The 118,703-nt window shown below is 33.8% G+C and overlaps 3 protein-coding genes and 1 non-coding gene across 4 annotated transcripts; 2 read left to right on the top strand and 2 right to left on the bottom strand.

Annotated features, from left to right (window-relative positions):
• Window positions 1-9,752: 9,752 nt before the first annotated feature.
• Trnap-agg lies at window positions 9,753-9,824 on the bottom strand. The gene has a single exon. It is a non-coding gene; the product is annotated as a tRNA-Pro (tRNA).
• A 2,007-nt stretch (window positions 9,825-11,831) lies between these two features.
• Window positions 11,832-116,579, top strand: LOC123700951 (dopamine receptor 2-like). Its single transcript, XM_045648334.1, has 4 exons — window positions 11,832-11,948; window positions 80,608-82,041; window positions 113,767-113,851; window positions 116,232-116,579. The coding sequence occupies exons 2-4, from the start codon at window positions 80,783-80,785 to the stop codon at window positions 116,289-116,291; spliced, it is 1,404 nt and encodes a 467-aa protein (XP_045504290.1). The 5' UTR covers window positions 11,832-11,948; window positions 80,608-80,782; the 3' UTR covers window positions 116,292-116,579.
• On the top strand, window positions 13,851-19,667 carry LOC123701038. Its single transcript, XM_045648451.1, has one exon. It carries the CDS (start codon window positions 13,851-13,853, stop codon window positions 19,665-19,667), a length of 5,817 nt encoding a protein of 1,938 aa, XP_045504407.1.
• LOC123701037 lies at window positions 71,512-75,459 on the bottom strand. The gene has a single exon (XM_045648450.1). It carries the CDS (start codon window positions 75,457-75,459, stop codon window positions 71,512-71,514), a length of 3,948 nt encoding a protein of 1,315 aa, XP_045504406.1.
• Window positions 116,580-118,703: the final 2,124 nt, after the last annotated feature.

Here is a 118,703-nt window from a genome sequence, read left to right as displayed (position 1 = left end):
GAAGAAGTTAGGATAAAACCGATTAGTAATAAATCTATGGTTCTGATAGTTACATACCATTAATCAGAAATAAGGAAGCTTTTTCTAAAAAAATCCGGGTCCCACGGAACTACTATAATTGAATCAACATCTCAATTTGAAAATATCATCGTTTACATAAGATTAATAATAAAATCTGCCTACGACCACGCTCGCTGTAAAGTGTTCGAAACGTTGAAATAAATAATATCATGAATAAATCGCGTTTTCTCCAGCTTAAATTGAATGAATTTAATTTTTAAGGCATTAAATGCTCAATAGGTCCAAATTTAACTACGCTTAATTGAATGAATAGGCTTTTTATAGACCGAAGACTAACGTACCAAATAATTTAGAGGGTTAAAAGGGTAACAGAATTAGGCGAGTACACGATTTGCCTTCTGCGAAAGAATATTTAATGATTCACTTCTGTAATCTACTTAATATAATTATAAAGTTATTATTAGAACGCCTACACAATTATGGGTAGGAACGTTTAAAAATCTTTAATTCGAGGATCCAAAAGTTTTGTAGGAAGAGGCACGTGTACACTTCCCATTATTTTAAATTAATTTTTTTTCTCAAAAAAATTCTTTTATGGGCGACAATATACTTTGTTTTGATATACAATAATATGTAATAAAGTACATATAATAAAGTACATATATGTACTAGTTTCTAATAATATATATTCTAAAATTTTGAACGACGTTAAAATTCCTCATAAGTCATAGGATATTCTTGGTGGACGATCTCTGTACCGAGTAAGGAGAACATTGTCAAGCTTTGTCAAGGGCCAAGGCTGAAACAGATAAAAGGCTTAACGTAACTGAAATCGGCGTACGATGTTTTTGGAATGAGGGTTTCGGGGATAATCCTTATAGTTGGGTTGATTGCGCAATTGAAATTCGAAACAAATTTCAATGGACCGATATGGTACCTACTTGAGCCATTACAAGATTAACTACGGTCATCGAAAAGAGGTTATTCTTTTTAAATGCGACAGAAAAAATTGAGGCCTGTTCAAAATTATTAAACCTACACCTACTTTGTTGTTGTATATAAAATCTAGATAATACTGTGTTAACAGTCGAAATAAGCCTTCAGGACATTAGATGCAACTTTAATGCAAGATAAATGTTCAATTATCTTAAATCCTCGCTGAAATAAGTTTTACCTTCACAACACGTCTTGGTTCCTGTTATATAAGCGTTAAGACGAGACAGTAAAAGTTAATGGAACTTTATACAGCTTGTGTACTTTGGAGTTAATTTAAACCTGTTCGGTTTCAGAGAGTATTTTAATAAGCCAAGTTGTTAAAATTATACCCCATATTTTAATCCTTTTGGTTTTACAAAGTCAAGGATGATTCCCCATTACAAGCCCATGTTGTTTTACTGATTGTTAGTCTTTTTAGCTTCGACAAATATTAATAAATAATAAAACAAAGTTTATTATAAAGCTATGAAAATTATCGACTCTATAAACGTACACTCTACATTTTTAAACAATGAATTTAATTTTTGATTTTGATTGTTACAAATGCATACATAATGATTTAATGTTGGATGAGTAGAAAATAAAATACCTCTAATAATGAACGATTCATAAATGTAAAAAAGCCTTGCGCATTCTATAAAATCTACATAAAATTTATTTTTGGTGTAATTAGAACGAATGAATTTTAAGAGAGATTGAATACGCATTAGCAAAAACAATTATATGAATCTATTGAATAACAAATCGGTTTGATTCATTTGTTTCCACTTTCTGATTAATTAACGTGACATTTCACGCATTCATTTCAGTCTGGCATTTTTGTGTTCTTTATTTATTTATTCATTGGTAGAAACTACGTTAAAAATTTATATAACAATGTTTTAGATAACATAAATGTGATTGTGTGTAAGCTAACGCACCAAGTGTCATAAATAATTGACTCCGAAAGTTCATGATAATTTTGTTTGCATGACTAGTTGTAATACAACTGTCATATTTGAACAAAATATAAAAAATAAAAAAGGTGCCGTGCCCTGAAGTCCTGAAATAGTTCACGACTCTCCTCTGAAGTCAATAAACACTTATCTCACTGCAAAAATATTTTAAAACATTCAAAACTATGCAGACTACGGCAAAGGTTTTTATTTATGCCTTATTCGCAACGGATGAGGTAAAAAGTGGTATTATTAAAACTTTTTAGACAGCTTTGTCCTCATACAAAGAGGACGACATAAATAATATTTGGTCTATTGTGTTCAAACAAATTGCTGTAGTTTAATATTTTTGCCAGCTTTACTGCGTGATAAAAGGAAATAAACTTCATTATTCAAATACTTATCTAATGTTCAAATGAAACATTATATTTTAAGTTATATTCTTATCATGATGAATAGTGCCTAAGAGTGCCTCAATGAAATAAAGAACGTCTTTCATTCCAATAATTCTGAAGCGCGCATTGTTTTGTTACAATCCGGAAGTAGATAGCAAAATATAGGTAGGTACATTAGATCAATTTTGTATTATATCCGTAAACAAATCAAATATAAGTTTGCCTAAATTTTCCCATCCCGAACAACCTAAAACAACGTATAATTTGCATCCATGAATTAAGTAGACGTTATTATAAATCATCAATTGGAGTACCTTTAAAGTTTAAACCATCGGAATGTTAGGGAACAGTATAATAATTATAGGCTAATTATATCCCGGTGTGGAGTGGTAGTTGGAAGTTTTGACAGGTTTATAAAAAAGGACTTGAAGTTTGGATTTATATGAATACCCGGGTCTGATTCGCCGTGACCTTATTGCCTGGCTTGCTTTACGTGCAAATGATCAGGTTTTATGTAAGAGCCCTTTTGTATCTTGTAAAATATCGTATTACAATGTTCTACTGAAATTTTGGAATTTAGATTTATTTATTGAAAATGTACAATGTACACGTCGAACAGTAATTAAGGATAGATTACATGTATTTATTAAAAAACTAGGTATTTGTTTAAAAAACCTATTGTATAATTTAATATAGTATGTGTGGCATATTTACAGGGCATAATTTATGATTTTTGTCATTAAAAGCGATTTATAGATCGCTATTTTCGTAGCGTAGGTAGGTACCTAGACATTATACATGTATTTCGATATATGTTCTTCAAACCATAAGTACATACGAACAAGTACATTAAATTCGAGTCGTAAATTTTTATCCATCTTCATTTCTATAGCCACGAATGCTATATCCTATTAGTTTAGAATGCCATAAAATGGAATATTCACGTACGTAATGCGGAAGTTGCTTAAACCTCGGAAATATAATTTAAAAGATAGAGGAGTAAATTTTTATGACATCTAGTGAGATATTGCCTGAGCACCTAAAATATTCCACTGTTGATAGGAATTTTATTTCGGACCGTTTGTAAAAAGTTTTAGAATGTTTAATTGGTAGATATAGTTAATTTAAAATATTAATAAAAATTTAATTGCGTTATATTTTTTGCTTCAATTTTAAAATACTATTTATAATATTTTGTGGGTATTAAGTCCCTTCTCCCCTAGAAAACAACCTGAATGTAAAAAATACATGCATTGTCGGAATCAATTTGTTTCGATTAAAAAAGGGAAATCTCATTAAGCTCGCTCTCCCACCTGGTGACATTTGTGATTTTTCAAAACTCTTCCACCCTTTTGAACTTCATGTAATTAATGGATGATCTTATATTTTTTATTGGTAATTACATCACGAGTGTATTGTCTCGTTTTATATATTTATCGCGATTATGGAACCATAAAGATTTATCAGATATGCACTATATAGGTAGCGTACTTGTGACTTTAAATTCAGGAATTGTATGACTTTTTAATGTTATGTACCGAAACTAACCTGGGTATTTATTAAATTACTAAAGTACTGTTGTTAATGAAACCTAAGAGAGTAGGTATGTAGAGCAAGCATTTCATTCACTTAAAAAGAGAAAACAAATTGTTTGATTAGTTAAAATATTGCTGTAAACGATTTCTTAGCAACTTTATTCTCATAAATAGGATGTGCTTTCTTATCTTTTGACCTTTTGGCGCCTAAATAAGATATAAATAACATTTAGGTTAATTCAAAATACCTAGAGCCTCCTCTTTTTAAGTTAATCTTTGTTTTCTTAGATATTTAAAGCAAAAGAGTGATTTCTCTCTGGAGGCATACATTTTCTATTTACTTTTTCTTTAAGGTTCTACCTTTTTTATGTTTTATCTTTAGTGAGTTGTATCTTGAGGATTACTAAAAGTAAAACGGACGGTTCGCAAGGTACGAGTAAGACTACTAATAGTTTTGAGCAGTGGTTCAAATTTCAAAATGATTATAAATACTGAAAAACTCAAATAACAATTTTATTATTGCAATACAATTATAATTGTTTATTATTAATTTAAATTTTACTAATTAAATGTACGTCCTTCTAAATTCAATATGTTTACATACTTAGGTAATATTATTTTTATATTTTCGATAGATATAAATTACATAAAAGTTAGTCATCTATAATTATAGATATGTATGGACGCAATAATAAGGATTATTTCGACTTAGTACATATTTCGTATTGGTTTACGTATCACGAAAGATTCTTCTTATTATATTGGGAACGTTTATTAGACACATGTAATCTTGCACATGAGTCGATATTGCAAAAGTTGATAAATTTGCTCACATTTATTCCAAATAAATAGGGTTTCGTAGGGGAAGACAAAAACTAATTCTGTGGCTTATTTGAAGAGTTGCTTCAACCTCTTTGGTTCTTACTTGGAAGGGATCATGGGCTAACTAAACTTTCTACATAATGTGTAATGTGTATGTAAAAAAGAGGTTTTATTAGTAAAAGTTTGGTTAATTAACAGTGTAGTTTTATTATCAAGGCTTACTTCCTCGTAGACGAAGCTAAACAACTTCGTCGAATTGTTAATTTTTTTTCATTAGATTTGCCTTAAATAGAAATCGAAATCTTATAGGCGTCTTTGTAATCAGAAATTAAGTATACAATATAGTCACATATACAATATGGGAAATACTTTTTAAAATAAATATAATACTTGCTTGAGTATGACCCTTTAGTTTTGGTACTCTGAGCAAGAATTTTCTCATGAGCTCGGAAGCGACGATGTAAAATTTTTGTATGGCAATTTATAACCGAGCGCCTCTAGAGATGATATGACAAACTAAAGTTGTTACCATGAATTAATTCAATTAATTAATTTATGTATGCATTTTGAGGTTACAAAGAACATTAAAATAAAATTTATGATAACATGATTAATTAGTAGAAAGCTCAGTTTTGTTAGGAAACTTATTATATCCTGTGCAAACATAAATTAAATTTTAGTAATTAAAATTGTAACTGAAATAACAGCTTATCCTGGTTTAAGTACCAAACGGTTTTCCACGTTATATCAGTGTGTTTATCAAAATTAATTTATATAAACGGCGTGGGACAAGCACAAAGCGGAGATAATATTGCGGTCATTAGAAAGCTTTTGCGATAAAAAGATTAACTGTGAATAATTATTATCATCGAGTTGATAAAATGAGATGTTCCTTGCAGCTTCCTCTTCACAATGAATGGGATTCTTTTATATAATTTTATTGCTTCTTTAATGGTGACTGTATCTATTTTATGAGCGTAATTCGCAACGACGTTGAATTTTCAAGTACTATTTATAGAATAAAATATCCTGCAAAGCTTTTTGGAACAATATTTGTAAGGTTTTTAGAATACTTTATTTTTGTTATACATAATAAATCTCGATCTAGCGATACGTAAGTACCTAAGAGAATAGGTTTTACATATTTAAAATAATCTTGCGTATACAGGTGGACATGATGTCTAGACGGATAATTTCAGAATTATTTTGAATGTTTTGCTTTTTTCAATATTTATATTTAAGCTAAACTAAGAACACTACAAGCTAAAATAACCGATGATATTCGAATGGGGATGGACAATAAAAGGCTTACAGTACTGACCTTGTTAGACTTCAGTAATGCTTTCAACACTGTAGACCACGACATTCTCCTCAGCTTACTGTGTTCACTAAATATATCCGCACCGGTAATTGGTTGGTTTCAGAGCTACCTGGATGGACGACGGCAGCGAATACACATCGATGACGTTTTGTCTTCTTGGTGTGATGTCTCTGCCGGGGTTCCTCAAGGTGGTGTTCTGTCTCCGTTACTGTTCTCAATCTTTATTAATACCATATCAGATACCTTGCTGTCTCTCTACCACATGTATGCTGACGACCTTCAAATATACACACAATTTACACTTGACGAAATACACCAGGCTATTCAAGATACTAATACAGATTTGAATACTATAGTCCAATGGAGCTACCGCTATGGCTTGCAGATTAATCCACTTAAGACCCAAGTTATTATTATTGGTAGTCCTTCGTTTATCGCAAGGGTAAACTGGGTTAATCTGCCACCCATTGTAGTTGATGGTGCGATAATTCCTTATAGTGAGTCTGTAAGAAATCTGGGTTTGATTTTTGATCAAACCTTATCGTGGAGACCTCATATCAAGGAAGTGAGCAAAAAAATGTACGCAGCAGCTGGATCCCTGAGACGATTAAGAAACTTTCTTCCTTTGCCTACTAAAATCCTTTTAGCTCAGTCCCTCCTTCTCCCTATATTAGACTATGCCGATGTAAGCTATGTAGATTTGACGATGGAACAGTTGAATGTACTCGAACGCCTACAGAACTTCTGCATACGGTTTATATTTGGGCTCCGTAAATATGATCATGTTTCGGAGTTCCGAAAAAAGCTCAACTGGTTGCCGATTCGCTTGCGGCGGGATGCGCATGCTCTCCAAGTACTGTATCGAATTTTATATGACCCTAAAACGCCAAAACACCTTAAGGAAAGGTTTGAGTTTAGAGGTCATTGTAGTGAGGTTCGTTCATCCGAAATGTTGAGGATAATTATGCCTCAACATCGCACACATTTTTATGATGGATCTTTTACTGTACATGCTACTAAACTTTGGAATGCTCTGCCAGACTCTATCAAAAATGCTCAATCACCAAATAGTTTTAAATGTATGGTTAAATCTCACTTTCTCAGTGTTAGCCGTACATAAAATTTATTTATATTATATACGTATTATTAATTACTATGTATTATTTTAGTATGGTATCTTTCTTCGAATCTCTATTCCTTATTTAGTCTTTTACTTATTTAGTTTATGTCACAATATAAATAATATGTATGTGTATCCTATATCATAGTTATTATTGCACTACCCATTTATGTATTTTGGTATTTATTCCTCTATTGTACCAAAGGTTGTCTGGAAGAAATCGCTCTAAGCGATAAGACCGCCAATTGTACTTAGTGTAAGTTATATTTAAGTGTTTGTATTTCTTGTTTTGTTATCTTTAAGTGCAATAAAGTATTTATAAATAAATAAATAAACACTTTGATAACACGATCGTATACATACGTAATAATTATGAATAGGTATAATAATAATTTGTGTTAAATTTTCTTTAATCTTCAACAGAGATCGAACACAGGTCTTTTAGTCTATTAGGTACACTTGCGCCTTAATTACTGTACCAGCAATGAATACAGGAAATTTAATAACCATAAATAATTATTAAAAACTAGCTTCCGCCCGCGACTCCGTCCGCGCGGAAAAATTAAGAAAAATTAAGACTTATTTTTTTTTCTACGTATTTTTCCGGGATAAAAAGTATCCTATTTTATGCCCAGGATATTAAGGTATAATTATACCAAGTTTCATCGAAATCGAACCGCTAGTTTTCACGTGATGCCTGAACATACAGACAGACAGACAGACAGACAAAAAATTTTTAAATGACATATTTGGGCTTGGTATCGATCCAGTAACACCCCCTGCTATTTATTTTTTCAATATTTTCAATGTACAGAATTGACCCTTCTACAGATTTATTATATGTATAGATTTATATTATTAAGCGACCGGATATCAAATTAAGCTCAAGTAATAGAGAAATACACATCTTACACATTTTAGACGAGTGTGGGCTACCACACTTTTTTATTACTACACTATTTTCTTATAAAATACTGAATAGCGACAGCAATTTTTAATTACGACACTAAGAGTAAGCAGTCAACAGATTCGTAGTACCTAGGTATGTATTCTGTGTCGTTACTTACCAATCCATTTTACATACAATGCACGGACAGTAGGTATTCTGAATAGGATCCATTCAAGTCAAGTTTGTATAGCTGTGTGCAAGTTTAGGAAAGGGATAATATAATGCTTTGTCACTCGTACGATACGAGTAGTAAATACGGAATGAATGATGTTTGTGGTCCAGGCGGTGATGAATGCAGACGCATTATGACCGTGCGGAATGGTCGTGGTCAAATCCACTATTACGTCATTAGCTACAAATTATGGTGAATTTCGACGCGACATAGTATTGTGCGAATAGTAGATTACTGGATTGTTGCTTAATTAGTGAACATTTTCTTTAAGGGCGTAATATCGTACGTATTGTGAATATGATTTTATCATATTATTATATTTATTTTTTCCTTTCCGTGACGGATCTTAGTTGTCCATTAATGTACTCAAAAATAACGTTTGCACGGTTCAATCTTTCGAGGTTTTATTTGCAATTGCAAGGACTTAGAATTCCTACGACAAATAGTTGGAGTTCCATTGAGAGTGAATGTTTACGGAGGGCTACGTATACCAGGTACCTAATGCTGTTACTGAATTGTTTTAGTTAGTGCTATATCTAACCTTTTTTAAGACCAATCAACAAATATAATTAAAAAAGAAAAAAAAAAAAACATTACAACGACATATTCAAAACATACGGATAAAATACATTTTTCGACATCTTTGAACAACAGCTCATAACTAAGTAGATAAATTTTCGTTTTTCGTGCGACAATGTTATTTGAGGTACATTTTTGCTCATTTTCACTTATAGAGAAGAAAATATAAATGAGGTCTAATAAACGTATTGTTGCGTGGGTTTTTATTCTATTATTCTAACTTTTGATATGTGCCAGTGAGGTTTAATAAATAAAATGTTGACTCAGAGAGCCGCTAGCTGTTTTCTCATCGAGCTTAAATGATAATGTGGGTGTATCAGACTGTAGTTAGTTAAGATGGTCGATTTTTGGCTTCCTCTTAGGTACCTTATTTATGTTCCACGGTTAGTTCCAATGAGGAAATTATGTAACTTTATTAGTAAAGGTAATAAAGATAATAAAAGACAAGTATTTATTTGGAAGTTTTCTCTGAATAAAAGAAATGTTTCTGAAGCTACAAGAAATAGAAACGAATATTTTTTCAATAAGAAATTAAATTCTTATCCAGTTAAGTTGGTCACTTTAAAAAGTAATTATAATATGTATAAGTTATATAATAATTATTAAGTATGAAAATAACAGACTTTAGTACCTAATTATAATGTTTAAACATTCCAAAAACGTTAAAACTTCATAATTTCCTGATAACAGTCTAATTATAAAAACCACTACATTCATAAATAGTTCTGTAAACTGAACCATCAATGAATTATAATTTGCTCATAAAACTGTGAATGCTACCTACTGTAAATTGCTGTCAATCAAAATAATTACTTCCGATTAAACGCGTATAAATTTTATAATGTGATAATGATAATCGTCGTATTAAATTAATCCTGCGTTTAATATTTTAATATAAAAAGAGATCGGGCTCGTCCGGGATTTGAACCCGGGACCTCTCGCACCCTAAGCGAAAATCATACCCCTAGACCAACGAGCCGAGTGATGAAAGTAACAAAATTATTGTATTGATAAAATTGTTATCTAACGTGTAAGACAACCTTTCACATTTGATGCCTTTCACCCACAGTTTCACACCGCTTTGACTCGCATGAGGCACCATGAGATCTGTTATGTGGCTGATACTTGATAGTAATACCCAACGTTGCCGAATGGCGAATACCTTATGTGCTATGAATATTTTCCTTTAATTTTAATAGTAGGATATTATCATTGAAAAATTTGTAATGGTGCATAAAATTGTTAAATAAATAAATAAATATAATCTTCTTCAAGTATATCACTCATTTTTATTTATTGCTTCCGATAAGTGCAGTTGTTCTGTAAGTAGGTACAATTATGGCATAAAAAATAACATAAGCATTAAAATTGCGTCATTTTTTCCAAACGAAAAGTTTGATTCAATAATGAAGACAAGACGTATAGACGCAATTTTTCAAACGAGCTTTAAATTTGATAAAGGAACTCTCAAGTCGCAGAATTAGGTCAAGAGCGATTCGTGGGTTAGAAGGAAGGATGGACGTCCTTAACAGATTTGTTATCAGGATTTCCGGTTAACGTTTGACATCCTAAAAATAGAAACATAGAAAACTCAAGATTTATATTTAAAGAAAAAATGATTTCTAAGAAGTGATAAATTTCCTTAAACTTTAAATAGTTACAGGAAACATTTTCTTCGCTCTATGCTATCCTAAAAGCGACATCAAAGTTTCCGACGACAAACTCACAGCTCGTTTACACTGTAATCTTATAACTTTGTAGTTTTTTAATCTAGGAGAAAATACAGAAGCTAAAAATAAAAGCTTCTTGAACTAAGAAATTTATACATAAAGAATGAGTAAATTTTCATTTATTAATTGAATCAATGAAATTGGAGTATCAAATATGTGCATGTACAGTCCATGTTGCTTCAAGCTGATGTTTGTGGGTTAAGTCGAATATTCCGTCCGAGACATTGAGAATGAGGGAACACAGAATGCAATAGTTACTGCGGGAGCGAGAATACATAATTAAGCAATCTGTTAATTTCAGTTGAAATTGGTCGCCACAAACGAGATTCAGCAAGGAAGGCTTTTAGACTTTAGCTTTTAGACTTTTAAAGCTTATGTTAGATACAAGAAAATATTGAAGCAGCATTTAATTATTTGAGACTTTCATAATGTCAAATACTCAAGTTAGAAACCGGACGTTATTCTCCTGCTCTTTATATTTTTTCATTTTCCACATCATTACTTTGGCAACGTTTTATATATCTATATACTATCGGTGTCCATAAATTACTTCTAGTGATTACAATTAATGATAGATATGACATTGATAACGACCACTCCATATAACGCATATCAGTAAGGTTAATACGAAATTTTTGTGCTGATATTGGACTACTATGGAGTAAGTATTTTTATGTTAATATTCAAGCTATATTATTTAAGTATCTGTGTTTATCGCTTTACGAACCGATTAATTTTAAAAACTCTATTTTTATTGTATTTGAATTAAGGAGCTTTTAAACTTTACTTTTCGTAAACGTTTTCTATCTAAAATATGAAATAAATTATGGACTACAGATATACCAACTAATTCAATTTTAAATTAATTTTCCGGGTCATATAATAATAATACCTACATTACATAGCGCCACCGAACACAATTTTCTATTATCATAATTTACTGTAATACAATCTCAAGTTGAGATCCAATGAAAAAAGTTGTACACAACAATACATCTGGCTGCCAGTCTAGATTAAATTGTGATAAAATTTCAAAAGTTTAATTAATTATTTTATAGAATATTACTAAGGACTTGCGCATCAGGCGGCGCATTCGGCGAATGTAACTTGGTGTCGGTTTGTTCGCTCAGTAGGGGTTGAGGAAAGCGCCGTACCGTGTCACGACGCCATATTGTAATTTTCGCGCGCAAAACTCGATATAGATAATATACGAAAAAAAAACTTTTATGCAAAATGTTTTGACTTGTGATGATTATTTACGGATAAACCGTAATAAAAAAGTTTTAGTACAAGGTGTGTACAAAATAAACTTAGAACGTAGTTATTAAATAACTTTCCTAAGTATTGTGAGTTTTGTGAATTATAAAAATTTGGTAAGTATATAATAAATAAGGATGCCTCTATTTTAAAATATTCAATAGTTTATAAAGTGAAGTACGAGCTTATATCCTCCAAATAAATTTTCTATTATACAAATATTTATTTAAAGCGAAAGTTAACTATTTTATTTAGAAATTTTATAAATAAATTTATATTTCATATACATATAACACGTATAAAATAAATATTTAATACATAAGATAGGCATAATATTATTTTCTACGTATTCTATTTTAGCCGGTGCTACATTATAATATAATATTTCTTCAAATAGTAAATTGAGGGTTGTCAGTATATTATTAAGATTGTACTAAATAAAAAATATGAAACCCACAACTTCAAGAACATTCTTGAATGAGCTAAATAATAGGAAGTACTCATTTCTTAATCTCAACGGCGAACAAAATTGAAATACCTCCATACAATGGAGATAAATAGAACTCTACAATGCTCTACATCGGCTTTGTTCCCTTTGTTTAAAGCACCACTACTGAAAATATAGATTATGAACAACTAGCCCTTTTTTATAAGCCTTACAAAGTATCAATGAAAAAAATTGTGTCTCAATTTGAATATTTTGAATATTTCGCTTCATCCATACTAATATTATAAATGCGAAAGTAACTCTGTCTGTCTGTCTGTTACTCAATCACGCCTAAACTACTGAACCAATTTTCATGAAATTTGGTATGGAGATATTTTGATACCCAAGAAAGGACATAGGCTACTTTTTATCCCGGGAAAATGACGCAATCCCGGAAATCCCACGGGAACGGGAACTATGCGGGTTTTTCTTTGACTGCGCGGGCGAAGCCGCTGGCGGAAACCTAGTTACGTATATGTGCACGACGAAACGTAAATGTAAAGTACACAACTCATTTAATTAGTATAGAATAAGATAACGTATAAACTCCTGAAGGCTTACGCCTGAAGGCTTATTTTTAGTATGAATAAATGTATGTCTTATTTGAGTTCTTAAATGTAAAGTTTTATATGTTTGGAAAGTAAAGTATTTAATCTGTCTAGTATTAACGTAGAGTAAGCTCCTGAAGGCTTATGCCTGAAGGATTATTTTATAACTAAGAATAGAATAGCGAATTTATATGTAAAGATGTTTGTTAAATTGTTATTACGTAGTCATAATTAGATAGGAAAATTCATGAAAGATTATGACTGAAGACTTATTTACTTGGAATTTAAAATATTTATGTCTTGTTTAATGATAGTAAATGTTTATGTTTGTTTATTGAATATTGAAAATGTCTTTGTTTATGTGTTGCCTTAAGTATACGATAATGTTTTGTCTTTCTTTGAATTTACTATTGTAGATGTTAATATTTAATGATTATGTAATGATTAGGATATTATGTAAATTTAATGTTTCTTTTCCCGACAGCATCACGTCCGCGACTGCGCGCACAAACCGTTCCCCGCAGTATATTTATACACCTGAAGCGGGGGACGGGGTAGTATAAAAGTAAATTTCGGGAAAATCGTGCGCGCAGTCTAAACGGGGCGTTGGCGGGATATGTTATGGATGTAGAATTAATTAGTAATGTAATAATGAATGTAATGAAAACGTAGAAAATGTAAAATTGTGTAAAAATAAAGAGAATGAAAATAAAGGGTGAGGAAAGGGGCGTGGCCAGCCGGAGTGGAGGGGATAACACGTAGAGTATAAATATCGACGCAAAACCGGTTGCGTCATGGCATTCCAGTTGCTCCCGCGCTACAAGAAGAAACTAAGGAAATAACTCCGCTCCGGCTTGGCACCCTGGCCCTCTGCGTATGAAGAAATAATTGTTTGTATTATTTACAAACCCCCCCGCCACTACAGTCCACTTGAGAGGGCCTGCCGCCAACATTGGTCAGCTTCGAACCGGATCAGAAGAAAAATGAACACGAGAAGCCGGAGCGGAAGAGGAGCCACGCCATCGGTATCCGAGACGACCGCCACCGCCACAGGAACGTCATCAACGAACACATCGGAAGAAACGAGCGGCACGACGGAGACATCGGAGACCTGCACGACCGCGACGAGAACGACGAGGACAGAAGAAAAGAGCAGCTCGACGCCACCTACGCCGAGCACCATGCCCGCCGACAAGTTGCAGCCAGCGCCGTCACCCGTCGTAGGATACACAAACGCCGCTTTCGCGGCGCCAGCCGACAACGCCGACGCGCCGACGACCGCCGCTTTCGCGGCGCCAATAAGCAACGTCAACTTAAATACAAACGCCGCTCTCGCGGCGCCATCGAACGTCGCCGTCGGGTCGCCAGCACGCCGCTCGAAGACGCTCCGCCAGGCATCAGAGGTGCGGTCGCGGCGCTCCGTAGCCTCCCGCAAGAGACTCCTCGCGGAGTTGGAGGCGAAGGAACGCCTAGCCGAACTAAAGCTGGAAGAAGCGAAGGCCGCAGCAGAACTAGAAAAGGCGCGGTTAGAAAGAATCCGCGCTGAAGAAGAATCAACAACGGAAGAGGAAGAAGAGGACTACGAACCGGAACGACGGGTCGAGTCGTGGTTGAAACAGCATTCAAGCCAGCCACTGCCACCCGCCGCCAACCCGACTCGCGAGCTCTCACCGCCACGCTACATAGCGAAGAACACCGACAACAAGGAAGACCGAGGATGGGGGGCCCGCCAGGAACAGGACGACGGGCAACGGGAACCGAAGAAAGACCCGCCCACGCGGTCACCAGAAGTTGCGGCAATTGTAACCGCCTTCAACGAAGTCGCAAGAAGCCAAAGGAAAGTAATAAGATACGGCGGTGAACTACCGACGTTCACCGGCTCCAGCAACGAGTGGCTATCGTTCAAGGCATCGTATGAAGAAACTGAAGAGGGATTCACCGACGGGGAAAACGTCGCACGATTGAGGAAGGCGCTGAAAGGAGCAGCCCTAGAAGCCGTCACCGCCCTACTCATATCACACACCGGACCCGAGAAGATCATCGAAGCCCTGCAGAGAAGGTTCGGCCGCCCAGACGCGCTCGTTTTGGGTGAAATGGAAAAAATTAAATCGCTACCACGAGTGTCGGACAACCCCCGGGATGTTTGCATATTCGCAAACAAAATAGCGAATATCGTCGCCACCGTCGAAATACTAGGAAAACCAGAATACCTGCACAGCCCGGAAATGCTGCGGCAGGTGCTCGAGAAGCTCACACCGATCATGAAGAATAAGTGGTACGACTTCGCCGCCGACGAACGAGACAAGACACCGCTACTGAAAAAGCTCGCAGAGTTCCTGAATAAAGAAGCAGACAAGTGCTCCAGTTACGCTCCGTTAGACACAGAGACGGAGAGGATAACAAGGAAAAGGACGGAGCGCGCCTACGCAGCAAGCAACGCGAGCGAGCGAGAAACAAGATGCCCGGTGTGCGAGCGAGAACACAAGCTTATCGAGTGCCGACAATTTACGAACAGCGACGTAAATACACGATGGGAAATAGCGAAGAAACATCGAGTGTGCTTCCGCTGTCTGCGAAGCAAACATCAACGAGCAACATGCCGCGCTCGACCATGCGGCCTCAACGGGTGCACCATGAAGCACCACAAGATGCTCCATCATACAAAGACAGCGGAAAAGAAAAATGAAGAAACGACTCAACCGCAAGCCGAAACGAAGAACGACGAAAAAGTCCTTGTGTCGGCGATAAACATCAACAGCGCTACGTCGGAGCAACCTACGCGCCGCCGCGCGTATCTGAAGATCGCCCCCATCACCATCACGGGGCCGAAAGGAAAATGCGACACGTACGCGCTGCTCGACGAGGGAAGCACGGTGACCATCATAGAAACGGCGCTTGCAGAACAGCTGGGTCTCGACGGGCCACGCGAGTCCATCACAATTCAAGGTGTGAATGGACACGAGAACGAGCACGAGTACAGCAAGAGAGTGAAGGCACGAGTACGAGGACGGCATGAAGAAAAAGATTACGTATTAAACAACGCCCGCACCGTGCACCAACTCCACGCGTTCACGCAGTCCATCCGCGAAAGTGACATCGCCCGCTGCAACCATCTGCACGACCTGCAAGACGACCTGCTGTACGAGAATGCAACACCGAAGCTGCTGATCGGACAAGACAACTGGGAGCTCATTATAACACGTAAACTACGGCACGGCAAGAGGAGTCAGCCCGTCGCATCGAAGACACTGTTAGGATGGGTACTGCACGGCTGCCGTTCATCGAACAAGCACCCAGTTTTGTTCTGTTCTCATCTCTCGGAAGCGGAGAAGTCACCCGACACACTCGAAAATATGATGAAGAAATACTTCGAATTAGAATCCATCGGCATCGAACCTAAGCGACAGCGCAGCGACCCGGAGCAGCAGGCACTCAACATACTGGAAAAGAAAAGTCAACGCCTGCCGTCCGGCCGATATGAAACCGGACTCCTATGGAGAGACGAGTCCGCAGATACACCGAACAACTACGGCGACACACTGAAAAGACTGAAGACATTGGAAAAGAAATTGGACAAAGACGGAGAGCTGAAGAGACAATATGAGGAAAGAATCGAAAATCTACTCTCGTCCGGCTATGCAGAGAAGGCGCAGACTCCGCCCACCGGCGGGAGAGTGTGGTACCTCCCACACTTTCCAGTGATCAACCCGGACAAAGCGAAGATTCGTCTGGTGCACGACGCGGCCGCTAAGTCACACGGCCGCTCTCTCAACGACATGCTGCTGCCCGGGCCCGACCTACTGCAATCTCTGCCCGCCGTCATCATGAAGTTCCGTCAACATCCAATCGCCGTGTCCGCCGACATCAAGGAAATGTTCATGCAGATAAAAATTATAGAAGAAGACCGCGACGCGCTGCGCTTCCTCTGGCGTGGCGACCGACGCGACGACGGGCCGCCCGATGAATATCGTATGACATCGCTCATCTTCGGCGCCTCTTCATCACCGTGCACCGCGCTCTACATCAAGAATAGAAACGCGCAAGAACACGCGAACGAGAGTCCGGCAGCCGCACGCGCGATTCAAGAGAACCATTATATGGACGACTATATACATAGCTACGCGACCGAAGATGAAGCAAAGGAGATAACGGCGCACGTCGATCGCATACATCGATACGCCGGCTTCGAGCTACGTGGGTGGGCGTCGAACAAAGAAAACGCGATAAGAAACTTTACGAACACCGGGGCGACCACCGTCGAGATCGGCGGGAGCGAGACAGAGCGAACATTAGGGCTACTTTGGCATGTGAAGCAGGACTACATAGGCTTTCGTGTCAACACGAAACGTGTACCACAAGAAATAATCGAAAATGAGCGAACACCTACGAAGAGAGAAGCCCTCAGTCTCATCATGTCGGTCTTCGACCCACTCGGCCTCATCGCGCCCATCCTCACACCGGCGAAAAGGATAATGCAGGATACGTGGAAGTACAACACCGGCTGGGACGACCCCATTCCCGACGCGCTACAACACCGCTGGGAAAACTGGGTGGCGAATATACAGCATCTCGACGCGCTCCGCATCCCGCGCTGCTATGACTACGAACCCGCTGCTGAGAGAGAGGTACACACGTTTGTGGACGCCAGCGAAGAGGCATACGCAGCAGTCGTGTATATCAGAGCGACGCGCGCCGACGGATCAATACACATCGCGATCGCCGCCGCGAAAAGCAGAGTCACGCCCACGAAACCGGTATCGATTCCACGTCTGGAGCTGCAAGCCGCCCTGCTCGGAGCACGCCTCACACGAACAGTCGAGGAAGGCCACGACTTTGTCTTCAAGAGAAAAGTGTATTGGAGCGACTCGAGAACAGCACTCGCATGGATACGCGACGAGCCCCGCACATACAAGACGTTTGTAGCGCACAGACTAGCCGAAATAGAAGATCTCACGAAGAAGGATGAATGGCGCTGGGTTCCCACGGCGCACAATACGGCGGACGACGCTACACGCAACACCCCCGCTGACTTCGACCCGCAACACCGTTGGTTCACCGGTCCAGACTTCCTCCGCTATGAAGAATGCGACTGGCCGGTTGAGAAGAAGGAAAACATCACCGACACGGGCGAAGAAAAAGAAAAATGCGGCGCGTTGAACTCGTCGGACCCCGCCCCCGCGTTCATCGACCTCGAACGCTTCTCAACATGGACTCGGCTAGTGCGCACAACGGCCCGCGTACTGCAATTCATCGAACTCTGTCGTCGCCCCAAACAACTCGTCAACGCAACACGTCGAAAACGTACAAGAAAAAACGAAGAAAAGGACGCGACGTGGAAAAGAAATACGAAAAAGAACAAAGAGAAAATCGTCTCGCGTCCGAACAACGAAGAAAGAAAATATATAATACTGAGTGCGCGCCACCTACGCGCCGCGGAAAACGTGCTTGTGAAATTAGCACAACAAGCAACGTACGGAAAAGAGATAGCGATACTACAGCGAGGAGACCCGCTCACTGAAAAATGTCAAGGTCCACTAGCGGGATTAAGTGTCGCATTGAACGAAGAAGGAATACTGAAACTACGAGGAAGGGTGAATGAAGCCAGCGCGATCGAGGCAGAGGCCGCAAACCCGACAGTGCTCGACGGAAAACACAAGTATACGCAGCTCTACATACAGCATGTACACGAAAAGTTACATCACGGCGGCGTCGAAATTGTAGTAAATGAACTAAGGCAAAGACTGTGGATAACAAGAATACGACCCGCGACAAAGGAGGTGCTAAAGAGCTGCCCGCGCTGCCGCCTGCTGCGCGCCAAACCCGCGCGCCCATCCACCGGCGACCTGCCTGCCGCACGCCTCGCGCATCACGCGCGCCCATTTACATTCACCGGACTCGACTACTTCGGCCCGCAAGAAGTAACCGTCGGCCGCCATCGAGAGAAGCGCTACGTGGCCCTCTTCACGTGCTTAACATCGCGCGCAGTACATCTAGAAGTCGTCGCCTCGCTCAGCACCGACTCAGCGATCAACGCGCTGCGCCGCTTCATAGCGCGGCGCGGCTGCCCGGCCGAAATATGGAGTGACAACGCGACGTGCTTCCGCGCGGCCAACCGAGAGCTCACGGACGCGTGGGCCGCACTTGAAGAAGAAGCAGCAGCCCGCCGCATCAGCTGGCGCTTCCTTCCGCCGGCCGCCCCATTCATGGCCGGCGCGTGGGAGCGCATGGTACGCACCGTGAAAGAAGCCCTACGCCACACGCTTCACGAGCAGCACCCCAGTGACGAGACGCTCGTCACACTCCTCGCCGAAGTAGAAGCCACCGTAAACTCACGCCCACTCACTCATGTGGCCGTGACCCCCGACGTGCCGCCCGCCATCACACCGAATATGATCCTGCTGGGCTCCAACTGTTACGTGCCGCCACCCTGCACCATCGAAGAAGACCAAACAACAGCGCGCACACACTGGAAGCGCGCGCAACAGCTCGCCGACACCTTCTGGCGACGCTGGGTGCGAGAGTACCTGCCCGTACTCCAACAGCGGCGGGAGCCCCACGCAAGCGGCGCGGCCCCCAAGATCGGCGACCTGGTCATCGTGTGCGACTCCAATCATCCGAGGAACACGTGGCCCCGAGGACGAGTCATCGCCACGTATCCCGGCAAGGACGGCGAGGTACGAGTGGTCGACGTGGAGACCAGCGGCGGCAGAATCCTCCGGCGGCCCACCAAGAAGATCGTCGTGCTACCAGTTCGAATCGCAGAGTGCGACGGCGGGAGAAATGTGCACGACGAAACGTAAATGTAAAGTACACAACTCATTTAATTAGTATAGAATAAGATAACGTATAAACTCCTGAAGGCTTACGCCTGAAGGCTTATTTTTAGTATGAATAAATGTATGTCTTATTTGAGTTCTTAAATGTAAAGTTTTATATGTTTGGAAAGTAAAGTATTTAATCTGTCTAGTATTAACGTAGAGTAAGCTCCTGAAGGCTTATGCCTGAAGGATTATTTTATAACTAAGAATAGAATAGCGAATTTATATGTAAAGATGTTTGTTAAATTGTTATTACGTAGTCATAATTAGATAGGAAAATTCATGAAAGATTATGACTGAAGACTTATTTACTTGGAATTTAAAATATTTATGTCTTGTTTAATGATAGTAAATGTTTATGTTTGTTTATTGAATATTGAAAATGTCTTTGTTTATGTGTTGCCTTAAGTATACGATAATGTTTTGTCTTTCTTTGAATTTACTATTGTAGATGTTAATATTTAATGATTATGTAATGATTAGGATATTATGTAAATTTAATGTTTCTTTTCCCGACAGCATCACGTCCGCGACTGCGCGCACAAACCGTTCCCCGCAGTATATTTATACACCTGAAGCGGGGGACGGGGTAGTATAAAAGTAAATTTCGGGAAAATCGTGCGCGCAGTCTAAACGGGGCGTTGGCGGGATATGTTATGGATGTAGAATTAATTAGTAATGTAATAATGAATGTAATGAAAACGTAGAAAATGTAAAATTGTGTAAAAATAAAGAGAATGAAAATAAAGGGTGAGGAAAGGGGCGTGGCCAGCCGGAGTGGAGGGGATAACACGTAGAGTATAAATATCGACGCAAAACCGGTTGCGTCATGGCATTCCAGTTGCTCCCGCGCTACAAGAAGAAACTAAGGAAATAACTCCGCTCCGGCTTGGCACCCTGGCCCTCTGCGTATGAAGAAATAATTGTTTGTATTATTTACAAACCCCCCCGCCACTACAGTCCACTTGAGAGGGCCTGCCGCCAACAGTATAAAATAAATTAACTTCAAAAGCCAGGATAAAATAACACTTCGTAGCCTTTAACGTTGAATTTAGTTTTCACAGTGTCACACTATATTTTAATCTCGAACTTTGACCTTTAACACCCATTCTACGTGTGAAATAAACAAAGGAAATTTCAAACGTCTTTTTTAACGCAAAATTCTCTATAATTAATTAAAAAAAATATTAGTCTCATTATAGCAATGGATTTTTTATCTATTCCCCCATGACATTTTATATTAAATTTTAAATATTTTATAAGAAGGCATACTAAATTAAATAGAATCCATAAGTAGAAAATAAAATAGTTTCTAGTTGTCTATGTCTATTATATTTCAGTTTACAAACAGTTAGGTATTACAAATTTAATTGAACAAAACAAATTAGTACAATTTAGTTGGTAACATTAGTATATTACAAGTAATAAAATATTAGGTATTAGTAAGTAGGTTTAATTTCCGTTATAACATATGATAAGGTACCTAGGTAATTATAGTTGTTCAAGATTACAGCTTGTAATTAATTACGTTGATTGACGCTTTATAACAAGTAGGTACCTAATAAACTTATTAACTAAGTATATTCTAGTAAGATAGGTAATGTAAGTTAAATTTCATGAAAAATAATAAGTTGAAATGAAAAATAATGAATTTCTCAACAAAAACTGGTGTTACATAACATATAAGCATAAGTAACATAAGTACAACAGTAACATAATTCAGTAAAAAATACTTGGTAATGTTTAACACATTTGTCAAAATAATTTGACATAATTTACAATTTACATGATTGTTCTGTTTACGTAAGTTTTGTTGAATATTTACAATAAGCGTATATGCTCATTTTTGTGTATGATTGATGAGCTGAAATTATTATTTTCTGATATAGACAAATTCATCAGTCGTTCCATTAATGCGTTTCATAATTATTGTATTTATTTGACTGACTACAAGCCACAGTTTACTTAAACTTATTCTGTAATCGCACCAAAATATTTGTTGCAAAATAAAAAACGTGCTTTGATAGTTGGTAAAGTTTAAATAGCTTACGGATATTTCTCTCTAAAGTTCTCTTATAATTTTGTATATTTTGAATATTCAAAGCTTCTATTCTCATAAATAACAATATTCACTCCGAGAAAGTTTAATCATGCGGTTATTCAAATCAAATTAAACACAACGAAGCAGAAAATATACACAAAATAGCTACAAATTTTGCCTTTAAAAGTATTTTCGATATACGAGAAAAAAGATGATTGATAGGAATTTTCGGGAAGGCTTAATCTCGTTTAAAAAGTTAGCAATGCTTATGAACATGAGCCCCATAAATGGTTTCGCTCAAAATGTTCCCAAACATCACTACATAGTATAAAATAAAGTCGCTTTCTCTGTCCCTGTCCCTTAGTATGCTTAAATCTTTAAAACTACGCAACGGATTTTGATGCGGTTTTTTTTATAGATAGAGTGATTTAATAGGTGGGTTTTAGTGTATAATTTATTAGGTTTGAGACAAAGCGGGTGAAGCCGCGGGTGGTAAGCTAGTTATGGTAATAAAGCAAATTACTTCCATAATATTGCTGGCTTTTACGTTAGTTGTTTAAAGTAAGATTTCTAAATCTATTTTATTTCAAGGGCTAAACATAGGACCTTACTTTGATATGAAAGGATGTAATCTAACTTCAAGATCTACCTTTACGTATAGGTAAGCAAGTTTCATTACGTTTTAGTAATGTAAAGGGATATAATGAGTTCCTTTGAATTTCCTAATTACTTTTTTCTCCCAGACGTTATTTGGAAAGGCTATTCTAAATGTAGGTGAATCTTAGATGCGTAAATTATTTATGCTGCTCTAGATACCCTAACATCTAACTAATACAATAAAAGAAGTTGAAATAGATAATATATAAGAGAAAGTTTTTCTGCTTACACAGAAAATGCCGAGCTAATTTTATGAAACAATTTATACTTATAAGATTTTTTTCGGTCTGTAACTTAGTGTATTGCTTGTTCTTCAGTACATTGAATTAAAATTTTGATTATATTAGGCAGGTGATTATAAAGTTACTAGTTGATTGCAAAAGTCTCTTGAATTATTTTTCGTTCACAAGTTTGTTCCATGCAGACATTAATCAGTTTATAGGCTTCTGTTTTCAGGCACCAACTTTTAGGAGTGATCAACATTACAAGTTGGCCTTTGCAAAACTATGATAACGTTTGGAATGAATGATGAGTAACGGAAGGCCAGTGCTTTATCAGTATCGGCCATGAATGGACTACACAGAAAAGCAAAACAATAAATTCTGAGTTTCGTATAAAGATAGACATATTCAATAGCTAATTATTTGATTTTATAAGCTATATTTAGACGTGAGGCTGGAAGGGTTTTTTATTGAAGATCATAAACAATATTTAATATAGGGTAATTATTTTCCATTTACATGATAATATTCTTTTGGAATGTAATGTTAAAATTTCAATCAAGTCAATCAATTTGATGAGAAACGAGTAATTACAAAAAATAATGATGTATGTCTACCAGTCTACTACTGATTATATATTAAAAAAAATATAATATTTAAATATCCAAACCCATAACCCTCTTACATAAAGTTTAAGATAGATGCCTATTGCCTAGCTACGCTGATGCCAAAAATAAATGACGTCAGTATCATAGAAAATCTCGTTGAGAAAAACAATCTCCACCTATGCATTTGCAATGCCATTGTATTAAATATTTGTCGATGTACATTTCTGGTTACAACAGCCAAGTAAGTCGCAATAGATCACTCGAGAAGCAATGTATTTGAATACACTGTGAATTCACGCTTACTGGACAAGGCCTTAGATTTTGTTGGCACAATGCCAAATTATTTTTGCCAAATCCGCGACATTCTAAGCAATAAATCGGAACAAATTGTACCCCTCTCAACGTAACTCCTCATCGATGTATTTGCGCCATAAATCGTATCATAGCGTGTTTTCTCTCCGCTTAATGGCCTTAATTTCTTCTTTGTTTACTCTCAACATGTTGTCGAGTGTACTTGACTCGATTTGTACGTTCAGCGACATATTTAAGTATTAACTGAATAACGCAAGCATCCTTTCAATTCTTGTATGACTTTCGTAGAAGAGATTTTCATGTTTTAATTAGAAAACGTGTGTGAATTTATCACATTTGCTTGGTGTAGGTAACTTGTCTTGAGTTTGAGTACCTAAGTTTTAAAGGAATTGTATAGAAACATCAAAATTAAGTTGTAAATATTATTTAAAGTTGATTTAATTCTAATAAGATTTCCCAAGCAGTATTAAATTATTTCTAACTTGATATCAATACATCGTAAAAAACCCATAATATTAAAACCCAATGTTCAATTTTCCATTCCTCCATTTTTCATTTAATATTATAATTCACTTTTTAATTCAACTCTAACGAACAAGTAACTGGATATCAAAACCGATATTCCATGAAATTAGCACGCCAATGACGTCACAGCCTTTTCCCATGCATATTGCAATACCAGTCAATCGTAAGTTGCAAATGCGTTGACGTCACCAAACGCAATTTTCTTAAAGCTTCGAGGAAATCACATGCGTACGACAGGAAAATAAATAGAGAATGTTCTGGAACGTATCCAAATATAAAAGATCATATATAATTTTTATGGTCGCATGTGACTGTGAATAAAGTATTTTTGTATGGGATTTATCAAATTTCTAAACTCATACAGTAATCAGTATTCACCCAGAAAACATTATATTTATCAAACTTATTACATCTTGACGTAGATAGTGAATTAGAGAAAAATCTATACTAATATATCTATACTATCTAAGCTGCAGCAGTTTGTTTGTTCGAACGCGCTTATCTCAGGAACTACTGGTCCGATTTGAAAAATTATTTCTGTGTTAGATAGCCCATGTATCGAGAAAGATTATAGGCTATATATCATCACCCTTAGACCAACAGGAACGGAGCAATGTGGGTGAAACCGCGGGGCACAGCTAGTATACAATAAAATGAACAAGAAATGAAGCTACATTGTGTATTAATAGTAGGTATCATAATAATAGAAAAATTCCATAGCTTAATATTGGTATGGAAATCACAGAGTCTGGTGTCATTTCGTCTCTCGGGATAGTAGAAAATTCTCTGACCTTTGTCACTCTTATTCAGTGACGTATCTAAGAAATCGCTTTCTTAAAATCTTACGAATCTAGCATTACATAAACAATGAATCCAAATGTATTGAAATTCCGGTAAAATACTTGGAGAACTTGCTTTATTTTGTTGTATAATATATTTGTTTAATATTGGAGATAACAATATAAACTTCGCAGTATTCCCAAGGCATTATCTGAACCGAATTATGTACAATCCTGAGCTCCGAATGGCCTAATTTATATACTTTTTTCTCTTCTTACGTTAAACTGTAGTTTAAATTTTCAGCTTTTTAAAAACTACGCCCACGAGATCACGAATAGAAGCACATTTAAAAAAGGTTAGACGAGAACTTGGCTTAAATGTTTTAGAAAATAAAAGTTTTAGTGAAAGTACGATGTGACGTAGGTAAATATTAATTGTGCTTAAGTTATAAGCAAGTGGAAATTTCGATAAAGACCAAAATAAAAAGACAAGTAAATTTTCATTTTAGCATTTTTATCTCCCAATTCGATTCCTTGGATGCATCATGCAATAAACCCTAGAAAATTAGCTATTAAATTAAATTTTATAATATTATGCCGGAAACCTGTTTGATATTCGGAGACAATAGGTTGAACTGTTTAAAGTTCAAACCTAGGAAGTTGAAATATTAAGAAGACTTATATGTTTGTGTGGGTTGAAAGGTCAGAGATATTTAAAGCTGAATGCACATTTCATTACATTTCAGAGACTGGGATCAATAGTGTTCTAAATTTGGCACTAGGCTTGACACTATAAATACGTAGGCACCTATTTTAAAAGAGTTTATTAATATTTTTAATTGTAGAAGTTAATCTTAGATCTCCATTCGAATTGTACCTATTTAGGAAAGGCAGCAGTTATTATCAAAATAAAATATGTACTTAAAATATTTGAATGCCATTGTTAGGTTCCTAACAATAATAGCCTTTCAAAGAACCATAAGAAACTAAAATATTTTTTCCAGTCACACATCAATTGAAAACTTACGTACATGGCGTGGACAAAAAGCGCCTTGAAAAATGACTTTTTCACCAGAACTTATAACTAAGTTCTGCTTTTTGCACGACCCAAGCGTAGGAATGAACAAAATCGATGGAACTTGTCGGGCGCCTGCAAGACTGATGACGTTTCTTAGGAACAACCGCTTTTTGCCATTTTACCCAACTATCGCTTTCAAATTAAACCCAAACCTTTTTGTAGGGGTTATACCCTGTATAATCTTTATAGCAGCGACCCTACGTACTTTAGGTTTAACAAAATAGATAAAGATTTACGCAACGACGCATTCAAACTGTGACATTGGTTTGTACAGAGATATATTTTTTCTTGTATGAAACGCAGTGTATAAAACATTTCTATATTTGTGTATATTAAAATTTTATCATTTATCATTTAAGCTTATTTCTTATTTGTTTAGTTAAAATCTTTGCTGTGAGAATCTCTTATTCATAACGCCATGTATGGTCATAATATCACATAATATGGTACTAGAAATTATAGAACAAGCTCCAAGTATCATGAATTGGGTCATGATAATAAATCGACTTAATATATGTCTTTCTCAAGGAATATAATTCGTGAGAACTTTCTGAAATTCAGACTGAACTAAAGTAAGAAATATTCGAAAAGTATTTATATTAGTGGGACATATAAATTTTAGTCATAACAGTTCGAATAGCGGACGTTATATTTTTAGTCCTTTGTGTCTATCTATATAATAAAATTAATAGTGTTGCCAGGCGCAAAACCCGAGAACGGTTTTTTTATAATATTCCTTGAAGTAGGTACCAGCCACAAGGATGGTTCTTATGGAGAGAAAACATAAACATGTACCTCGGGCGAATCCGGGGCGGACCGCTAGTTAAAATTAAAAATATCAATTCCGTTTCAGAAATAGATTTAGATATAACCCTATGCCTGAAGTTCTTAGGGTCATAAAAATATAAAAAAATAAAACATTTTACAAATAAAATTGTATCGGTTTGCACTGCAGAATTTCTATTTCAAAATGTACATACATTCTTTGTAACAAAGAGTTATTTTTTTTTGCTCGTGCTCTATAAATAAGCTTCTCACTAAAACGAGAGCGTACATAATTTATTAACACCTCGTCGCCTTAACAAAACTGTCTCTGAACAAGATATTTATTAGTCCATTGAAATGTTACATTTTTTTGGCCTAACCTTGCATTTTTTAGAGGACGCAATTTTATTTTTTGGATGTGTAGGGGGGTTCAATGTGAAGCTAAAACCAAGTTTGTGGGGTCGCCACCCTTGTCCCACGGCCGCCATCTTGAAAATAGTGGTTGAAATGGTTTTTACGATATATCTCATAAACTATTTATCTGATAAAAAAATTTGTTAACGTATAAACCATATGTTCCGCTATTTTCAAGATGGCGGCCGTGGGACAAGGGTGGCGACCCCACAAACTTGGTGATAGCTTCACACTAACCCCCTCTACACATCAAAAAAATAAAATTGCGTCCTCTAAGAAATGCAACCCCAAATGTAACTTTTCAATGGAATATATATCTTTTTTAATATTATTTTAATGAAAGTATTCTTATCTCATTATATTTAATAGAAAAATAAATCTAACCTTTGATTATTAAATAAATGTTTGAACATCTTAATTGCGTTTGTTTTTCAGCCTTTACTTTTGCTATAATGCTTTTATATTCATTTGAATAAATTTTATATTAAAGAGGTACGTTTAAATTCTGAAAGCAAATAATAAAGTTAAACATACGTTTGTGATGTAATTTCACTTATTTCGATGACATTTTAATTATTTTAAATAAAAAATTGCGTATGGCACCCATTTAACAATGAATAAAACGTCTTGCATTAAAAAAATTATGTCTGATGGATCTATCTAAAGGCAAAAAATTAAAAATTACGCGTTAAAAAATGACTAAAGTTAAGTATATCTTCCTGTGCAGATTATATGCGCACTAATAAACGTAACCACTACCGCCAGGCAGACAGCCCGGACTCTAGCCGAAATAGCAAGAGAAACAGCTACAACATATATAAAAAACCCAACTATACTAAAATGACTTTTTTTAAAACGTTGGTAGCTCCCGTACCATAAACTATTGGCACCTATATAACTACATAGACTATAGAGGTATAGGTTTAGAGTATAAAACAAAGTCGCTTTCTCTGTCACTATGTCCATGTCCCTTTGTATGCTTAAATTTTTAAAACTACGAATTTTGTTTTTCAATGTTCCCTGCAGACATATTATTTGTGTTTGACTAAATAAAATCACAATTATTCAGATATCTGCCCATGTTTGGCCAATATCTTTTATAACGACAACTTATGGTCGCACGCTTTTTCCATACATTTCCCCCTATATTTAATTCACAGCTCGATAACGCCAGTCGCTATCTCTCGGAGGCTGGAGCAATTTCTTTTTCCGACTTTTTTATTTAAACACTCTTTCATTGGAATCTGTTATGAAATCTGTTCGCTTAAACATATTTTTTAAACGATGCAAGAAATCTCTTATTACTTTTTGATATTTTCAAATGTCATTTGTTTATGCGGCATTTTAATAATAATAAAAAATCCCTTTCAAAAATCATATTTGCTCTATAATTTTAGCTTAGAAATTATTTTTTTATAAGTTATTGAAATAATGGCTAAACTCCTATCTATAACATCATACTAACTTTTGTAGAGACTTTAGATTATAAAAGATAATATAAAAATCAAGGACATGAAAAGTTAATCCCACCAAAAACATTTTCATGTAAAATGTTGCCAAGACGAGCCCATATGACTCGCACTGTCAAAAAGTTATCAGATCTCATGTAGAGCGAAGCTTCTAACACTACACGCCCTAACTCTACAAGGCCTAACTTCACAAACTCTACACCTTAGTCAAAATATGTGGCTTGGCCATTTCGCTACATTCACATCGCCGTAAGGTGAAAAATTAATTCACTGTGCATTACTTTTGTGTTATACAATAGTTCTTGTAGTAACGAACGGCCAAGCCACATATTTTGACTAAGGTGTAGAGTTTGTGAAGTTAGGCCTTGTAGAGTTAGGGCGTGTAGTGTTAGAAGCTTCGCTCTACATGAGATCTGATAACTTTTTGACAGTGCGAGTCATATGGGCTCGTCTTGGCAACATTTTACATGAAAATGTTTTTGGTGGGATTTCATTTCTTTTTGTAAGTTGTTTGTAACAAAATTTTATAAGTATGTCGATTAAAGTTTTAATTTTTTTTTAACAAGGAGTACCTATACATATATATATCTAGGGGAACCAAGTTTTAGATTATTAGATTAGACCTCTAGCGTCATCAAAATTTAATTTAAAATTACAGGTCTCATACAAACTCCCATCCCCTAGTTTAAGGGGTTGGGGGATGAAAGTTACAAGTTTTATAATTTTTTTGGTGTTTGTGTGCTAATACTAGCTTACATACAAAATTTCAGCTTTCTAGAACATTAGGAAATACCTAAAGAATTTTGATGATCATCAGTGAGTCAGTGACGAAATTAGCGTTTTTTAGATATAAATAAAATCTGAAGTATAAAAGCTAATGTAATTAAAACTTAATATGTTCAATAAGTCCGCTATTGACAATATATCCCGAAAATTTTGTTGATCTAGCATAATCCAAACCCAAGTTATGAGGGTTCAAAAAAACGTCGAAGCGCTTCGAGAAAAGGTAGGTAGTGCCCGTGCTTGTTCGCTTGGCTCGTCTTGGCGGGGGCACTACCGTGCCCCCAGATACAAGTTCAATTCCTTATGAAATGTATTTACCAGCATACTTGTTTGTTGTTCAAAATGTTAACTGCATGTGAATAGCGTTAAAAATCAAAAGAGAAATGCTACAACAGAAACGCTAACCACATAAAGGCTCTCACAGGAATATAAGCCTTAGGCTCCGTGCAGACATAGCGTTCTGCGTTCCGCGTTCTTTGATCTACGCCGCGCCGCGGTCTGAATGCGTTCTATGTGCGCCGCCCGCGCCGGCGCTATAGATCCTTCGCATCACAAAGAACGCGGAACGCAGAACGCGGAACGCAGAACGCTCTCTATCTGCACGGAGCCTTCCTCAGTGTCTATTTTCATTGATATATTATTCGGGCAATTTTATGGCTCTCAACTGGTTCAACGATCGTAAATATATGCGTTGCAAGAAAAATAAACATAGCCTTTGAACCTTTTGATACGATTGCCGATATTGAAGATTTCTAGACTCTAGAGCGGGAATTTTATTGAATTTTACTAATACTATTTGGTGGATTATATTTCAATTTTTATATAGAACTAGCGGTCCGCCCCGGCTTCGCCTGTGGTACATATTTCGCAATAGCCTATGTTCTTTCTCAGGGTCTAAAGATTGTCTGTCCCCAATTTCATAAAAATCAGTCCAGTTGTTTATGAGCCTATTCATTACAATCAAACAAACAAAGTTTTCCTCTTTATAATATTAGTGTAGATGTATCAATATCTTATTATTATTTCAGAAACTAGTAATTTATTATAGTTAAATAGTGAAAAAAGGTCGTAGTAAAATTAATATTTTTTATTAATGAGTAGTATAAGTTCACTCGGACACGTTAAAAAGTAAAAAAGATTAACTGGGCTATAATGTATCTCTACATATTTTCAAGTCAACGATCAACAATTTTTGTGTGGGAGTATCAAATATACCTATTTGTGATAAAAAAAGATTAAGCTGCAAATAGGCCATCACTCAGCATAAGTTATGTGTCAGTCGACCCACACATATTATTTCTTTTCTTATTAAATTTACATTTTTATATAATACTAGCTTACCGCCCGAGGCTTCACCCGCTTTTTCTAAAACCTAATAAATTATAATATATACCTCCCTCTTGAATCACTATCAATTAAAAGAAACCCATCAAAATCCGTTGCGTACTTTTAAAAATTTAAGCATGCAAAGGGACATGGGGACAGAGAAAGCGACTTTGTTTTATACTATGTAGTGACTTTCCACAAAAAATATCTTCCTGTCTAATCTTTAACATAAGTACTTTTGAAAAAAATATATAAAATAAATAGCCTAGCTTTGACCCCAGTAACTATCATTCATGTGTAGGAATATCACGCTGAGAACATAAACGTATCAATTATTTTCAAAAAGCTCCAAACAGATTCTCAGCAACATGCTGCGCAATTTATTACAACTAATACTCGGGTGTATATTTTAACACAATATGCCAACAGGGCGCTTCCTTATTTAACGAAATTGAACTACGAACGTGAGAGCCATTTTACTTTTTTAATAATATTTTTTCTATGTCAACTTTAATTGTTTTCTTTTTACGACAATATTATTCAGTTGTATTTTCTGTGTCTACTTCATTCAGGAATGAGGCTTGTTTTTTTGCTAAGTAGAAATGAACAAAAAAAATTATTTGATCAGACAGGGCATTACATTAATTTAATGCGTATCTATTGACTATTCCTGCCACTCTATGAAAAACTTACCTATTAAGGTAAACGCCGATTAAGACCGTATAGACCGTAGCGTGTTGTCTTTAAAGAAAACTCGCTTTATGCAAAGTTATTATGACATTAAAGGCAAAAATATAAAATCCCACAATTATGTATAAAAAATTCACCGAAAGATATAGTAGGCGTTAAGTGTAAAATAAAACGCGTTTTATGCTTGTCTTTCTCATTAAGAGGGGACGCATTCCACCCACATTTCTGCTCATTTGCTCTTTACTTGACCAGTTAAGTCTCACTTGACTTTTCCAGCTTAAATATATAAAGAGTTTAATTTAAAACGTGCAAGCATCTGTGGAAACAATGTTTCATTTAATATACCTCTGACCTTTGCTTATATTGTAAGTTGTTGCAGCAATTTCATTCACCTGTCAGTATATTTTTATCGTACTTTTATAATAGGCTCGTAGAGGAAGTCGTGTAAAGGTCTTCCTTTGTATTAGATATAACTTTATAATAGGACAGCATAATGTCATAAAAGAAATTATTATTTCTAGCTGTTTATTTTTACTCCATTATTACTTGAAAATAGATCAACATTCCGGAATAATAAAATGAAAAATAAAGTTTCTACACTAAATAGGCAGTAAACTATCTCTTGGAATTCAGAAAGTTAGCTCTGTGTTTATATTATTATGATGGTCTAAGATCCGAATATAAGTCGAAATGCAACGGCGTCATAATAGAATGAGACCAATTTTATAATAAATTTAGTGTGTTAAAAAATGTATTAAAAAATTTAAAAATGGGTTGACTGGGAAAATCCTGGACAGGATATTTTTTATTAGTAATAAAAAATCTTTTATTTTCATTTTTTATTAATTGCAGTTTCGAGATAATAAAATAATTTTGTAATAAAACAGCGCTGACATAATTTCTTTTTTCATCATCCTATCAAGTGAAAGTAACTGGTACCGACATATCTGTTTATAGGTACCTGCCAACCTAGCCGTTTGTCCCGGTAAATATTAGAAAACGACTATGGCTGCACATTCTGTAGGTTTCATATTTTAAGTCTATTAGGTATAATTTTTTTTTATTAATTACATATGTTGATACTGCAATTAATTAAAAAAATGTTTTTTTTTTAATTCATTAAAAATGTCCTGTCCAGGATTTTCCCAGTCAACCCATTTTTAATACATTTTTAATACACTAAATTTATTATCAAATTGGTCTCATTCTATTAACACGCCGTTGCATTTCGACTTATATTCGGATCTTAGACCATGATGTTTTAATAGTTTTACTACATACGCTACCTACTAATCTATTACTATACACGGTTATAGTATATTAAGAGCATAACATAATTAATTAATTCTCCCATATCCCCTTGTCCCTTCTAAATTGATCTTAACTGCTATTGACAGCAAGCTCATTAAAGATTTCCAATGACGATGCGAAATTGTAGAGATGAAATAATACTGCATTAGCTTAAAAAATTTAGTTGAAGAAACTTTTTTCGAAAACGAAAATGAGAAACGAAAAAGTTTTTTTACTACTTAAACTAGATTTCCAGTCAAAATTTGGCCGTGGCATGTTTAATTCAATTTTTTCTCTTCGATTCTTAGGAAAAAAATCAGTTCATTTGTTATTTATTATCTGGTCTATCTAGTACTACTGACAATACCGTTACAAGCACGAATATAACAACAGTCTTCTTAATTCATTTCCGTGTTAAATTTACACCAAGTATAATTTCTTGAATTTCCCTATAAAATGTTCCTCACAAATTCACTCGAAGCTTATCCACTTTACGAACTTACAACATGGAGCCACAGGAATGGATCGCTGAGACTATTAATTGCTTCCCTCTAAACAAGGGTTCTGACATCTTTCAAACTATTCCCTGCATTTTAATTAATTTAAAACGATCTTATAACTTAGGAATTAAAGTTCATAATGCTATAATGAATTTCGTTTTTTTTTTAACTACTACACATTGGCAGCACGTAATTTATCCTGATGTAAATTATAAAATGAAAATAATCTGAAGTCCTGTTAACCCATTGAGCCCCAAGCGGCCTGATCGGTCCCAGACACAATAGATTTTCTATTGTGTCTGTGGTTCCGGGGCCTGAGTTATTAACACACATTCGAAACCTTACAAGGAAGATATTATATAAACAACGAGACACTATAAAGAACTTACAAACAATATTCGAATTCATGTAAAGTGACTGATAATTTCACGTCTATCAATGTTTCTTTTACAACGTAAACACATTAGTATTTCAACCAGTTAATCAGTACCTCAACACAGCACTCCAATAACGCTTACAAAACATTTGTAGACCGTCGATCGGATGAAATAAATTGCGTCGGTTAGGTTAGCTCATTAATTACTATTTTCGCGGTAGGCGCTGTTGGCGGTTGCCGCCTAACACCAAAATTAACCAAACATACACACATGTTTTCAGAACTAGTGATAATCCTATTAATTCATGTAACGGGTAACTAGATTGTGTTGAGCAAATGTGCTTCTGCATAATGGATAATAACAATGTGGGATGATAAAGTATTGAGAATGTCATAATAGTACGTTGCTCTGTGGCTCTTATATAACTTAATTTGTTTAAATAAATAGTAAAGAAACTGTAATGGTAAGATCATATAACATAAAGTAGCTATAGGCATACCCTGTTGATATTTTTATACATTCCATTTTTATACATGCAGACTTTCTAGTAACAAAAGCCTTTGCTCCTATTCTGCCATGTACAGTGTACACTGCACACGTATCACGTCTTTAACAAATAGATTTTGTTCTTAGAATAAATACGCGATCAGGCTTTATATGCTTTGTCAGACATCTTACTTTCCGCCCCATTTACGCCTCTATGCTCTAGGGACTCAAAACCTGTGCTACCTGATTGTATTGCTTTCACATGCCAGTGATAGAGTTAACATAATAGCATAATATGAATATATATAATATCAATGAACTTGTTGTTATTATTGCATGAAAAACTTTTTTTTACGTGAAAGTTCTTACATTGTAAATAGGTAAATAGTAGACAGTAATGGCCACAGAGGAGACAACATAAATACGTAGTAGGTACTATTATATATTCTATGGCATAGATAATAGAGCAATGCAATGCAGGTGAGCACAGAGTAAAAATATTGAAGGCGCGAATTTACGATGACAGATATTAGTAAAAAAAAAACAATATCATATGAATAGAAAACATGTTATAACGATAGTAGTCAGTTCAATAATTAAGTTACGAGTTGATGAGTCAGAGCCCTCAAGTTACAGGTGTGCTTCATGTTAGCTTTAGTTATAATAACATCGCGTTGTTTCAATAGTTCATTTACTGTGTTATTTAATTAAGGGGTAAAGTGAGTATTTTAATTAAAACAATATTTAATAGTTAACCCATTTTAATAATCTTTAAGCTGTTGAACTGAAATTAGTTTTTATAGCCCATTGTTTCTGAAATATACATTCACGTAAAGTGGTTTTCTATTAGAAATTAAAGACTTTTTAACGGATTTTAAACGCCATTTATTCATTATATTATTTCCCGACGTTTCGAACACTTTACAGCGAGCGTTAAAAAGTCTTTAATTTCTAAATATTATAGATACATATACTTTTTGATTCTATTTTATACAATTATTATAAAATATTTAGGGACCTAAAATTTATAGAATCGAATTCAAGTGTATTTTCTACCTTAACATTTAAACTATTGTTTTTAGAAACAATTTCATGTATGAAGCTATATCCTACAAAAACAACAGCATACTTAAGTTTCTCATCGCATACGAAACACGTTTTGTGAATGGTTGTTTGGTATTAGTTTTAGTTTGTTACAGTATATTAACATAGTGTTCTGCAGCAATCTCACAAAATATAGATTTAGTGCTTATATGGATAAGTGTTTCTATGGAGAAACAAGTTTATTTTGTTTCAATCTAACTATACAAATTATTACCTATACTAATATTATAAAGCTGAAGAGTTTGTTTGTTTTATAGCTCTTATCTCAGGAACTACTGGTAGGATTTGAAAAATTATTTCGGTGTTAGATAGCCCATTTACCTAGGAAGGCTATATCATCACGCTAAGACCAACAGGAGCGGAGCACTGCGGGTAAAACCGCGGAGCACAGCTAGTAATAAATATTACTGATCTGCGTAATAAAATCATCGTATTAAATGGTATAATATCCGCAATTTTGCAAAGTTAACGTAAATATAATATTCGAATTATTTATTTCCAGCGTGGAATGTATAATATAATAATTACTGGTATATCATTGTTAACGTCGTTTATTATCTTCACGCACGCGTCACAGAGTATTTATGACTTTCATTACATTTCTCCACGTGAATTGCAATTGTATGCGGCTTAAAATAATATTATTAAAGAAAAATACATATTTAATGGGTATGAACTTTTATAAACTCTAACATTAACCATCCGTAATAAGTACATATACATACATACATACAAAAGCATTAAGCATATTCTATATTGTCATATCGATACTGTCTAATGAGACTGGACTGTACCTTCTCGGAATTTTATTATTTATATTTTATTAATTGAATGACCTTTTTATCTATTTGGAACATCCAGTCACCCAGTACATCGGTTTGATTAAGTATTTCGAATTGTTTGATTATTTAAAAAAAAGTTGAAAAAGCTCATAATCAATAGAAACTCCCGTACTCCATTATGTTAACAATGAGTTATATTTCTTTTTATCATAAAATGTTAAAAATACAATCCCAATTATAATAAAATATAATTGTAATGAAACATAACATCATAAACCTTACCTACTCGTATTCTAATAAGAATAAATTAACCCTCAACCACATCCAATTAATAGGTATATATTATCGTGATTTTAATACACAATTGAATGACTCACGTTTTGCAGACATCGTTTAAATTTGCTAGTAAAGGGTTGATATTTCAAAGTAAGCAAAATAATTTAACATACTTGGCGGGGAAATAAATTACTTCATAAAATAATACCGCATTTGAAGCGGCAATTTTCCGTGTGACAAATGTTTTAGGGTTTCTACCTTGTTTGGGAAATGGCTGAGTTGGTTCAAAGCATACCTAGTCGACAATAACTGGTATTTTCTTATATTATATAAGTTAAAAACGTACGAGATGTAATTATATGATTTAATGTTTATTTCTGTGAAAAAACAACGATGCTGAAACAAGGAAAACATATCTGTCGCTCAACATTAGCTGCTTTCCCAGTTTAAAAGGAATTAAATATACGGATAGACGATATTATTCCAGTCCCGATGAGATATCTTCTTATTATATATAAATCTCGTGTCACAATGTTTGTCCTCAATGGACTCATAAACCACTTAACCGATTATAATAAAATTCGCACACCATGTGCAGTTTGATCCAACTTGAGAGATAGGATAGGTTTTATCCCGGAAATCCCTCGGGAACGGGAACTATGCGGGTTTTTCTTTGAAAACGCGGGCGAAGCCGCGGGCGGAAAGCTAGTGTTTATATAAAAATTACCTATATGAATATAGATAATATGTTTTTGAACTGTCGCTGAAAAAATTAATTTTTTGAAGTTGTTTTTTAGAAAGGTCTAGTTATATTTATTGCGTATTTTTAGTATTTGTTACATACGCTAAATAGTTTATGAAAATATGCGCTCGTATCAGAATAGATTGCCCGAATAATATAATAAATATTTTTATTGTTTCTTGATGTAATAAATAAACCATTTTTACTATCGTCTCAAACATAATTTATTGGTTTTAAACATAGTTTTGATTAATTGTCATTGTCTAACATCTCAAAAAATAAATGTAAACCAATATAGACAGACCAATTAGGTATCTACAACAAGGGTACAAAAACCTATATCCCATTATGCAAAGTAGGTAAATAAATAAAACCCGAAGCAAGGAAGTACATAATATATCTTCATCAAATTTTTATAAATTGGTTACGTCACAACAAAATTCCCATTGTTTTTCACGGCTGCTAAAAGCAGCTTAATATCAGGGTTATCGTTTTCAGTTGTTGGAAATTGCCGCTTATAATTTCCTCGGGGATATTTATTTGAAGTATTACTCGGAATTATCTTTTAAATTATTGTTTCAATAGCAGCCTTACTTTCGTCTTAGAATACGCTGTGTTTTTATAAAACTATTATGTTCATGTTATATTACAATGTATTTCTAATTTCTATCATTCAAATAATATAAAAAGTTCAATTTTAAACTAGCCCGCGTTTTCGTTCGTCTCAAGCATATTATTTTTTTCTAAATGTACTACATATTATTATGATGTCAATATAATTTTTCACCCAGAATTACTTTTATCTTCCTTGTTTTATATAAATGCGTTACAATATTATTTCCACAGTGAAGCTTTCACTGAATGGAAAAAGTTTAAATTTTATCTGTTTTATTTTGAGAATTGCTTGTATTTGAAGTAAATAAATACTTATACCCGAGCTTGTTTTAGTTTTAAATTTAACGAAGTCTATTTCCAACGGTCCTAGGGGTAAGCTATAAAATAGATTCCTAGCTTTGTTTGTACCTTTTTGAAAATTAAATGTTGAGAAAATTAATCTGATTAAATATATTAACTATGTTTATTTAATGTGTTTCAGCTTATCGTTCATCGCGTTCATGTCATATTTTTACAAGTAAATCAGTTTATAAAACTTTTCAAAAACACATTCATAAAGCTACAAATAAATTGTTGTTTTATAAAGAGACAAAATAAAGCGAAGCGTTTTATTATAAGCAGATCACATTATTACACAGAAAATACATTTCGCTTGGAATAAATGATGAATGTAACAAATTGAGATAGCGCAGCCAACAGTTATTGGTTTTGATCGAATATCGGGCTTAAAACGGGTTTTCCTGAATGCGTTTATTTGAATCGAACATGCACATGAAAATCTACAGGAAATGCCTTTTCAGCTAACTTGAGTGTTCACTGTATCGAATTGTGAACCTTTTGTGTTCGTTACGTTGAAAAATTGTTATAACTTTATTAAAATTTTAGTGAATCAAACTACGTTATTTTATCCGACTGCGACAAAAGGAGAGTTATGTTTTTCCACTGTATGTACATATTTATTTTTCTTGACGTATTTTTATGTAAATGTTGTCAATATATTTGTCTTAGAGGGACTAAAAATTACAAAAATGTTATCAAATTATTAATAGTAAATTTTTAGTCGGGTTTTTATTTTTGTATCCGATAAAATATCTTGTTGCACATGTTACACTCACTATCCGTGTCAGTGTTTGTGACCACACCACGGAAATGGGTTGACAAATATCTATGATTTTTTATCAATTTTTATTAACATAAATAAACCGTTTTTTTCTTCAACTTTTTACCTAATGATATAATTATGTAATAATTTTTAATCATAATAATAATTACGAGTGGATGAAGACATTTAAACAACAGCAGTTTTGTAAGTACGTGATAATCAAACCATTTCCATAAAGATGAACATATAAAATACTTATTAGTTTGTAGTTTAAAAGTTTACTACTGGTAATATGGTAATAAAAGGTAATAAATATCCTCAAATAACAACGTTTACCGTTTATCAACCACCCTTTGTTTTAATATCTTTAGATAAAAAATTTATGCGGTATTAAATGTCTATTACTCACAATAAACTTCAGCTAAGTACTTTTAAAACGTTTGAACGAAGTCGACAACCTTTTTAACGTTTGCCCTTAACGTTTTTATAATGCGCCGAATATAAACATTATTTGTCAAGTTGTAAAGAAGAAATTCCTAGCAAATGAGAGTTTAAAGAAAATTTAAACGGGTATAACAACCCCTTTTGTAGTTCATACACGTATTATGTATCGACTCGAGCATATTTCGTTTTAATGAGGCTTCGCGCCTTCACACAATAGAAAAAGCTCTAGTTACGACGATATGTTATCTTTATTAGAGCATAAATCTGCTCTATTCAGTAATACCTTCATGTAAAATTTGTATGGAATTGTTAGATAATAAATTACAAGACGCATTGTTATTATTTTGACCATTAAGTACATATTCTATATATTTACATATTTATATAAGTACACTAGCGGTCCGCCCCGGCTTCGCCCGTGGTACATTTTTACGTTTTCTCTCCAAAAAAACCATCCTCGTACTACGTACAAGAAATGTAATAAAAAAAGAATTAACGAAATCGGTTCAGTTGTTCTCGAGTTATGCGCTTACCAACACATTTTGCGATTCATTTTTATATTATAGATATTTATATTTTTCTTAAACATAATTAATTGCCAAAATTACGAATGCTGAAGTTAAATTCCTTGTAAACCAGAGTTGATCATTACCTACTCTAATAAAGGTGAATGATTTTTATTCATAATAATAATAATATATTCATACTTTTATTTCAAATTGAGAAAAGGTAAATACATAAGTACACATGCATTGTATAATATACCTAGTGCAAGCATAGCATTTCTCGTACTTTCTTTACCATTTCCCTTACTTAACGTTTGTCAAGCTGTTCCTCAGGGATGGTGGCATGGAAATCTAACCCTCATTACCGAGACCTTAATCTTATCAAATATACCTCTGGGAATTGATTGATTTAGCACTATTTACTATATTATGACTTTGGTAAACATAGATTTGAACGACTTCTGAGTCAAATTCCAAGTTCAGTTATTTTTGGAAATAGATGCTCGCGTCGCTTTTGAATTTCTCTTTTTATTAATACGAAGATTGTAATAAAACTATTATTTATTATTTATTTATTGAAATTATAATTACAAATTATTACTAACAATAACTTAAGTCTAAGTCCCACAAAACTGCACATGCAGTTTGTCTGTGGGATAATAATAGTAATCCTGTAAGAATAACATTGTTAATAAGTATAGTCGATTCAGTCTGTTCATTTTTCATAGTAGGAACAAGATATTATTGGGTATGTTGACATTATGTAAATTTGATACATATCATAATTTAATAATTAATTTTCTTTCGTCAATTAACACGGTTAATCAACTTTTATAATCAGTTCTAATTTGCAGAAATTAATTGCTTTTATTTCTCCCTATGTGCTTATTTCGAAGTTCATAAAACTTAATTGCTTTTTCATTTCAATGTGAATATTGGAAAGTAGCCAAAACTATCTAATTTGCTTTGGCTTTTCCAATTGCAACGGGATTCGAAGTATCGAGAAAGGTTATTATACATATAAATAAAATTTTCAATAACCTACAATACGCTCCGTGTTAATATAGATAATTTATTTTTATTAGCATAGTATTTTGATAGCATTTAATAGAAATTTTGAAATTGTGTTCATTGTAGTATATTATGGTATCTATTATGTTACAAATATTTATTATCTGTATAGGTAGATGTTGAACTCAATTTACGGTGTACCTGTTTAGTATTTTCTTTATTGGTGCTTCATTATCTAGGTAGGTCCTTTGAGTTTATGTCCTTTTGTTTACGTCATAATTCACTGCGCTGGCCATGTGTGGGTTGGTAGATATTTTTTTTTCAATAAGATGGAGGGAAGATCTAATCTTCAATCTACTTTACAGATGCATAGAATAATATACAGATAAATATAAACTAGAAAAAGTTATAATTGGCAAACTTTTTATACGCTAGTATAGTCTAAAAACCCTTGACCTTTTTATATAAGTGGGAGGCATAACCGCTGATGCACTAGTCTGTAACATTGCTATAAATAATTATATATTTTTTTATTTTTTTTTTATTGTATACACTTCCTGTCATACATGCTCCTTAAACCATACAATAAGACGTTGCTGTCCATATAAAAGAAAGATATTTACTTCGATTAATTGACGCCAATTTAAATATTTAATTCTTTTGCTATAGGCTACGATGCAGATGGTTTGCCTAGCGTTATTATGCTCCTATATATTTCTATTGAAGTTCAATATGACGTTGAAATTCAATACAAAGTTAGTTTTTAATGATACAAAGGCACTTTCTTGGATTACGAGCTATAAACTGGTGCACCTGACGTACTCCATTATGTTCATGGTAAGGACTTCTGAGTAATACCTGTGGTAATACTTCGGTGAAATATAACTGCAACCTTTACACTGTTATGGTAATTTAAAAATGAAACGAGCTACATATTTTCAGGGCGAAAAAGCGATTGTTATGATATATATTTTTTAAATTATATTTAACATGCATCTGAACTGGTTATAAGTTTGTTAAAAAAAATTGTAGATACTTTAATTCAATTTCATTATTGTAATTTTAACCCGAAGAAATGTATGTGTGCTGAAAATTAGTTCAACTACCTTAAAAGAAAACGAACTCTAACTTACTTGTAACTTTGCTCTTAATGATTATATTTTTTACTTTTTACAGTTGAAGGGTTGTATTTAATGATAAGGAATACCCTTAACATTGATATACATGTTATACCAATGTTATATATTTCAGTAGTTGGCTGGCCAACTCAGCTTTAGATTAAGGGATTATCAGTGATTGACATCGAACTTCAGGCTTAAATAGGTCACTGGAAAATATCAGCAGCTAATATACTATGATAAAAGTATATCACACATATAATGTTCAGTTTTACAGGCACTTTTTATGAAAAATAATAAAAAAAATGTTGCAGATTCTGTAAATATGATACCTAAGTGTACAATTTCATTATTTAAAAAATATACTTTAAATAATTAACTACTAATGTATAGCTAGACACTTTATATTTACATTTAATAGCCTATATAAATCAAGAGTTGTTTAATATGATGGTCCTAATATGAAAATAATCCAAATAATCAGCTATTAAAATCTAAATAAATCTAATAAAATATACGGAACCTCCTTTTTTTAGTATGTAATAAAGGTCGATGAAAAGACGAAAAAAATACTACCGGAATTTAAATTATTATATTCATGAATTTGGGATACTTCAGTTCCACAAAATCAACGTTAAGGGTTTTTTGAGAAAATGGAAAGTACTTTGTAAATTGATGCCAAACCACTTGATACTGCTATCCAATTATCGTTTTAAACGATACGCCAATCAATTATGAAGGTACGAATTCATTGGTATTAAAAAGGAATAAGGAACATTGAGATTTTTCATTTAACAGGTCAAGTTTATTAAATTATTTTTTTTTTTACTTACATGCAACTTAACCCAGTTCCATACAATCGCTGGGAACTAAAATGGAAAATAAATTATTCTTGACGACTATATTTTAATTGCCACAAATAAAAAAGGGAAGGAATGCATTTAAACAGAAAACTATATCACACGATTTATTTGGTTTACTTTGACGACGACGTATTAAAGAAAGGAAATTAATGAAACCATACTGTACAATTATTTTAAGTGGAAAAAATAGTATAAGGAACATGTTATACTCTATGTAAATTAATGATAACGTTTCAAAAGAACACTACATGGCATAAACCAATTTTGATTATTGTTCGTTACAGCTGAACAGCAGCTTGCAGTTTTTCCAACCGGGTTGAATTGGCAATTAAGTGACGTGCTACCAAATGCTCCACATCGCGGTCATTTCGCAAAATTGTGTATTACGATTGCATTCCCCTTCATCGAAAATTAATGAGATTTCCAATTCAGTGTGTATTTTTGATACATTATTACAGGATTGATTGCTTGGCAGTTTTCGGTGGGTGATCGTCATTATTAGGTAAATAGAATACTATTACAATTTTATAATAGGCAAGTTAATTTTATATTTTTAAAATTTAATAAGCAGAATATATAAAATATACAAGTGAGCCAGATACATACGTCAAATCAAAATTCCTAATCTTAATTTCAACTAAGTTTAATAAATAATAACCTCTACATTTTAAATACCTTCGCAGATACATGAACAATCAACTCAACTTAAATATTTTAGATTTTAATGATAACTATTAAATAACATAACGACGTGATTACAAGCGAATTCCCCTCAGCATTAAAATCAAAATGGCTCATATCGAAACGCAGGTCGGTGTCTCTTGGAAATATAAATTTTTACAACCCGCTAATAAAACCACCGTGGTATTGAATCGTATGACTATTGTCTGTTATTGAATCACCGTTTATAAAAAGGGTTCGATATTAAAAAAGTTTTCGTCGGGGCCCTGAGGAAGAAAAACTTGAAAATAAGCATTTGGAAACTTTTGAGTACCACAAAGTTTTAATGGGTTACCAGCGGCGCAATCGCGTAATAGTATTTGACATTCGTGTCAATAAAGACGAAGGGACAATACGAGGTATTGATTAAATATGGCCAAAAGATACATTTATTTGTTTTGTACAAATAAAATAATTCTTCACTATAATTTTATTTTGAGTGGGCTGTAAATTATACACACATTCTGTGTGTCTAACGTATACTTTTAAAACCGAGTAGCTAACTACTAGGTACTTTGATGCCTATCTCTGAAAAAAAGAAATACTGTCCTTATTTATTGGTGGAAATTTAAATATTTCATTCTTTAGGATAAGGTTGCATGCATTACTTACTTGTTTACCTACATTAGCCTAATTTGTTACAACTGTATGCATTTTATGAACAAAGTTTGACCATAATCAAACAACCATGAACGATGTACTTGAATGCACTATCTTCCATATTCTGGTTAATTTGATAGATAAAATGTTATCTGTTATGTATACAAATTACACACTGACCTAAATAAGAAGCTATTAATCGATAAATCTGCACATATTTGGGTTATAAATTTTGCAATATTGTACACCTATTACTAAGGGCTTATCAAATAGTAGTATAAACAATAGGTAGGATAAGTAAAATAGGCCATATGTCCATACTCATGAAGTGCTGATAAAACATAAAACTAAGGTCATTCATTAAACGGATAATAATTAAATATAGAGAAGCCATAATCGTATAAGTATTAAAATGCAGCCTGTAATCAAGCAAAATCGTTTTTTTATGAAAATTTATACACAAATAATAAATAATACTGCACACTTGTAGGGTACTTTAATTATATAGTTAAGCAGGAAGTTATTCATTATTCTCTTGTACATTTAAAAAAATTTCATAACAAATTTAGCACGATGTATTCAAGAACAAGTATAGTTGTTGCTTTTGGTCCGAATCTTTTACTGCATGCGGTTGTTAGATGTTTAGTCCCCTTATACTATGTTAGTGATAGAATAGAGTGCATCGCATATTTGTAAACTTTGGTATATTATTTCGTAAGTATTTTACTCCCCGCCTAATTAATAGGATATTCGCTTACGATCACATTGGTTAAAGGTTGGTAAGAATAAATTACAACAAGGTTTCTTTGCTTAAGAATTAAATCACGATGTTTTATATGTACCTATATCTATATTCATTGGACAATACTACTCTAATCTAATCAAAATAAATATGATTTGCATGTTTATAAGCCATACAGCATTGTATAAACATGTTTTTAGTTATAATTTATGGCTTTATTTACTATAAATCGCGTGTCCTAAAGCAATATTGTTCTAAAGTTGTGTAAAAATAACACACCTTTAATTTTACATTCATATTTTATACGAACTACGAATATAAATAAACCTTTATTGAGTTTGTATAAGTAGCAGCCTACTAAACCCGAAATCGTTAAAAGTTTGTAACAAAAATTCGAGTTTCGTATCAAAATTATTCGTGTGAATTGATATTTTTCACTTGTTGTTTCACACTTTTTAAGCAAGTCTATTTTTAACTAAGGCTTATATTATGTAAAAGATGAAACCAATTTTCAAACGATTTTAAGAATAAAACCAACCTATATGTAGTTAGAGCCAATAATTAATTAATAATTAGTGGTACTAAAATTTATAAAAAACCGAATTTTATTTCAATAATCTCGATTCAATAGCTTTAACTAATAAGAATCACGATACAAATTTAATTGATCACAATGACCTTTTAATAAGTAAATAATAAAGATATCGTAATTGATCACTTTCTAATAAATTAGCAAAGTTTGATTGACTATATCGTAAGATCACTATTAATAAATTATATTATTTCTGTAAGAAACGTGAACTTAGTTACGGAGGAAACTTAAACAATATTTTATCTTTATAGCAATGGACTAAAAGTTTTATTTATTCGATATTATTTTGGGAAAACATTATGAAAAGTTGGCATGATACATAGAGGCTTTACTTTTATATTATAACTATTGTGATTAATTATGAATGGTGGGCTTTATGAGTAACATTATCCTTCGCGTGATACCCGAACTTCATGGTCCTCATATCACAAAATCACGAATCCATACAATAAGCAACATCGAGCTGCGTATAAAATCAACATCGAGTTGCGTATTTTTATTCGTGAAAAATAAGTAAAAGTGTATAAAATAAGTAACAAAGTGGTTAAATCTTGTGCATTTTCCCTAAATTTACAGTACTGGTGATCACAGTGCTTACTATACGAGAAAACTTTATAAATAATCATAACAAGACTCCCAGCGCTTACAACACTTTTTAAAATCACACATTAACGTTTTTAAAAATTACATTATTTTTAGTATAATTAATCCCTCTATAAGTAGGCAAAGCCTAACACTATCTTGTAGAATTCGAATAATCGTGTCCAGACTCACAGAGCGTCTTTCTTTAATTCAAATTAAATAGGTACTCAAATAAAGCCTGGACTAGGCAAGGGCGGATCCAGCTTTAGTGCCAGGGGGGGGTCACATAGTCGTGGTCAATTTACAAAACCTATATTTTGATAATTTAATTGATACGTAGATTAAAAAAAAAACGGTCAAGTGCGAGTCGGATTCACGAACCAAGAGTTCCGTACCTACAAACATTTTTAATTTTAAATTTATGCTTTTTGCAAATTTTCCTTTATCTGTGTTATAAGACGTAACTTTCTACAATATATCAAGCTTGATATCAAGATTCTGTGTTCACCCTGTAGGTTTTGATTCCTGGCGACACTTGAGAATGTTGATAAGCATGAAATGTATGTTTTAGCAATTTTTCATCCATCTGTTAAAAGCAATGTCAGCGCTTTTAACCAAATTTCAAGACTCGTGTTCACGGGAAGTAGTACAATATAGGTTTTGATTCCCTTGCCGATAATGTCGAAATTTGCGAAAATTTTCAGCATAAACGGCTGCATCTTTTGATTGCGTTGGCTTATAAGTTTGATTTTTTCACAGCTTTAAGGAACCGTAGATTTGATTATTCGGTATAAATTTCAGATTGATACCTCCACGCGTTCCTGAGAAAAAGGGTCTTGACAGGCAGACAAACTAGAAAATTGTTCAAGATATATTTAATTAAAAAAAAAATATATTTTGCAATTATTCCTGTATCTGTACTATAAGATGTTACTTCGTACCGAATTTCAAGATTCTGAGTTTACGGAAAGTACCCTGTAGGTTTTGAGATTGGATATACCCTTGCGAATGTCGAAATTTGCGAAATTTTTCGGCATTTACGGCTGTATCTTCTGATTCGTTGACATAGAAGTTTGATTTTATTATAGCTTAAAGGTATTAGACCGGGAGATACTGACACAAAATTTCGAGTCATTTTTAACAGGATGGCGGTTCTACAGGGGTCTAAGTCACACCGGAAAAGTATGGCATGACACTACCGCCTACTTCTTTTTTATGGGCTATCGGTAAATTCTAAAATTTTTGTGTTACAAATCGTTTGACTTTCGCTATTTTCCGACGAGCTCGACTAACGCCCACGCGACTAAGCCGCCGGTACCAGCGTTCACACCATCGTTTTTCTTTTTGTCATTGCGTACTAAGACCCCTGTAGAACCGCCATTCTGTTACAAATGACTCGAAATTTTGTGTCAGTATCTCCCGGTCTATATCATAGACTTGAGTTTTTGGCATGAATATCAATTTAATACATGTAAGCGTTCATGAGTAACAGGGTTGTAAGTTTAAATTTTTTTTTAATTTTTTTTTTATAATAATCTAAGTAAAAATTCATGTTTTTCACAATTAGTAAACAAAGTCGTTTTCTCTGTACCTATGTCCCTTTGTATGATTAAATCTTTAAAACTACGCAACGAATTTTTATGCGGTTTTTTTAAAGATAGAGTGATTCAAGAGGAATAGTATATAATTTATAAGTGTTTAGACAAAGCGGGCGAAGCCGCGGGCTAGCTAGTCTGCGTTATAAGATGTTACATTGTACTACATTTCATGACTCTGTGTACTCGGGAACTACCCTGTAGGCTTTGATTTCCTAGGGAGTGTCGAATTTTGCGAAAAATTTCAGCATTTACAGCTGCATCTTTTGATTGCATTGGCTTATACGTTTGAATTTTCCACAGCATCAAGGGACCGTAGAGCGTAGGGTTTCGACATTAGCAAAGGAATCAATACCTGCAGGGAGCACCCTGTCCCGTAAACACAAAGTCTTGAAATTGAGTTAAAAAGTATCGTCTTATAGCACAGATGTAGGAATAACTGCAAAAACCCTAATTATTTAATTAAATTAAATAAAAATATATATTTTTTAATAATTTTAAACTTACAATCCCTTTACTCATGAACGTCTACATGTATTAAATTGATATTCACATCAGAACTCAGGTCTATAATAACTTAAATCTGTTATTTAATTCAAATTCTATGTCAACGCAATCTGAAGAAAAAGCAAATAGAGCCTCATATTCTGTAACTCACAACTACTTGCAAGGGAATCAAAACCTACAAGGTACTTCCCGTGAACACAGTCTTGAAATTTGGATAAAAGCAACGACTTAGGTATAGCACAAGATAAAGAAAAAATTCCTTAAATAAAATTGTAAGATACAACCTATTAAAAAAATAGGTTTGCTCGGAGGTCGGAGCCCTCGGTGTGCGAGTCCGACTCACACTTGGCCGATTTTTTGTCGTAATTTTCTATTGTTTATTAAAAAAAATTGCTATTTTATGTCTTATCCACGAACTGGGATATTTCGATATTTGAGGTTTTGTGTGGAAAGTGAGCAAAAGTTGTAGTAAAAAAATTAATAACCTACTATAACTTTACTCCGCAGTTATACTTAGGTTTTTTCAAAAATCGATAAACCTGTTTTTTGCCCTTGAATCACGACCACAGGTCGACCCTAATTAACTTTTCCTCTAATTTTTGTTATATTCTCTTCCGTTTGTAATTGATTTACCTAATTGTTTTATATTACTTTTATGTCTCAAAAGTCAATAAAAACATCATGTTGATCAGTATTAAGTTGTAAATTTAAAAAAGATAATATTAAATTAGTGGTCCACTTAGGTCGTGGACCTAGCCCACGGGGGGGTCATGACCCCATGACCCCCCCCCCTGGATCCGCGCTTGGGACTAGGCCCAGCTAAAGATAAAGATAATAAAAGATCCCTTAGTAATTTAATAGAAACGTCTAAATACTGGGGTTAAGTTTATCTTACCACCTCCGTAGAAATTAAAGCAATTGTTTATGTAAAAAAGTTTATAACGAAAAATGAACTCAGTAATATTTAGTGCGAAACATTTTTAATTAGCAATGTCTGCGCAGATGACAGTCTTTGTTGTAATCTCAAAAAATAAAGCAACCGTGCTCATTCCTTGTTCGCTACAATTAATGAGAAATGGTGTTTAATACTTAAAAGCTGTATTATATACATAAAATTTATTAATTTATTCGGATACGTGGTTAAACTAACAACGTAATTAGTATGTAATAAACCTAAGTATGTGATTCTATACAAATTGAATGAAATATTTATTAGGAACCATGAGGCTAATGTCAATTTTGTATACTTACCAAAAATATATATATATATATAATATATATATATATATATCTAATTAGGTACACTGATAACATCAGTTTTTTTTTCATTATTAATACCAAAACGCAATACTCCAATATCCTACAATAAAAACTTTTTTATTTACATTTCGGTTCATTCCGTACAACAACCTGTTTTGTAATACCGTTATAATGAATAGGAAGCCCAAAAATGGGCTGTTTCTCCGCACTATCGATGGCAACCCCCATAAATTCATTAACGCAAATAAAGAGCTACGTTCATTGTGACATTTAAACAACCAAAGGATTTTAGTTCTATTTTTAGGCTGGGCACATTCACTTTGTTAGGCTTTTGACCACAAAAAGCTTTATGCAGAGCTCTCTCGTTTTGATTACCCTCTACTGAATGAAGCCGCTTTTTTTCTTTTAAAATTGGAAATACATCTATGCCTGGATGGACCATTTGTCGAAACGAATTCCTTTTTTATCTGCCTAAGTGCTTGTTGATTACATTAGCTTTTGAGATTTGAGTGCATAATATTAATTTGACTTACATAATGTTTTTTTTATCGGCAGTATTGCTTAAAAATTAAAATGTACACAAAAATAAATGCGATCTAGCTAAGATAAGTGTCCATCAGATTTCTTATTTTTAATTTGTTTAGATTATTCAATTGGAGGTACTAGGACGCCCTACCTACTCTCAATAAATAGAAAATCAATATGCTTGAAGGTTTAAAGATATTATAAAGGCAATTTAAACAAATTTACGAGTCAGTCAGAGACAACGAAGCAATAAAGAATCAAACGGGATATTAGATGATTAATCGCCTCTTAAAGGAAGCGAAATGAAATTTGAGACTTGAGAGTGGTATTCAATAGAAATTGTAAAGTATCAATCAACTTTGTATCGTTTGATGATAAAACAAGGGGTATTCCGTGCGATTGGATTTATCTTGATATAAATTCAAAATAGCATGGATAAAACAGTTGCTACTCTTGCAAGCATTGCTTCGTGTAAACTAAAATTCGACACGGTGGATCTAGGAGGTATAAACGTTAAACGTCGGTATAACGGAAATATTTCATAAAGGTACCTATAACAAAAATTAATTGCTATACCTCACTTGTACGTTACATGTACCTACGTTATAAACAAGACTTATTCAATATGGGTTGAATTATTTTAAAATTATCTTTATTTCCTCATTATTCGATATCGTTACAGAAAGATAAACACACTTCATATGAGATATATCTGTTTCTATTCTTTTATATAGAGCATTTTGATTTTATACAGCTAGTTATAACAAAAATATTTTCTGCTTAACCTATCACATTGACCTTATGAGCTTAGCGAGGAGTTAATATTAATAATCAATTTATATATTAAGGCTATATTTAGTCAAGTACATGAGAGAAATTATAAAAAGTATTATTATGCAGTTCGTATTATATATATTTTAGTGGAAGTTTTTAAAATAATAATGTAATTAAACGCTTGAACTTTCATCAAAAAGAGCAAAATTTATATGTCCCGACCCTAACCATCAATTTGTGGTTGAAATGTTTACAAAATGAATTTTAATAATCATTTATTTTACGTCACTAAAATTTTAATTCTTATGCCTACGTAAGAAAAAACTTTTGGTTTGCACAATTGTTTATTTAATTATTTGAAAATTAAAAATTACTGAGAACAATTTCGTAACGCGAATTTAATTGATTTAAGCGCCGTAAATGGTACCATAAATCTGTTACACCTGTTGGTAACGATATCTATTACAATGATTAAATGCCTCTACATTATTAATGTATATATATATATACATGTATATATACTATATAGCTATTGTCTACATATTATTGAGTATACCTACATATACCACGAGTACCACGAGCAAATCCTTTTTTTTATAATCGTACCAGCCCCCACGACACAAGTTCTCTTAGTGTGGGAGCTATAGTTAACAACTATATATTCCGTGGAATTTTAATCTTCTTCCATCGATCGTTAAATAATCCATACTAATATTATAAATGCGAAAGTAACTCTGTCTGTTGGTCTGCTACTCAATCACGCCTTAAATACTGAACCAATTTGCATGAAATTTGGTACAGAGATATTTTGGTACCCGAAAAGGGACATTTTTACCCCGGGAAATTCCGGGATAAAACCTATCCTGTTTTATCCCGGAAATCCCACGGGAACGGGAACTATGCGGATTTTTCTTTGACTGCGCGGGCGAAGCCGCGGGTGGAAAGCTAGTATTATATATTCATAGAAGTGTATACCTATGCCATTCTGCTAAAGAAAAAATAAAATGTTAATAAAATAATGAAAAAACTTGCCCCACCCGGTCAAATGATGCCGGTTATAGACTAGTGATTCAGAAACATTCAAAATTTTAATGAAGTAGGTAATATAAATCTTAAATTCATAACGAAATTTAATGAAATCGAATTTTTTATTGCTCTACTTATGTAGCTACATTGTTTGAATGCCATTTTCAGTCAAATTTTTATAATCTATATATCTACGTTTGGTTAATTGGTTAATTTAAATATTTATTCATTACACAATACACATCACTATATTACATAACATAAACAAATTGTTGAGTATTATGAATCAATTCTAAATACATCTAAATAATACTGAAAATCGACTGTTATTACAATTTTGACATTCCCGTTGACGGCTGATCACGGCAACTCTCTATTGTTTGGAAATGAAACCTTGTTTAAATATTTTGATGAAACTAAACAATACATTCACCCTTTGGGCGGCCGTACACGGACCGCTTCAAGCAGTTGAGACCGACCGCTTGAAGCCGCGACCGCGCGGTGAACTATAGGCATTCATTCACCGCCGTACACGTGACGGCTCGAGCCGTCGCGACCGCTTCAAGCCGTCAACTGCATGACGAAATTCCATCGTGCCGTTGACGGCTCGCGAGCGGTCGTGAGGCATACACTGACTGCTCGAGCCGTTGACTGCGCTAGAGCCGTCGACGGCTTCCTCTCCCCCTGAAAATCAATGACTTGACTAGTCAAAAAAATCAACCGCTCGAGCGGTTGGTAGCGACGGCTCGAGCGGTCAACAATCGACGGCTCGAGCAGTTGACGCCGACCGCTCGAGCCGTCCGTGTACGTCGCTCAGCCGTTAACTGCTCGAGCGGTCCGTGTACGGCCGCCCTTTATTTGTGTTATATTAGATACCTTTGTGTTATTTCAGGATTCAATTGTGATTTATATGTTGATCTAAGGATGAACTATATAGTTGTTTATGAGATAACAGGTAGACAGTAATTACATTGAAATTATAATGAAAGGAAGAGGATAAAACTATGAACAAATTTTCACAATTTAAAGTTCCATCTATTTCCGCATTCCTAAGAGCAGAAATGTAGCGTTACTAAAAACTACTTTAAACTATAAACCCCATACTTAGGGGTCAACTATCTTCTACAATCCGGACATAATTTCCAACTCCCATATCATAAAATCAATGGATCGGATATGCCATGGTATTAAACACCCTAAAACCAACTATAATTAAAGCCTGTACTACACATCGTTGACACATTTGAAGTTACTTTTCCCATAAAGAGTTACATTTGGAGTCGACAGTCGACACTCGCTTTCTAAAATCCGTTTACAGACCTCTTTGATCTGTCAAAGTTCCAGTGAAACTGGTTTTTAATACTATAAGCCTGTAATATGAATGCAAGGAGCAGTTGCGATGTGAAATATGAAATAGTGTAGCCGGCTAGACGGCATTTGAATGAAAAATTCTGTTGAAAGAAAATAGTATGAATACGTTTGCGGCTGTGCTATAAATTTGATTATAGTAACGTATGCAATGCATTTCAATATTACTTTTTATACCTGACGTTTAAGCCCACGTTTAAGTAGTTAGGTACGCAGAGATAAAACTTTTGATAATTAGTGTTAACTTATTAAAGACGATCATTTTATTGTGTTTTAAATAAATCGTATATCACACATATCGCACCGCTTTAACAAAAGAACACAATTATTCTTAGGAAATATAAGATTTGGGGAAAACATGTTTAAGTACAACCATTAACAAGTCGCCGCGCCGCGGCCGCCCTGGTTCCGCCCAAGTTTAATAATAATAATTACTGTCTACGTCTACTATGTTGTATGGAGTTATATTACAAAAACTCACATATAACTAAATCCCGAAATTCATAAAACAATAAAATTTTAAATTATAATATTAGTAAAAAACAACTCATTTGTGTTTAATTGTGTACGAGTTCGAATTACAATGGGATCGAAAAGCATATTATGAAGAGGTTTACAAAATAAGGATATGATTCTATAGAAGCTTTTAATTAAACCTTTGCGCGACGCAATAAATATTTTATACAACAAGATAAACTGGTCAAAATTTTTGACATTCATTCCGTTGAAACACGCGAAATATTTGTATGATTTATTTGGGTCCTTTATTAATTGTTCCAGCCTCGTTCAAGTGCGATTCATTTTGAATTACGACACAAAATGTATGTTATTCTTTGACTGAATATTTTTGTTTTTGCTACAATTCTTTGCTTCTAGCGAGATTTATGAATGAAATGACAATTCTTTTACTTTGATGTGTAGAAAATGTCAACTTAGACATCTACATTTTATGCTAATTGCTGTGGCTTGGCTTAAAATATATTCTTAGAAATCATAAACTATCATTAGAAAATATAAATCTGTTAAAATAAGATTATTTGGGCGGAAAGAATAAAAAAAACTTATTCGATTCCTTCGTGCAATGTATTTAAAGTGAATTATTTTAAATTGCCTTAAAATATTCTCAAGCAAGTGAATTCCAAAACCCAACCTAAATTAAAATACTTTAATTCCGGCAGTAAAAGGTTAAACCCATTTAAGCCAGAAGCTGCATAATGCATTAGCGTTGCATCTGCGAGACAAATGTTTATATATTATAGTAAAATCCATTTCGGGACCACATTTGCAATTTTGTCGCTTAATATCCGGACGCGACTGGCTAAGGAAATGTACTCTCACCTGGTACTACCATCATACAGCAGTAATATATCCAGTGTGAGATAGTGATGGCGCTAGACGACCTATACAGGATGTCCCACTGTTGGTATACTAAGGTCAAAGGAGGTTATGGTATTGCATACGCTGAGTACGTAAAAAATACTTATAAAATTCCAGACGCATTTTTTTTTCAAATAGATGAATTCTTAAAACTCTATTCGTACACCCATAACAAGCAAACCGCCCAACTTTGCCAACAGCATGTGAGCTATCATTTAAGATTATGTTTTCATAGACAAAATGCTCTCATTAGAGAAGCGGAATATACCGGCTGCGCGAAGCTAGAGAAGAAAACATGGATTTTCAGGAAAAATTTAGCAAAAAATTTTTGACGTAATTTTTTTGTTTAAGTATTTTTTACGTGATCAGTGTATGCAAAACTACAAGTACTTTCGCGTTTAGTATACCAATAGTGGGACACCCTGTATAGCGCTGTCGTTTTTCCACAATGGAAATAATACTGCTTAAGACGTGGTACGGGGGCTGTATCTAAATCTCAAGCTATTTAGCACCTAACGTCTTATGTTAGTCTTCGTTGGTAAGCGAGATTTTACGTGCCTGTTCTTTAGCCATTTTAAAGTTCTATTTTATTTAAATGTGGTAATTTGTTTCGGGAAACGGTAAAAATACCATTTACATTTAGAAAGCAATGCTCACAGATATAATTGTTTTGAAATTATTTGATTGATGACGTTGATTTAGTCTTAAATGGATTAAAATATCACAATTAAAAAGAATCATAAAATACCATCCAGCTGCGGCCTGCACCTTACAAAGTTCTTCATTAATTAATTCTCAAAGACTCTGATTTTTCGTCTCTATAAAGAATCTGTAAATATCAATGCAGGAAGTCGTTTTCCTTTTCTTATTATTCACGTTACTTACGTTGGATAAACGTCAGTCATTAGGAAAGAAAAGACTTTATGAGTGCCTACACGATTTGGTATCATTATATTCAAAAATATATAGTCCCTAATGATGCTCTTTAATAAATTCGTAAGTCGGTATGGAGTTGATTCATTTTCGTCATTACAGTAAAAGCCATTTATTAATTTGTTTTATGTTGTCGATATAAATTGAAGTGAAATTCATACGTCAAGGAAAAATAACATTTACGTTCGTTCGTTACGTTTAAGAGTAGGTACTTACTACGAGTAATTATTTTATAGTCAACTAGTTACTTGTGTGACAAAACATGACCTAATAAATAAATCCCTCTATAAATTTCAAATCAATAATGTAATTATCTTTCTCAATTATCTTTCCCTCCTTTATCATAAAAGAATATCTTATATACTTAGGTTATAAAGTCAACAATTGAATAAATTAACCCGGCGGAGAAAAGATGAACAAGGTAACGAAAGAAAATGATCTCACGTTAAGCAATTTGTTAGAATAATCTTATTTTTCGATGAAGAATCCTTAAAGCGATTCGGAAGTCAAGTAGTTGTCGGTAAGTGGAGTAAATATAATAGAGTGGAGTGCTTTTAGTGTAGTATTTTCTATATACCACTGATTTGTGGTAAGAGTCGTTATCGAGAAGACAATTTTATTATTGTATTTGTACGTAGAACTTTCTGCAAAACACGTTGTAGTAAGTAGCGTTAGCTACTATTAAGTATTCTGTGTAGTACCTAAGTTTCATTATAATAAGGGTGCGATTCTCAATAGCAGGAAAAGTATCATAGGAGAATTATATACCTATGTTTTATTTAAGAAATCTAAATATTAATGAGTTTGATTTACCTAATTGTCATAATAAATAATTTTAGTATTTTTTTATAGTATGATAAATTAGGACTAGTAATAATAATTGTAGCACACACAGCTAACCAATGTTTCCAACACATAATAAACAGTGACTCCAATAATACAGAAGGCTACATTTGTTCCTTATCACCGCACTATTATCTCAACAGGCATTATGTTTATTAGATGCTTTAATTATAAGCCACATTATATTTAACGAAGTTTGCTTTAGCACACATTATGCGAACGTTCACCTTAAAAATCGAATCGTTATGAGGCTCGTATCGCGAAACTGGGTTAATACTTGCTAATAATTTTAACCAACCCTTTGTGTATGTAATAACTCGTAATTAAATCAACAATCGTTAATTTAAAAGTGCTGTAAATCGGGTGTTTAACGGGACCTTTTAAATATGTATAGGTTAAAAAGTTTAACGATGCCTTTCCTTGTGACTTACAGCAAAAATTATAAGTTTTAAATTATGTATTTATTGGTAAGGCTACACTGGATTGTAGAATAGAGTACATACTACGTTTCTTACGTGTCTTTTCGTAATATTTTGTTTTTAGTATCAAAACACAATGAAAAAACTCGAATCGTTTAAGCGAAAATAATAAAGACTTAACTAAACAACAATTCAATTCCATTTTAATCCTAACCTCGAACAAAATTAACATAATTTGCAATGTAAAGTAACATAGGCACTTGACTGCTCCCGTGACGACAACAGAACTTACTAACGAAGTAACGTAAACAAGGGAAAATAGAATTTCAAAGAAATAAAACTACAATTCTTGGCGATGAACGCTGTATGTTCTCTAGTGACCAATTATTATTGGCTATCAAAATAATATAATCGATTTGTTGTTTAATGGACTTTATGTCTGTTTCACTGTTTCGTTACGCTATAGGTAATACAAAGGAATCATACTTACCATATACCGCGACCGCTATGACCACTATTTTACGTGCGGCTTTCATTGAACCAAATTAAATAATTGAACTAGTACCTACCTACCTATTGTAAAGATCAATGAAAAAAGTATTACAAAATAGCCCACGTACTTCAAAATATCCTGATAGTTAACAATTAATCGATAATCTTATTTGTAATAGTTAAGGTAGTCAGACTTCCAAAAAAACAATTCATTTCCATTTTCAATCCACTTCATCTTTTATTTTTCCTAGAATAAACTCGTGGATTATGGGAAATTTTACAAATGTTTATCGTAAACAAGTCTGTACTCCAGATAAACCTAGTAACCTAGTCCTATCGAAGTGATTAGCATACATTTGGCCCTTTCTATTCGTCCCTCGCAAGGACAAGGGTCCGTCGACATGTTTATCGCAGGCTGTAACAACAAAATAACAAAATAAGCGAAATTTACTTGGGTGATAAATAAAAAGCTGAGGTTTGAAGACTTATCTTCATTGTAAATACTTATTTTCTTGGGAATAGGAATTGTTATCGGATAACTTTTGTTTATTTTAGTTTATAGGTTTGATTAGTGCATAATTGTTTTATATTAGGATGACCATAAACATAAAAATACATAATTGAACAAAATGAATAATACCTAGTTTAAATAAAATATTAGTCTTCATAGGATTGAATGTATATATTTGATTTGTCTGTTGTCATATGAATTCTAGGACAAGTCTGGGTATTAATATCGTATAAACGAATATTTATTATTGTCTTCAAGCCCTTTGAGCAAGTAATAAGTATTAATGCCGTCTTTAATATCACATTCTTATCCAATATCGTGAAACACTCGGTTGAATACCAATATTAGGATACGCACAATAATAAAATCATTACTATACTTAGTAGACATTTATTAAACAATCTTGAATTACTAAATACTCTATATATTTTAACGACTAACTAAAATATTTGAGGGGCTTTTAAAAATGTATCATAATTTTATTCGACTCAACGTATCGAATACTTTAACGCGCACAGTAACAATAAATTATGTACCCAAAGCCTACTGTATGTTTCCAATATTTTTTTCTCGATTGCCGATAAATCTACGGAGAAATATGACAAAAATGTTTATATTCAAAAAGCAGATATAGCATCGTAACTTGGTATATTGAGTCATATTCAGTATATTTAAATATAGCTCGTTAACCCGTTACTTATATAAAATGTTTACTTTTATGAGTTATTGAAACATTAAATAATTTAAATAAAATTAAACCGGTCTAAAATTTTTAAACTATCAACTGCCTGCAGTAAGGGTAGTTTTAAGCATCGACATGTTTTAACTAAACAATGCGCTTACAGGAAAATAAACACGCTCTCTAATGTAGCCTCCCTGTAGCGAGGAACCCAATTTACTCAGAGATTGATTAATACAACTAATTCTTGCACATTCATAAGATATAACCATATCAATTCCTGCTCCTCACGATGACGCATCTTTCTTGCACTCTTCGCTTTCATATCGTGATTGATGAACGACGTTATCGTGAAAATCATTCACATTTACCATGTTTATACTGTCTAGGTATTCATAATAAAAACCCGCCAGAAACGTTCCTGACCTAATTTTGACACACTTTTAAAGTATCAAGCACCATTCAATAGTGACAAGTGTTCGATGTGATCTTTGAAAACTTATTGGATTTATTCGAGATGTTTTTATTAAGTATAATTTTAAGTTCTAGAGAGGTTACTTTAGTAACATTAAACATTTATTCAATTTATGACAAATGTAATAAATGATTGCTTGGTACAGTAATAGACAGTTCAATCAGGAGGTCCTGAACATTATGTTGAATTATTATTGGTAGAGACTATAGACTAACAAAAATGGTCTGGCAATTCAAGACTGATCACCCCGTACGTACTTTTTTACTTTCACGGGCCGTTTTTCCTTACGTAGAACTAAAGTGAAGCAAATTGTGGCTGCCCACTATAGGTTACTAAACAACTCATCCATACCGATAGATACACAATACACAGTACACTGCTGAAACTTAATGGCAACATAGTACCAAAACACCATTGCAAGGACCTTTGATTGTCATATCAACAATTCTAGTTTCCGAGTGAAATTGAATCCTTGTTTACTCATGAATCTTGGCGACGAAAGCATTTGTTTAACATTAAGCTTTTAGGTATCAAATATCTCTAGAAATAGACACAATTCAAACCAACAACCAAGCCTATAAATAGAGACTTTTACCCAAGATAACTTTTACCCATTAAATCCAAGATTCAGTTAAAAATACGTAAAGCTAAAACACACAGTGTAGATCTTATCTTATCTTATCTTCTTTTTCATATCTTCGACAAGAAAACACTACAATATATACATATATACACATGTGGCACTTTATAAAATATAAATATCATTTGTAACTTAGCAATAAAATATGCAAAGCCAATCTCCAAATCGAATTTAGATATGAAATTGATCCGTCGATATTGGAGTGAGTAAAAACGTATTTAAAATAATATGGGTCGCATAATACGGTCATAAAAAGTGGATTGGAGTCCAATGAAAACAATCTGAAACGATTTTAACAAATGAAATTTTTACAATCTTGTGTTTGTAGTAAACAATAATGGAATCTTTTGTTATGTAGATTTAGTCTCAATAAAATGGAAATTCCGCACGACATTTTTATGAACTATCTACCTGATAAATTATTAATGTTAATTCCTTAAGGTTAATTTACTTATTTTGCGGAAAAGCTGTGTTTTACTTTTGTTATTTGAATATAGCGGACAATATTGATATTATATTTTTATGTACAATCAACCTGAACGTATTAATATTAAAATCAATTTGATTCATCAAGTTATGATCCAAGTAACCACCCGGGATTTTAATAAGAATTAAGATCAATTTTAAAAATACTTGAATTATAAATGATTTGGTATTCCTATCGTATTTTGAAGAAAAAATTAACTGTCCTACATTTCTTTCCACGATAGTCATATTATAAGTAAGTATATAATGTTCATATTTTTTAAAGTTCTATATAAGTTTTTAGAACCATATTTACAGCAAGTGCATAGGCACTTGTTGTATAGACAACACATCTAAAAATAATCTACATCGTTACCTATATGTTTCATTTTGTACAATTTATAGGTATACCTCAGCATTATTCTGACACTTCGAAAGTTTAAATTGTATTCATAGCCTGCAAAATATAAATGCACCTCAAACGTAATCAGTTCAATACTACAATACTGGCATGTTTTTCATAACATATGAATTTCATTATAATAAAAATATGAGTCAAATATACTTGGGCGCCGTTCGTCTCGCCAACTCACGAATGTTTACTACACTTTTCACATATTGCAAACATTTTTAAAACGAAATGCTCATTCCATTTTTTCTCTTATTTTCAAAAGATGTTTTATTTGCGTATCTTGATTTGCAAACGTTTCTCGGGAATTGTTGAGGTGCAATCTATTTTTTATCACTATGCTCATGATTACATTCGTTAAAACACAAGTTATAGGATTGCTTGCTAAAATATACTTTTGTGAACCTTGGTCTAACGATTTCTTAGGATTTTGTAGCATTAATCTTAATAAACAATCTCAGCAGCAAAGATAAATTGAAATTAAAATTTAACATTAACCAATATTAACTAACCAATAGATATTAATTAACCAATAGATAGAGCGATTAGTGTATTCGAGCATTTTACATGTATATAAAATCCGTCTACTTGATTCCATTTGAAAAACAGCATAGCTTTTAAATACGCGGAGATGTTTATAAACAACCTCAATTGAATTTTTAAGCGCATTTTAAGTATGACGCCAGCGGCAAATACGCCATAATATTTCTAAATACCTACTTATATTACCGCTGTGACCTAGGTCAAGTTCTGGCCTGAAAGAGCCAATTAATTTCATATTACACAAAGTAGTCGGCGCAAATTGCCTATTTCTAACCATCTCATAGTTAGTTTTACTTCATTATAAATATTACTAAATAGTTAACTACTATGTTAAGATTTCTACTGTATATACCTATAGTGGCAACCAAAATAATATACAAACGTTCAGTAATTATCAAGATAAATGTTTTTATTAAACGTTCGTATTTCGATAGGTAATTACATCATGCGTTTCGATACACTTCATCCAGTGTGAGTGCTCAAATATTTGGAAATGTACATTTCCATTTAGTCATTTATAAACAATTTTACATTACGATAGTAATAATATGTGATATCATCATTTTATTCTTATGTTTTAGGTACATCTCTTAGGTACATATCTTACCATGATGGATCATAAACATGTATATACAATATACATATTATCTGAGAATAGCTAAAGAAAAGAATTCCATGGTACAAAATCTGCAATATAAAACATCCATAAAACTGTTTATCGACGTTGACGAATGTTCCAATAAAAAAAGGAAAATTTCCAATGTCACATACTCTCCTTCCTTGTGAAAATAAGACTGTCATAAAAGCAAATTTATCGTTTACAGTAAATAAAACGTGACCTATTGCGATTTGGAGATTATTTAGCTTCCCCTAACGGAAAACACCCTCAATACGTGTTGTTAGAAAAACATTCAATTGACCGAATCTAGGGCCTATTCTACGTAAATAGTCTTTTCGGCTATAATCCGTAATTTCTTCGGCCTCAAACAACTGCCAGTTAAAGCTATTTTTCTAGGATTTGTAAATTACATTTTCGCGCTAAATTTTTGTTTTTAAATAATTTATGTACCCAGTTTCACTCTCACAACTAAGAGCCAGCGCGCACGAGAAACTTTGTCTCCGCAACTATTTTGTCTCTCCCATCAACTCTATAGGAAGTTGCGTCGCTACGTGCGCGCACTTTCTTACTAGCCCATAGAGTTGATGGGAGAGACAAAATAGTTGCGGAGACAAAAGTTGCTCTTGCGCGCTAGCTCTAAGATGAATATATCGACACGTGTCACATTAAAATATGACAAGCCGTTTAGACTGGTAGTGCGTGCCATAAAATCGGGTAAAAAGCAGACTGGTCTAGGTCTATAGATATGATATAATTTGTATCGTTTAATTTTCTTCATCTAAGTACAATAATATATTAGATAGTAAATAATATAGTAAACAAAAAGCTCATACAATAAATAAATTTCATAAAAAGACACGAAACCTAACAGAACATTTGATACAGAGAAAATCTGTCTGTGTAGTTTTTCGTATTCTAAAAATACAAAACATTTACAACAAGCACACCTTGTGTCGCAAACGGTATATACACATTATGCTCTTTTTATATACGTATATTATCTGTGCTTATACTAATTAATCATGCAAGTATAATATTATAGTACTTGTATAAAATGTATAAAACCATAATCTAACCATGATCCCGCTTACACAAAATCCTTTTATTGGTGCTGGCGTTCCGTCTGCCACACTCGATTTCGCTCAAATGAAATGTCGCTTTTGTAAGTAATGGCTGCAGTCAAATAGTAAATTTGAAAGTTTAAACCTTTAAGACAGTTGGCAGTATTTGTACGTTTGGGAAATTAAAGTTTATGCAGTGTTTTTCTTCATCGCTTTCGCGTTGACCTCCGTTTTATTATCTGTCTCAAACTCTCAATATGATGATTTTATTCATTGGATACATAATTCACTTTCTTTAAATAGAAGACAATCAAACATACGAATACATCAATAAAATAAAACAAACGGAGATCACATTGTGCAGAGATCAACCTACAATTTCGGTTTCCAAAAAACTCACAGATTTGTATGATTGAGAGTAATCGTAAATTTGCGAAGCATGTACAGAAAATTAAAGATGTTTGTTAGGAAACAAACAGAGTTTGATCCGACCAATCAAGAGCGGTTTATAAGTGTATAGTTTGCTTCATATGGATTATAAACTATCGAAAAATAATACGTAGATATTGTAAATGTTTTGGACAATTTCTCATCAGTTCATAATCTCGCGAGACAGATTATAAGATAATAAAAATATTCATACACATAGAAGAGAACAAGTTATATATTATGTCATATATAGTATGTAAGTATTACATTATTTGTTTTACATTTCTCTCTAGACACTCGTATCTCTTATGAATGTGTCATTTTGTCTTCGAAATAATATCATCCGTGTTATTATTTTACTATAAAAATTTAAATGTGTAGGTATTGTGTAGACATGTGTTTGGTATACATTATAAGTGACATAAAAATAATTAATGAACTTGGTAGAATTTCACGACTTTAATCGTACAATATTTTGGAAGTATTACCTATAAGAGTTGTTTTTGCATAAAAATTAATACTGTAAATTATAATAGTAATGTTATTGTTCGTTTATTTATTTTATGGCAAAATAAGAACACATAAATATCAGTCTTAAAGAAAAATGTAACAAAAAGTAGCAAAACATAGTTTAATCCAAGCTCAGAGAGTTCAGAAACGACAAAGAATGTGTAAATGCCGCGTTTCCTTGTAACTTTTATTGGAGAATTTACTGCGATTCTCAGCTGAATTTAAAGTGGAGGTAGATTTATATCCTTAAACTCATATCTTATGATTTCTACTAAAAGTTTTCATTTAACTTTATCAGGGAAAAAGGAATTCTCATCGCATCTTGTTTTCAAGTAAAATACTAAAAGTTTCAATTAGAAACATTTAAAAGTTATTCAGACTCTAAAATATGAGTAAAAGTTATTCAGAAAAAATGTTATATTAATTGAAGGTATGGACTGCTTTTATGAAATTAATTTCGAATTTAAAACTATATACCTATTTATTTGCTTCTTTTGCCATTTGCTTCTTTTTTACAAATAAAAATTAACATTTTACAGTTTGTGCATTGCAAATTGCAATGCATAGGTACCTACTTTGAATGCGAAAGGTGTGCAGACGGTAAAATTTCGTTACTTTAACCGAAACCCTCTTACTTACATGCTAGAAATTCCCAAACCTCCTTACATAATACAGAACATGAGCAAATCCCAAAAGATTTAAATTGATAGTAGATACACGAAAAGTAAGGCAAATGTTGAGCTTAAAACCATTCTTCGTTACTTTGCGTGCTTGTAAGTCTTGGCTTAACTATTATTTCTCTTTATATTACGAGAAAAGTAATTAAACGCTTAATTATCTCTTTAGATCTCTTAAGGTTTCAACAACTATCTTTGTCAGGATTTATTTAATGAACGCAAATATCAAGGGACTGAGTATTTCGTTAATATGTAGAGCAATACTTACATAAAATGAAAACCTAATCTGTAATAAAATGTAATTACTATAAGGTAATTACATTAAGATATAAATTTATACAATAGAAAAAAACATTTACATTACGATAATCTGTTATTATTAATAAATCGATAAATTATTTATGTTTCTGTTATAGTGTTAAGGAACAGCGGAACCTCCTGACACAAGCATTTTATTCGCGTACTAGGAGTGTTCCTATCACAAATTAGTTTAAGACATATTATTGTAAAAGAAAGAAATGAATAATTTTAATTTTTGATTTTTTTAAATTTGAATCTTACAAATACATCACATACATGACAGTAATGCTAAGTCTACACGGATCCGACTCCAACAAGGATTAAGTTTCCAACAAAAAGTGGTTACGATGGTCCTCTACGTCAAACTGTTTATCAAGATTAGAGCGAAGCTAATTATTTTATGTCTAAAGTACGGATTCGGATTATAATTTTATTTCGCGATAGCCTGCTATATATTTTTTATATAATCTATGATGACAGATTCATAAGACGAGAAAATAGTACATGTTTTGTGCTTTTTTCAAGGATTTCATACATGTTAACATGTAATAAATCATACAAAAATCGCTCGTAAATATTACACACTTATAAAAATACAAAGCTTTTTCCCTTTATATAAGAATTCATCACTGCTTGTTTCACACATACCTACTACATTTTTTATTACCAAAACATAAAAAATAAGCTTCTGTATGATTCTAGGCACAAAAACCCATACGAATTGTCGTTAATATTGTCTTGTTATTTCATGTTCTTAAAAATGTATTTCGACTTTCGAGGAAAATGATGTCCCGACAATATCGTCAAAACATTTGAACTCATCCATAAATGGTGAAAAAATTCTTCAAGTTCCACTCGTTATCTTTTATGAAAAAGTGGAAAACAATTTTTTACCGAAACAATTTGAACAAAAGAAGTTTCTCTAATACCGTCGGCTCGTTCGATAGGACGCCAAAATTGACTTTAACTTTGCGTTTATTAAACATTATTTTACACACGAATGCATTCGAATTGATTTTTAAGGCATTTGTCCTCAATGAACCTTTAACATTATCAAAATAACTGGGATCGGATTATTATGAGCGTAAAATCGTTAGTTTATACTAATTCTTTGTTTATTCTTTGACCCATCGGTGAGAGCAGTTGGCGTTAATATTTACATAGAGATCAGGATTCAGGGGATTGGAGACATACGACTGGCTTGTGGGGATCAAAATGGTTTATAATATGCCGTAGATGCCGAAGTGAATACGTATAATAAGCAATGATAATTGTTACAGAAACTCTACACTAGTAAAAGTTGTTTTATACTTATTTTATTTAACACTAGCGGTCCACCCCGGCTTCGCCCGTGGTACATATTCACGTTTTCTCTACATAAGAACCATACTCGTACAGTCGTACTTCAAGGAATATAGTAAAAAACAATTAAAGAAATCGGTTCAGCTGTTCTAAAGTTATGCGCTTACCAACACATTTTGGGATTAATCTTTATATTATAGATTTGATAAAACAGAAATTACAAATAAGTACCTACCTACTTATCTTTTTATACAGAAGTATGTAGATTAGAGTATCATAATTAATTACAAGTTCTCATTTCCTGCGTAAAAATAAACAACTTGTTTTAACCATAAGAATTATTATGTCCCACAATGTGCATAAAAACCATTTTCCAAACATCAGACATTTTCGTTAACATGCAAAGTTTGATTATAAACATAAAAACTTTTCCTTGTTGCTTTTATTTTTCTTTATCGCGATTCACGACCCTTTTCGGCATAATCTATCAGCGCACTACAATTGTTTGTTTAGAATTCTTTCTGTTGCAAATCCACTGCCGACTATCAATCATAGAATAACTATTAGAAGCACTCTTGACAAGGTCGCAACTGCAGATAATTAATATGAATCGACTTTTAGCCCATCATAATTACCTACACGACTTGTTTGTGTAACAACTCTTTGTTATGAATCTTTTGAAAGTTGTTTGGAATGAATGATGGATTACAGCATTGATTGAAAAATTAACTAAATCGACACAATATTCTGTCCGATAGATTCTCATCACTTCATAGTATAAAACAAAGTCGCTTTCTCTGTCCCTATGTCCCTTTGTATGCTTAAATCTTTAAAACTACGCAACGGATTTTGATGCGGTTTTTTTTTTAATAGATAGAGTGATTCAATCATTCAAGAGGAAGGTTTTAGTATATAATTTATTAGGTTCTAGACAAAGCGGGCGAAGCCGCGCGCGGTAAGCTAGTCAACAGTATAGTAAAGCATGAATGAAACTAAATGTTGAAGGAGGCTAAAAATATAAACACTGCAAACGCAGCCGTAATGCAACTGTAACCTACACCCTAATTGGTTTACCGACACAAATGTATGCGAACAGCGGTGCTTTTATTAGCAATGAGACGCTTGTATGGACTGATAGAGTTCTATCAATAGTTCAGCACCTACATAACATAATTGCGATCGTCTTAATTCCCCCAGCGCGATGTAATGATGTAAATTCGTCGCGTCATGTACAGAGACAACAATTTGACGTAAGCTTAACCTAATGTAATTTATCGGTAAGCCGTAAGCACGAACGTGATAATTAACACCGCTATATTATTCAACACTTAATTGTCTATCGTTAAAATAATTTAATCTTCACAGTATATTATGAGCGTTTATTACGTGTAACGCTAAACCGGGGCTAGAATTTATTAATGTCATAGTAAACATGACAGTATTGTAGGTACTGTATGTTATAATAATGTTGAAATATCCAATGTATAAAAAGGAATGACTTAAAATTTAAATATCGAATAAATCAGAGAAAATCCAATATATTAGGTCCAGGGTAATTATGTTGCCATAGAAGAAAATTCAGGACCAAATTTAAATTGTAAATATTATTATTCTTACAGAAATAGTAAATTAATTTAACTTTATACAACATTACAATTGGTAATGACTCAAAAATTCTACCTTTACCCTTTCGCTTATTCAAAATAACCGCAAATTACCATAATTTGTACACAAGAAAATACAGTTAAAATGAACGTTTAACCTTTTGCTCGTGAATTTGGCAAACCATTAACAAAACAACAACATTTAAAACAATATTATTTTTAACAGAAAAAGAAGTTGGAAAAGTTTGTTTTGGACCCTCGGGCCTTCTTTGGATTTTATTGTGACGGTTTGCAAAGTTGGTTTTTAGCATCCGCGTGGGTGACAATTCTGCGAAGACGTCGTTATTCGAGCGTAAAAATGATAGTAGGTACAAGAAAAATAATGGCTGTAATCGCATTTCATTTCCACGCTTCAATTAGTCCAGGAGTCCGCTATTCTCATTTTCCTGCTTATTTTCCGCCTTAAAAATGAAGTTAGAAGCCGATTGGATTGGAATTTTACGTTCATAAAATATTTCAATATTTGGTGGAGAAATTGTGTAATTGTACTGATTAATATTTGATTAATTGCTATGATAATTCTGTTTTTATTGTTAACGGATAATAATACTTTAGATAGTTAATTAACCAAACCCATTGTCGTCATAGACCTAGGTAATAAAATGCACCATGTGAAATTTTACATAGGGTAAGAGGTACAATTATTGGCACCTAGAGCAATTTACTGACTTTTAACGCTTGTGTAAAATCAACTGTTTATACTAGCGACCTACACTTTATGGCATTTGATTGTAAAATATATTAGGAACCATTTCGAATCAAAATTTAGCTGTATTAATAAGACTTTACATGATAAAATTAAACAAATATTGAAAAAGTCCCCAGGGCACTATTATTGGCACTCGGTGGTATAGTGATTAACATAGTGAAAGGTACAATGACTGGCACTGCCAATAATTATACACGTGGTATGCCAATCAATACGACGGAGAACAAATAGTGTTGGGAATAGGCTTGCAATAATAAAATGCTGCAACAAATAGTAGCTAGGTGTCTATTAACTGTTATAAGCCATGCAGATTAAAGAATCGAATTGAAAATGGGCGTCCGCTCGCTTCGTGATTGGTCCGCCTCTCATACGTTCTCGCTCTTCCTAATAGAGATTGAAAAAAATGCAAGATGTAAAATGATTTATCTTGAATATCTTTGTTGAATTGAATAATAATAAAAAAAATCTGGCTTAATTCACACAGCACCATCCAACATTGTGTTTACTACCTAAATTAAATACCTTTTTTTAATTACATATTATTATACCTACATGTTATAGCACCTTAGACACAACATGATTTTGTTATGAAGAAATCAAATCCAGGACCTTCTGCGTAGGAGGCAATGTTACTTTCTATCAGGCCTGTTATTGTTATTATAATTATTTACGAACGTTAGCACATCACTACTACTCCTCATTAAAAGTAGGTATAATTATTGGCACCATACGAGTACAATGATTGGCCCTGCCAATCACCTTAAAAGTACAATAATTGACCCTGCCAAAATTTGGATGCAGACTCACTATCACCATAATATGGCTTTTTATGAATAGAACTTTTAATGCACGTCATAAAAAGTCCAAAATCTAACATGGATAATTGTTAAACCGTTATCTATTCATTGGCCCCCGTGCCAAAAAACTGTACTCTCTTACAAAACATGGCTCATAGTCATTGGCACCCCAAGAACTCAATAATCAACAGATTTTTATGACAAATTTTGCTTTAAAACTGTAATATAATAACTCATTAACAAGTACAAACAACACACCAATCATTTATTAATCTAGTAACAAAGAAAAACAACTTACAAACTTACCCAGTATTAGCAAAATTTGTTAAAAAATCACGATAAAGTTGTTGCGCTCAGAACCATGACAGAAAAGATTTTTTTTCTCCGTGTTACGAGTTATTAAAATTCATAACTACCATTTAGTGTTGCCCATAAATAATGGGGGCATTATTTGGTAAATTTTATTTTTGGTAATTAGTCAACGAACCATAATAATTGCATGTTAAACCTCAAAGTGCCAATCACTGGGGGGGTGCCAAGGTTAGTACCCGTTACCCTACCTGATATCGAAAAAGTTTTGCTTAAAATCGAACTAAAAAAATATCATTTTCATTTATATCATAATTTATAAAAATTATGTCAAAATTATTTGTACATCTGCTAGTGATAATCTTATTATAAAGTTAGTACGTAATGTTAACAATTTTCGAGGCGGAGAAACGTGGAATGTGTGAGTTAAATAATGCCGGGAGCTGGTAATAAGTTTTGTATTAGGATTAAATGAACTGTAGAAAACAAGATTATGTGCCTGAACGCAAAAGTGTAAAGAAATGAAATTGCCACCAACCTGAAAATTATTTATCTCCTGTTCTCAACTGAAAACGTCGAATCAGCTTGATTTAGCTCTTACATTGAACACAACAGCAGAAAATGCTTGAAGTTTCGGATAATATACGTCAGTTAGTAAAATAAAATATTATACAAATATTTTCAAATTGAAAAGTTACAAAGCAGCAAGCAGCAAGTTACAAAGCACGGTTGTAAAAACATTTTCACCAAACGTGAAGATAAATAATATCGATGACTTTAACCACAGATAATATAATTATTGAGGTCTTAGAGTATATATACTATCTATAGAGTGCGAACAACCAAGTGGGAACAGTAGGCACAGGTGGGAACAACACGACGTTCCCGCCGCGAGCGCTCGCAGTCGTGGTTGAGTGCTCACGAAGTGCGTTGCTCTGGATTTTTTTTCATATTACGAATAAACATGGTGAAATGTGCTGTTCTATCTTGCAAAAACGATACTAGAAAATACACAAAATTGAAATCCACTATCACATTCCATCAGTAAGTCGATTGTTATACTTATTTTTATGAAAATAAATCTAGCATCGCGGGGGTGGGTAGGTGAGAGGCGGACACGCGCAGGCTTGCTCGCGCGCCTCACTGCCGCCACGTGATCGTAGTGATGTGACCTGACCAACGCTGTACTCGATATAAAGTTTACTAGAAGAACTATATTTTAACAAATTATTTATTTAACTTAAAATTTAAAACTCTTTTAAAAATGTATTATAAATATATTTGTGGTGTGTTTTGTATGATACACTTTCTAAAATTATGAATGCGAATGTAAATGTAAAGTATGTAATGTTACGATATATTTTCTGAACCGCTAAATTGATTTTGAAGATTTTGATAGTAGAATGGATAAAATTAAATAAAAAAATTATTAATATTATTTATTATATTATCATTTTAAATTATTAATTATTTCTTAATATTTTTTACCATTTTTAAAATATTTGTTGGCGGCAGGCCCTCTCAAGTGGACTGTAGTGGCGGGGGGGTTTGTAAATAATACAAACAATTATTTCTTCATACGCAGAGGGCCAGGGTGCCAAGCCGGAGCGGAGTTATTTCCTTAGTTTCTTCTTGTAGCGCGGGAGCAACTGGAATGCCATGACGCAACCGGTTTTGCGTCGATATTTATACTCTACGTGTTATCCCCTCCACTCCGGCTGGCCACGCCCCTTTCCTCACCCTTTATTTTCATTCTCTTTATTTTTACACAATTTTACATTTTCTACGTTTTCATTACATTCATTATTATATTACTAATTAATCCTACATCCATAACATATCCCGCCAACGCCCCGTTTAGACTGCGCGCACGATTTTCCCGAAATTTACTTTTATACTACCCCGTCCCCCGCTTCAGGTGTATAAATATACTGCGGGGAACGGTTTGGGCGCGCAGTCGCGGACGTGATGCTGTCGGGAAAAGAAACATTAAATTTACATATCCTAATCATTACATAATCATTAAATATTAACATCTACAATAGTAAATTCAAAGAAAGACAAAACATTATCGTATACTTAAGGCAACACATAAACAAAGACATTTTCAATATTCAATAAACAAACATAAACATTTACTATCATTAAACAAGACATAAATATTTTAAATTCCAAGTAAATAAGTCTTCAGTCATAATCTTTCATGAATTTTCCTATCTAACAATTTAACAAACATCTTTACATATAAATTCGCTATTCTATCCTTAGTTATAAAATAATCCTTCAGGCATAAGCCTTCAGGAGCTTACTCTACGTTAATACTAGACAGATTAAATACTTTACTTTCCAAACATATAAAACTTTACATTTAAGAACTCAAATAAGACATACATTTATTCATACTAAAAATAAGCCTTCAGGCGTAAGCCTTCAGGAGTTTATACGTTATCTTATTCTATACTAATTAAATGAGTTGTGTACTTTACATTTACGTTTCGTCGTGCACATTTCTCCCGCCGTCGCACTCTGCGATTCGAACTGGTAGCACGACGATCTTCTTGGTGGGCCGCCGGAGGATTCTGCCGCCGCTGGTCTCCACGTCGACCACTCGTACCTCGCCGTCCTTGCCGGGATACGTGGCGATGACTCGTCCTCGGGGCCACGTGTTCCTCGGATGATTGGAGTCGCACACGATGACCAGGTCGCCGATCTTGGGGGCCGCGCCGCTTGCGTGGGGCTCCCGCCGCTGTTGGAGTACGGGCAGGTACTCTCGCACCCAGCGTCGCCAGAAGGTGTCGGCGAGCTGTTGCGCGCGCTTCCAGTGTGTGCGCGCTGTTGTTTGGTCTTCTTCGATGGTGCAGGGTGGCGGCACGTAACAGTTGGAGCCCAGCAGGATCATATTCGGTGTGATGGCGGGCGGCACGTCGGGGGTCACGGCCACATGAGTGAGTGGGCGTGAGTTTACGGTGGCTTCTACTTCGGCGAGGAGTGTGACGAGCGTCTCGTCACTGGGGTGCTGCTCGTGAAGCGTGTGGCGTAGGGTTTCTTTCACGGTGCGTACCATGCGCTCCCACGCGCCGGCCATGAATGGGGCGGCCGGCGGAAGGAAGCGCCAGCTGATGCGGCGGGCTGCTGCTTCTTCTTCAAGTGCGGCCCACGCGTCCGTGAGCTCTCGGTTGGCCGCGCGGAAGCACGTCGCGTTTTCTTTGTTCGACGCCCACCCACGTAGCTCGAAGCCGGCGTATCGATGTATGCGATCGACGTGCGCCGTTATCTCCTTTGCTTCATCTTCGGTCGCGTAGCTATGTATATAGTCGTCCATATAATGGTTCTCTTGCATCGCGCGTGCGGCTGCCGGACTCTCGTTCGCGTGTTCTTGCGCGTTTCTATTCTTGATGTAGAGTGCGGTGCATGGTGATGAAGAGGCGCCGAAGATGAGCGATGTCATACGATATTCATCGGGCGGCCCGTCGTCGCGTCGGTCGCCACGCCAGAGGAAGCGCAGCGCGTCGCGGTCTTCTTCTATAATTTTTATCTGCATGAACATTTCCTTGATGTCGGCGGACACGGCGATTGGATGTTGACGGAACTTCATGATGACGGCGGGCAGAGATTGCAGTAGGTCGGGCCCGGGCAGCAGCATGTCGTTGAGAGAGCGGCCGTGTGACTTAGCGGCCGCGTCGTGCACCAGACGAATCTTCGCTTTGTCCGGGTTGATCACTGGAAAGTGTGGGAGGTACCACACTCTCCCGCCGGTGGGCGGAGTCTGCGCCTTCTCTGCATAGCCGGACGAGAGTAGATTTTCGATTCTTTCCTCATATTGTCTCTTCAGCTCTCCGTCTTTGTCCAATTTCTTTTCCAATGTCTTCAGTCTTTTCAGTGTGTCGCCGTAGTTGTTCGGTGTATCTGCGGACTCGTCTCTCCATAGGAGTCCGGTTTCATATCGGCCGGACGGCAGGCGTTGACTTTTCTTTTCCAGTATGTTGAGTGCCTGCTGCTCCGGGTCGCTGCGCTGTCGCTTAGGTTCGATGCCGATGGATTCTAATTCGAAGTATTTCTTCATCATATTTTCGAGTGTGTCGGGTGACTTCTCCGCTTCCGAGAGATGAGAACAGAACAAAACTGGGTGCTTGTTCGATGAACGGCAGCCGTGCAGTACCCATCCTAACAGTGTCTTCGATGCGACGGGCTGACTCCTCTTGCCGTGCCGTAGTTTACGTGTTATAATGAGCTCCCAGTTGTCTTGTCCGATCAGCAGCTTCGGTGTTGCATTCTCGTACAGCAGGTCGTCTTGCAGGTCGTGCAGATGGTTGCAGCGGGCGATGTCACTTTCGCGGATGGACTGCGTGAACGCGTGGAGTTGGTGCACGGTGCGGGCGTTGTCTAATACGTAATCTTTTTCTTCATGCCGTCCTCGTACTCGTGCCTTCACTCTCTTGCTGTACTCGTGCTCGTTCTCGTGTCCATTCACACCTTGAATTGTGATGGACTCGCGTGGCCCGTCGAGACCCAGCTGTTCTGCAAGCGCCGTTTCTATGATGGTCACCGTGCTTCCCTCGTCGAGCAGCGCGTACGTGTCGCATTTTCCTTTCGGCCCCGTGATGGTGATGGGGGCGATCTTCAGATACGCGCGGCGGCGCGTAGGTTGCTCCGACGTAGCGCTGTTGATGTTTATCGCCGACACGAGGACTTTTTCGTCGTTCTTCGTTTCGGCTTGCGGTTGAGTCGTTTCTTCATTTTTCTTTTCCGCTGTCTTTGTATGATGGAGCATCTTGTGGTGCTTCATGGTGCACCCGTTGAGGCCGCATGGACGAGCGCGGCATGTTGCTCGTTGATGTTTGCTTCGCAGACAGCGGAAGCACACTCGATGTTTCTTCGCTATTTCCCATCGTGTATTTACGTCGCTGTTCGTAAATTGTCGGCACTCGATAAGCTTGTGTTCTCGCTCGCACACCGGGCATCTTGTTTCTCGCTCGCTCGCGTTGCTTGCTGCGTAGGCGCGCTCCGTCCTTTTCCTTGTTATCCTCTCCGTCTCTGTGTCTAACGGAGCGTAACTGGAGCACTTGTCTGCTTCTTTATTCAGGAACTCTGCGAGCTTTTTCAGTAGCGGTGTCTTGTCTCGTTCGTCGGCGGCGAAGTCGTACCACTTATTCTTCATGATCGGTGTGAGCTTCTCGAGCACCTGCCGCAGCATTTCCGGGCTGTGCAGGTATTCTGGTTTTCCTAGTATTTCGACGGTGGCGACGATATTCGCTATTTTGTTTGCGAATATGCAAACATCCCGGGGGTTGTCCGACACTCGTGGTAGCGATTTAATTTTTTCCATTTCACCCAAAACGAGCGTGTCTGGGCGGCCGAACCTTCTCTGCAGGGCTTCGATGATCTTCTCGGGTCCGGTGTGTGATATGAGTAGGGCGGTGACGGCTTCTAGGGCTGCTCCTTTCAGCGCCTTCCTCAATCGTGCGACGTTTTCCCCGTCGGTGAATCCCTCTTCAGTTTCTTCATACGATGCCTTGAACGATAGCCACTCGTTGCTGGAGCCGGTGAACGTCGGTAGTTCACCGCCGTATCTTATTACTTTCCTTTGGCTTCTTGCGACTTCGTTGAAGGCGGTTACAATTGCCGCAACTTCTGGTGACCGCGTGGGCGGGTCTTTCTTCGGTTCCCGTTGCCCGTCGTCCTGTTCCTGGCGGGCCCCCCATCCTCGGTCTTCCTTGTTGTCGGTGTTCTTCGCTATGTAGCGTGGCGGTGAGAGCTCGCGAGTCGGGTTGGCGGCGGGTGGCAGTGGCTGGCTTGAATGCTGTTTCAACCACGACTCGACCCGTCGTTCCGGTTCGTAGTCCTCTTCTTCCTCTTCCGTTGTTGATTCTTCTTCAGCGCGGATTCTTTCTAACCGCGCCTTTTCTAGTTCTGCTGCGGCCTTCGCTTGTTCCAGCTTTAGTTCGGCTAGGCGTTCCTTCGCCTCCAACTCCGCGAGGAGTCTCTTGCGGGAGGCTACGGAGCGCCGCGACCGCACCTCTGATGCCTGGCGGAGCGTCTTCGAGCGGCGTGCTGGCGACCCGACGGCGACGTTCGATGGCGCCGCGAGAGCGGCGTTTGTATTTAAGTTGACGTTGCTTATTGGCGCCGCGAAAGCGGCGGTCGTCGGCGCGTCGGCGTTGTCGGCTGGCGCCGCGAAAGCGGCGTTTGTGTATCCTACGACGGGTGACGGCGCTGGCTGCAACTTGTCGGCGGGCATGGTGCTCGGCGTAGGTGGCGTCGAGCTGCTCTTTTCTTCTGTCCTCGTCGTTCTCGTCGCGGTCGTGCAGGTCTCCGATGTCTCCGTCGTGCCGCTCGTTTCTTCCGATGTGTTCGTTGATGACGTTCCTGTGGCGGTGGCGGTCGTCTCGGATACCGATGGCGTGGCTCCTCTTCCGCTCCGGCTTCTCGTGTTCATTTTTCTTCTGATCCGGTTCGAAGCTGACCAATGTTGGCGGCAGGCCCTCTCAAGTGGACTGTAGTGGCGGGGGGGTTTGTAAATAATACAAACAATTATTTCTTCATACGCAGAGGGCCAGGGTGCCAAGCCGGAGCGGAGTTATTTCCTTAGTTTCTTCTTGTAGCGCGGGAGCAACTGGAATGCCATGACGCAACCGGTTTTGCGTCGATATTTATACTCTACGTGTTATCCCCTCCACTCCGGCTGGCCACGCCCCTTTCCTCACCCTTTATTTTCATTCTCTTTATTTTTACACAATTTTACATTTTCTACGTTTTCATTACATTCATTATTATATTACTAATTAATCCTACATCCATAACATATCCCGCCAACGCCCCGTTTAGACTGCGCGCACGATTTTCCCGAAATTTACTTTTATACTACCCCGTCCCCCGCTTCAGGTGTATAAATATACTGCGGGGAACGGTTTGGGCGCGCAGTCGCGGACGTGATGCTGTCGGGAAAAGAAACATTAAATTTACATATCCTAATCATTACATAATCATTAAATATTAACATCTACAATAGTAAATTCAAAGAAAGACAAAACATTATCGTATACTTAAGGCAACACATAAACAAAGACATTTTCAATATTCAATAAACAAACATAAACATTTACTATCATTAAACAAGACATAAATATTTTAAATTCCAAGTAAATAAGTCTTCAGTCATAATCTTTCATGAATTTTCCTATCTAACAATTTAACAAACATCTTTACATATAAATTCGCTATTCTATCCTTAGTTATAAAATAATCCTTCAGGCATAAGCCTTCAGGAGCTTACTCTACGTTAATACTAGACAGATTAAATACTTTACTTTCCAAACATATAAAACTTTACATTTAAGAACTCAAATAAGACATACATTTATTCATACTAAAAATAAGCCTTCAGGCGTAAGCCTTCAGGAGTTTATACGTTATCTTATTCTATACTAATTAAATGAGTTGTGTACTTTACATTTACGTTTCGTCGTGCACAATATTATTATTATGGTTTGATTTATTATTAAAGAAATAGCACTAAACCTGATCTTTTATTTTATTAACTTTATTATTTAAAAAGTACTCACGTTTTTCTGATATTCCAATTAAACATATTTTTTTAAAGTACTTATAATTAATACAAGAAAATTTCATATATAATATTTAATATTCAAATGGAATAAACAAACTTTATTCAGTTGGTAGACAAATTTAAAATTACATATTTATACTTTATTCGTATATTTTTCCTTTAATAACTTATTGAACATAAAATTTACTTATGATACATATTTATTTACATAACTTATCGACAGTTCAACACGCAATTGATACCTACCCATCCCTATTTGTCACACACACATCTATATAGTATCTAGAGCTCATCTGCCTACGATGCGCAATAAGCAATTTGTGTAATACACTCGCTCTATACTATTGTAATATATACTCTAAGATTGAGGTATACTAGCTTTTTTCTTTGCACTTTTTTAATCATAAACTCGGAAAGGCCATAGACAAAAATAAATAAGAAGAGTAAATATAGACAAACTTGTTCTAAATTTGAAATTATATTCTCGGAAATCTATTAATGAAACGTCGTGTTATTGTTTATTTATATTTGAAATAGAAGAAACCGCTCAACCGCTTTATATATATTTCTTTGGCTGATCGAAACCTAGATCTCCAGGCTATCATAATAAGTAAGTACATAATATCCAACAAACTCCGTTCCATTATGATCACGTTGATTGTTTTGTTTTAACCTGAGGCGTTGTAAATGGGACTTTCTACTTTACATAATGTTTGTTCACACTTTTAAATAATAGCTGCGACCAGGTACTTTCAAACAATTTAATCGTTATTTCTTCTTGTAATTTCAGTAATTTTTACTTTAACACTTTATCTTTTATAACACGGTGTTATAAGATGTTAATCTCGGATGTTCGTTTTACAGCTTTCATGTTTGGTTAAAATAAATTATTATTTGCGTAAGTATGATATTAGTAACAAATTGTGAGAGTCTATTAAAATTGTGGCAGTGTACCAACTTCCTAAGTTTTACCAGCAAAGAGAATACAAATACATAATAAATTTACTATATTATATAAATATGTTTAGGGAAGCGCCTACCTTCAGTCTTCCTAGTGTTCATAGCTTCGGAACAGTAGTGTAAATTTGATAATAATTTGTAATTGTTCTACACTGTGGTTCTATATTATCAGAAGGTTATATTAAAGAAAAATTGAGCAGAAAATATCAAGTCAGACGGAGCCAGTGCGCGATTAGTTAAGAATATAATCAATACTAATGCAATCGTTAGTCCGCCGTCCGAACTATATAAATCACCAGCTCTGTAGAGAGATTAGTTAGTGTCAACAGGAGAAAATTAAGAGACGTGATAACATCCCTTGTCAGAAGTAATTGTTACTGTAGCTTATAACGTCTGCGACAAAATGATATCGAGCAAATCACGATTTGTAGTTGAAGGAAGGAAAGTAAGATTACAATTGCCGAAAATATCGTCTTTTTTTGTTTTTGGAACTATTAATACGTCTATTATTATTTTTTAATAGTACCTATTATTATGAGGCATGTGCTATTTCGGTTTTAATGTTTTATTTAACAACTAATAGATATTTTTTTATATTTAAACGTAACGATAATTCAGAATTATTCATATAGGATACGATTTCCCATTTTCTAGTTCTGTAATTTAATACGTAAAGTTAAGTTTAGTTAGGTTAAGTTAACTCAATTACTATAACAAAATGTTCTCTAATTATGTTTCCCATGGATGTCATCCCTAAGAAAACCCGACCCAGTCCCATACAACAGCACGGAAGTTTAGATGCGGTTTTACAAGATACATAAAACTTTGTCAATTCATCAATCAGCCGTGTTTATTACTATTTGGGTTATGTTTCGTGGTATAGTTTAATCTAAATGTACTACCTACTTATACACAACTATCATGCAACGTTTCCACTTGTTTTCCGAGCATTATTAATTGTAAAGCGAAAAATAATTTGGTAATTTTAATGTTCTTTCCGATACACCAATTGAAAACATAGAGGTGATATTATTTAATTTAATTTTCTTTATTGTTTTATTCAATAAAATTAACGGACGCTTTTTCTTGTCATTCGTTTTGGGCTTCTCTTGGGCTTCTCATATCATCACGTGACTGTGACGTGACTTACATATAATATGTAGCAATTGAATTTTCACAAGCCTAAAAGCATTCTAACTTACAGATTTGGCAACTTAAAACCAAGTTCTGCCAGTTCATAAAGATATTTGGCAACAACTCAAGGTTATAGCATAATATTTTGTGGACGTAGTGAAAGAATTAATGAAGTACTCTGCACTGTGGAGCTAGTTTTTATATGCATAGAACAGTATTTCAACAATGATTCATCAAAAACATGACTTAGGAACTATTCGACTTTGAATACGGCAATACTAAAATAGTAAATTTTGATGACGAGAAAACCGCTTTTATTTTATTTGTTATATTGGTATTAAGTAGTAAGATCATCTACCTACTCATTCTGTAAAGAAACCGTTATTTATAAACTGTACTCGTAGCTAATTAAGACAAAGCCATACAAATAAACTACCTTAGCGTTTAATACTTATAAATATATATGAAATATACATATTATGTAAAGTGCTTTTATTACGATTGTAGTTTTAGGCATTGATATTTTCATAGCAACAATATAAGTTTCCAGATATGTCATGGTATTTAATAACCATCCTCGACGTTTATGGAGTTGCCACTTCATAGAAAATAAAAAATAATTTATGCGACCATTCATTTTCACAATTTACAAAAAATGTAACATGTGCATTTAATGGCAAGACCGTATCTACGATCTAACTAGTATTTATTTATCTATCTGAATTTCAGCAAACAAAATTTACGCATGCATATCTCATCCTTCTTTTCTGTTCTGTTTTGATTTTATCAAGAACGATGTTGAAAACTTACGCAATAATACAGTACCTACAAAGAATAATAAAAATTGTTAATACACATTGTCATTTTAATTTTAAACACAAATACGTCATTGTTTACGAAAGAGTCCCATTTTCCCAACGGCAAACAAAAACCCAATTTATTACAAATCCATTTTTCGATTTACTCTTATCTTCCATCGTATTTCAATTCGTGGCGTAAACAACCTTTGCCGTGTAATCTGGACGAAATCTAAAGAACTATGAGATATAACATCTGAGATGGTTCGTAAGCAAATATTTTCATGTGACACTGGGAGCAGGGGTAGAGTTTAATCCCCTCATGTGGATGGGCTGATCACGGCCCATAGAACACAATTCGTTTGATCTCTCTGTTCGCTAAACACTATTTATGTCCCGAGTGAAGGGCATCTGCGGTGCTGAATCATCATATTTTATAGGTTTTTAAATGAATGCTAAGAATATGGTATTTAATATAATATTGAAGTTTGAAGCAAGCATTGCAGCGATTTTTATTCAAATCAAATATATTTTATCCGATTCTATTTGAGATACTAAGCACGTATCTCGCATGACTTTTTAAGAAAAATTTATTCTTGATTTTTTTTACTACTACTAGTAATATTATATGTGCCACTACTAAGGAATTAAAGACAAGCCAGTAAACATTTTTAATTTAAGTATATGTTGGATAAATATTCATAATATCTATCCTAAAGTAGGTACCTACTTTATCTGTGCAAACAAAACGTATTAAAATAACAAACGAAAATTCGTATTTTTATTAGTTAATTTCGTTTTGATTAAATTATTTATTAAAGTAGTAGTAAGTTTAGATAAATATCTACCTCAAAATTGTAAAAATATACGACCACGACAAATGTCAGAATAAGAAGTGAACTTTCGGAGGGTAGATGTGAATTGTGATATACTTAGTAATCTTTAGTCCAGATAATTAATGTGTTTTTATCAAAAATATTTAAATATATTGCGATACGAAGGACTACGTGATACTTAATTCTTATTATGTGACTTACTTTTTATAAGCTTTTTATTTACAGTGTCGAATAGAAATAAGATTTCGGCTCGTTGACATTATCTTAACCACATTTCTATTTTGTTTCAGATACGACAATATATCAACAAACCATATAAAGCTATGCCAAACCAGTATGTCCTCGAAAGTGGAATCAGAGAACAAAATGCCTGCCAAAAATGTAATATCTAAATGGCTTCGAGCGAAACAAGGAAAACATAAACACTCACCATGGCGCTAGCAAGCGAATAACCTTTGGGAAAATATGAATGCGACCGATCCGGAAATACTGGTGGCAAAAGGCCAACTTTACAATTTGCACAGAGGACCCGAATACTCGCTAGATCCCTCAGGAGCGGCGTACAATGCTGTCCTTGAACTGAACGCATCTTATGAAAACATTTCTGCATACAACATTAGCGATGAATCCAAACAGCCTTGGGATGAATACATTATTCTGCTTCAAGATCGAGCGCTCCTCGTGACTTTCCTGCTATTATTCTCTCTGACAACAGTTTTCGGAAACATGTTAGTCATCTTAGCTGTTATACGAGAACGATACCTACATACGTCAACGAACTATTTTGTGACATCTCTGGCGGTAGCTGACTGCCTTGTAGGTCTAGTTGTGATGCCTTTCTCCGCGCTTTACGAAGTTCTAGAACACACTTGGTTCTTTGGAATGGATTGGTGTGACGTGTGGCGATCTTTAGACGTTTTATTTAGTACTGCATCTATACTCAATCTGTGTGTTATATCGTTAGACCGTTATTGGGCTATAACGGACCCTATTACATATCCTATGCGGATGAGCGGACGGAAGGCTGCATTCCTTATAGCGGCCGTTTGGGTGTGTTCCGGCGCTATATCCTTTCCTGCAATTGCGTGGTGGCGGGCCGTCCGCTCAGAAGAAGTTCCGGACTATAAATGCCCTTTTACGGAAAACTTAGAATACATAATATTTTCATCGACAATATCGTTTTACTTGCCGCTATTTGTGATGGTGTTTACGTATTACCGTATATATCGTGCAGCGACTATACAGACGCGTTCGTTAAAAATTGGTACGAAACAAGTGATGCGGCCCAGTGGTGAGTTAGAATTGACTTTGCGGATCCACAGAGGTGGAACTATGAGACAGAGAAGTGATGTGTGTCACGGTGCGTGTACTCCAGAGGAGCCTGACCAGGAGCCTCTCACCGCGTTACAAAATAATGGCTTGTCGCGATCGTCGACACGCTTAACGAATGTAACACATAATAAACATTTACCGAAAAACTTTTCGCTGCCCCGCAAACTCGCGAAGTTTGCGAAAGAGAAGAAGGCGGCAAAGACTTTAGGTATTGTAATGGGTGTGTTCATAGTGTGTTGGCTGCCTTTTTTTGTAGTGAACTTATTATCGGGTTTTTGTTCGTCGTGTATAGCACACGAAGAGATTGTGAACGTGGTGGTCACGTGGCTGGGTTGGGTCAACTCCTCCATGAATCCCGTCATTTATGCCTGTTGGAGTCGAGACTTCAGAAGGTGAGTTAAACATTTAAATACCTATATAATTTATTCTTAGAGATTATTAAAATATTGTTTATATTTCTATATTATTTACGTTTTATGAAATATATGCAATTTTTATATATGTGGTATTAGGAAAATTCAAAATATATTCTACGTAATAGAATAAAGTACGTAAAATGGTATAAATCAATATAATAATCGCAATCTATAGAATACAAAGCTTGATATTTATTATCAAATAAATGCCAAGCTTTCATAAATGGTCCCCTAAACTCGCCATCCTATTCATCGTTTCACTATAATCTTCGTTTTAACAATGGATCGGGATAATAACACAACACACGCGAAATCCCATTTGCATGACAAAAATTTAATTTCAAACTACTATTTTAGCGCGAGGTTTACAAAAACAAACAACGACAAATAAAATGCATCGTCACTCGACTTTATTGAATAAAAGTCAAGCGTTGGAATTGGTATACTGATAACAACATTTTTTTGTTTGCTATTATTTTATTATAATAATAGGTGATATTTATATATGTAGGTATATCAATTTTAATCATTAATGGCAGACAGGCTTAGCAGACAGGTATGTAAAATTCGAATGTAATAATTAAATTTGAATTAAGATTAAATATTATGGCTAATAAAATATATTGGCCAAACTCTCAAAATATTCTCATAAACAAAGATACAATATGTCTCTCTACCATATATTCAAAGGTTCGGGTTTAATTTTTAAATGAATAGCTCGTACCAATCACTGCAATCCCCAAATCTGTGACAGAAAGTCGCTGCGACTGAAAATCCGCCAATTACTAAGACTTACGCGATTTATCGTATGGATTCGTGACCAAAGCCTCGTAAATCATAATATTAGGTATCTTTATTATTCTACGTAAAAGCTGCCACTAAATCATTTAACGGAAAAATATTTGGGACATTTTTAATCCGTTTATGGCGGACGTGATGTGATGTGATTTAATATTACCTACCGAATAAATAGAAGCCGTTGACCGAAAAGAGCCAATGTGGGTTTTGGGTTTTTCGTGGTCCAATTAAAACCCCTACATTAAATCGTCACGCGTCCTACGTACATTATTTGCTCGTAACTAAATCAGTAATTTCTCGTAGGACGCGCCACGCCAAAAATTTTTACCCCAAACATATAATTAAAACTCATATAAACATTAACGTATTCTAAATATACTAGGATGTTTTCTTAGGAATGTTAACATTATATATTGCCAGTTAGTTACTGTTTAAATATGATTTAAACATAAAACGGATAATTATAAATTCATTACCATTTATATCATATCATTTAGATAATGTACGTCATATATTTTGACGAATAGATTACAAGGAAACATGTAATTGTTGTTGATTTAATGTGGATAAACGAAACTAATAATAAAAAAGTAAGGCTTGTACAATAAAAATACCATAATTTCAATGCCCATATAAACACGTTGAATCTATGAGATATCTAATAAAAATACTCAAAATCAAAACATAACGATACGACAACAAGGAAACCAGTAATCAACCATTAATTTATCAAGTCTAACTTCATACCGTAATGGCCCCTAACTTTAAAGCGGTAACAATTTTCTAACCTCAAAATTCATAAAACCATTTCATAACTGTTCACTCGTCAGAGTATAAAAAATGGCCCGATCTCGGTCCCCTGTCTAAACTTTGCAACTTTCAGTTGACTGATTGCTGTTTACTTTGCAGGCAAAATGCAACGTACACTATACAACATAACTCTGTTTTTTCATAATATGAGTTTCGTGTAAAATATATAGCTTGTTTTGTATTTAATTAAATTTTTTTACACGGTAGACAGTTTATAGAAACTACATAGAGCTGAAAACAAAAATTCGAGCATGAGATTATCTAAATTACACCAACTGTTGAATATAAGGCTATCTAGATTAGACTCTCACACTATGTAATTTTCCAATATGTATATTAAACATGGATCCAGATTAACAGCTGTCCCATCTAGCAGGATATAAGTATACAACGATTAAATATAGAATAAAAACAATTATTATACTAATGTCTTAGAACTAATGTAATATATAATTTGCTCTCTTTGAATTACAAATCAATGAAAGTAAAACGACGAATTATCTTTGGAATAGGGTTCAAGTTATTAACAGTCAGCAAGCAAATATGATAAAAAAGTTTACATGTTTTGAAGTCCTTTTAAAACAAAAAATAGCAAATAGAAAAATGAGGAACGATAGCGTGCACATATCACTCACATCTCTATCACCGCAAACAAAGTGTGAAGTCACGTTCCGTAAGTCGATTCATAAATCCGTGAACTCGCGAAATTCAGACATGAAGCAGTTTTGCACACGTGTTTGTGTATTCATTTTCAGGAATTCATGGAACTCGTCAGTATCTCTGTACTTACATGTATTGTATACAGTCTTACGTTATTTTTTGATTTCTATTAAACCGATGAAATACTTGTACCTCTATATTAGAGGAATGCGGTTAACTTCCTGAACGAACAGAGAATTTTATTAATATAAATATAATTGTAGTAAAATAAATGTATGTAATAATAATTATACCAAATCGGCTAAAATATTTATAAAATATATGAAATAAGTAAGTTATTAATACACAGGTGCAATTGTATACAGATGAAAAAGTCTAGTAGGTACTCTTGTTTTATGTTTAGTACTTGCTATTGTTATTGTTCGTGGCTAAAAGCAGTGGTGGCTCAGTGGTGAGACCTCGGACTTCGAATCGATAAGTCCGAGGTTCGAGACCAGGCGAGCGCGCAGGAAATAAATTGATTTTTCAATTTATCTGCGCATGTTGTAACATCACCACTGCTCGAACGGTGAAGGAAAACATCGTGAGGAAACCGACATGTCGAAGAATTAAAAAGTTCGACGACATGTGTCATCCGCCAACACGCACTTGGCCAGCGCGGTGGATTATGGCCTGTACCCTCATAGGAGGCCCGTGTCCCAGCAGTGGGAACGTATATGAGCTGATGATGATGATGATGATGATGATTGTTATTGTTCGAACATTACAAGCCTACCTATACAAGTATACAACAAATAGAATTGAATTAGGTACACGTGAAGGTATCACATGAAAATAAGGTTAGGTATTAAACAGTCTATAACGATGTTAAAGTACATGGTTACCAAGTTTTCTACAACATTATATTGCTGTATTAACCATATAATATTTAACAACAAGTCTACATTATGCATAATCTGTGGCATAGCGAAGTCACATTTGCATTTTAATAAAGGAATTTCATAGCTCTTAAAACAAGATGTTTATTCAGGATTCTAAAATACGTGATAATATCTTGTGTATGAAATTCCGTAACGCGACGTAGGTACAACACAATTTAAATTTTATGTTATTCCTATACTTAAGTTTCAAGATATTATGTAGTAATTATTTATAATTTTAGTACATAATCTTTTTTGTATAAGAGGAATGAATTTAACCTTTGACACATAAAAAAGGGTAAGGTATACACATCAAGTTAATATAATAATAAAATAGTGTTGTGTTAAATCATAAAATTAACATACCTATTATCTGACATCCAATAAGCAGTATAAATTAAATTCGTGAACTTAATTTAGTCTACTAGTACTACATTATAAGTAAATGTGACAGGCTCTAGTTCATTGTAAAATTTATTGAATACTAGCTTTCCGCCCGCGGCTTCCGTTCCCGGAAAAACCCGTTCCCGTAGGATTTCCAGGATAAAACCTATCCTATGTCCTTTCTCGGGTATCAAAATAGCTCCATACCAAATTTCATGAAAATTGGTTCAGTAGTTTAGGCGTGATTGAGTACCTAACAGACAGAAAGGCAGAGTTACTTTCGCATTTATAATATTAGTATGGATTCCTTGGAACAAATACATAATTACTACTTATATAACCTAATAACCTTTATAAATATGATATAACGATCTTAATTTCAATATAAACTCTACAACAGTCTTAACTATTACTAAAGCCGAACTGAATTAATAATATAAGTCCAATTATCAACATTTCAACGAACTGATTGATTGATTGATGGACCGAACTATGGAACGACATTAGGCGTGCTATATTGTTCCGGTGACCCAGTTAACTGAACTTCACTTCAGTCGTAACCAGTTACAAATTACAATGATTGCAATTTTTATGCAAATTACAAATTTCGGCCCATAAAAACTTTAGTGAACGATATTACTTGAATTGGTTTGAAAAGTTTTGATTGTACGATTCTGCGAGCTTAATTATATTCTTATTTTCTTTTTCGTATTACTTTTATGTGTTTTCTTCAGTTTCGTTTCATGATACAAGATGTTGTGTACACAGGTGGCTGCGTAAGCAAAATGATATGATTCATTTTATCGTTCTTCTTTTAACTTTGGTGTTTTAGTTTTTCAACTTGCAATAGCTCTACCGCAATTAAAATGTGTGCGCGTACTAGTGTGCACACGTAGGAAGTGAAACTTCTTTATGACCTTATTTTTCAAAAAATAATTTACTATATATGCAACTTTACAGAAATACGTCGAATCACGCGTGGTAGGGATAAGAAAAAGATGGCGCGTAACGGCAAAAATGTCACACGTAACGAAAAAATGTTACGCTAAATTTTTTTCCAACTCCGATAAAGAAGTTTCACTTCAAAAATAGATAATACATATCTACTACATATCATTTAGACAAAATAATATAATTACGTATACGCAAGATCTTTTCTCTAGAATAGACCGAAAGCTTATTTTAATATGGATACATTATCTTTCAATCCAATATTTTCAATTAGGTCTAGACAAGAAGCTTATATCTAATACACTGGAGATTGCACTATGACCAATAACTTGTAACAAGAAAATATGATCTAGAATGACGTCAGTCATGTTTTTTGTCTCTTTCTGTTGAGTGACCACGCTGGTTTGTAAATTCAGGATTTTTCAAAATAGAAAAAAACTAAAAATCATGGTCTATAAATAATAACGACAAAGGTATATTTTTAACAGTATTTATATTACTTATAATATTATGGTCATACTTTATAGGTACATACAATTTTAATTGGTATAGAATGATAGTTTTAAACAACTTTTGGCTACAAAGCTTGGATATGAACCGATATATAGCATTAGCATCCTTTGTAAATAGAGGAAAGTTGTGATTTGCATCAGATGCTGTTTACCAAATTGTAAGCTACTCAGATCTTCTTTTGAAACGCGTTGCTTCGACTGGTCAATTTCAAGCCAAAATCATCAAAGAAAAACTGTTTAGCGGCCTTGCACAAATTTCAGCTAACTTTACAAAGTTTATTTTTCAAAAGGTATTTTTTTCTGGGTCGTAATCCTCAGTAACCTTGATGGGCACATATATTTCTTTTTATTTTACTTTTTGGAAAGCTGAAATACGTAAAACAAAAAAATATAAGGTAAGTTAAAAAAGTATAAATTTCAATGTAAAAACGAACAATCTTATAACTACCTGTGAGTGCAATACCGATGTCCTGTGTTGTTTCATTACTAGTAACAATCTTTAAAATGGTGTTCTAAATTTTCATCATAATATTGTTATTACAATATATTCTCCTCGCTATCCATAAAAACTCGTCATCATGGTTACCTTACTTGTTAAATTTGTTTATTGAAAACTTGTTGAAAAATGATAAAGTATTGGGGAAATAACAAATTTAACATGACTGCTTACTAAAATGATGCTAAATTAGACAATTTTTGCCATTGAAATGATTCTAAACAGGTAAATGCAGGAGTATTGAGGAATATTGTAAATAACGTAAATATACACTTGCCTGTGAAATTCTATGCCAGAATTCGGTGTCCAAACGCTTCTGCAATTTTGCACAATACAATGCATTCTTTATATTCGGAAAATATTCATTAAATAAGCAACAATATTAACTTAAATATTCGAAGCGACGCAATTTTTTTGACACACATGCCATATTGACAAAGTGAGAGTTGCTACAATTTTATTATGGTGACTACCCATAATCAGGGAGTATCGCTTTTTAATAATTGGTTCAGATACTTATTTTATTTAGCATAAATAATAATTGTTTCATCCAACAATGCTTCTGAATGACGTTTTTGGCAATTTATCAACAAACTCATGTACAAAAACTAACCTTTTGCACAGAATATTACAGCATACATAGTAGCCTTGGGAAAACTTCGTATTAACAGTGGCAATACCAAGTTAGGTGTGAAAGTGATAAAAAACATGAACTGGGCAATATTTTCTTGTTACACGTCAATGTTCATACCGAAATCTCCAGTGTATTAGATAAAAGCTTCTTGGGTCTAGATATAATTTAGCTGGAACCGACCTCTTATTGAATTCGATCCAAACTATCGATACTAGGCATTCGTAATATATTTTTACCCAGAATAATGAAGAAGGTCTTAGTTTTATTACATGGATTCTAATCAAATTTCGCTTACAATTCAAAATATTCTTACTAAAATAGATCCAAAAAAAGAAAATGAATATTTGATCGAATATATTATACCTACGCAGATGGTAGCTTATTTTATCTCTCATAAATATTTAATCTTGTATTATTTTATGAAATATTGTCTATCACATACCCACTACCATAGAAATCTAAATAACAGTGCCTTGTTATTTAGATTTCTATGCCCACTACACACCAAACTTATAAATACAAAAATAATACAATCCATGATCAATAAAAAAATATATTTTAGCACATGTATGCTCGCTACCTTATATTAACTGGTATAATTATAATGTGCATTACTTAAAATTAACAAAATTTAATATTAAAATTATTTAAAACTTTTCCTGTAGTTCAAGACAACGAAAAACACATGTCGACCTGACGATGACTATCCTTCCGATGATATTATAACAACAAAGTTTTCCCAACCGATTTATGGCAGTAAGAAGTGGCAACTGTAACAATGTTATGTCATGGTTATGTCCCATTGTGGGGTTCGCTTATTTTCCTTAAACATCTCAACAGAGCATCGGATAAATAAGGATATTTGTCAAACAGTTCCCTTTCTACATTACGAGAATAATAAAGTAACCTACAAGTTGTTCATTCAGTGAACTTGCATTTTCAGCATTCAATTGTGTTTGTGTTATGGCAAAAAGTGATTAATAATCACAGGCAATAACAATAAAACCCGTTTAACATGACAAATTGTCCTGTATTTATGGTCAATGCCGGATATAAGTTAGATTCACGATTTGAATTGAAATGGTATTTAAACATTTTCATCAAATTTTAATATCCGAGGATAACCAATAAAATCGGCATGTAACCGTTTTAAATAACAAATCTAAATGGTAATAATGTTGATGTCAGTTTAATTTTTCAGTACTTGCTTGTTAAGTGAAATTAAGGTGTTAACTACACTATATAATAACGTATTTAAATTAAATTTATTTAATAAGTAATCGCATTAAAACTTCTTTTATGCTGCATAAAATATTATAAACCTAACTGTACATATTATGATGCAAAATTTATACCTTGTACACCAATTAACTTACAGATCCCTCTTCCTACAAAACAATCTCGTTAAAAGTTCTTAACTAGACCAAGTATGTGCCAAATTGATTTGTACCAAAAATGTTCACATGTTTGCTTAACGGAGCATTCAAATTTAGGTTAGATTTTGTGAAGTTTCAAGCTTGAAGATAACTTCGAAGCGTTGCAACTGGTCCCGTACAAACTGCTGTTGGACCACTTGTTCATCTCTTGAGGTTTAAGACTTGACAGTTTCATACATTGAATATTTATAGCATTAGATCACTGGCTGCTAAATTTTAAAAAACTTACATCATAGTTAAAGCAATTGTATGACAAGCTTTAATAAAGTGTAGAATGAAGAATTTATTTCTTCTTTTTTTCTAAATTAATAGCTCTACGCTAGAAGATAATTCCTTCTTCTTTTCTATGGCTTTTGCGACCCTAATAGAGACGGATTCTGGCAATGTCCTGTGACAACTAGTAGATAACAATTTGATAATCTGTCGTAGAACAGCTGTCAATGGAGCTGTCAAATTTAAACCACAAATTGTCTATTCCTGCCCGTGGTTATACGGTAGTAGTTAGATAACGCTTTACGTAATAAAGTAATTAACTATTAAAATTTAATAAATCAGTAATAAAATATCTAGTTGTACAAGTACAAAGGTTTTAAAAATCTCACACACATTGAATGTGTCTATTGAAAAACATTTCCATCTCTAGCTCTCAAACTTATAACCACAGTGTAACAACCATGTTAGACTGTGCTTATAATTATGAGTATGAGTAGAATGTTTGCAAATGTTAAGTTCAGGTTTTTGTTATATGAATAATATCCAAGTTTGAAATTTAGTTTACTGTATGAAGATATTTTTATAAGATAGAATTAAATAAGGGACTTTCGATAGTCTTTATAAAGTTAACTAAACGTAGGATTAAATCTATAATAATTAAATTAACATAATTTAAATGAATAGCAATAACTACAAGTGGCCTAAATAAGAAACAAGCTCATTAACAATTATAGTCTATGACAAAACCGAACCGAATCCAAACACCAAATCACTTGAAATCGTCACATAAAACAGAAATATCCAACGCAAAGGAATAATGAGATTGTTTAGATTTTCACAGGGCGCGCAGACGTACTCCTTCAAAGTTTATTGTGTTAGAAGGCGAAAACGAAATTACCATGAAGCGCTTGCCTTCAGTAGGCATCTAAATTGTACTTTGCGTACATTCAAATTAATTTATGGCAAAGTGCGGTAACCCTAAATAAAATACACGCCGCGACTTGACGCGATAAAATTAATCGCTCATACACTCGTATAGCTTTAATATATTAATTAAGGGCTTAATACCTGTAATATATATTTGATCAAGTATAATAATTTATGGCTATCGAACATAATATCATTATTAGCTTTAAATTTACAGAACATATAAACCTATTTTGATATAGTGTTCTGTATTTATATGGTCATCAAATTTTGATGTGCTGTTATAAGTTGCTAATTTGTAGTGATAGTTACGTTAGAAGCAATGTAATTCCATATTAAGAACATTTATCTTTGCGAGTATAACAAGGGTGTTATATGTCAATGGACAGGGGTCCACATCACATTTTAACACCGCAATTTGTAGGGCTGTATTTAATATAAATGAGGGTTTACACATGGCTATTATAATTAGCATTCTGATGAACTAAAGGCATGGCCGCTGTCATTGCCGTGGTTAGTAGGTACCTAGGTACCTATCAAAACATACGTGCAGAATATTGTTCATTTGTAATCGTTAATATTATGTCAATTAAACATCTCCTTGAATTGCTACATTAATAATTGTTGCAACTAAAATTAATGAAAATGAAGATAACGTTGATAAATTAAGAGAATTGTTAATTTGGGTCGCATCACATAAATATTGTGGGAAAGCAGTGGTGAGATGACTCAGCATGTTGTCTTCCTTGTAGCAGACCATTCTTCAAATGGAATAGCAAACAGGAAGATATGAGAAATATATTTTATTGTTCTAAAATAAATGATGTAATTTAATAGTTGCATTTCATATTTAAATGCGAATTATATTTATCTTAAAGGTAATTGACAAATATAACTTATATTAAAATGTTTAATCAAAAGTAGTTGCCTACAAAGTTGACATCAACATTAACGTAATCGTCGTAATATTAACAAAGAAAATCTTAAACAGAAACGGTATGACAAACAATAGTCGGCACAGATAACGAGCTCAAAAGACAATATTTGACGTAAACAATAAAGTTCAATGCTTCGCTGTCAGAACACAAGACGTGCAAACTCCGTGCCGAGGTGACAATATTTTCTTGATTAATTAAACAGGCAAATTCTATTAATCATAATCTTGTCGAAACGAAGGCCTCAAGCGATTTTCAACGTCTCCAATAATCCATTTAAAGTTGGTCGGACGCGCTCATCTTAGTTCGCGACTGAAGTTATTAGATTTACTTCGCAAAGAACGAATCGGGTAAATATTAAATACCCCGCAGTGCTTACGGGTTAATGGTATTAGAAAGGATTGACTGGAGTTTTGTTGCTTATTAAGGCCTATATTAAGACTCTGAGAACTTTCATTTCAACCACTTTGAAATCTCTTGAAGTCGATAAGTAATACAATCAACTTATTATCATATTAAGGTAATTTAACGCCGGTAATCTAAAGAGTTAAGTCCATCATCTTCGATATTGCGTGAACCCGCTGAATTTACTTGCTGAAGTTTCTATATGATGAAATTGTAAATCAGATCAGAATATCTAATAACTGCAACTAATTTTAATGATTTACAAAAAAAATTGCAGCATGAAACTTATAAAAGATTGATTTCTTCATAGCTTTGAGAGACGTCAGACTTCCAGTATAAATTTCAGCTTGATACCGCCACGCGTTCCCGAGAAAAAGGGTCTCGACAGACAGACAGACAAGGGATCCGTTTTTTCCTTTGACATTCGGTACCCTAAAAATGCGATGCTTTAATAAAAAAAGGTGTGATAAAAGACATTTTGTAAGAGGGTGATAAATGGAATAAGTTTGAGATCCCCGATGTAAACAACTGAATGCTGCGTGTATAAATTCAAATATAGACATATTATGTGCAAACTTCAAACTTCCCGTTACGTTTTGTTTGTTTGAACTTGTGTTTGTACATGCTTCGCGAGTTGCAACCGTGTATAGTGTATACAGATGGAATAAAAAATCTGCAACAATCCACGAATATTGAGTCAAAATACAGATTCAATATCATGACGTATGTATGTACATGTTTTCAGAACGAAATGTTTTTTTTTTTTCAATTTAAATTTAATGTTTTCTCGTTACAGTAAGTTAACATTTTAAATTAATTCATACTCTACTACTTCAATTTCATATTTTAACATAACTTTTTAGTATTTTCAAGGTCACATTTTTGTCTACATTAATTTTTAAAATATTCCTAGAGCAGTAATGTTCAATGCAATCTCCGAAACTTATTCACCCTGTAGGTATATCGTTTCATCACAGACAATTTTCTGGCGACGCTAAACTTCACGTACGACTTTTATATTTCTAAAAGGTTTGGTTTAGTTTAAACACTTTTCTCGTGCAGTCTCCTTTCATTTAATAATAAAAATAGGTTTCCTGGTAGAGATCGCTACCTAGCGATAAGGCCGCCCTTTGCTGTTCCTGTACTCTTGCCTTTGTTATATGTATTTATGTATTTTTAATGCGATAAAGTATTTTTCATTCATTCATTTTTCAAAAATAGCCAAATTTTAGTTTTATAAATTGAGAAAATATAACTATATAATATAACAGTAGTATTGTCTGATTAAATCTACTATCATTGTTCTTACTTATAAAGATATTAAAAGCAATACTTTCCTACCCTCATATTTTGCCACATCTGCTAAACTACATCTACCTACGTTTACGATGTAAGTATCAACATAAAACTAAACAGCCGGGGACAGAACTCAGAAGTGGACGAAAAAGAACGAATATCACTTACATCTGGGCACGATTAGTGAAACGAACGACGCAATTACAGTGGCAAGTGGAATGGAAAATTATCTGTAACCCCGTGGCAGCTTCCACTAAATTAAAAAAGCTACGACAAACCGAGGGAAACGCGATTTTTGTACACTCTCGTAGGGCACAATTTTCACTGAAAAGTAATTAAGATATGGAAGTGTCAGCTCTTATTAAACCGGGTGTTTTGTGAAAGTATCATTACGCTGTGTTATTTGTATTTAATTTCATTCACAACAAGACTACCGACTTCATATAATTATATGAACCCAGAAAACTGGTTTTAATACTTTTCAAACTAAATAGTGTGGTTACCGCAATACAGCCCATAATTATAAGAAATCGACGAATATTTTATAGAATAATTAATGTCGTAAATATATCAATCGAGAGTAGCAGTGTTTCCTTAACAACACTTGAGACGCTATCCCGCTTAAAACCATCAATATACCGTTCAGTAGGTTGTCGCATTTTACTTACAAGCAAAAACCGGGAAAATCACTTTACATTTTATATGGTAATCCGTTAGAACACGTCTTACGGCCCCGGGTCGGCTAATGGAGAGCTCCCGGACGAAACGGCGCCTTTTTGTCAACCGACAATACCACAAATTGTGGGGGTTTGCTCACTGTCCTATATAACCTTATAAACTTATACTTTATGTTGTTAGCTCCTGGATTTATTACAGCTACGTGAAGTTACGTGAAAAGGTCAAATTTAAATCGATATGACTCTTCTCTGTTTTTATAGGAATTTGTCAAAAATGCTTTTGTTTTCGTTTAGATTAGCGCTAATAGTTCGCATCTAACCACTATGATTCATACCAGTTAAAGCCATTTTGTCTATACGAGTCTGAAATAAATAACTGCACACTTATCAATTTGTTTTTCTACATAAAAGGTCATGCCAAAAATACAAAATAAAAACTAAAAGAAACCAGACTGAGATATATTCATATAATAAAAAACTTATGTGTGGATTCTCAATAAACGAAAACTGTAGGTAGATAATGTTTCTTTCCGCCAGCAAGAAAATAAAGGTGATTATCATAATATATTTCACAGTAGCCGCTTGTCCTGGCTTTTCATGGGTTGATGCGGAATAGAAAAATAGACCTTATGGGATTCGGTAAAAAGCTTATGTTTTTAATTGTAAATCAATTTCTAATCTTTGAGTTCGTATTACATCGTATTACAAACAAACGAATAAATTTATTTTTTCTATAATATTATTTAAGTTCCTATACATATTACATATTATGTAATTCCATAGGCACAGTGCACACATTAAATTTCATAGCCCAAATACGTCCTAAACCCTCATAAAATACCTTAATAGGATATTGATGAAGCCCGAATAAATAAGCTTCTATTGTTATCAGAAATTGTGTTAGATACAGTTGATATAGTGACTTACTTGTTAACGTGACTCAACACGTGATTACCAAGTTTCTGGAGATTTTGATCTTATAACAATTAGTGGTTAGATTACATTGTTTATTAATTCACGCCGCATGCAAAGATAATGGCTGAACTGGCTGGCTGACTGGCTGAACCTCTTCAATGCATATTTAACGCCTGTTTACACTCTAACATTTTTCCAAATATATGGAAAACGTCTCGAGTTATTCCTGTTCCTAAGGGTAAAGCGGGGCCTATCATCAGCGAATACAGACCAGTAGCCGTTCTTTCAACGCCAGCAAAAGTTTTTGAATCGGCAATACAGGCGGGTGTGTATTCGCAGGTATCGGCCCAGCTATGCGAGGAACAACATGGATTCAGACCGGCGCGAAGTACTACTACTAATCTACTCAACTTAATGGCATACGTAGTACCTGCAGTGGACACTGGAGTTCAGGTAGATGTTATCTACCTGGACTTCAAAAAAGCCTTTGACACAGTAGACAATGATGTGCTATTGGGAAAGCTTGCGAAGGTGGGATTTACTCCGAAACTGATAAAATTCTGGGCCTCCTATATGAAAGACAGACAACAATATGTCGACTATAATGGCTGCGAATCGCAGTTATATTTCACTAGATCAGGTGTAAGTCAGGGAAGTAACCTCGGTCCTTTAGAGTTCACTATAATGATTAATGACCTGCCGGACGTCCTCACTTATGGTCAGTGTTTACTATTCGCAGATGATTTGAAATTATACGCCGAAGTAAGAAATCTATCGGACTGTGAACGCCTACAAAATGATGTTTCTATGATCCTTCATTGGAGTAGTCAGAACAAGCTTCACTTCAATCCGGCTAAGTGTTCAGTAATGAGTTTCCATCGAACTCAGTCTCCTCTCTTATACGACTACAAAATAGGTCCAGTTTCAATTCAGCGTATGACGCAGGGTAGGGACTTAGGCGTTTGGTTCTCTTCTGATCTAAGATTTCGTGACCATATAATAAAAACATGTAAAACGGCATACAGGAACCTTGGATTTGTTTTGAGACAGGCTAAAGATTTCACTAACATTACAACCCTTAAGGTCCTGTATAACGCGTTAGTAAGAAGTCGTTTAGAACATAATGCAGCAATTTGGGCTCCTCATGAGAACAAATATAAATTAATGTTGGAGCGGGTCCAAAATAAATTCATGAGACACTTATATTTAAAATTGTACGGGGTATATCCTTTTTATCCGTTGATGTACCCTACCTTATTTGTATTGGGTATGGTGGGGTACAATCAATTGAGTGTACGGCGAGACTTTTCGCTTGCCGTTTATATTATAGGTCTTCTTCGTGGTGGGGAGCAGAACTCAGGGCTGCTTGAGTGTGTGAGTTTCTGCGTTCCCACCAGATTCGCGTGGAGACGGCGCCGCTCGCCGCTGTTGCTGGTGCCCACAGCACGAACTGGCCTTCTTGCGAAGGCACCAATGATACGAGTCATCCGCATCATAAATGAAGCGCATGAAAGGGCGGACTTATTTCATAGCCCAATGAGTGAGTTCGCAAGGGTGGTGTTACAGTTGATTTGTAATTTTTAGAATCTATTTCTTTATTAATTTATGTATGTATAATAATATCTAAGTATTTAGTTTTTTTAAGTTAGTTAAGTTTATTTGGTAATAAAATTGTATCTTTGTCGCATTGGGAATGACCTGTAACGGCAAGTGATATTTTTATTAAATAAATAAATAAATAAATAAATAAATAATGTTTTTTTATTTATTTATTTTTTTATTTTATTTATTTAGGTTATCCAACATCAGTCACAACAATAATTAGAGCTAGGGTACATAATATAACAAAAAAAAAGACAATTGTGACAAACATTTACAGGATAACACAACATGATTAATGAGTCAAGTCACTATGTGGTATACATAGCAAAAAAATAAATAAATAAAAAGTAAACAAAATCAAGATAATTCCTTTAAATACTTGCGGATTTTATTACAGCTGTCGTGAAAAATATCAATAAAATTGGCATGCTCGTTGACCAGCTTACTTAATCTACAAATGGGTGAATTTCGGCCAAATACGGTCCTACGACCTACCTTTTTTATTTAATGATATAACTAAATAATTTTTTCAAGATTTCATTTACTTTAATTACTAATTATTATTTTGATTTATGTAGTAATGAGAAGGGAACTTACCTACTCCGTATTTGAAATCGTTTTTAACATACTAATAAAAACACAACGGCATAACATAAGTATACTAATAACTATCCTATTTGTTAAAGCTCTAGCTATCAGCTTGTCCCTTTCATTTGTATGATAATGAGAGTGACAGGAATCTATATTAATTCCCTTCGATGTACAATATGTACTTACGTACAACTATATTTATTCTGTGTTTAAATATGTACGCAAATATTTAGATACAAATACGTTTAACCCGTGTTTTATTTACACGGAGATCCAATTAAAATTTCTAATGAAGATATTCTGTAATTAAAATGGTGATTTCATCAACATTGAGAAAATCTCGCACGGATTATGTAAATTTTATTTATAAGCTGAGACTGATTTATTTATATGCAAAGGTTTCGGGCGGGTTACTCACCACAAATAATCAGGCCTACGGCTCGCCGTCGGATGGAATCAAAGATCCGATATTTCGTATTTAGGCCGGTCCCTAAAAACGATCCTTCTAGGAAACTCGATAATTAAATTTTTCAGGGACTACGGATATTTAACGTCTCTTGTATACATATGTGCTTATTCGATCTTGGACAAAGATGACAAATATATTGAACATGGGTGCTTTTTATCGGAACTTTATTAATTCCTAAGACTTATTTATTTAGAAGTTATTAGGAGATATATACCGGTACATACTTTTTGTTTCTACCTGTATTGTAATTTATATATTAAACGAACCAAAGTTTTTCGGTTTGAACGTAGCCCGAGGGAGGAAGGAAAGTTCATTGTTAAATACATTAAAGCAAACAAACCGAAATATCACATGCACGTGGATTCCTACATAAACATAGATAATAGATATATTTTAAACATATTCGTGGTATATGGAGTTGTTTTCATTAAAATTTATTGTTAATTTATTGGTAGATAACCGATTGATAATAATTATTACAATACCCATGATGTCGTAATACACGGTACACGAGTCACGTTTTCTTTAAAATTATTTACTCATATTTAATTTTTCTTAAAATAATTTATATTTTGGTTTCCCGTAATATTTATAAATTAAAACACAAAAGGTCTCAAGACATAAATCAAAGCTAGGTACACAAAGGGAGCTCAGATTAAACGTTTACTCTTTGCCACGTTGTGCCTTCTGCCCCAGGCCTTCATACGCCTTTGTCCTACATAACACACTTATAGCGACACTCTAGGTGAAATAATTATCTGAAATATATTTATATCTGTAAAGAAAAAAGGTAACTATAGTGTTTTCCTCAATATTATATAAAAAAAATGTGTAACAAGTACCTAATAAAAGCAGAATAGAGTTTTCTATAGGCTCATGTGTGTACGATTTTTTTTATAATGATTTGAAATAAAACATTAAACATCGAAGAACTAAATATCTTAAACATTTTGCTTATAGTTTTAAAATAGCTTATTCGAGATAAGTTTGACTTCACAAGTTAGATTTGTCTCTGTATGTATTCGCAAATTCACTACAGAGAACTTCCCCTAAACTTTGTACAACGGCGAGTCTGGCTAATTCCTAACGATTAACTTAAGTACATTCAGAAAATCTACTTTTATTAAACTGAGTCGGAATATTTTTCTCGTTGTTAACCTTTTCTGTAACAGACAGACGTAATCATGACTACGATAGACAATATAGCTAAAGTTTAATATAACATACCCGTAATACTAAGATAGTTAATCTCATATAGGTACTTCATGTATGTTGAAAACAGTTTTAAACTCATTTTGCTTCTTTATTTTCATTACCAACCGTACCATCAAATTAAATAGTGATCAAACGACGCGACCGTCTATAATTTTATGAGTAATAAACTTAGGTAATAACACTAATTTAAAAGAAATTGTCTTTCATCAAACACCAGCCAAATTGAAATTAAAACTAAAGCTATTTACACATTAAAACGAGGTGAAGTCATTTATTAAGTTTTGATAGGTATCTACTTTAATTGCTCCAGGATCAACTGTTAAAATACATTTATTATTAAACTAACTTACCGCCTGCGGCTTCGCCCACTTTGTCTAAAACCTAATAAATTATAATATACTAAAACCTTCCTCTTGAATCACTCTATCTATTAAAAAAAAACCGGATCAAAATCCGTTGCGTGGTTTTAAAGATTTAAGCATACAAACGGACATAGCGATAAGGGACAGAAAAAGCGACTTTGTTTTATACTATGTAGTGATAGGTAACTATTTTATCTTACACGCTTAAACCATAATCTTGAAACTCATAAGCATCCGTTCACTTGGCATTTGTCCAAAACGTTCATGTTGTTAAGACTTAAGATGCTTTCGATCACTATTTCTTAGAAACGCTCTAAACCTCATTGTTAGTTATGCAACCCTAGTAATTATGGTCATACACAATATAGGTACTTTAGACTGCGTTTAGTCTGCTTTAATATCTAATTTATTCTATAAACGCACAATTTAGTCGCTGTTGTAAATTTTTAGGTAAAAATTTTAAATTCACCAGTATAGTTTATTATTCATGACTTTAGCTTTGTCACGGATAGAAATAACTTATCAGTTTCTAAAGTTCTTTCTATTCCCGCACTTGGTTTCGATTTCAAATCGGTTCATTGGTTCAGCTGTGGAATTGTCAAGATATTCTTATTACATCTTTACATCTTGTATTATATTCGAATGAATTCCAGACACATTCATTCCATTTTTATTAAAAAATGTCTTTTGAATTAGTTTAACATAATTTTGTTCTGAACTTCGTTTTAATGAACATAACACGTTCAAAGTTTTATTATAGCCATACGTTTCATTTAGTTATGGTACGATGATGAAAGGTTCCATATAATATTGTTTGTGTATTTATTTATACTGAAGGATTAAGAAAAAGGTTTATTTTTGTGTAACATAACTAGCATCAAGTGGAAGAATCAATTTATAGAGCCTCTTCAGTATATTTCAGTCCAAACTATTTCTCTGGTTAATAATAATAATAATAATAAAGCCTTTATTTCCGAAAAAAAGTTGACATATTATATAAACATAAAATTACTTAAAACTAAAAACGAAATTTCACTATAAAATATCTCTAATTTCGGTATGCCTTACGGCAAAGGCCTCCTCCAACTCTTTCCATTGTGCTCTGTCTGCTGCCACTCTTGTCCAAAAGGGCCCTGCGGTCATTTTTAATTCGTCCTCCCATCTCCTAGCTTTGCGGCCCCGGCTCCTTACTCCATCCCTAGGGTACCAGACAGTGACCTGTTTGCTCCATTTTTCTTTTTTGCAGCGGAGCATATGTCCAGTCCATCTCCATTTTAATTGGTCTATGCTTTTAAGGATGTCTGTTAATTTTGTTTTACGTCTAATGTCTGTACTCTTAACTTTGTCTTTTAGTTTCAGACCCAGCATGCTCCTTTCCATACCTCTTTGACAACTTGCTAGTTTATCCCTATGGCGTTTAGTTAGAGCCCAGGTTTCGCAGCCGTATGTTATACAGGGTAGGATGCAGGTATCAAATGTTTTCTTCTTGATCTTAATTCCCAGAGACTTGCTTTTCATGATTTCTTTCATGGCCCAGTATTTCTTCCATCCTGTTGCAATTCTTTTGTCTATTTCTTTGGACATTTGATCATAAGGTGATATAATCTGGCCGAGATACACATATTCCTCTACATATTCAAGTTTTTGTCCATTGATGGTTATGTCTATGGGTGTTGAATTCGTCATTACTTTAGTTTTACTAGAGTTCATTTCTAGACCCACTTCCCTGCCTCTGTCTGCTAAAGTTTGTATCATAGATTCCAGTAGTAGCGGGTCTTCTTCTAATAACACCAAGTCATCAGCAAATCTGAGATTATTCAGTCTTGATCCATTTATGTTAAGTCCCACATGCTCCCATTCTAGTTTCCTGAACATTTGTTCTAGCACTGCTGTAAACAGCTTTGGTGAGAGTGGATCACCCTGTCTGACACCCCTTTCAATTGGAAAAACATCTCCCATTGATTCCAGTCGGACACTAGCTTTACTTTCCTTGTATATGTTTTTGATGATGTCTATGTATAAATTTTGAATTCCCTGCTCTTTTAAGCTTTGCCATACGGATTCGTGTTTGAGACTATCGAAAGCTTTAGAGTAATCTATGAATGCCAGATAAATAGTTTTATTGTATTCATTGTATTTTTGGATAAGCTGTTTAATTGTATGTATTTGATCAATTGTACTGAATCCTTTTCTGAAACCAGCCTGTTCTATCGGTTGGTTTTCGTCTAGTTGGTTTGACACTCTGTCCAGGATAACTTTTGCGAAAACTTTATATACATTCGAAATTAGAGATATTGGCCTGTAATTCCCAATATCGTCCTTTGCACCTTTCTTGTACAAAAGTATTATGTGCGATTCTGCCCAATTGCTTGGAATACTGCTTGTATATAAAACCTCATTAAAGATCCTGGTAAGTATTGGGGCTAGTTCTGTGAATGTCCCTTTCATCAGTTCATTTGTAATTTTGTCAGGACCAGGCGATTTTTCCATCTTTTGACTTTTAATAGCTTTCTCTACTTCCGATTGTAATATTTCTGGTATATCTTCATTAGCTTCCGTCATGTATTGTTGTATTTGAACATGTCTCCTTTCATTTGTCTGTGTGTTACCCTGATTTGAATATAATGAACGATAATAGTTTGTCGCTATATTCTTGATTTTACTACGAGATGTTACTTGCAGTTCTTTGTCTCTTAGCTTTGGTATCCATTCTCTTCCTTTTTCTCTAAGTTCTTTAAGTGCTTTTTTTGTGCCTCCCGTTTTGATAATATAATTTTCCAGGGTTTTGTGACGTCTATTATTTCTATCTTTCCTCATATTTTCGCGGATCTGTTTGCTAAGATTGGAGATTTCTTTTTGGTTTTCTTTCTTATTAAGTATCAGTTCCTTTCTGTCTTGAATTAGTTTTAAAGTTGTTTCACTTAAATAGGTTTCTTTCTTCTTGTTTGTTGTTGTACTTGCCTGTTCTTTGAGCTTGTTTTCTACTTTTTTGTATTTCTCATTTAGTGACATATTTGAGTTAACAACTTCCATTAAGTCTTCTGTAGTTTCGAATTTCTCCCCCTTTTTGCACGTTAAGTAAATATTTTGAACGGCTCTTGGTCTAGGCTTCTTTAAACCACTTGCTTTGAGACAGCTACGTACCATACGGTGGTTGGTATTGAAGTTTAGGTTTTTCACTATTCCCGTATCACTAAATAACTTCGCTTTGTTGGTTATTATGTAATCAATTTCATTTCTGACCTTTCCGTCTGGAGATATCCATGTCCATTTGTTGTTGAGCCTTTTGCGAAAAATGGAGTTAAGAAGTGTTAAATTTTGCTCAAGCAAGAATTCTACTAACTTTTCTCCATTTCTACTTCTTTTACCTTTCCCATATTTCCCTATTATATGTTCTTCTCCAGTTATTTGGGTACCTACTTGTGCATTGAAATCCCCCATGAGTACTAAATTGTTTTGAGAGTATTTTTCTGAAAATTCCCTTAGTTTATCATAGAATGTATCTATTTCTGCTTTTGATGCTTGCTCTGTTGGCGAGTAGACTTGAATTACTGTCCAGTTTTTCTTATGTTTGGGTAAGTTAATGTGTATTGCCGCTATTCTGTCTGATATTCCTTCAAAAGCGGTGATGTAGTTCTTGAGTTTTAACTTCACCAAAAAACCTACTCCTCTATGTCCAGAGACTTCGCCTTTATAGTACATAATATAATTATTTCTCTCTTCTATTCCTTCTCCTAGTCTCCGCATTTCACTTATGCCCAAGATGTCCCACTTGATGGTCTCTATAGCTAACTCTAGTTCTTTCAAACTTTCCTCTGTTCTCAAGGTTCGCGTATTAAGTGTACATATATATAAATTACTTTGTTTTTGTATATCTTTTTTTGTGTTGAATTTAGTTGGCAGATTTGTTGGAGGGTGGTGGTCGTCTTCCCCCACGGTGACCAGCCGGCTTGGGGGGTATTTTCTTGATGTTTTCCTTATATCTATATTTGTTTTAATATTAATTCTTTGTTTGTTCCGGTCGGAGGGGGCCTTTACTTGTTTTTTGACATCTCTGAAACAGAGGCGGATCGTTCGCGCGATACATATGTAAGGATGCTTGGCTTGATTACTCCTCTTTGGGTCTTAGCATTTTCATCATACTTTGTGTTTAACTTTTTCTGAGATGAATCGGTTGGAGAACCTGATTGTTCTCTTTTTCTTTTTTCACGATGGCTGTTGTTGGGTTTCTTTACAATTAGCTTATCGTATTTTATAAATGCTACATTCCCATTTTTTCTTTCTATTTCCACTTGTTGCTGTAATTTTTTACGTGTCTCTAGTACTTCTTTAGAGTAATCCTCTTTTACATACACGCCTGGAGGAAGGTTTCGCTTGTTTTTCAAAATAATATGTTTCTTCCATATGGTTGTTAGTGATATTATAACTGGACGGTTCTTATCTGATTGTTTTCCAATTCTTTTAATATTACTTATTTCTTGACTATCTAGATGTATTCCTGATTCCACAACAGTTTCTTTCACTAAATCCACTAGTTCTATTTCTGTTTTTCCCTTTTCTTCAATGCCGAAAAGAATTAAATTTTTTCCTCGTTTTTCCTTTTCTAAAGATGATATTTTTTGTTCCAAATTACTGACTTTAGTTTTAAGGTTGTTATTTTCTTCTATCAATAATTTCATCTTTTCGTCTAAGGCCTCCATTACATTTTTCGTTATTGCTGTTGTTAATGTATTTGTTTGTTCATTAAATTTTTCGTTGATTTTTGAAAACAAAATTTCCATTTGTTTTTCCATCTTATTATTGGGTAATTCAGCTTTGAATGGTGGTAACACTATCACTACTATTTATGGTTGAAATGTCAAAGTCAATGTTTGTTGTCACTTGTCACTGACAGTTTGTTTGATATTTGACAGTTATTGTTCAGTGGAATGTTTTATAGGTTATACTGATCAAATAAAAACAATGATTTGTTTTGGAAAACACTGTATCAAACACTTTAACACTATTTTGGGATGTTTTTAAGTTCTAGGTAAGATTTAAGCCTAATATGAGTTTAAATTGCCACTTTTACACTATTATTTCAATAATATTCACAGAGATCACTTTCGTACTTACGTCTTTTCACTTTCGCCACCGGAACCGGAACGGTTATTAAAGTTTCTCTGGTTATTAAATCCCAAATTGTCTGTATAACACGGCTTCTTCCCAAAATAGTGCCTGTAAACTCTTGAAGCAGCTTTATTATATACCATTTATATGAAAACACAGATTAATTGTATATTTAGGCAACATATAGATTGAAAACAATACAGCCAGAAGAAAATTTAGCTCGTTTTCCGGTTATATTTGCTAAAGATTTTCACATAGTCGTAGCTTTTTATTTATGAGACGCCTCATGCCATGTGTCGTTGACAAAACGCGTAGTAGGCGTAGACCATTGTTATTTAAAATCCATTAGCCTACATACCGAAGGTCTGCGTCGCAAATATTTCTTGGAACACAGAAAAAGTCGTTAGTTTTCCCTTTAATGTCTTTTATACTTTCCCCTTCGGACTTATTCTCTAAGATAATTCTAAGGTTATATTTTAAAACAACTTCCAATTTAAACTTTTGTCTAAAATTGACAGTAAAAAGTGAAGTCTACATATTCCTTTTCATGGATTCTTTTCATTTCTTGACTAAGTACGTAAGTAATATCTGCGTTTAAACTTCTAATAGCCTCATTTAGGTTATTTTTCTCTGTTCGTTCCCTGGATTTAATGTGCGAAAGTTCAATTTCTATTATCATTAAGTAGTTTTATGGAGTATCATTATCACAGCAGAATACGTACAATCAAACCACGTATTTACCTTTATTCCCTTTATTAACACAACATCTAGTTCTCTGAACATCCGTTTCCGCAAGGTGACAGGAACCAACAAGTTACACAGCTAGGGGTGCTTCCGTCCGAGTTTTGAATTCATTAAATAACTAATGATAACTTTAGATTGTGTAGGTGCTATTGCCTTTAGTAGTATATTCGAATAACTTTATTAATTCACAAAGAAACATACATTATTTTACATTGAGTATATCTTCCAACTAATTGAACACAGTGTCTCATAGATCATTAAAAACTTGTAAACCTATAAAAATTCAATGAATCGATCATGATAAAAACAACTAAGTTACAAAGAACAAGATAACAGAATACATTACTTTAAAAAGTCGTCTTTTACTCTCATTAAGGCAGTATTCGGTTAATAATAATTATCGTTACTGTATTCCAGTCATTATAAAAATATTTTTAAATCTGCCTCTCTCTGCAATGATGGTTGATGTAATTTTTCACAGTTCGACATAATATTATGTTGAAGCTTTTGTAATGTTTTCCTTGTAAAGTTTTTCACTTTTTGGTTATTACCTATTCAAGTAATCACTCTTTTATTGCTATAGTTACCTGCCTCTCGATCGTAACTTTATAGCCTAAGTTTAGGCCGAGTCACGCACAATATTATATGGAGATTTTCAGTGCTCTTACTTTATTGGTCCATGCCTAAATTCATGCAATTTCATTTTGTCTTAAAATTGAGGATGCTCCTTTAAATACCCGAATATTGAGTATATTCTACCAAGTACCTGCTTCAGAGAGTAAATTTCCTAAAACAATCATTTAACTTGTACCAACCTTGATCGCGGAGCACGTACACTGTATCGACAAAGTTTTAAGTGCATTAGAATATGTTTCACATTAAAATTCAGGCTTAGTTTCTGCGGAAGCATTTACAAAACTATATCCATAATACACTGTACAAGAAGTTATATATTTCTATGCTTGACTTTAAATAACACCATTTCCTACAGCTTAGATTAATAGAACAAAATTCTATTCAACGTTTTAAATTCTACAAGTTTTATTTTAAGAAATATTTGATAAAATTTTAACCTTCGTTGTTTATGCTTATTCTAAAACTGGAATTCAATTCCATCTTCTAATCAATCTTTTTATCTATCTATTGTTGATACACTTATCATCGTGATAACAATAATATAACATAAATATAATATTAAAAATAAACCTGTAGAGGATTTTCAAGCTGAAAGAAGTTTACGTCTGAATCAAGTCTGAATTCTTAACTTTCATATTTCAACGAATGTTTGTTGGTAACAATGGGTGTTTACAATACAGTAATACAAAATAGTTTCAAGCGTGAAATTATTTCATACCGGAACATAAATATGAAGTATGCAATACCTTACTCCATAAATAACTCAAACGTTGGGAACTTACGTGGGAACTCGGAGTTGTAGTTGCATATCTCTTGTAGTTTTGATATATCTTTGTAGTTTGAAGGTTTTATTAGACTGTGACACGGTAAAACCACCTACACTAGGTGTAATTGAATATTCATGCGAGAATGAGTTCAGGGTACTTACCCGTGTTGCGTGTTCTGATAGAATAAGTTTCCAAAAATATATTTGACATTGTGTTTAACCCGATGATAAATAAGTTCATGTCAGTTAAGTTTGTATGATTGACTGGTTCAGTTAATAAGTTCAACATGAATAGAAACAGGGATGGTTGAAGGGCATGTTTTAATATTTAAATTACTACCATGTAGGTACAATCGCTATAATTCGTCTTTATAATTTTTTAATTACTTTAAATTAAACACAGACAGACTGTTATTACTTTTATACGTTTACATGTCTTACAGACATAAAAAAGCTCTTTTTTGTTCGTGATTAAAATACATACGGGTAGTCCCAAATACAAATATTCAAAAGAAAAGTAAAATAATACAAGCCCACAGCCTCGCCACGTCACTCAAAACCGCACATGACTGATTTTATTTTCTTTGTTGGGAACAAAAACATTATGATTGTGATAAATGTTTAAAAATCGCTTTTGGTGATTATGGTATAAAACAATTGTCATGTGAAAGATAATCCAGAAAAAATTGGCACTCCTTTAAAATAATTATTTTATCAGTTTGTTATACAAAAATGACCAACCTTTATACATTATTAAAAGTATAAAATGTCTTTATTAAATCATATTGGTATATGTTATTTTTTACTTCATACCTAAAATGCAAAGCCAAGTAGAAGCACAAAAAGATCAACCGCTAGAAGAGCGTCAGTAAAAAAGAAGCGAAAGTTTTTCTTGTATATTCCATACATTTTAAGGCTAAAAAGTTGGACACACAGGTGTCCAAAAGGATTGTTCCTAAGTTTAATGAGTTCACAACAAAAGTAGTAAGAGCTCAAAGGAACCTTTGTTATCGTGCTAAGGGATATCCCTTTAAAAGTATACGTGTACTAATTTTCACATTATGAAAGAATAACATGTAACCTGTTTTTTTCTCATCAGCTTTTCCATAAGTGAAATAAAGAACAATGAATAAAAAAAAGTAAATAATATATTATTTAAACTAAATTTATTTACTTGGAACCATAAATAGTAAATACCATTACCAAGAGTTAAAAGGTCATTTTTCTAAAATGTAAATTTTAGCAGAAATTTTAAGGCGAACTTAACCTTTAAATAACTTAAGAATTTACATTTTATGAACAAGCACACATCCTAGATAAATAAGTACTTTAAAAGCTTCAAGATCCTCTATTTAGTTTGAATGAGAAAATCAAGTACACGAACAGCAACATTTTTCCTGCCTAAAGCGATAAGTTTCCGAGATAAAAAGGTGTTCCTTACACGCCTATAGCTACCTATATAAAAGAGAAACCTGAATCCCGAGCGGAAATTACACAACATATAAAATGCGTACCCTGATTTTAGTTAAACATCAAATTGCTTCGTATAGCTACGTAAAGATACGTAGTGGGAGCATATCATTCAAAGTCGTCAAAACATGATAGCCTTTGAAATTTTTTACGTATCCATACTAATATTATAAATGCGAAAGTAACTCTGTCTGTCTGTCTGTTACTCAATCACGCCTTAACTACTGAACCAATTTGCATGAAATTTTGTATAGAGATATTTTGATACCCGTGAAAGGACACAGGCTACTTTTTACCCCGGGAACGGGAACTAAGCGGGTTTTTCTTTGACTGCGCGGGCGATGCCGCGGGTGGAAAGCTAGTATTAAAATATATTGTGACACTTATTACTACATTAATTAAAAAGATCTCAAGCTGATATTCACGCAATAATAAAAGACAAGGAAGCAAAAACGACGGTAAGGTTTACGAGTGTTTGAAAATAAAAGAATTACCTGTAGGTAAAAAGCTGTAGCTTTACATAGAAAATAGAGTGCAACCTAATTATCTTTATTAAATTCGCATTCATGACCATATTTTTGTTTTATTTTTTCAATGTTTTGCGAATTCGACTTGAGAAAGTAGATGGGTATCTAGTAGTAGTCCATTCAAGTGGGTACTGGAAATATTGATTTCTCCTCCTGACCTTATGTCAGAACATAGAATTGCAATATAATTTAAGTACTTTTTGACCATGAGCTGTAAAAACAACAACAATTAAATAGTGTACTACGCTAGATTTCCACACTTTATTAAACAAAAGAAAGATAATATTAATACAAATCGTAAAACAAAAGCAAATACTTACATGATTTAATATTATATTATCTGTGTACGTATTAAAGCTATGAATCGTGAAACATAATTCCGAAGGGTTCGATTGATCAGCAATTTATTAATTGGGAGAAAAATAATAAACGAGAAAAAATAATTATTCATTATTGAGACATCAATTTCATACCGTATTTTTAAAGCAAATAGAAGCCAAAATAAACCTTACTTAATCATTATATTATATTCCAAAATATTAATTTATGTTGGAAGTATAAATCCAATCTCAGGCTTACACAGTCATAAAATTCTGAACAGTGTAACTATTTGTGGTAAGGCATTGAAATAATTTCAGTTCTCATTTCCTCTACATGTTATTCACTGTTATTTCAATGTGTGTACATTTTTGTATACACATTGAAATAACAGACGTATCTACTGTCAGTATATGCATTTATTTTTTACTTACATTACAAAACTCTTTCAAACAATTTTTATAAATCACATGATGAGCAATAGAAATGAAAAATCATGTCTCATTTTTCTTGTTAATTCACGAAAATGAATTGAATGACTCAGAAAGGTTCAAAATGATTCCAGATTAAGGCGTTATGCTTATTCCTACTCAAGTATTTTTTATTATTCTCGAAGTAGAGCAAGCGTATAAACTCCAAGTACCTGACTGTAACAATTGAAATTCTAAAGTGCTTTTACAACGCGTTCACATTTTCTTATCATAAAACATGCAGGTTCATTTCTTTTTAACCTGCGTAAGGAGCTTAGTACACATATTGTGTTGTTAAATTTCAAATACATTTATAAGGAAATTTTGGTGGGTTGTTTAATTATAGTATCTATGTTTTATACTTCGAATCACATGGCGTATGAGCAGCTTTTCCACTCCTAAGGGAAGGAAATGATAATCAGTATTTAACAGAAAGTAATTACAGAAAATCTTATCCATTCCAGATGGCATCACTTATATTATCGTTATATTATCCTTATATTACACTTATCGTTGAACGTTACATTCAACATGTAAAAAGATCTACCCTTAAGGGCTTTGTATAGCTAATTTAAAATACTATGTTTTCATTTCCTTTTCTATAAAAAATATTTTATAAACAATAGGGTATCAATGTTATCAAAACTTTTGTGGGTTATTAGGTGATACCAACGTAAAGTAATTCTGGCCCTCTATAAAATTAAATTAATACCGTTGCATCAATTCTGGAATTTTCTCTGCGGCACGTTCGCGCCATTACTTCCAATCATTAAATTGCACAGATTTGATTGGCCGAAGTAATTAAACTTTGGTCTACGATAGATGTTGTCAAACGCAAAGTTTACGGCAATTTATAAACTGTCTGCAAAATTAAGTGATTAATAGATATAGTTTTATCTATTTAAAAGTTTATTAAACAACACTAAATAAAACGAACTAAAACTAAAACGTATTAAATGTACATATAGTTTATCTTATCCTATACTTACACAAAATATTAGAACGGGTATTGAAATTATATCAAAAGTATCGTCTTTCTAATATAGAAATCAACGTAAATAACATATCAACAGCCTGCATAAAGCTTCCAACAATGGCATAAAGATCTAACATTTTTTTTAATAAAGGCATTATTGTTACATTCTAACAAGCGTAATGAATGAGAGTGTCAACAGAAATCCCTGTCGTCTCAACACAGATGTCTCATGTTTTTATCAACAAAGCGGCAGCTTCGCCTGAAAAAATATTTACCAAATTAGAACATTACTTGTACCACGGGCCGCGACCTCTGCCTCGAGACAGAAATCCAGCGCATTGAATTTTGTATAAACAATCTCTGCTCTTCAGCTCTTCTCTCCAAATTGACTTCGAGTTTACTCAGCTACATAAAAAAGTTAATAAAAACTCTATATAAGCAAATCTTTCCCACATTTTATTATCAGGTCTTTTTCACCCACAATTTCAGTAGAACCCTCATAAAGTTCTAGACATTCTTATGTTGAAACTGAACTAAACAAGATTGTACTTTCACTTTTATTGTGGCAAACACAAATGGTATTTTATAGCCTGTACTTAATAGACAAGCCGACGCCTTCGACATAGTCTGAAAGTGTTTGAAGATAGTCACAAAACAAGCTTGTGTTACCTATAAAGCGTCCGAATATTTTCAGACTCACGAAAGCTTATTTGTAGTAAAAGTGGCTAGAAGATTTCGTATTCGTTTTTAGTGCAAATAAATAGTCTATGTTTGATTTAAAATAAATATCCGATGTAAAATACACATATCACATACAGTTTTTTTAATGTTATTGATCATTCTTATAACAACAAAACCTGTCAATGTCACAAACATGAGTGGACTCACTGAAAATTAAAAAAGATAGCCCCTGTTATTAACATTTTATTTGGAGCCTATAAGCTCTTCTATATAATAGTCAACAGACCAAAGATAAAACCATACCTCTTAACCACTCTAATCACTACATAAACACTCAATTTATATAATAAACACTGCTCAAAAATAAATACGGTTAAAATTTATGTTAAAGCTTTAAATTTAAATGTAATTTATGTTAAAATCCCTTCAGCCGCATTACCCACTTAAACACGCAAGTAAGTAGAAAATTAAAGCCACGATAAACATGTCGCACCTCCCATCGTATAAAATGGTTTACACATTTTTAACTTTCTAGGAAAAACTGCGTTTCATTAAAAACTATGATAATACTCTAAAATATAGAGCGTGAGTTATGGCCAATATTTTGCCATCTAATTTGGGGTACTTATTGTTTAATTACATTCAAATGTATTTGTTATTAAAGATAAGTTATGAAGAAAGAAATAATAGAACGTATTATTTTTTACCTCCATAACATTCATATTACATATAAGAATACGCCAAAGTCAACGAAGGCGCAGACGACTTTTATTTTTATTAAAGAAGTAAATGAATGAAATTCTAAATGTGCGTGTTAAACGGCTTTCCATTGTTTGTCCAAAAAGAACTTCGGTCAATGAAATTCATTATTATTCTTCGTTTGCGGTTAAAAACACGTCGCTTAGAATTCTAGGGCGTAATCAAAATAAATTATATTTGACGTTAAAGCTTAAAAAGGCTCTCTAGTGCCAGATTTGTGTCTATTGTGTTTATTAAATCACATTTATAAAAATTACATCAAGCAAGTGAGATATTCTTCAAATTTTGTTTGTTTATATAAGCAAAATTGTAGAGGGAAATGAAAAATTAAAAGCTAAAACCCAGACGTCGTTTCCGCTATCTTCAGATCTAAAATATTGTACAGAAAACGCTGCTATCACCCACCCATCGAAGCTGAAACGAGTTTGAAAAGAAATAAACGAATTTATTTGCTAAACAACTAGTCCCTTGCTCCTTTTTATCCACATAATTAAACCTTAATCGAATTTTCTCGAGTCCATTGAAAATGCAAATTAGGAACAATGCTAATACAGTTACTTTACACAAGTTCTATTAGGAAATGAATGTAATTCCAAGGTTATTTCAGTTGTCTAATACAACTCAATTAATATTCAAAATATATACCTACTAATAATTTTTATATCATTCTTTATATAATTAATAATCAAGTCAAATATGGAAATTTTATGAGGAAAATTTCCTTTTTTTATTTTTTTTCATTTATCATTAACCAATAGATTGAATAATTGTCACAACCAGAACCGGGTTAAGGAACATAATATAATTATATTATGCATGAAACTTGACACAAAGCTGATGAAATTATGAATATTAAATAATGTATCCCAAGAAAGGATTTTTGGTTATTCATGACCTAGTCCTGAAATGAACAATCAAGATGAATAAGGAGATAATCTTAATTCTCCTTAGTTTTTAGTTTACGTGTGTAAAGAAATTAAAAATGTGTTTCAGTGAATATATTTACAATGACAACCTAAGACGATTTGTTAATTTTATTGGTTTACAAACAACTTATACACAATAACAGTAGCCTAAATCAAGAACAAGTAATAACTTTCCAAATATAAGCCAATTATATGGATACAAAAATATATAAGAGTGAAAAATATAAAGACAAAAAACGGTTTACAACACTATTAAATTTTATTATACGTATTATAATAACATTATTATTATATTATACCTCTATTTTCCTTTCACAACAAAGGCAATAAGTACACAAAATAGGAGCTATATAATGAGCAAGACGCTAGACTTACAGAAAATTAGAAGCCGCATGTGAAATCCCCGGCGTCAATCGGCGAAGTTGCTAGGATCTGATTAATCCCGCAGGAGACAGGGGCCTCGATTGTTTAGATCTCCTTTAATTATCTCTATCGAAAACTTGGAATATAAACGTAAATCTTTCTTCTAATGTTTAAGTTTTTTTTTATTGCTGATAAAATTGTGACCTCAAGAAAATTTATGTAAAAAGCTTATCAACACTTGAGCTGAATTTCAAAATGACAAGTTCGAAGTTCGCCGGGACAGCTAGAATTATGTAAAACTATTACGAGAATAGATTTTTGTATATTGTAATAGTAAAAAATAAAGGTTGTTTCTTTAAATAATAAATATGTAGGCCGTGTTGTTGTTATATCAATCTAAATAGTTTAGCAATTGAGCATACCGTAACATTGATAACAGAGTTTATATTCCATTAAATCTTAAAGTATAAATGATTCCCGCACGAACTATGTAAATCATAACAACAAAATGTAGGTAACGACTAACGACGAATTTAGATTTGATATTATTTTAACCTTGAATTATCATTAGCCAGGTACACAATAATGTCACCGCGAAAGGTGAATGAATGACACTCGAATCACAGTTCTCGAATTAATCTTTTAATTAAGCTATTTCAATTCAACTGTGTATATAATGTTCTTCAAATATTAATCTCTACACCAACTACGAAAGAATCCTTATAAAACATAATTAACTTTGTTACAGGGCATTTCTAAGAATACTCTGTGTGTGCTGCCCACGAAAGCTAAGGAGAAAATACCAGCCACAATTACGCTTCAAGCAATCTCAGGTAAATTTAAAATGCCTCCAGAAAATGTTCGGCTATTTTTATCTCTCATTCTTTAGTAATTATTTTTATATTACGTAGATTTTAATTGTTCGATATCAGTTTTAATTATGGACGGTAATAAAAATTAATAAATTATGATTTTAACGATTCTACGCAAATATCAAATAGCTGAAAAGATAATAAAAGCACAAAATCATCATAACTTTGATTAATTAAGATTTTTTATATTAATATTACATTTCATTACACAGACTACAATATCATCAGTACTTCGTACATAATATAGGGCAAATGAATGAACTTGAACAAGGTCTACAAAATAAAACAGTAAAGTTTACCGCATGAAATATTTTGAAGGGAGCCACATTTTTTCATCATTATTTAGGTTGTATTCTACTTTCAGTGGCGCACGACTAGACGTTATTACTCCTCGGGCGAACTCCAAGCGATCAGACAAAATTCCTGCGAACAAACTTATATATAGCGCTACGACGCTATCTCTTACAAGTGCCTTTTCTGGAAAACAATTTTCAACGCAGTTTTTTCCGTACATTTTTAAAGCCCGAAGGAAATAATCTATAGTTTATTCGATCGAGGTATGTGTGTACCCCTTGCTTTGGCATCTATTATGTGGTCTTCTCGATCTCTGCTCCGATGAAACTAAAATTTCAAATTGCATGTTTTCCAACTGGTTACTTGTGTGTCGTGTGAACAGCGTTTATAAAATCCTATTTGCCATTTGCATGACCGGCCACATTGTATTGTAAATGTTATTCTAAAACCTCGTTTCATAAAGTGCACTATATGTTCCCCTTTGTACCTGTTCTAACATCACTTGCATTTCGTTCTTGTGATATTATCCACACGGAATCTCTGCTTAACCATATAGCATACAAAGCAGCTTTGGTTACTAAATAAATAAAAAATGTATAAAAATTTAAAGTTATTTATGTCTTATCTCTTTTACTTAATTCTTAATAATAAAATAAATCTATATATATAAAACTCAAAGGTGACAGATAGTGATCTATCAACGCACAGCCTAAACCACTGGACGTATCGGGCTGAAATTTGGCATGCAGGTAGATGTCATAACGTAGGCGTCCGCTAAGAAAGGATTTCCCGAAATTCTTGCGGGAACGGGGAAAAACGGGGATGCACGTACAAAGTCGTGGGCGGAAGCTAGTTAGACATATGTTTCAAATATAAAGTAAGTATAAAATAATCTATAAACTTTTTATGATTCATGCTAACCTTTTGTACAAATTAAACCTGGTACTGCATACTATAAATATGCTACCTATGCTCAAAACAATGAGCTTAAAACCAACTTTTTCTATAATATGTAAATTCAACAATTTCCCAGCAATATACTGAACTTATCGCACTATTCCGAGTTTAATATATTCTAGGGCGTGCACCAACAATTTTTCTATTCCGCTGAATTTTCATGAGACATTCACGTGTCACCGCCTCGACATCGTCATCTAGAATGGATGTACGTGATTTTAAAATTAACTTCGCAGATTTAACGAAGACTTGAAAATAGAGTTAAGTATATAAAGACGTTGAAGATTATGCAAATTACTGTATAATAATTATGCGATCGATAGTTTATTGTATGACGGGGTTTAAAGGTATTAACTATTAATTTTCTTTAACGTTTTTAATCAAACAAATCAACTGTTTAGTGTAAAATAATGATGTTCAATTCATGGATTTATAAACGTCGATACCAACTCAATGAATTTTGAAATTATTTAAATTGTACCTAATTGAATTTGTTATAAATTGGCAATTAAAAGCGGTCGGATTCAGCGTAACCGCTACATCCCTAACGTTATTCATTTCCGGATAAAAACAAATACACAACGTATTTAATTATCTATCCTAACAAGCTATGATAAATGATATGAATGTTTATTCATTAAATATTTTAGTTATATTATACTAGTTATACTACTATATGTAGATATAAATTTGTATATTTGTGTTATACCTCCTGTAACCAATTTTGATACATTCCATTTTTGTGTTATCAAGATAAGCAATTATATACTATCTTTTGCTTTTTCATTTGTATAAACAATTGTAAAAATTGTATTTCATTCTATCATTCTTAAAATGTACATCAAATCCTTTTCTGTATTTACCTCCAAATATTATTCAAGCCTTAAAATTTAATTATTCGTCATAGCTTGATTTTACTACTGTTTTCGTCGATTCCTCAAGTCATTTGAAGAATAGAGTCCTCTATTCACGTGTTACCTATACTTTTTTTAATAACTCCTGTAATAAAAAAAATAACATTCAAAAACAATACTCAACTTGAAAACAAATGACGTCGTCATCGCATTCTAACAATGAATTTTCGTTACAGTACCCCGTGACGACAATGATGTACTCCTCCGTATCACAGCACGAGATGTGTCGATTGTGACAGCAGGCCAGGACGGGCACCTGCAGACCCCGGACCAGGTGCTCTTGATGCAGGGAGCGCCGCTCCATGCGACGGAACGGCGACCGAACCTATAGATCTGACCAAAACAATTTCGACCCCATACACTACGTATATCCAGACTCAGAATCCGTGAGTGAAGTGAGCCTTGATAGTGAGAGCCGCAACCAATCCTTTAAACGGAAAATGAGCAAGCATGTGACGTACGCGAAAGCTGAGATCTCAAGTTAACTGTTAGATTTTTGCGCAATTTTCAAGTGATCGTACGTAAGGCATGTTATTAATTACATAAATGATTTTTTTTTTCAAAGTTTAAAATATTGATGCGAAGATTGAACAAATGGAAAATTATCTTGAAAATGTCTTGTCTACTTGTTACGTACCTCCACCATATTACAATTAGGAAAAAGCTGTAATTCCTAAATACATCTTATATTGAATTGAAAATTTGTTATTGCGTACGATTGCTTAGAAACAATGTAATTTAGAATATTTATGATATTGTAAACTTTTCTAGTCAAATTCGTGTTGTACATTTCAACTTTCAATCAGGAGCTGTGATTTACTAATTAGCCGTGTATATATAGTTACTTAGTATAAATGCTTCCTTTTTATCGGTGTTTTATATATGTATAAATATTTTAGAATGTATACTACTTAGATTAAGTGCGCTCAGTACCTTGATGTACATAATCTCGAGATCAAAATGAATGTTGTAAAAACACTATTTTTTCAATAGTGTTTGAAAATATGATTTTTTTTTTGGTAAAGTCGTTAATCATGTATAGTGTAGACGTACTACTACATTGCTACTGTATTGTTTCGTATCATTCTTAAAACCAATTAATAATCAATTAATAATAAATCGTTTCTTTTATATCTTCTTCGTTTAGATCAAGATAATACCTTTAATTAATAGATATTTAAAGCTTGTCTAATGTTTGATTGAAAGAACTCAAACATTTATCGCTTCTTTTTAATTCGTACTTCCATGGGGTTGTTTTACGGACTGAATTAATGATATTAAATAATAATATTGTATCATTATTTCATAGAAGAATAAAAGCATTTAGAAAATTAAAAATTAAGCACCAGTACATACAAAATTATCATACTTTACAAATCATATTTTGTAAATTCAAAAGACATTTATAATCTCTTTCACGCTCCTACAATGTGCTTGTGCTTCTATGTCAACGCAATTTGTGTTCAAAACAAAATCCTCAATAAGTTAAGTTTAAATTTAAAATTTATTTACTTATACCTAAGCGATTATACCATGGCTACGTATTTTGGCTATTAATCCCGTTAATTTATCCCTGTCAGACTTAAAACGATCTCGCCTTACCGCTTTGATAGCGCAAATAAGTTCGGAAAAAATGGATATGTATTAGGTATTCTAATAAAATCGTTGTATATCGAACAATTTTCAAGGTAATGTAAATAAATTCATATGTGTATAGATTTTCCTAAAATTAGCTAAATAAAACGTCCTATTAGAGTACTTAAGTGTTTCTATAGTTTAGTATATTTATTTATTTATTCATACTTTATGTTATAAACTAAATTATAATTAATTATCAGTATTTAATAAATGTATGGCAAATGGAACTTTTTACTCTACATATTATGTATTTAGATTGAACATGTTAATGATTTAGTTATTTCCAATAACTTGAATGTATCTAAATGAGTTGTAAGTTTGTATAAAGTATTTTTCCTATATTGTATTTTTATTTATTACTTCCCACATGTAGAAAATCAACGTATGGATATTAGTGACTTTTTCCTATGACATAGGTACACTGAGATAATCAAATACCAACTCATCAATAAATAGCACAGCATTTCTGTTTCTTAAATGTTATGGGTAAACTCAGAGACTAACTAGTCTTCTTAATCTACCAACGGATACGTTAAAGGTAAGCAACCACAAAGAATACTTGTGAAGCCTTGTTTTAAATATATAAAATATATGGTAATTTGAACACAACACGTAATTCCTATGGGATCGCTCCTACCAACCTCAGTGTCAGCAAGGTCACAAACTAAATATATGCAAACAATGCGAACGTATTTCATCTAAATAATAATATTAAGCCTTATAATTAGGTATTCTCGTCTTAATAAACAACCTTTATTTCATTATAGTATGCCTTATAATAAGTTCTAAACAACCTTTATTCTTTGTGCTTTATTATTTATGAAGATTTAACTAAAAAAAGAAGCCTTTTTAGCAGAATTCTACCAATAAACATAAAAACGAATGACTATGACTATTTCTCTAGTTAGTCACAATAGGTATTTGAAGCTTAAAAATCTCTATACAATGAGCACTCTAGTCGAGAACAACGGATCGTTAACAACGAGACAAAGTACTTATTTATAAGGCGA

Source organism: Colias croceus, chromosome 20 (genome assembly GCF_905220415.1).
Source record: "Colias croceus chromosome 20, ilColCroc2.1".
Taxonomy (NCBI): domain Eukaryota; kingdom Metazoa; phylum Arthropoda; class Insecta; order Lepidoptera; family Pieridae; genus Colias; species Colias croceus.
The sequence above is the reverse complement of the archived record's forward strand: the minus strand, read 5'-3'. Positions and strand labels throughout refer to the sequence as shown.

Bases quoted from the DNA above. Each gene is read 5' to 3' on its own strand.
- LOC123701038 (XM_045648451.1), top strand. From the start codon at position 13,851: ATGAACACGAGAAGCCGGAGCGGAAGAGGAGCCACGCCATCGGTATCC.
- LOC123701037 (XM_045648450.1), bottom strand. From the start codon at position 75,459: ATGAACACGAGAAGCCGGAGCGGAAGAGGAGCCACGCCATCGGTATCC.
- LOC123700951 (XM_045648334.1), top strand. From the start codon at position 80,783: ATGAATGCGACCGATCCGGAAATACTGGTGGCAAAAGGCCAACTTTAC. The intron at 82,042-113,766 runs GTGAGTTAAACA...ACTTTGTTACAG, and splicing joins TGGAGTCGAGACTTCAGAAG to GGCATTTCTAAGAATACTCT. The intron at 113,852-116,231 runs GTAAATTTAAAA...TTTTCGTTACAG, and splicing joins TACGCTTCAAGCAATCTCAG to TACCCCGTGACGACAATGAT.